Source organism: Excalfactoria chinensis, chromosome 2 (genome assembly GCF_039878825.1).
Source record: "Excalfactoria chinensis isolate bCotChi1 chromosome 2, bCotChi1.hap2, whole genome shotgun sequence".
NCBI lineage: Eukaryota > Metazoa > Chordata > Aves > Galliformes > Phasianidae > Excalfactoria > Excalfactoria chinensis.
The window spans coordinates 79,165,391-79,309,569 of NC_092826.1; the positions used below are offsets into that span (position 1 = coordinate 79,165,391).

A 144,179-nucleotide genomic window follows, 5' to 3' on the forward strand; every position below is an offset into this window, starting at 1 on the left:
AAACAACCCACAGAAATCAAGCTCTGGAGCAGCTAATATGGAAAGTGCAATGCCAGTAGAGCCACAGATTTTCTCCAGTATGTTTGTCATACAGATTATTGCCTCCTCAACTTCTGGTAGCTTAAACAGAAGCTCTTTGGAGGGAAATTCCTCAGAGATAATCAACTCGGCTTTCTAAATTCTTCAGCTCTGCAGCAGGCCCACTCACAGTTTTGGCTCCCTATTACAGCTCTCTGTCCAGTTTAAGTTCTTTTCTTGCTCAGCTATTTATAGCTCCCAATTAGCGCGAAATGTCTGCAGGGCACTTATTAAAAATAAGTAAAAGATCTTCATAACAGTGGTGAGGCTAAATTTGGAACGCTATTTTTTTTTTTCTTTCTTTTTTTTTTTGGTTCTTTTCTTTGCCTTCTGTCCTGAGAGTCTCCAAAATCATTACTGATGATGGGCAAACATGAGAAAAATAACATCACCTATAGCAGCAATTCCCATTTACGGGAGCAAGGAAATGATCATCCCCTTGTACTCAGCTCTGGTGAGGCCGCACCTCAAGTACCGTGTTCAGTGTTAGGCCCATCACCACAAGACACTGAAGCCCTGGAGTGTGTCTAGAAAAGGGCAACAGAGCTGTGAAGGATCTGGAACACATGTATTATGGGGAGCAGCTGAGGGGACTGGGATTGTTCAGTCTGAGGAAGAGGAGGCGCAGGAGAGACACTGTTTTCCACAGCTACCTGAAGTGAGGTTGTGGTGAGGTGGGGATCAGCCTATTCTGCACAACCAGCGATACAGAGGAGGTTCAGGTTGGATGTTAGGAAAAATTTCTCTGAAGAGTGGTTAGATGCTGGAATGGGATGCCCAGGAAGGTGGTGGAGTCACTGCCCCTGCAGGTGTTCGATAAACATTTAGGTGTTATATGGAGGAACATGGTTTAGTGGGAAATATTGGTGGTAGGTGGACAGTTGGACTGGATGATCTTGGAAGTCTTTTCCAACCTTGATTCTATGATTCTATTCTAGGTTACATTCTTCAGGCTCTGCACAAAACACAGACTGAAATAAGTCTTCGCTGTTTTTTGTTTGTTTTAAATAATACACATTTCCTACTTCCAATCCACCCTCTGGTACTGGTATAGGCATCAATTGATGTTTCATTATAATACTGTTACCTTAAAACTTTTCATGGTGCAGTTGTCTTGTAGCCCCGAAAAACAGTCTTCACTGCACTGCCAATTTATTCACTTAGTGCTATTATAAAATAGCACATACATCTGACAAATATTACTATTAGTGAAGTAATTCATTCCCTTAGCCCAAACAATAACATCTTTTTTATAAAGTGCATTTGTTTTTTTGACACTTTATTATGTTGACTCCTAAAAAATAGAAGCAATACTCTCATTACTTATATTGCCAAAGACGAAGGCTGCTCAATTCACTTCCTTCAGGAAGAAAGGATGTTGAACATCTGATATACACAATTAGTGAATTCTGCAGTGACCTATTCTAGTACTCTGCATTGTTAAAAATCACTGAACCTTACAGAGGAAGAGGAACAAGGGGCTTATGGGTTGCCATTCATTTAAGATAGTTGCACAAATAAATTACATTTCTTGAGGGAAACGGGTAACTTAAAATAATTTTAAAAAAAAAATAGATAACTAAAACATAGATAAATGTCATCAACAAAAGCAAAGGGTCATGAGAAACTGTTTGGGGGTCTGAAGTCTGTCTGACTGAGACTCTCTGGGTACTATTTTAGAAGAAATGTTTGCCAGAAAAAAAAAAAAAAAAAAAAAAAGAAAGAAAAAGAAAAGAAAAAAAGAATTAAGAAAGAATAAAACAACAATAGAAACATCTCTAGATGCAAAATTTCAAGATTACAGAAACCCTGGTTATTCTCCAGTTCAACCCCTCAGCAAAATCTGTTGGCTGCTAGAAATAGTGCTTTTTCCACTGGAAATGGAATCAACACTAAAGACATAATTATAACGGCAGACGAGATGTGGGCTCCTTCCATCCAGACCCTAACAGAATAAGAGTGGGCAGTGCTTGTAAGTGGGATTTTGGCTAAGGCTCTCCAGCCTGAAATATCATGGATAATGAGATTAATGCAGACAGAAGTGTAAGTGAAAAAGCTGAGATCATAATTTGGAATTAACTAAAGCACCTTGCATGTAGGTCCTTCCTACATGTCACTGCCTTTTCTTAGCACCCAGCAGCTCATGGTCCTTCTTGCTGACACATTCCAGCCCAGCTGTTGCTGTGCACATTGTGAAATTCACCCTCATGGAACAATACGCACCTGTGTCGCTGCACCCACTACTTCTAAAGTAACTTGGTACAGAAGAGCTTTGCAAGTTTGCTGTAAGGAACAGTGAGGTCATCAGAATTGTTCATGAACAAACTGCAGCTGTGGTTCCCTTCCCTCCCATACTTGTTGTCAGATACAACATGGTGCAGGAGCACATTTGTGCTGATCCCTGAGTGCAATTCTTGCTAATTTTGACCCTTCATTGTACAGATGATATTCTCAGGCATGTTTAACCAGCTCCAAGCTCCTATGCCTATCTAAAAAAGCAGTATCAATTATTAATAAATGATAATGCATAATTAATAGTAACACTCAGAAGTAGTTCTGCCTTATACTGCTCTGGCTACTGGCTAACCAATCTTTACATTGAAACATCCTAGAAGATGAATTTTATCATCATCCTATTGTTTAAGTGACCTTTTACTGCGTATTTCTAGGATAACCAAAAGGCAACAACTCCATTCATGGAGTTCAGTACTGGCCAGGTGTACCCATACTACAGTACATTAATGTATTTATGAGCCTAGTGACATAAGAGAATAGAATGAATTATACAACACAGGTAGAGATAGACTTTCTCAGAGCTATAAGTGGCCATGGGAAAGGCACAAGCAATGCTAATGAGCCTGTGAGCATTGCACACACACACAAACTCACTTGTTTGTGAGTCTAGAATAGCTGTTGAGCTGCTCTCCCTTTTCCTTCAGCCTGCCTTCTGCAGGAATGCTGTTATGACTAGCAGCAAGGTCTTTTCTGCAGAGGAAAATGAAAGGTAGGTTATACAGCAGATGGCTGGCAGCTCACCTACAGAGCCAACAACAGCAGCCAGGTCCCTTAAGCTATGGGACCATGTACCGCTGAGTCAGTGACACACAAGGGGAGCATCTTGCTAAAATATGGGGAATGTTGCCTTGGTAGGGCTTCCTGCTCAAGCAGGAACATTGGGTTCTGCTCCTGTCTGCTCAAGACCTTTCTCAAGCATTGCACTCATTTTAAATGGATTTACTGAAAGGATTCATAATTTGTTATCAGCCTTCGTGGCTTTCAGTATTAATTACTGCAGTTCTCAAAAACACCAAATAAATTGAATACAGATGAGCAAATTGGAGCCACAGACAATGAAAGAGCAGAGCAGCATTAGAAAAATGTTAAATAGCAAAGCGGAATTTAGTGACATTCAAATCCTGTCAATGTCCACTAAAGAATGACAACAATGGCCCCCTCTGGGGGACAAGAACTGTGCTTAGAACTGTGCATTTCAAGAGGCAGGAGGTATATTAATGAATTTGATTTGGATTGCAAACTTTTAATTGGAGTTTCAGGATAGGGAAATCTAGGGTATCAGACACATCACTGTCTTCTGGAAAAAAAGCCTCTGCCCAAAAGCTGTACGTACCAAAGCAGACGTTATCACCACACTTTCCTTACTGCGTGGATTCCCCAGTACCTCAGAGAAAGTAAAGGTCTGTTTCCACACTCGACAAAAAGAAACAACAAACTGCAGGATGAACGGTACGGAGAACACTGCACTGTACAGAACTGCAATGATCCAGGCCTGGCTGTTTTGCTTCTAAGGACTTTAACTCCTCTCCCAGGCAGAAAGGGGAAATATTTTGGCAGCACCATTATGTACCAATAGACTGTCTGTATTGTCCCACTTTTGCTCACCCCTAGCTTTCCTTGGAAAGGAAGAGATTACTAAAGCGTACAAGAAAATACATCTCTTTTTTCATTGTTTTTGTTTTGTTCTGTTTTAATAAAGTATATTGCAGCCAAACTATGATTCCTACACAGTGATAGATGTACAACAACTTGTTTTGAAGTCAACTTCTGAATTTTTCAGAGTAGAAAAAGTACTCCCCTCTCCTGCTGAGAGCAAAGCTACATTCTGCTGATCATGGTGACTTCTCACAGTGATCATTTCCAGAGAGAATAAGATAGAATAAGATAAACTGTACTTCAGTATTTGCTGACCATAAGGCTTTAGAAGTCCCAGCCATAAGCAAGCAGCACAGATGTGTGAATTGCAGTCACAAACCCTTAATAAATAGTTATTCATCTACCTCTCCTTCTTACATTTCCTAAATGCTTTGAGCGGAAGTCTTACTTCTTCACTTTTACAGCTGACCCAAATCCAAACGGCTTTAAAGAGCTGAGCATACACAAACACACTTGTAACTTCTGAAGCCTCATCTAACCAGGGAAGCTCTTCAAAATGTCAAGAATGGATTTGAATTCTCAGACAGAAACTGTATCATTTTGGAGATCTATTTCCACTACTGAACTTATGAAATCTAATAATCACCCTCAATTTTGCCTCTGAAAGTCACAACCAATGCAACTGCATCCATCCTTCTGGCCGCACCTTGCAACCAAGAGCTCCATATCTGGGAGGAGCACGTTCCCAGCAATGGCATCAGGCTACCACGCAAAAGATGCCTGAGGAGTGCAGGATGCACCACCCAAGCCCTGCTGAATCACTGGGAATTGCAGGTGGAATTTCTATTTCTCCCTCTGCCACATTGTAAAGTCATCATCTACTCTGAAAAGTACGGTACTTGCAAACTGCTTTTTGCCAGTGGTTAAATACATTTTATTTGCGCACCACAAAGACTCCTCTGTGCAATAGTGCCAAAAAATGTTTAGGAATTCTGCTTGGCTTCCTTTATATCTCTCTGGATGTTGTACGTGCCGTATTTTCATGCATTAAGGATTCCTATAGAATTTATCATTAGTCGTAATGGTTTCCAGGAGAATTGCTGGCTCAGCTTTAAGAGTGAATAGCTTCATCCTTAGTTTAGCACTTCTGTCAGGCTAGGATCAAATCCAGACACTCGCTCAATTTTTCTTTTAGTGGATCATCTACACTTAATCTTAGCCTCTGACAAACAGGATTAAGAAAACTCTCTATTTTCGTTCGAGGCCCCAAATCCATATATAAACACTGTAATTTACTACATAATGGCAGCTTTTTCATGGGATAAGTGTAAGTAGCAATAACAGTTGTGCCTTTTCTGAGAAGTTCTTGTTTCCAGAGGTAAAAAAAAACAACCCACCCAGCTGAAGTGGTAAGTGTGTAACCTTCAGGTCTGACCTTCACAATGCCCCACAAATCCTGCTGCAGAGCAGGAGGATCAGCGCAGTCCTTTCTCATCCAGAAAATTGAATGAGATTAGATAGAACGGCAACAATTTCTCACCTGATCCATCATGAAAATGAGGTTTGCTTAATTGCTTTCGAGATTTCAGAGGTCAAATTCATCCACTGAGTTGCAGGAAGCATGGTGGGGTTCAGCTTAGTTTCACTGCAGCCAACAGCTTTTAAGTTCTATTGACATTAAAGTGTCTGTAGAGGTCAGGAAATAAAATCACTGACTAGGGAAGGCTTAATTTCTAGGATACTTTAACAACAGAATAAGTTCCTCAGAGTCCAGCGTGCATTATGGTTTGTGATGGTGACTTAAAAAAATAATTCCATGGGGACTTGAAAAACAAGAGGAGATAGGAGTTTCCAAAGTAAAATGGTTTCTGCTTTTAATTTAACAAACAAAGGGTTTTTCTGCTGTCAAGGCTTCTGAATGCAACATTTTCCTTGTTAGAGAAAAATCTCTTTTTGGTCAAAATCAAAAATCAAAGTAAGAAAGGAGAAAAAAGGTTTTGAACAATTTCTACAGATATTCTGAGTGCAGCTTTGCCTTCTGGTTCAGCCATGGTAGGCTAGAAAACTACAGACACTGGATACTTTAAAAAGCATACATGTATATTTCTCTGTTCCCGTTCCCTTCCCTGCAGAGCTTGTAGGAACAAGTAGGGAGGAAAGCCTTGAGAAGCACTGCTGTACTCCTGGCTTAGTCTGGATCTCCCCTCTGAGGAGATCTGATATGAACTCCAGAGAGACTTTCACACATGGCACTGTGTTATTTTTCTCTCTACAATGAAGCGTATCAAACCATTATTTCTTTACTACCCCGCATCTCTCATAAAGATGTTTGCTACACAAATTTGTTTAGCATGTGAAATTTTAGCCTAAGTAACTTTAAATAAATGAAGAGCTTTATATGGGGATAATAAACCTCCAAATAGTATTCCATCAGGGAGTATTTCAGAGAGCCATGTGAAAATGAACATAGTAAGAGTTAAATCGTTCCTGGTCCAATAGTAGATTTTTCTTAAAATAAATGCAGTGAAAGCATCCTCCCTTGAGTATCGTTTGCTACTTTGGAGCCAAAATCCTCTCTTATTTACACATAAATCAAGGGGCCTTATTTGCAGGGTACCAGTTGCCTTTGACTTGCTTGCCAAAGCATGCTGTCTCCATCACTCCAGGTACAACAGACATCTGGTATCAGGCCGTGGCTCTCAGCGGACGTATTCCAGAGATGTAGTGGGATAACCACATTCACAGCTTAGTTCTCATGCTTACGGCTAATGAAAGCCCCGTGTTGCCAAGGTTTATGTACCAGTGGAGGCCAGCAATATCTGAACTGGGGTAGCTTAAATTACCACGTACAACAGCGTTCAGAATCCTTTTACAGCAGTAAGAAGGAAAAAAAAATCTATTTGAATCTGACTCAAGAAAGGCAAGGTTATTACTCATATCCCAAGGAGACAGGGTATGTGTGATGAACTCAAAATGCTATTAAAGGAGAACAGATTCCTGTTATGATAGGCCAAGTAAGTGCTGGTTTCACTGGCACGCTGTTAATTACATATTCAGTCTTCCCCGTAATGAAAAAAGTCTCATGAAGTGTCTACAAAAGAGGCTTGCAGATTTGCAGAGAATGAAACCAGCAACGACAAATGTCAGCAGTACCATACGCTGAGGGCATGAATAATGCATAACCCAGAACTGTAGAGCTGTAAGTAGAGAAATAATCAAAACCATGGATCTTTCTTTTTTTTTTTTTCCCCCCCTCCGCACTCTACAGCTTTATAAATTCTAATTTCCAAAGCACTTCTTAGCACCCAAATGGTTTCAGGAGTTGTTTCTGACTGAGGAAACGGATGAATGCTCATGGCAGCTCCTACTCTTTGATTAACCATTCAGATCCAGTCAGTCAACCATTGTGTCACCTTATGTATCTACCTGTGTCACTGCCTGGAGCTCCACTTGGCCATCCCCAGCAAAAGCCAGGATTTAGCTGACTTTCCTGCTTTCTCAGTGTGTGGTAACTGTTGAGTCACGGCCTGAACCACTGATTGATCACCTGTGGAAAGGACTGGGTCAGCCCTGGGAGCAATGGTGAAGCCAATTCAACTGTGTGACCAGAAGGCATGGAGCCTGGTTGCACCTATCTTAGATCCTATTTAAGGGCTGACTTCCACAGGGGAAGGATCTCCTTCTGGAGATCCCTCCCCGGCTGAGCTGTCCCCTGTGAACCTGGAACCTTCTGATATGTGTAAGAAATCTTCTTCCCTTATAGCACCTTTCTATCATGCCAATCCCCCCATCATATTAATCTGCCCAATTGCTACACGTCCCCAAGCAGGTGTTCATAAAAATAGTGAAGCTGACCAGAGGAAACATGTAGTTACCACTTCCTGCCATATTACTTTGGTTTCTAAAGCTTTCTGTGTCCACTGGGAATCTCCTGGAAGACAGCTTTATGGCAGCAGCTGAGGGTGGAGAAGCATTTAACCATACTATATCCCCAAACACTACTTGATTGAGTTACCAAGCTGGGCTTTCTGACAGCCTGGCTGGGCAGATGGTACCCAAAAACCAGAGCAGAAATTCATGCTTCCTGAGTGGCTACAGGGAGCGCTGCAATTGCCTGAGGTGAGGGAATTTGCTTAACTAAGCACATACCCACAGGCTTTAGAAGGCATCAATACATGCTGCTATGGTGGAATTAGCATAACTGGTTCCTGGAGGAGAAGCAACACATGCCATGGGGAAGGGAGATACCGAGGGATGCCACGAGAGAGAGAGTGGTGTTGCCAGTCTTCATTGATGTCAAGGAAGAGACCTCAGGTTGAGCAGTTTTGCCAAATGCTTTTCTCTGCCTTGATTAGTATTTAAAATGGGGTCTCAACAAATTCTTGCCTGAACGAGGCAGCACTGAATCTAATTCTCCTCTGACGCTAGCTCATGCTAACACACAAACAAGATCACCACTTCTCCACATCCATTTCAATACTGGAATGGGTGTAAAAAAATCATTTAGTTCACAGCCAAAGCACATTTGTTTCACGGCAAGCTGTACGCCTTTTATTCAGCATCATCTTACACAGCTGGTTATCTCCACCACTTATCTTTTCCACTACGCTGTATATATATGTGCAAATGTATACATTACATGGTTTTAAATTACTGAGTAATTAAGTACCATCTGCCTGATTTCCTACACAGAAATCCACATTAAGAGTTCCAACAGGATTTTCAGTCATGCTTTCAGTGCATTATACACTACGGCAAACTTCATAACCACTTGATCATTTTGCTGTTTAATTCATAGGAGCCTCATCTTGTTCCCTCCTCAGAAAAGATGGTGTCTGGAAATGCAGCAACACTAAGACAATGTAATGCTATTGTGGTTCTGGTTGTTATGCTTGAGTTGTTTTACAGTCTTTCTCTTTAGCACTGTTTGCTGCACAGTTCTACATCATTTTGTCCAGCCTGAACAATTCTTTCTGTAGAACTAAAATGATTTGGAACACACCATGTTGTATCTCATATCCCAAAGGGCTCCGAATTAAACTTGCACAGGTGAAATGCTTTGAAGTATTTACAGCCATTTAAGAACTTTGCAAACTTTCTGTCTTTCCAGTGACTTCAGTGACTTTTTTTTTTAAAGGAGGAAACTCCAGGAAGGAGAGCAGGTTGTTTTTAATACAGAAATGCAATCATGTGAAACACGAGTATTGTGCTGGGGCTGAAAAACCTAACACCTTTGCCCAAAGCAGGTAAACAGCAAGACAACACCTTCAGCAGCACAAAACAGAACCCTCCAAGAGCCCAGCTTTCTTCCAGAAGCATCATCACAGCCCACACAACAAGGGCCTTTATATATTAAAATGCAACACTCTTATGCATGCATGTGCAAACACAATGGGGTACTGAGAGACTGTCTATTCAGTGGGCACTGCCATACTATTTATGTACGCGTGCATGGGCAAAGCTAATGAAGCGCAGACACAACTTGATTTATGCTATGACCAATAACAGCACATGCTGGAATCTGGAAAGAGATTTTTTAAGAGGCTGTCAATTCAATCATCTGATGATTTGTTTCTTCCCAGCACCAGAAGATGTATTAACCATCCAGAGATACCATTTAGGTAAAAATTCAAGCCTATGCTTAATTCCGTGTTTAAACCAGCATGCTGCAAACCCAGTTACAATCAGAAGCTAAAAACATGGGTGGCACTTGAGAACGCTTTCCATCAAACACGTTTCCATAGCCTCTTGCTGAGGTCGCAAATAACAGAAGAAAAAGCTACAAAGGTGTTTGTTTTTTCTTTTTTGGAGATGAAAGAAAATCAAGTGATTTTTCTTTTGCCTTGAAAAACTGCTGAAATTTCATGGAAAAAGAAGGAAAAAAAGGGATGATGCACCAAGAACAAGTAGGACAAGTACAAGTCAGATACGGAAATGCTGGATCAGACTATCTGAAGAGCATGAATTTGATGCTTAGCAACCAGCTAAGGACTTGCATCATCTCAGATGCCAAAACAAACTGGCCCAGAGCAGAATGCTCTTTTCCCATATTTCACCTATTAATACTTCAGGCATTCCTAGTTTTCAAATTGAAAACTGCTTATTTTTAAAGAAGCAAAAGCAAAGAATAAAAATATTGCAGAAACTTTACATTAGACCCAGAGGAAATGTGAATTAACATATGCTGCACAGTGCTAAAGGTCTGGAAGAATATAATCTTTTTGCACAGTTCTGGCATTCTGCTCTGCAAGATTAAGCACTGCAAGGCAGGAAGAGCTCAGAAGAGAAGCAGAAGGCTCACATACTTTGTGGAGAAGCTTGTCACTTCACAGGTTGGGACTTAAAACTGCATGCCTCAGTTTCAATCACAGTAAGTTGTCAATTAACTTTATAGAAAACAATGACCTGCAATAGGGTCCTCCCAAGGGTGAGACATGTAGTGTAGAAGGGACACGGATCCTTTCTAAGAGGTAAATGGTCTGGCAGAAGAGGCACTTGCACCATTCTACCACTGATGTACCTCATTGGGCAGCTGCTCACAGTTCGCTTTGAAATTGTTGCATATCCAGACAGATTGTTTCAGGTTCAGCACAAATAACAAAAAAACCCCAAACAACCACAAAAAAAACCAACCAGACTGACTGGAAACAAAATTCCAAATACTCAAAACTATCTTTGCTGCATCTCCCTGCAACTCTGCTTATCACCTCAATACAGGCAGGGAGACTGAGCTGAGAGAGTACAGGAGTTACGCTGCAGCAGCTCCTCATCTTTGGGTCCCTCCAGGCTTTTCTGACTACAGAGACAAGTCCGTCTCACTCCCAAAAGCTTTAGTTCAGAAAACATCAGCTTGAATCAGAAGTACTTTAAATGCCGCTGTTCCAGGGTGATAATTCATAGGGCGTTTCAGGTCAGGAGGTAAGCTGGCTGTGGCATGCTACTTAAATTTTCTTTTTAAGTCCAGGAGAAGAGGCAGTCAAGTGTCAGTGAATTCCGGTTAATGAAAAGTGAGGGTTGGGAAAACCAATGACATGTTAAGATCAGATTGCTGTTGCCCTCTGCTGCAGACTTCTCCTGCACTGTTTTGCCTTGATAGAATATTATCTTCCTTACAAAATGACAGATGAAGGTCAGCAAGATGTCAAGAGTAGAATCTACTCTGGGTTTCCATCCATCATCATCAGCACCGGACTAAATACCTCACCTGTGTAGGTGTGCATACTGGACTGCTCTGTTGTAGCACACATAGATGAAGTTTTACAAGAGCTTCAAACGAACTTCCAAGATACTTCTTCCACTCAGCCTGCACAGCCACACTGAGTGTTCTCAAATTGCTGCATCAGCTTAGGTGAGTTGTGACAAGGAAGCCTTCCTCTGAGAAACAGAAGAACAATCATAACAAGGCTACTGAAGGTTATGAATGAGACATCAGGCACTTCCAGAGAGCTGGCTGTATTGAGTCTGTCTCCAGCTTGTGTCATCCATTTCTAATTCTAATGAGAATGGCAGAGTTCTTTCAACCAAAGTAGTACATCATGCCTCTTAAAAAACAAAACATACGCACTTCTAGCCACTAGTTTTAAATCCTTTGTTTTCTTTTCCTTTACCATAATAACATTTCCCATCTTCACATAAAACTCCCTGTGCTATGCAGCAACTTACTCCTGCCCCATACTGTACACTTTCAAAGTGAAGCCATTTATAAGCCTTTCCATCAATAATAACAGAGAGATTTAAGTTTGGCAACAAGACTTATCAGGCTGCCATCTGGAAATCAGATTTTAGAGATATCAATGGTAAAGAAAGAGTCCTGCTACTTGCATAGGAATTTGAATTAAAAGAATTCACCCAAATACCAAAAGTGCTTCTCTTCTAGAGGGTTAAGTCCCAAAGCTCACTGCTCTCACATTAGCAGTCCCTGGGGAACAAAGACCTGTTTGATTGGCTGGCTTCTCTTGCCAGGAAGATGCAAACTGAATCTTGTATATTCAGACATATTCAGTGACTTATGAGTAAACTCTGAGCTAGTCATAATTGTGATGTAGGACATTTCACATAATACTGTCAAAATCACATGTATTTCTGCAGGACTTACTAAAAGTATTGAGACAACCACACTACTCCAATGGTAACATTCAAGTCAAAGTCCAGCATTTCCAAATGCTAAAGCCTCTTCCACAATAAGCACGTGAAGCTGAAACGTTTTCTACAGCATCCATCTAAAATAGTCAAAATTTGTATTTCTAAAGCATAGAGAGCTTCCTTTCTCTCTAGAGGTCCTCCTGTTCATCTCCTGTGATAAAACTGCCAAATAGTTCACTGATGCCAATTTGATCAGCGATGCAACAGATGCCAAACTGTAGTGGATGCTCCACATCGAACTGTTTTGGAAATACTGTCCCTTGGCTTTCAAGACACTAGCAGAAAAGAGAAAGGTTATCTCCTTAAGAGATGCATGATGGAAATTCTAGAAAAGACTGTTTTTAAGCATAGCAGAAAGGACAGTTTCAGATGAGTGTGAGGAGCTCATAAACTTGTTACAGCTTGCCCTAAATCTCAGCTGATGCTCTTTACTATGAAGTATTTGGATGCACAGTGCATGATCAGTGGGAATTTGTGAGGAAAAAATTTGCTTTACTTGTCTGGTTTTACTGGATGATAATGAAGAAGCTCTCCACATCTCTGCACGACATTCTACGATTCTTTACTTACTACATTAAAACTGACTTGTGAACCTTATTTTCATTCATTTTGCATTCACGTCATTAAAGAAGGCTTTAAGAGTCTTGGATGTGTTGCAGAACAACAAAGTCTCAAAGTTTCTGCAGTTTTCAATCAGAATTAGCACTGCTCCCACTGCAGCGTTGACTGAGGTTTTCCTGGTGTCTCTCAGCCCCATTTCAAATCACATACACAGAAACTCCTTTCCCTTGCCTGTTGGCTCAAGAGGTTTTTCCCTCTCTTCTGATATTTACCTCTGCAATCTCTTAATTTGGCAACATATTCAGAGAGATGACTTAAGAAGTCAATGCGCAGGGGCAGAATTAATGAAACTAATCTTATTCAAAAAGATATTAAAAATGCAAAGGATGTTTTATTAAACATATTTCAGTAGAAACCTATTTCATATTTTACTAGGTAATGGTTCCAGTTGTCAAATACATGCCCCAACTGAAAAGTAAGGATCATTAACAACCTATCCAATAAGGATTTATGTTGCATTGACTGGGATGTAACAAATCCCAGACACATGTAGGCCACTAATGAAGGCGAGAGATGTCAATCCTTCCAGGCGCATATAAACCAGAGACTACTGCAAGTCTTAGTGTACATACTAGAACAAATTTCTCCCACTTTTCCCATTCTGCCACTGCTATCAGTGCCTAGATTGTCTAAAATCACAACAAATTACATGGCAGAAGAGTTACAACTCTCTAGGAATTTCTGCACTGTAAGCATTACTGCAAATTGTACTGCTAAAATAAAACAATAGCTGGAAAAAATTAGTTTTTCCCATTTCTGTGAGAGCAGTTTGATTATGTAACATTCTTTTTAGATCATTTTATTAAAGAGAAAGTTTCAGAAATGAATAACCAGGCAAAAGATCAAAGTGTTTTCTCGCCCACAGGAAAAGCTCCAGATATAAGGAAGGGGAGGAAGAAAAGAGCTTCATGTGATGTGGATCACCTGCTGTTCCCAGGGAGACACGTGGTTTTGGGACTGAGTTCATGGATGGGCTCCAAAAACACTCCAAGTTAGATTTAAAGTCTATAACCAGACGAGATGTAGTATTGATTTTCCTTCTATTTTTACATCACTAAAACCTAACCACTAAGTTACGCTTTTAAATCATCACAAAATATTTCGACTTCCCACAGTAGGATACATCATGTATTTTAGTAACTCCTAGCAACAACAATAGCTAAATAAGAATCCTACTGGCTTATAAGCAAAACACTTTTTTAAATCTATTTTTCTTCCACATTGTACTTGCAAGGGGGAACTGTAATTACTGCTGCATGAGAGCCATGATGCACAAGCTGGCTTTGGCACATTTAACCTGTCTTCCTCGGTTGGCTAACGTGTGCCAATTATTCAGCACTGTGATAAAGAAGCTAGGTCTTAAAAGACATGTATCTGATTTATATTAACAGGATCTGTTGCTGGATTACCTAATTCAGGTCTATGCAGCCAATAGTGCATCCCTAGCATGGATTTACAACAGCAGAACCACAGTACTTGCCAACCCTCCTCAAAGTCAACCCATAAGTATGTAATAGCTATACTGGTATAAGTGCATTTGCATGAAGAGATTTTCCTGGCCCAGCTCCACTAGTTAGAAATCACACTTTTTCATATCCCTGCTTGCTATTGCCGTGCCAACAGAAGCACGCAACATAGATATGGCCATAGATCTGCCTGCAGTGTGGTTCTCCAGAGAGATCTGATTCACGTCAAACAGCATAGCTATATTTACAGAACATAGGGAGATTTGTAAACTACCACATTAAACTGCTATCACTTCTTGCTAGAAAGGGGATGTCAGATTTTGTAGAAGACAATCCAGTGGAGAGACCGTAGCCTCCTCACTTACACCAGCACAGAATCAGTGCAAGCCTACCCTACTGATTTCTTCAGATGTTGTCCAGCTGAAAAGTGAAAGAGAAGACGACAGTGACAGTGAAAGAGAAGACAACTTCTTGTTTTATAGTTGGGCTCATTCATCCTTATGAGTATCTTCCAACTTGGGATGTTCTGTAATCCTGTAGTTCTAACTTGGCTCTAAAATCAGTGCTGTTTGGTGCTAATGATGTTGAATTCTGAGCTTTTCCCTTTTCAGGTGATTGGGTTGCTTGGCTTTCAGCTACACCTACTTTTCTTTTCACTAGAAGATTTTTTCTTTTCTTCCCTAATTAAATTATCAAAGCATCCAGGATTTTTGCCTCAGGATAACAAAGACAAATTGCTTTGCAGTTGCAATATGATTTAGAAAAATGATGTAAAGTTTATGAAGGAAACTTGCATCAACATTTTTTACTATCATGATTTATACCAGCTGTTGACTTGATCTCAAAAATCTATGCTGATGCACGCAGTGCAAGTCAAACACTACGACACAATGCCATTTCTCACAGTTCTAAGCCTTCTTCTAGAAACACTGTGTTTCTAAGACTCTTTCGGAGGACATAGCAGTGACAAAGTTTGAGATATGTACTAGTTTCTTCTAATTCACTGAGCTTCTTGCTACTTCTGCTGTATACACAAAGCACTATGATGAAAATAACCCCCAGATTTGCTGTCAGCACCAAGCCACATGCCCTTCATGCTTCCCAGACTTGCTTAGCAGCTCCCATTTCTTTTCAAGTGTCACTGCATGGGGAGGTGTTTAAATTGTTCACTCTCCTGCTGGATGACAGCCAGCACAACATACAATTTCAGACAGGTTTGATGCAGAGCCAATATTCTGCCTAACAGTGTGAAAGCATTCACAAAATGAAAAGAAAAAGAAGAATGAAATGACTTTGCTAGTGGGTTGATCCCCCTTTGCTTTTTAAATGACACTGTAATCAAATGCAGGAGCATGCAAAAGTCAGAAGGCAATGCCAAATAGAATCCGTGCACTGCATTTCACTACCCAGTATGGGAAGCAAAGTACCATATCCCAAAAAGACAAGAGAAAGATCCCAAGGGTAATGCTGATGAAGAGTGTAGGGCTGCACTTCTCCTACAATCAAAGCAATTTGCTTCAGCATTTGACTGGGTTGTCGCTGTCTCACCCATATCTGAGTCACAACAGAGCTCTCCAGGATTGTGCTGGCAGCACGTTCAAGCTTTTCCCAGCCCTCTCTAAGCACTGTTTTTATCCAGGTTCTGATTTAGATGGAATACTACTACAAAAAAAGACAGCAGATTTGTAAAAAGCACAATATTATACACCTGTTCTCCTATGGAGATTCACCAACTCACGTTCTTACAGCCATTCGTTAAAGGAGTGCAATCTTTAAAACTTGGATTTAAAACTTGGACTCAGTTTTTCTTTACTTTCTTTCCTTCATGAAAAGGAAGGAAAAAACCCAACCTTCCAGCAAATCTACCCCAGTAAGGTTTGGCGCACTCACCATTTGCACAATAGTTCTTTTTAAACACAGCTTTAAGGTGTCAACAACTAAAATCTTTAGCCAGCACTTCTATTCCAAACACCATTATTAATCTCATACTCCTCTCCCAATATCAAAGCATGTGGGAATCTGTCAGAAATCTCAAGGATGTCCATGGCATCCCCAAGTAGCCATCAGCAGTTAAGTATAAAAATGGATCTCTTGCACAAGAGCAAGGTATTTGCTCTTCACTCAGAATCTGTCTACAGAAAGATGTTTAAAAAAGTATCAGCCTTGGTTAAGATGTCGAAGAATTCCTTGTCTAAACAACACAGAGAGAATGTATTTTCACCTTCATTTCCGCCAGTGCACGCTATCTCACCTCCATTTCCTCAAGGCATTTTGGACAAGACGTGAAGTACATGTATTCAAGATCAAAAACAGTTCAATGGAATTAGATTTTAAGCAACTTACATTGTAAAAAAAAGTAACACACAGCTTTAAAGATGGAAGAAAATTCTGTTATTTTCAATATCAGCATTCAAGTAAAATAGAAGAGGCAGGTTTCCACCTACCAGAATAAGTATTCAATGTCCAGGAACACAGGACCACATTCCCCTCTCTTTGGAGAGTTTAGGAAACATATGACACAGCCAGAATTTTCTCAAGAAATCATAGCAGACACAATTGACCTAAAATCCATATTTCTAACACTATCCCTCAACAACCAGCAGTGTTCTAGCACAGATTTTATAGTTCTAGAAAAATAAGACAAATTAGTTGCTACTTGCCAATATGTAAAGTTACATAGTTGCTTGTAATAACCCCTATCTTAAGGCTGGTCCATGTGTTTCTATTTGGACAAGAGTCTCCCAAAAGCAGAGAGATTATCCAGCAGTGAGACTCTGGACAGCAGAAGAATGACACCCCTTGTTTCTAGCCCCTGCTACTCCAATAAACTAGGATCGGGGAAAGTTTTGTTGCTAGAAGCAGGGCATAGGGACAGGTAAACTCTGTTCTACTCTACATTTTCTCGTCACTTTGGCCAAATCACAAAGAGCCTGTTTTCCTTGTACCATGGGCTCTCAGCCTGGACACAGTACTCCAGATGGGGCCTCAGAAGAGCTGAGTATAGGGGGACAATCACCTCCCTCTCCCTACTGGCCACTCCTCTTTTAATGCAGCCCAGCACACAGTTGGCCTTCCAGGCTGCAAGCGCACAATGCTGATCATGTCCAGCTTCTCACCTACTAAGACCCCCAGGTCCTTCTCCGCAGGGCTGCTCTCAAGAGGTTCTTCCCCCAAACTGTATAAACACCTGAGATTACTCCGGCCCAAGTCCAGTGCCCTGCACTTGGCCTTGTTCAACCTCAATAGATTCACAAGGACCCACTTCTCCAGCCTGTCCAGGTTCTTCTTGATGGCTTCCCTTCCTTCCCATGTTATTGACTGCACCGCTCAGCTCGGTGTCATCCACAAACTTGCTGAGCGTGCACTTGATGCCATCATCTGTCATTGACGGAGATGCTGAAGAGCATCGGTCCCAAGATCAACCCTGGAGGGATATCGCTTGTGACCGACCTTCACCCTGACACAGAACCATTGATCACAACCCATTGGCTGTGACCAGCCAATCAATTTGTAATTCTTACTAATTTTTCCAAAAGGAAAGTACCCTGCACTGCTGAAATATTAATGTAGAATACAGAAACCAGAGAGCTGGAGTGCTTCTATGAAGAGAAGCTGAGGCAACTGCGGGTTGTTAAGCCTGGGGAAGTGAAAGCTCTGGGAAGACCAGACAGTAATCTTCCAGTACCTAAAGGGGGCCTACAGGAAAGCTGGAGAAGGGCACATTATTAGAATGTGTAAGGACAAGGGGTAATGGCTTAAAGTTGAGACAGAGTAGATTTAGTTTAGATACTAGGAAGAATTTCTTCCCAGTGAGGACAGTAAAGCACTGGAACAGGTTGCCTAGAGGTACTCAAGGCAAGTTTGGATGGGACTTTGGGCAACCTGATCTACCAGAAGGTATTCCTGCCTATGTAACTAGATTACCTTTAAGATCCCTCCCAACAAACATTCTATGATTCTATCATATTGAGCTACTTGCCTATATAACTGTGAGAATGAAAGTACAGTCCAAGTCCATTTCTTACAGCCCATTTTGAGGATGGGTGGAAAGTGGGGGTTGATGTTCCACTTCTGGCAGCAGAAAATAATCTTTCACTTCACTGTATTACATACTAGATATCCTGACCAGGATCACAATGCAGTGGAAGCAGACGATCTCATACAAATCTGCAACATCTGATTTTATTTTGACTGGTCCCACTACTATATTTTATAAGCATTATCATGATCATCTGATCTAAAATGTACATTGAGAACCCTAGGGAGAAATAACATGGCTCCAATCCAGAGCAGTGTGCTTAAAGGCAATGTATGCATGTTTCTAAGACTGGGCTTTTCTTGCATTATCATGTAGAGTCAGGAGTTGGAATTGATGATCCTTGTAGGTCTCTTCCAACTAAGGATACTGTATGATTCTTTGATTTCTATGACATCAAGCACAGTTCACAAAAGAAGCCTTGCCTAAAACGTTGGTTTGCAAGACACCAGAGAATTGTTCCTGTTGCGTCTGGCTGCTTACAAGCTCCGCAGAAGAGCTCTGCTCACTAAAAGAACAGTTCTAAGAGGAAACGCAAACAGACAGAAATTCAGAAAAACGGGTCTAGAGTTTATAGTGGAAATGAGATGACTTCATGGCCACAGGGAACCAAAGCTCTGGAGCAGGTTTCCAGTAAGACAGAAAACACTGAATGGAATTTGATAAATTAAACAGAATACATTTAATTCTCAGGATAAAGGGGATTAGACTCAGTGACCCAAGAGCTCCTTTGCAGACCCATATATCAGAAGGAACTGTAATTGTGATGATGTTAGCTAACAGTTCTAGAACTTAGCTACACATATAGTTAAACCATAACAATGATGTCCACCCCTTTACAACAGGCATGTTTTCCTAGTTACTTGTTGCTCCAGCATGAGACAGGCAGGAACAGACACTGGCTTCACTCCTACACGACTTTTAAAGGGTAGAAAGAGAATACATTTCTTCTATGTAGGACTCCTGCCAGCAGTTCTGGAAGCTGGATCTGTTGTCCTTATGCTTAGCAATATAGATACACAACACCAACTTCATCCCATTTTAAGGAGCATATGGTCTGTCTAGCATGCACTTGAACCACTGCCATTTCATTCTAGCCTGGCTGCTTTGTAACAGCAGTAGAATATGATTTAAAATCCATCTATTTCACTAGTAGCGCCTTTTCCAACCCGTGCAACTCATCACCCAGCTAGAGGCACAGTTGCAAACAACTAAACTTAACTTCACTCTGCAGTACTGTAGAAAAAAAAAAAAATGACCTGCCAGCACTTAACCCTTCAAAGCACATAGATAAAATGTTTCAAATGATATTATACAAAGTACAGTACACTTTGTATAATCAATGCTTAGCCGTGAAGTGAAATAGAAAACTTAAATCTATTGATCAGCTTCAGAGATCAAGGACTAAGCATAACGCTGCCTGCGTGCGACAGTGGCAGCTTCATGAGCAAGAGGGTAGAGAAGTGAATGAGATGACGACCTCTTGAGCCACAGAGGGCCAAACAAACAGAACTGATGTAACCATTAACGCAAAAGAAGCGTAATAGAAAAACCGTTCTGGATAAAATTCTGACAAAAGTGGTAAGCTTAACCACATTTGTTTATTATTGTAATTATATTACTTGGCAAAATATTACTTCAGAGGACATTTTAAAAGAACAAAATCAGGTCAAACAAATGCTGTTCTTTTGTGATGATAAGTTTGCCAGAGAAATTAACATAACTGAACAACCCTGTTATTTCTTCTATGCAGGGCAATGAGTTGACTTAATAAGGTTCACTAATCACAGCACTGTAGAAACAGCTGGCGATAATGAATTTAAATTGATCTTCATAGTAAAAGTGGAAATGCGTTATGATAGGCCAGTACCTTAATGAATGCACACACTGCTTGACTTCAAGTACAGCATTTAAGAAACTCAAAGGAACAGCATGATCCGACAAATGCTTGCTAATGAATGCAAGAGTTGTAAAAGGAAAACTTAAGATTACAAAGAAAAATGTATGGTGATACATTGGCTCTTTTACAGCTTGTGCTGTACGAGCATCTTCACAGCCACGGTGTAAAAAAACAAACTGTTGGCATTGCCATTCTTAGATTATCATACATTTTTATTGCGCAAAGCAGAGAGGAAACGGGATATCACTCCTGGCTGGCACAGAACTCACAGAAGAAAACATACTACAGACTGACAAGTAACTCATAAATTGCCTTTTGACCACATTGATTGCAATTACAGAATAAAGAGTAAGCGTAGCAGGAAGGCTAGAGAAAATGCTTCTCCACAGGGGCCTAGCATACCCGGTTTATCAAAAAAGAAAATAAAGAATGATCTGATTATGGCGTACATGCACACCTTCATGGTGAAAAACAGCTGGTCTCCAAGGGCTGCCTAATCTAGGACAGAAATGCAAGAATCAATAGTAAGACATTAAAGCTAAAAATAGCAACAAATTCAGAGACTCTAAGCAACATTTTAGCTCTGACACATCGCTGAGACAGATTATGAATAGAATTGGTTTTAGGTAATGTTTTCATTAAACACAAGTCACCTCCTGTCTCACACAAGTTGGCACAGAGAAGTTCTGTGGAATGGACTGCAGAGAACAGGCAAGGTAGGAGATGTGACACAGGCACCTTTCTATGCTTTTGGGGCCAATCCTGCTCTGAAATCAGTTAATTCTCAATAGTCCAGCACACTGCCAACACCCTCAACTCTACAGTTTTAGCCAAGTTTCCTATGAAAACAAAACACCTTTTAGTGCTCAACACAGACACGGGTCTGTCCCACTGCCTCTTGGTAAGTAATTCTGAACACTGATGCCAGTTTTAAGCAACTTCAACAGAAAGGTAAGGGTGTAAGGGTTCTAAAATACTAAATCATTGAGTGGATCGTGAAGACAGAAGAGATCTCACATTCCCCATAGAGGAAATGGCTACAGCATTAGACACCAAAGAATCCGCAGGTGAGAAGGCAAGATGCACACACACTTTGAAATAAGGCTCTTGAGTTTTGTGGGAGAATATGATGAAGGCATGATGCTATGGCTACTGATCTAAAATGCAGCCTGTATCCTGTTGTCAATATGCTGACCTACTCTGGCCTTAGAAATTAAATAAGAGTGCATTACATTCTCTTCAGACCTGTTACATAGTGGGCATCTTGCATGAATCTTAGTCTGAGGAACTCTCTAAGGTACAGCAGGAAAAAACAAGATGGACAATATTGATTTTCTTACTCATCCAAATTCCACATTCAGCATTAGGCTGCAATTAACAGACCAAGTCCAAATAGGAAAAGTTTTAATAACCAGACTTATTATTGGTAACCACTTGACAAAAAAAATCTAAGCTGGAAAAAGGTCCCTTGGTAGATGGTTTCACAACGTAGGATTTGCAGGGAGCAGAGACCCCTATCTGTGGCCACATCTAGGAAGTAACCATCACTCCCTCCTTATGCTCCCATCAAGGGGGGATTAATTACACCCCGGAATTAACTACTACCCCCACTGGTTCTAGAACAAATCCAAGTGCCCGATTTTAGACAAAGCACAACTTCTCCAGCTACTGAAGTTTGTAAAGATGGATTACACACCTGGCTCCAAGGGAGCTGACACCAGATCATGTTAGGGAGACTTCAGTGGTGACCAGCACAATCTCTTTAAGAAGAGCGCGGAATAAAATGCCAGCAGACACAGTGCATGGCTTTGATCTTAGTAACTTGTCTGATACCAGCATCTAAATACATATCTACATTATCTACAGGGAGAAAAACACAACAGAATGAAGACAATGGTCCATTAAGAGGCAAGTATTTGACTGGGGAAAAAAAAAATGTCCCAAGTCAACAGGACATGTTTGTCTACCTCATTAGGAGACATTCTATTAAATGACCTGTATCTGCATGTTCCCTGAGCTGTGACTAAAACTAAGCTTTAGTTGCATCCTGTGAAAGGTGTGCTGCACGACTTACTTGCTTTAAAGGAAACAGGAATTAAAACTGTGATGTAAGAATGGAAACGCTGCATCTCCATACAACAGTTGGCTCATGAAGAAAAGGCATTCCAATCAAAACATCATTTCCGAAAGTCAGACAACAGACACCTTGACACAGTCATACTACTGCTGAGGAAGTGATGTTTTCTGAGTACGTGAAATGCTTGTCCTAGGTTGCCATTTCCTTGTATATATATGAACAAAGAATAGCAACAATGGTAACACAGCTATTTACCATTGCATGGCATTTTCTAACGCTGTATCACTAACATTGGGCACACCCACTCCTAGAATACAAGGATAGCCAAAGAGATTGTCTCAAAGCAAGTGAGTCAGTGTCAGTCCCCTGAGCAACCTCATTCCGGACAGCTGCTCACACACAGCTCCATAGGCAGAGCTAGTGGGGACACACACAGGACAAGAAACCCCAATCTCCTGTTGACTCACACTGGCAGGAAGCAATAAAATTCTAGTCAAAGTATTCCCCATGACGCAGAAGAAGAGAGCTACAGACTTCTTTCCCCGAGGATAAAAATTACTAATAATTACATCAACGCACTCTATTCTCCTACAAGGCTTGAACAGACAAGGCTCTGAGCCCCACCTATCAAGAGCAAAATTCCTCAGCTCCTAACAGCAGTTAACCAGTACAATTCACAGCAGAGCAAGTTAACATGGATTAGATGCAGTCAGCACTCCCAGCAAGAGGTTATGGGCATACCTCTGAATATGCCTAGATAGGAACACAGAGAGCTTCCCTGGGCTACGGTGCCTTGTCACCGCTCACTGGGTATTACTCAGCAGGTGTGGAGCTTTCAAGGCAGTGATTCAAAACTATGCTGAACCTCAGTTCACAGCATGGAGCTTTTGCCTACCCCTCATTTGTTGGTTCACCTTTGTATGTCAGACAAGAAGACCTCCAGAGGTCCTTTTCAATCTCAGCCATACTGATTCTGTGATCCCCTCTCTAACTTCTGCCCTTGACTTGCTTTATAGTCTTCAGTGAAAGAAAAAGGGAAAATTCTGTTCTGCCAGATATCCTCATCACTCCTAAAGAACGGGCCCTGACCATAAAGCTAAAGGAATGTCTGAAACCGCTACTTCAAACAGACTAACTCAGTAATTGTTAGTCAGTAGGAAAAGAAGAAAATATCTACACAACGGAATTATGAGAACTAATCCCCATTCCATTCAATATAAAAGATCTAAATATCCTCCGGAATAGAAATTAAAACACTCATGTTTCATGCATAGATAACACTTTCACGGGGGCACTTAATTAGACTCATTTCCAAAAGGCTTTCATCTTTTGTATTCTCATAGGAAACACAATATGAAAACTCTGACCTTCCACACAAAAAAAGTGACTCAAATTGCCTAAATACCTAAACATTAGTATCTATAAGTTATTATTTTTTCTAGTCAAAGCGAACTCTAGCCACCCAACAAAAAGGTAAACTGGGGCAGGTTGCCCAGAGAGGCAGTGGATGCTCCATTCCTGGAGACATTCAACGTCAGGTTGGAAAGGGCTCTGAGAGATCTGATGTAGCTGCCACGTGTCCCCATTCATTGCCGGGGAGTTGCACTAGATAGCCTTTAAAAGTTCCTTCCAACTCAAACAGTTCAATGAGAAGTGAATTCTGATCAGAAAGCACATAAATCTGAAGACTAAGGGCAAAACTCAATTCTACATTCAGCTTTGCCTCTTAATGTGAAGGTTTCCTGCTCACAGCATCAATATCTTCTGGACTGGACTCCGAGACGCTCACCCGTAGTTCACTATGCCAAGACACCAGGTTGCTCTAGACACTCAGAGCTTGGGGACTGGTGCTCCTACATTTGCTTGATTCACACTTTAGTCGCTTTTGGAAGGACACCACATCACTCTGGAATTCTATAAATTTAAGCCTTATGTTAATCCTAAATTATTATTCTTAGGAACAACCTAGGTTTGTTTTTCACAGGATTGTCTACAAACAACAAGAGATTGGGAGTGCCCAAACTGGTCAGTAATACAATAACATCGGCAGTCAAGTAATAACACGGACCACACTAATCTGTGGTTTTCTACAGACAGGTAAATTGGAGAGGGAGAAGGAAGGATTATCCGCTGTTCTAATACACACATATGCAAAACATCAAACAAACAAAAATGTTAAATTCTTCTTGGCATCATTAAATCAGTTTAAAACAAGCAAGCCCTCCATATCTAAAGGGGAACTACAGGAATAAAGGGGACAGACTCTTTAGCAGGGCCTGTGGCAATAGAACAAGGAAAAATGGCTTCAAGGTCAGGGAAGGTAGATTTATATTAGATATAAGGAAAAAATCTTTTACAGTGAAAGTTGCTTAGCAATGTGGTTGATGCCCCATCTCTGCAGACTTTCAAGGCAAGGCTGGACAGGCCCTGGGCAACCTGATTTATTTATGGATGTCCCCCTTCATTGCCAAGTAGCTGGACTAGATAGACTTCAGAGGTCCCTTCCAGCTTTAAGGATTCTATGATAAGACTGGCAAAAACATGGACATAGAAGTGATCCAAATCAAAACAAGAATTATTCCAGCCCAAAGACAACTAATAGCCTTCACATGGACTTACATTCACATGTTTATGTATCACTTAGGTAGTAAAACACCTTCACCAAAATTGGTAGAACGTTGTTTAAAATAGGCCCTAAGGTATGGTTTTAAAAACAATTGAATTAAAATGGTACAAAAAGTTGCGTTAATCCTCTGAGATGCCATTAGTGTTTCAGCTTCGTGTTCCAGCCATGTATGAGTAATTGAGCATGCAAGCCTAAACCTGTGGCCAACATCAGACGGTGTGATTAATCCCAGGGAAATCTGGCAAGAAATGAATATGTTTATTATCTGTTGTATAACTCATCCCCTACTAATAGTTTATATGTATACCATTAGGTACAGGGCGTGATCCTATTAATACTTGATCAAAGAAAATGGAACTTCTGATATCAGCAGGAACCCAGTCTTGTAATTGCCTGTCTAAGTGTTTTAGGCAATTTTCATAATATATGGCGACAGAAACTCCCTGATGGTTAGCTAAATAGGACATTTGTCTTGATTTATATAAAAGAACTCTAGCACAGGTAGTAGTAATAAAAAACAATCCACCACAAATTTGGGGAATTAGTCGAATGTTCAGCACATAAACAGAATCTTCCCCTAATGGATTACACCGATACTTGCAAGTCTGTAGAGACAGATATTTCCCTGTGCAGTTTCCAATTAAAATATGCATTATTTATAGCAGCAGAATGTTCAGCTCAATGTAACAAGACAAAGAGTCCTTTGTCAACTCTGTTACAATCCCTAACCTATGCTGAGACTGCACTCTGTGGTACAAGTGCTCTATGAAAAGTCTTTCCTGACAGACAAGGGAAATAGAAGGAAAGAGACAATTTGTTAAAGAAAATATTTTATTTAACAGCTTTATAGCAGTTGCACAGAAAACATTCCTCAGTTTCTCCTTGTCATCACACATTCACTCTCAAAAAGGTACGCTTATTGCTTCCATTTTTGGTTTACACGGAACAAAAACCCAAAGCATACTTTGATATTCCTAGAAAAACTGTGCTTGGAACCAGAAGATGACTAAGAAAATTTGTAATGTATGTGAAAAATGAACTAGCAACAGTTTACTAATTAAAAATATCTAATATTAGCAAATGATAGTTTTATATGATAGGCACATTGGCCTTCCATAATAGCTACTCCTGAAAGATCAGGGTGTGTGGACGTGTCTAGGATTCCAAGACATCTTATACTACAAATGAGAAACACATTAGGACAACCACTTTCCGTACCTAAATTTTGTTCCATTTCTGCAGTGCAAAGAAGCATTTCTGATGGACCACATCGCGTTCTTATTTAAAACAAACAAACAAAACACTCATACTAACTTTACAACAGATTTACTGCAGTGCCTGGAGATACTGTAAGGCACATAGTTGGCTCTATAAATCATACTTGCTATGTACAAGAACTGCTATCAGCAGTCAGTCTTTTCAGTACACTAATGCTGAATATTTCTGCAAACTCCTAATAGGCTAACAAGTATAATAGAGAATAAGAAATAAAGGACTTGTTTTATATTCACAATCAATTCTTAATTGACTTATTTAGCCTACTGTACAAGCTGCACAAACAACAGCAGGGGAAAAAAAAAATCAGCACATTAAAAATTCCAGTGAGCATGCAACTGCACCATGCTTTGCCTGCAGCTCTGCTGCTCCACTCTGTACTCCTGCCTGTTTCCAAATGCTAGCGTTGAGCTTAGTGCTTATATGAATGAAACAAAAAGCAGACAGAATGCTGTCAAAAGTAACCTCTAGTAATCGGGTAAGTGGCACAGACCCCCCCCCCTCACAACACTACTGAAAAAAAAACTCCCTTAAGAAAGAAAAACAAGTAGGCATTAAATTGCTTACACCACAACTGTCAAGGTGACATTAAAACTAAAGCTCAGTCCACTTAACAACTATTAGAAGTCCCCTTGTGCTTTTTGCAAGATTGGGACTGTTGATCCGAATTTTGGCTGAATTCCAGTTCAGTTAATTAAATTCTACACATCTACATCCTTTTTTGCAGTTCATATCTTTTGCTGCTACTAAATGCTATTAAACAATGAACATGCAAAATCATCGTCCTCTGGGTTTAACATCAGCAAGGATCAAAATATTTCCCAAAAGCAAAGTTAGAGGAAAGCTGCTGGAATACTTGAGTAAAGCACAGCTGTTGTTAAAATGAGTACGTACCACTCAAGCAATTTAAAGAACCATTAGAATATTGCAGCATTTCGTCTGGCTTATAAAGTGTAAAAAATTATTTCTTGTGAGTAATTCTGTATGGCCTCAGCTGCAATGTTCAACTGTTACACCCCCATACGAAGAGGACCCAAGCATTTGCACCTGGTATCCAACCTTTCCTACTCTGACTGTACAACAGGAAGGTGTGGTCTGAGATGTGTATGAGTTTCTACCAGAAAAAAAACACCATCATCCTTTCAGATACAAATAAAATTGAAAATAAATGTAAACATTCCCTTTAATGAAGATGCCTTCTACTATTTGCAAAAAGCTACTCTCCATGTATCCCCTTTTACTTATATTATCCTTCAAATTAAGGCAAAGGAAACTTTTGCAAAGAGAAATTTACCTTGTTGAATGGTGGATTCTTTATAACTGTGTTTAAGTGAACAGGGTACGCACAATTCAGTCACTATTTGCTTCTGCCTAGTAGGAAGTTGCAATATTAATTGCATTATTTTTAGCAAGTTATGTTTCTTGAGCAGCATTCATAACTAATGACAGACTCCAGAAAACCACATTAGTCAAAAAACCAATAAGTTTACCCTCTGCGCAACACAAGCCTCCACGCTCCTTACATCATGGTAGAGGTTGTAACTCCAACTTAACATGAACAGATGGTTGGGACAGCCATCTTAACTAACTGATTTCAGTATGTTTTCGGTGCTTCTAATTGCCATGTAAGGACCATTCTCTCCTTCCAGACCACTCTTGACTTTCAGCATAAAAGTCTGAAAAATGCCAGCAGCTTTTTTATTTGCCAGGATGCCCTGCTGGAAGTTTATTTAATCTAATGTTCCATAAGAAGTGATTTGAGTGTAAAGGTGGGCTGGGAAGTGGTTAACGAGGTTCTTGAACACAGGTGATATTAATGAGTTTTCAGGTAAGTCGTTTATCAGGGGAAGAACAGCAGCAAAAACTACAGCCAAATGCCTCACTAGTACAATGTTAATATATGTGAGAACATCCAAACTTGCCTTCTGAATTCTGTAAGAAAGTGTATCAGTCATTAGTACCAGCAGTAAGCATTGCACAAACAAGCAGCCAGTCTCCAGCTTCCAAAACTACCAAACAGTGGGTCAGAGGATGAGTAATCACTAACAAGACTGCAACGCTTTGTCCAGTGACATAGCTGGACCAGTACTTAGCTCTCCTGACTGCTAGCCCAGTAACCTCAATTACAGCATGCTCTCTTCCCAAGTGAGAGTTTCTAGACTTAAAGTACTTACACATAAAATAAGACATGATACCTTTCACCAGATCTTTTGTCTACCACTGGAATAAGCGAGCTGAGTTTGTGCCACTTTTTCAGGAAGATTTCTATTTTAAATCCTGCTCAGTCAGTGCAAATACCATTTGGTCCTAATCAGAACTTCTGATCTTTTAGACCAGGCAAATACCAAACGTAGGATCCAAGCCTTGTGTTTGGGCATTATCCCTGTACTAAGTCCAACTAGAACACCACTGTACACAGACTGTAAGAGAATCCAGACTGAGACATGGGCATTAGTCTCAGCATTTGTTACCTGACGTCAACCAGATTTCACACTGTATGAATCTGTAATGTAAGGTGCTTAAAAATTAAGTGTCCTCCATAATCCTCCCCCCCCAGAAGCCAATCCTGATGATCTCTACTTTGGCAAAAGCTACTAACAGTGTTACGAGATAGGAATAAATCAAATACAGTAAGATTCATCCTAGATAATGCTAGCCAGCTACATTTCCTCTGTAAAGTTAACTACAGGTAGGCAGTAAGTAACCCTATGGGGTTGAATCTACCCACACATTTGAGTGTCTTATATGAAATTAATATATCTTGCAGGAATGCCCATCATTTTCCACTGTAGAAGTGGAACTGCAGAGATGTCAGATTAAACAAGAAACAAAGTAGACAAAATACAACTCTTAGATGAAATAGATATACCATACCAATTTAAAAATGCAGTGCTGTAAATATTTATGGGGTTTCTATATACAGAGTTGTGGTTCTCAGGCAGTGGTGATATGTGAACAGAACAAACAGAAGACTGTTCACTTTCTCAGAGTATGCTTACACAGACAAACAACTTCTCTTTTTCCTCTCATAACTAACAAGAAACATAACTGAGCAATTTGGTATACAAGAAAATGTTTACTGCACAGACACAGAAAAGCTTGGGCTTTCAAGTTATGATTGACAGAAGAGAGTAAACATTTTCCTATGCGTTTTTAAGGCAGCACAGAATTGTTTACATCCCTATCTGCATTATCATCAGGAACACATACTTCTCAGGAAATCTTGTTGCAGGCTTTGGCAGCAAAGCGATTGAAAATGTGAACCTGTCGGACTCCGTGCCATCAGAAGCAGTTATCTGACTCCACAGTCACCAAGTAATTACAAAGTAATGCAGATATCTCATGTAAATTTACCTCTCTTCTTCCAGATCACTTCGAGCTTTCTATATGACTAAAGCCTTAAAGTAAAAACATTCTACTGCTGCCATTTGGCCCAGACTGATATACATTTGAATTCTGGAGTTCATTATGCATACATACAGATACTGATACGTGCAGAGATATATTATAAATTTCATTGCAATTCCGAATTCTGATGAAGAGTTGCCACTTCAGACTTCACTACACTTTTTCAGTAGTGATGTAGGTGCCGGAGTCTGTGCTAAACTCAGAGCACAAATAAATGAAAAAGCATATTGTAAGAGAGACAAAATACTACAGCATATTACATAACGGTTTATTTTAAGAAATAGATTTTTAGTAGTGCGGCACTTTAAATATGAGTCTTCTGTTATGCTTAGCTCTGTCCAAGAACTAAAGCTTAACTGATAGAAAAGGAAACAACATCCTGTGCCTACAACAATAATGCATACAGAAATTTGTCACTGGTGTTCTACTCTGTTTTCTGTGGAGTTCCCCACTACCATTTCTCTCAAATTCTCCAACTACTGTTTGTCCCCGTTCATACTAGAGGACATACATGGTACCTCCTAGAAAATAAACAAATGCAAGCAAGTATCCATTCTCGTTACTGAAACAGTAAACAACCATTTATAATAAAAGGCAATTTGAAAAATCAAAGAGTGTAATGTTCACAATTCTGTATTTCCACCCAGCTGCCGTGAATGTGAGGAAAAGGCCTTTTTTTCCTGTTACTACACTACTTAGTTTCTGAAAAGCCCTGTAGACCAGGTTGCTCAAAGCCCCATCCAGCCTGGCCTGGAAAGCCTCCAGGGAAGAGGCATCCACAGCCTTGCTGGGTAACCCTTTCCAGTGTCTCACCACCCACACAGTAAAGCATTTCTAATATCCAGTCTAGTCTTTTGATAGATGAATTCCCAGATTTTACACGTGGCATCAAAAGATTATCCATAAATAGTTCTAGTTTTGCAATGGTAATCACCGCTATCAAGTCCTCTACTCACCTACCACAGCACACTTGAAGAAGTGACTTGCGGACATTAGCTTACCCTAGTTTTAGCCTCCAGAGTTTCAAAAAAAGCAAAGCAAATAGTACATCACTTACCATACAGAGTTTAAATACACAAGAATTTAGCAGCCCTAGAGACTGTCTAAATGTTAAGTACATGCTTTCAACATGTACTTGCTTTACTAAGACTAGCTAATGCTCCTTCTCATCACATGACACGCTCTGACAACACTGCAAAATGAAATGAGTTAGCAGCAACAGAAATGTGTTCATTTCTTCAACCGGCAGAGGATGGGACCAAAACTACAAGCAAACAAAACAGAGTGAAGTGGCGGTATCATACACAACTGCTACAGGTAATTAGGAGACACAGTCACTGAATGAACACAAACACACATGTCATTTGTTCCTTTGTATATACAGATACAGCCACCTTTTTGTATTTGTCACATTACTGTTCCATGCATTTTCCAGAATAGTCAACGTAGCAGTTATGTACAGGAAGAACTGTAAAGAGGGGACAGAAAGCAATTCCTCCAGAGAAAAGCAAAGCCTTCAGAGAGCTGAGCTCCCTACAGGTATATACTTGCTTATTTGCTTTTATTAATGGTAACAAGTACACACGTCAAAGTGCACTGTTTTCTCTGAAAGCCAGTAAATGTACATGATTTGTCTGACGGAGAACTATCTACTTACCAACTTCATGATCAGAGTGGACATCTGCAAGGCCTCTCACTAGCGGGCTTCCACAAGAGCTGTCACTTGAATTAATGGAGTAATAAGAACAGATTTCACGGGTTTCTCACCTACGAACAAAGAGAAAGCAAGCATGAAGGATGTAGTGTCTTCTATGGGAACACGAGGTTTGGGGAAGGGGGTTGCTTAGAGAGGGTGAAATTCAAAAGAAAAACCAGCAGATTAACATTTACAATGCATCCTCAAATTTGCAGCTCATCTTTCACATGATCTTGAAGCATGATCTTACAACACAGGGCAGTTAAAGGTTATGGTCTCTCTTATCAGTGAAAAAACCTACTTCCACCATAAGTTTCATCAATATAAACTGGCCAGAATCATTTCCAATTCTCACTTTGATATTGATTTTCCCCCTGAATCAGCGTTCAGCGTGTTTTCAGCCTTCCCAATGATACTGATAAATAACAAAACAAAGCCAACGCAAAACCTTTCCTCAGAACGGGAAAACGCAGCAGAACAGGAAACTTTCAAGAAGCAAAAGGAAATGACAGAAAGGGAATGTCATTGTAACTTAATGAAGAAAGCACACAAGGAATTTTCTGGAAATACACAACATGTAGGTCACAAAGACAAACAATGACTTTCAACAACAAAGACACTGTGAGTTACATTCTGAAATAACTATCAATTTCTAATTGGTGATATTTATCTTCATATTTTTCTCATGTACCACGATCCTGAAATGCACCTAAACGGAAAGAAACCTTGAACTGAGAAAGTAAAACAGAACTGCAGGATCACAGAATGGCTGTGGTTGGAAGGGACCTCTGGAAGACATCTGGTCCAACACACCCCCCAAAAAATTCCCTTATTTTTAAACAGAAAAACACACCAAACAGATAATTTTGAGTTAAATAAAAGCGACGAGATGTTAACAACTGAAGTAGTGACAGCAACTGCAGGTTAGTGATAATCTCAAAACAGCATTTTAAGACAACATTATCACAAGTAACTCTTGAACTCCAGTTTTATTACTGTTCTCTTTTAGGAACTAATGCAGGGGATACAACATCCTCTACTAATGACTCATGCACATCATTTGTCAGATGTAAAGCAAGGTTTTGTTTTTGCTCTTTCATGTCTAATATTTAGTCCCAGCAGTTAATAGAGAAGCAAAAAGGAAGATGCTGACAACATCTTCAGGAGCAGTTGTCAAAAGCTCGGTATCAAGATAACAAACTACATTTTCACAGGTAATAAGCAGCTTCCCAGAATTCATCACATGCATTTGCTGAAGATAACACAGCAAGTCAGCGGCAGAACAATAACAGAAAGAAATTGCTGTGAACTGCAATCCTTCTAGATAATGAAGGTTAAAATAAGAAAAATGAACTTGCTTTGTTCACTTTTGGCAACAGTTTAATTTATTGAACACCATTCTGGTCACTTGCTCTACTCGTGCACCTGAACATCATCAGCCGTGCTTGGTCAGTGTCTAGTGAACCTCCCAGATGTCATCAGTTATCTCTTCTTTAGATACCACTGCCTTTCTAACTTTCAAAGTCTGTCAGATGCTTTCTCTCTCTAAGCTAAGAATACTGAATAGAGTGCACACAGCATACTTCCTACCACACGGATTGAAAGCCATCTGTGCCAGTAGCATGAAGTGTCTATCAGTCCCTTCACACTTACGTTTCCTGCCAGACATCTGCCCACCCTTCTCTCCTGCTATGTGCTACACCTGGGGTTCCAGCATTGCAAGATGGAGCACCACTCACATCATCAAAGTGCTGATCCACCGTATTCCTGACAAACCACTGCAAAAACATTTCATTCCTTAAACTTATTTAAAAGTTAATTTTCCCAATGTAGGTGATAGCGGCTATATCCTATTCATTATGTCATAGGATAAATTCTTTGCATGCTGATTTGCTTCAGCATTGTCACAAGCTGCTAAGCATCTTCCCACTATCCTGTCCACCCACTTACAATATACATTAAGCAGCAGATTTCAAAAGGCTATAGAAGCAATGTAGCACGTTCCTATTCTATTCATTCAGTTAAATTTGTTTCCTAATCATGTAAGATGCTCTGTTCAAAAAAAAAAAAAGAGAAAGCTTCACTATACAAGTGCCTACAAGATAGAACAGACTCAAATGTTCCAAGCAGACACTGGTGAAAGTATGTTCTGTTCAAATTCATCATTTCTAATACAAGTGCCTTTATTTTGGCATACTGATGGACTTAATATAACCATGGTAATATGAAGTCTATGTAAACAAATAACTTGACCAAGACAGAGGCAATCCAGAGCATTACTCAGAGAGAGGCTGGGCCTTACAATATTCCAACAATAAGCTTTAAAACAGAACATAGGAAGAAGGAGCCTACCAGAAAATGAAATGGAATATAGCCAAAATGGACAAACAACAATCTATTGCATGCAAAAAAAAAAATAATCTTGAAATATGCAAAAACAAGCAATTTGATTTAAGAAGTATTGCAAAGGCATTCCCATTCTCTTTAGGCAATTACATACCAGTACAGAGTTAAAAATAGTGAACTGGTTGAAACTTACACCCCTCCAAACTAGCAAATACATCTTTCTTGCTTAATGCAACCTGGGATGCAAGCTGTCCTTGTCTTTGTAATACCTATAGCATTCAATATTTCACTGAACAGTTATTTTATTTCCTTCAGCAGTTTCTCTAAGTGACAACATAAAAAGGACATGTAATCCACCTGTTTTAATCCACAAATGCTGTATCAGAGAGAGGCCTTGAGCCTTGTTTTGTACTCACAGTAATGCAGTGGAAGGCTTTGATGTCCACATGTATTCCCACACATCTCTGCCCAGTTAACTTAAAATACACTTCCTGACAGAAGGGAAATGAACCTTGTCATAGCTGGAAAAATCAGCATCTATTTTCCTGCCTAACTAGTCTGAAGGAATGAAGTTCCTCAGCAACTGTATCATTTTATGTTTTTGATGGTTTTTCCTTCATGAGTATTTGAGGGTATTAGTTAAATAGGAAATCTATCATTAAAGGAAGGATGAGATCAAAAAATTTCCTATCAGATCCATCTAGCAAGTAATTCAGTTATTTTGCTGCCTTCCAACTACTTGTTTATGTTCCCAGAATGAGAGTTTCCTGTACTGAAGTAATTTACTAGCAGTCAATACTGCATAATGCAACACAACCGTATTGGATTGCTGTATTTTGTTGATTGGATTGTCTAGTTATGTTTTCTAGAAATGTTCTGTCTGCATGAAAAAGACAGATTCTACCCTCCCCATGGTATGACTTGTTATTCTTTCAAGCCCACGAGAGGAATTCACTCAAACAGAAAAATCATCTGTGTTGGAATTACACATGCCTAGAAACAAAGAAAGGATTTCTAGGAAACAAGGCTGTAAAACACTTACATATCATAGACTTGCTGTTCCTAATTCCTTCATTTGCCAGATTATCCCCCAGACCGTGCTTGTAATACCTCAAAAAATATTTAAGTCTACACCTCTAGCATTTAAAATTCCTCAAAGATCAGAAATAGAAGAAGTGCTGGTTGTCTGTCAATGGACACACCACATCTTCAGCGCACAGCAATCTTACAGGGAGAAATGTAAGTAGGGAACAACTTGAAAACCCATGTCCCGTGGAAGTCAACTATAGGAGAATTCATCATCACTCAGCAAAAGGAAACAATGCCCTCTCAAATAATACCTGTAAAAAATTAACTACTAAGTAAATACTAACTCTAAATACAAATGTTACATTCACATTTTATATGGTAATAAACCAGGTTAGTCATTCTTTAAACATTCGAACACAGCTATTTGCAGGACACATTTGTGAAGATAAAGTCCTGCCATCTTGAAAACAAAGTATTTTAGAACACAGTGAAATTAGTTTATATTATATTCAACTGTTTCACCGGTAGAAGCATCCCTACTAATTCCAAAGACTGAATCATATGGCCGTTACTTTATGTAACAGGATTCAAAACAAGAAAGACGCAAAAAGGGGGGTTAATCCTCAATTATGCATGTAGCTTAATACTTTCTTGCACCAGAGAAATAAAGCTTACATTGCTTAACGAATAAAAGCCCTTCATTTGCATGAGGGAACTGAAGTACTTAGAGGAGCTGCTGAAGTGTTTGATGCATACAAGACATGAGAGCTAAAACCACAACCTCAGTAGAACCAAGGGCCTATAGGGAAAAAACCTGGGATTTAAACAGTGGGCTTCAAGATGAAAGCCAACTCTGAAAGGCAAGCAGTACCACTCTGAATAACTCTTTGTATTTATTCCCCCCCCCTTCTTTTCTAAATGTGTTCTCTCAAAGGAAAAGACTATCACAGAAAAACACTGTGAGAGATCGAGATGCCCAACTCTTACAAGACAGACTAATTTTTAGAGCTATGAAACAGACCAAAACCACAGAAGCTGATTTCTGTAATATCTCTGCAAGTCCAATACAAGCACAGTAGTTCAAAGGTATACAATGTGCTGATTAACGGACTGGGAAAACATTCTTTGTTAACACTTCTATTCACTGAAATCAGAATTAAAACTGTATCTTTATGTATTTAAAGGATGTCTTTCACAGTGACATAACAGAAGAACCTTCCTCTGTTGGTGGATTAAATGCTTTGTACAGGAGTACGGCTATTTGGACTTTCTAGCTATTTCAATTGATCTTCATAAAGTTTAAGCCCAGCTGCCTGTTTCTAACGCAAAGAACAGCTTTAAATACTAAATTCAGAATCCTGACAAAGGTTGCAGGCAATGCCTATCATACGCAATGTCTGTAGTGCAAACTACCCATAGTTCCTCCTTTTCTTTGAGGAGAAAAGAAGGACCATGTGACTAGGAGATCTTCTAAGGCTAAGGAACAAGAATCCAAAGGAACATGAAAACGTAATATGGATGGTATAACCTTTCATCTTTCAGATGTAAATAAGTCATGCTTAAAACAGCGGGAAATTCAGACCCATCAACAGCAAAGGGTTTTTTTAATTTATTTTTGGATGAGAATGGATTATAAAGAGTAGTCTTCAGTTTTAGGCTCCATAAAGGTCATCATCAGAACATACCACAAGTGGGTAATACAGTACACCTCCATACATTTTTAGATGATAAAAGTTACACATCATTGCTGAAAGAAAGCAATAACATTTGGTTACATTGCTCGGCATTACTAGTATTCCCTGTGAAACGAAGCCATAAACTCACAAGCACTGTCAGCAGAAAGCATGAGCCATTCTTGTATTTGAATTAATACAAGAATTAAAAGCTTCACTATATTTAGTATACTTCCAGCTTTGTTTTCCTGACAGGAAAAGAATGGCCATAGGAGGATTATCTTCAAATGTAACAGTTTTTTTTATCCTGAAAGACAGAAAATGCCAAATATTTGAAAATACTGAGCACAACTTCACAGACTAATACACACACATATATATATTTATATATATGTATATATACTATAACATGAATATTATATATTCAGCTGTTCTGCTGCTTCATCCTTTAACATACACACACCCCTAACACCACAGTCAAAAATACCATACCTACAAATGGAACTACCTTTCCAGTATAAATTTGTAACAGATTTTACTCAATAAACACTCCTTTTTTAAAGCTGAAAAGAATGAAGACTCCTAAGTCATACTTCTAAGCCCGTTCCATAGGTAAAAGACATCATTTCCAACGGGATGCCTGCAGCAATAGGCAGACTTCACTGAGGCTCATAGCCACAGGAACACTGCAAAGCGTTTGAGAAGCAAAAGCCATCACCGTGTTGCTCCTTTGCTGCCATCTTCTGGAGAAAACAGAAATAAAGACTGCCAGGCAAATAGCTGGTCTGCCTTTGGTTATTAGCTCCCTTTCTCAGACAACTCAGCCTTGTGACAACACACCTCTTTTAGTATAAAGGCTTGACTTTGTTTTTAAGTATAATTTTAAAAATATTATATTATATTAACTCTGAAATACTTTCTGAACTCCCAAAGTATTTCCCGCGCAAGCAACAACCTGGGCACAATGAGATACTACCGGGTTAGAAGAGAAATCAAGGCTGCTTGCTTTGGCACTTTGGAACTGTGCACAGCAGCGCAGACAGTGCATTCAGAGTCACAGCCAGCACAGCAGGCTATCTGCATGCCATTCTCTCACCACTAATTTAGCCTAAGCTCCTGACACTGCACTGAGCTGGCCGCAGGTCACAACAAGACTTTGTTACGCCAGTGCTGCAACAGAATTGGGGCTTTAATGTGAAGGAGCACAACAGGTTGCTAATTTGGCCTTCCAAAGTTTTTAGAAAGAAACAGAGTTAACCTGAAACTTGCTTTACTGGACAGACAGCCCAGCAGAACTCAAGTTGTTAGTATCTAGATCTGACTTAAGTAAGTTCTTAACCTTTACTGTAACTGGAAGCATAGTTCCAGGGACAGCTCAAGGGACCTATTCCATAAATGCACCTTTTGCTTCTGAAATAGAGGTGTTCAGCATTTACCAGGTAACATGCCTCATATGTAATCCTATATGCTAAGCCTGGATTGCCGTAATGTGCTTGATCAAAAGAGCTGTAGTTATAGAACAATGTAAAATGTTTAACCGTGTACTGTTAACGCTTCACAAACACCTGAAAAATGAGGCAAGTTATTTCAAAATACATCAATGCAACCATAAGAGCAGCCTGGCTACCTGAATTTGTTACAACTAGAACGTGCCTTGACTATGACAAGGCTTGTTAACTACTTAGTAGAAAAAAAAGAAAGAGATGCCTATGTGAAAGGTACATCGTTAGCATGTCAGTCTACTCTGCTAGTTCACTACAAGTAATCAAGCCTTTGACTATTCAAGCCTTTTTTTTTCTATTACACAATTTTCACCAAACAATTCAAGAAAAGCATCTACTTCTTCCCTCATGAGAAGTAATGACTTCAAACCAGGAAATTCAGATTCACAATAGACTGTGATGTAATGTAATATTTAATAAACATATACATTGGCCAAAAACCACAAGCAAAATCATCCTCAAAGCCAAACTCATGTACTTAGAAGCCTGTAGAAACAGAATGTACTTTAAATAGTAGGAAAGCTGCCATCAGAATATTGGTCATGTCAACTCACAGGCAGGCGGCTACCAGGAATCACTGTCTTCTTTATCACTGGAAAAAAAGGATGTTTTCTGAATAATAGGAATGCATTAAATGCTTACTAAAACTTTCTTTAAAAGAGAGGAAGCTCTTGAGGTCAGACGAAGTCTTCGTGTGAACGCTCACAACTGCAGATAAACGCGTAACTGAAACAAACGCAGAGCTGAATAAACAGGTTAAGTAAATACGCGTGTTACAAAAATAGCACTGAAAGAAAAGTTGAACATCGTCACAGCTTTATCATCTAGCTTACGTGCAGGACGCCTAGAAGCCCCACAGCACACCTACAAGCAATTCAATAAGCACATCCCAGGTGGCTCTTTTATTACTGGTTGTAATGAAATGTAAGAAGAAAACAACCCTTGTATACACCTTTCAACCAGTCTCTGATTGCTTTATTCAAACAAGACTGCTTCCATCACTAACCAAGCAGAAGATGATTATTTGAACGAGATACTTTATTTTGTTCAGGCTACCTGTGGAAAGCTTTCTTGTTAAAATAAGTAAGCTTGCAAGCAGTAAAGAAATGACTTGCCATAATTGATTGTTCTACAGTAGAGACATACACAACTACTTACATCAAAACAAACATAAGAGCAAGTTTTGCTACAATACGGACCATATTTATTACAGGTACTGTGTAAAAACCCACTTCAGTTCCTCTTTCTAGTTGCTTTTGTGTTGGATTATCTTCAGCTTTCCTCTCTTCCTCTCTTTCATTTGCTTACTTCCAATGAATTTAATCACAACGTCTATTGACCTAATGTCTGGATTTGAGTACTTAACCACAAACAGAACACAAAAGGGACAGAGATGTTTTGTGATTTCTCATTTCATCTTTAAACCCCGCTCTAGAAATTAAGAAATAAATTAAGTAAACTCATTCACAAAGAAACCCAGAAGTACAGTACCAACCAATATTTTTACATTACCCTCAGTGACTGAAAAAGACTTAAGATACTTTCAGATGAAAGACGGCTTTAAAGGGACACTTGAAATAGCATCATCTTCATAAATCAGTCCAATAGGAAAAAAAAACATGCAGATCATTCTGTATTATGCTTGTGAAAAACTCACACGATTTTCAGTAATCATCTCATCTGAACCTGTTGGGTTTACTACATAAAATGCTTTCACTGTACAGAAGCTGTATCTAAAAATGTACACTTTATTAAATCGTTTTCTAAGTTTCTTCAGTAGAATTTTCAGCTGCTACATGATTGAGAAGACATTGTTTGTTTCAGACCAACAGGAAAGTAATGCACTTAAGACCCTGTAAAGACAGAAGCATTACACCTCTGGCTGAGAATACATTCATCTACAGAAAAGACCATTTGGCTCAGTGGAAGGGTTAAGTCATCAATTCTGCGACCACTTTTAGACTAAAATAACCATCAAAAAGCCCACCAAGCTTTCTCATGTCATATGTGTTCCTTGATACAGTATACTCAAGAAAGCATTACAAATAAACACTCACTTGACCCTTCACCACACAACCTATGACAGCTCTATGCTCCAGTGGAGTCTGGTGACCAATACAACACCGCCAACACAGCGTATACATGGGATGCAGTTATAGAGGTGAAACTGGCTAAAGGGTCTAGATGTCTCTTCTCTCTAAGGAAGAAATACAGGCATATAACAATGCGCTGCACAATGTCATAGCCTGAGAACTAAGAACATACAGCATATTCTGATAAAGTTGATGGATTTTTTTGTAATTTCTTTCACTATGTTCAGATAAATTCCCAACATATCTCCCTAAACACATAATATATTTGAAAACAATCAATCTGGCAGCTCATTAAGTTTGCTAAGATAAGAAATAAAAAATTAGTAACTGCCAAAATTAAAGTTAGCTTGGCAACCTTATTTTCATTGCTTTTTGTCTATACGTTCAACAGTCATCAAACAACAAGCCAAGTCTAACAAAGCAACTATCAATTCTACGCGCTGACTTTGGGAGGAAAAAAAGGTTGTATGCAGTCAAGCAACTGAATGTTCTGAAAGTGTATCTACATGCTTACACAGATGGGTATTCCGCTTTATGAATTCTACTGTGAGCTTTCTTTACTCATCAAACATGTTTACTTTTGGAAACAACATATTTAAGAAGTCAAAAGTTGCAGATTTCAGAGTGGAGATCTACACTTGAACTCTTTGACTCAACTGCAACTATCAGATACACCAGAAACTCCTGATGCTTGAACTAATTCTTTTTTAGTTATGTCAGCAAGAGTTAAAAAGAAGCAATCATGTATGTTATTATATTAATGCTAGCTTGCTTATTTGAGACTCAAAATCCCCTACCCTCAACTTCAAGCCATCCCGTCACCTAAGTTACTTTCATTCTCCAGGATGTGCCATTCTATTTTATTCTTTGCTCTCCATGCCAAGCCCCCAGCAGTAGCTTCCCTCTCATGAAATTTCACTTGAGTTCATTTCCTAATCTCACCCTGAGCTCTAGCAGCTTCTCACTGGTTTTTTCCAGTTCCACTGCACTTTGGTATTCTGATTTATTCATTTATTTATTTTAAATTGCTGTCTACACAAAAAATTCAAAACCTTCAGAACCAAAGGAAAACAGGAAAGCTTTCTTAGTTCTCATCCCTGTCTCCCTAAAGCGTGAAACACTATTAGCTTCCTACAGTAAGTTGTCCTCAGTATTCAATGGATTTTTCAGGGGCTGTGAAGAGGTCAAATCTCAACAGATCTCCGCATAAGGAGAACCCCTTTCGATTCTACTAAAAGAAGACGCCATCTGAAAAACACTTGGCTCTTTCCTGCAAGCCATGGGTTAGCAGGACTTCTAAAATAAAAGCCACATGCTTGCTGTTAGCACTTTAACACTGGGAACACTAAATTCACTTCCACGCGCAACACAGAAAGTTGGCTGAACCGCTTTACTTGATCTTTTAGAAGAAAAATGTCAGCTGAAAGCAAAGAACCAGTACAGAAAGTAAAAAATGTCAGCCAATACAGTTTCATAGAAGTAATCACAGAAGATCTTGGGCTGAAAGGGACCTTGAAATCCATCCATTCCAACCTCCTGCTGCAGGCAGGGTTGTCGTTCACCAGATCATGCTGCCCAGGGCCCCAACCAACCTGGCCTTGAATGTTTCTAGGGATAGGGCCCATACATTTGAACAAACAAAAGGCAAGACAGAAGTCAAGGAAGAAGAGTATGTTATAAATAACTGTGGCAACAAAGCAATCTATCTAGAGAAGTGAAAATAATACTTCGTGGTTTTAATATAGAACTTGTAAAAGTTGCAGTTAAAATACAGAGTAACTGTGAGAAATGCAGGCACACATTATCAGTTCATCTCATCCCTGCTTTCGGAGGAATAGACTCTTAACCCTTGGTGAGCAATTTATCAGCATGAAGACGAACTGCTTCTAGATACACACAGCCTCTATTTCTATTAAGAAAGTGAACTTTAAGTCAAATTTGACAACATCAAGATGCCACAAGAATGCCCCACTGCCCTTGCAAGAAACAAAACAAGCGTGATTAGAAAGTTGCTCTTAAGAAACGTTTAAGGTAGCCATATTTGAATGGAACTAGATGAAATTGATGGCAGCCCATCAAATATAGGCTTTTGTGTCAGGTTCATCCTGCTTCTGTTAATCTCATTAACTAAAGACATCCGTTAGAAGTCAGAGAAGCACAGTTGGGTCACTCCACACAGCTCTATCCTATGTACCACAAGTCAAGGGAACTGCAGTTTGACTTCTGAGGAACTGGAGTTGCTAGAAGTATGAACTGCAGTATACACATCATTGAAGGTTCAAGACTAATCAGAAAGAAAATGAACTCTTTGTCAAAATAGATCTGAATTTGTTACCTGGAGCAAGACTGACCTTCACTCATTAGTATCAGAATTCTCATTGATATTCTGGTCAAACGGCTACAAAAGCTTCAAACCTGAAGCACCCTTTAGGTTAGACATATTAAGCACTACAGTATTCTCTCTCCACAGTTGAAGGGTTGTGTTAGTTAACAAAAAGCAGTGAAATTTTGAGATAACACAAAGCCTTCGTCATATGAAAGAAGAATCCTTACCTGCTGCAGATAGAAAGTTCGCATAGAATAAGATGAAACTCTGATGACTGAAGATAAATTTGCTGCTACTAACTCCAAAAAAAGAATGTCTTTCTTAACTAACATTATCTAATCAAGTTATTATGAACTGTTAAAAATGACACATTCTGAAAATGGTGAAAATGAGCCAACTGGAAACTCTTATCAACACAAAACCATGAAGGGATGAATATCCCACGTTGCTTGCATCTTCATTCCCTGTGTATCACTGCACTGTCTTCATTTTGTTTCTAAACTGCTGTTTCACCTTAAAAACAGTACACATAGTCACAGCACACGCCAAGTTGGAAGGTATCATCAAGTCCAGCAATGTCTGAGAGTACTGCCCACACACTCCTTGAACTCTGACACTTGGGGCTGTCCCCACTGCCCTGGGCAGCCCGTTCCATGCCCACCACCCTTTCCCTAACCCCCACTTGATCCCTTACACAGCTCCATGTCATTCTCTCAGGCCTGTTGCTATCACAGAGAGCAGAGCTCAGCGCTGCCCCTCCACTTCCCTCATGAGAAGCTGCCGCTGCTATGAGGCCTCCCTTCAGCTCCAGGCTGAACAAGAGCAGGCACTTCAGCTGTTCCTCATACACATTGCCCTTCAGACCCTTCCCCATCTTCAAAGGCCACCTTCAAATGTAGGTGCAGCCGCACAGCACAAAGAGACAACCCCTTCCCTCACCCGGTGGCAGTGCTGGGCCTGGTGTACCCCACAGTATGGTTGGCCTTTTTGGCTGCCATGGCACACTGCTAGCTCACATTCAACTCGCTGTCAGCCAGAACCCCCGGACCTCTTTCCATGAGCTGCTCTCAGCCTCTCATTCCACAGTCTTTTGCCTCATTCCACGTGCAGAATCCAGCACACGCTTTTGCTAAACTTCATCTGGTTGGTGATTGCCCAGCTCCCTCACTTGTCTAGACCTTTTTGCAAGGCCTCTCTACAGCTCCTCCCAGTTTACTGTTATCCAAACTTAACACACTTTTAAGTCCTATATCCAAGAAGAAAATGTTATAGAGAACCATCTCTAAAAGTGGAGCCCTGTGGAACCAGCAACCAGCCTGGTGTAACCCTACTTAAGCACTGCCCTTTGAGCTGTATGCCAGACATTTTGTCAAGAAGGATAATGTGAGAAACAGTATTGAAAGTTTTATCAGAATCCAACAACATCAGTGGCCTCTCATAGTCAACCAGCTGGGTAATATGGTCAAAGTTTATTAAAGAGGACTTTCTTTCCCCTTGTTAACCCATGCTCACTCTGACCAATGACTGCATTTTCTTCCAGGTGTTTCTCCACTAACTCCCAGAATAACCTCCATAATTTTCCAGTCTCACTGACATGAGACTGACAGGCCTGTAATTATCAAGGTCCTATTTCTTGCCCTCTGTGAAAACTGGGACAATATTTGCCAGCTTGCAGTCAGCTGGGACTATCAGATTCCCAAAACCATTGAAAATAGAGGTCTTGCAATAACATCAGACAGAAATGGGAGTACGTGGGATGAATCCCATTGGGCCCTATAGACTTACATGGTCCAGCTGGAACAGATTATTGGTTATTGTTATTTACTATATTTTGTTAAATTAAAGCTTCATGCAGTTACAAAGCGCTTTGTAAGCTGCTCTTTTTTCATGCCCTGCGAGGCTGAATTCAGCTCAGATAGACAGCACCTCAGAAGAAAGCATAGCTCCCGATCATGAAGACGCAGTTTGGCTGCATGGGCTTTGGTGGCAAAAGCAAGGTTGAAATTGAAATTGTCAGTGCAAAACAGATCTCCTTTCACTTCAGGAAATACTACTTGGATAGGTAGTGGTAAGTCTTTTCAATGTAATAATCATTTGTTTGGAAATTCTGTTACGTAAGTAGCGAGAGCTACTTTCTCTTTGCATTTTCCTCTCAAAAGTTAGCGTGGACTGCAGCACTGCTGTCTACTTTCAGTTACATAAGTGGAGAGATTGCAGTTGTGAAACAAGAAAAACGCTCCCTGCTTCCAGCTCTATAAATGACTTTCTTATCTTTTTAGTTACTTTCCCTTCAGAAATTCTGCTACAGCCTTCTGCAGTCTATCTCTAGCCAATAACTAAGAGTTATATTTCAGAACAACCCTACCTATCCCAAAGGTAAACAAGCAGACTGCAAACATCAACAGCAGAGTAAAGTCCTTAAAACCAATACCACAACACAGATGCAAAGTCTGGCCCAGCCGCAACCACAGGAACCCTGTTACACCACATACTTGTAGTTGACATTGACTGTTTTCTTATCTGACTACTGCTCACTTCCAAAGCATTCCTGTATGCCATCACCTCAATCTATAGACATTATGCACTGACTTCACTGAAGCAATTAGAATTCAACCAGCAGTCCAACCCAGGTGGCAAGACTTTGCAGAGCGTTGGCCTCTTCTCCCAGTTAACCAATGACAGAACAAGAGATAATGGCCTTCACTTGTGCCAAGTGAGGCTCAAGTTGGATATTAGGAAACACCTAAATAGGTACTGGAACAGGCTGCCCAGGGAGGTGGCAGAGTCACTATCCCTAGAGGTGCTTAATAAACCATAGGTGTATCACTAAGGAATACAGGTCAGCGGGCACAATAGGTGGACTAGATAATCTTAGTAATGATTCTATGGTCTCTATTAGCCATAACAGTCACTGCAGATCATCTGTAACACCAACCACATAAGCAGAAAAACATTCAGTTACCCCTGCAAGCAGATTTTTCAAGAGATCAATTAGCAACTTCAAGGCAAGCACTAAACTCATGGTTTTACATGGGCAAATCACCTTCTTTTGCTCACAGAAAAGCAAAATCATTTCTAACATGTTCTCAGCAATACCAGGTAAATGACTCGTGGTCTTTATGTGAGCCCAGGGTGGCTCCACCCCTTCTGGTCACACAGGCAGCACGGATGCAAACAGTTTACCTCATGCTGAAAGTCTCTACTAATTACCCTTGACCATGAAAAGTTACATGCAACAAGTATATAGCTGAGGCAGTTGTGCTACTGTAAGAAATCTATTTGACTTGCTGGCAAAATCAAAGCAAAGACGTTTGGATGGATCCCTTTAATGGCAAGCTACGTGGAGATTTCTCACCTGCTCATTTTCAAGTGGTGATGAATACTTCTTGCACCAAAGGAGGTAAAGTTTCCCCTGGAGGAATTCTTGTGTTATTTCCAGGCATTTGATGACATAAAACACCTCCATGGAGGAAGCCCTGCTAAGTTACTTGCATCTGCTTGGGTAAGTTTAACAGACTTTCCATTAGGACCCACTTCAATCTACATTACAGCAACCCAGCTTTAAGGTGCAGACATCCTTCATGGGACGAGCTAACCGTCTACCATTCCATCTAGCCTTCTTCTGATTTTTGCAACTTTCAGCCTTCAGTTTAGCTTTAGGAGCCAAACCATAGTCCGAGATCCAACACTGGAAACACGACACAGGCTTAAAGGTGTCATTGCCTGGGCTGCTTCTTCACCTTTGTTCTTCTGCTGAAGCCCACAGAGTTTGAAAGAGAAGCAGACGCTGCAGGCTGGGGCTCCTCAAGCTGCAACCACTCTGTTTCTTCCCTGAACAAACCGTTCATGGCTTCACAAGAGTGAGGGCAGGTGAATTACTGCTCTGACTCCCCAGGCTCAAATCACAGCATCTGGCACCAACAGTGGCAACTAGACAGGCGTTTTCTTTATTTTCTTGGTTAACTTCATCTCTTAGCTGTATGATACGCTTTCACCTTGGTCCATGCTAGGACTGACTAGAATCATAGAGCCATTTGAATCGGAAGGGATCCCTGCAGGCCATCTAGTCCAACACCCTGCAATGAACAGGGACGCCTACGGTACATCAGGTTGCTCCAAGCCCCATCCAGCCTGACCTTGAATACGGAACCAGGTGTGCTGTGATCTTGCTTCTGATGCTGGAACAAGCAGCGCTCGTACGGGGCCAGCAACGTGGGTCCGGAGCCCTCAGACACCGCGGGGTAGCGCCTGGAAGAGGTTTTGTTCCCTTGGCTTCGCAGACGGAGCGCAGCGCGTTCGCAATTAAATTCATTCATCTTCAGGCGGTGCCGGTGGGCAAACCAGCAGAAGAACGCTTAGAGTCCCCTGCAAGCCGTCTTCACCACAGCCAACGGAGCAACACCACAGCAGTCCCGCTACCGCCGGCTCCCCCTCCGTTCCGCACCGCCGCCCGCGCGCCCCGGGGCAGAGGGCGGTACCGGCGGTTCGCAGCCCGCCCCGCGCCCGGGGTTCGCTTCCGGCGGCCGCCACCCCGCCATCCCCAACCCCTCCCGGCGGCTCGGCTGCGCGTGCGCCGCGGCCCCGCGTCTCCCCAGCGGCAGCGAAGGAGTTTGGAAGTTCAAAATGGCCGCCGCGGCAGAACCCGAACAGCGAGCGCCTGAGTAAGGGACGGGCGGGAGGGCGGCCGGGGCGGCAGCTCGTCGCGGCGCCCCGGGGCGGGGGGAGGCGGCGAGCGGCCCCGGCGCGGAGAGGGGCGGCGGGCAGCGGGGCGGCCGGGCCGGAGGCGGCGGGGGGAAGGAAAGAGGGAAAGGGTGGCGGGCCGCCGCTCCGCCGGGAGGGGTGCGAACGCGGTTGCCGGAGCCGTTCGCGGCCCGGTGTGCTGCGGGGAGCGGGGTGAGGCCGCTCGGCGGATGGGCCTTCGGGGAGGGGGAGGGGAAGCGGCGCCGGGAGCGTGTTCCGGTCGCGTGCGCCTCCCGCCCCGCTGGGCCCGGCCGGCCCGCTCCGCTGCTGAGCGCCGCCCGCCTCGCGGCCAGCCCAGCTCCCCGAGCCGCGGGTTCTCGCGGTACGAAGAGCGCAGGCAGCGCTGGAAGCAAGAAGCGATTTGTCGCCGCCGGCCCCTCCTTCCGGCCCGCCGCGTGAGTGGCGGCTGCCGGCGGTGGGGGCTGCGCGCTGCCTTCGGGCTCCGACTTCGGGCTCCTCGGCATCGCTCGGGCTCGTGAAACGCTTGTTGTGCGCTCTCCTTTTCTGCCGTATGAAAGTGGTTGAAAACGCACTCGCTGCTTTTCCTCGTCTGTGTGTGAACCTCGTAGAACACGTGAGCGCGCCGATAACTGCGGCCAGTGCTCTGTAGGGAACCGTAAATGAGGGAAATAAAGTAACGACTCGGATAGAAAGCCCAAAGGTAGGGAGCGAATAGGTGAAATCACTGCAAATCTGAACTTACCGTAAATCTTTGCCTTGAACATCAAAAAATAAAGGAAAGTTGGTGCTGTAATGCAGATGTCACAACTCCTCCTAGAGAAGCATGCAGATACCTCGTGGCCTCATCACCTTCTGGAATCTGCTTACAAGATTTCTCTTCCGTGTAATCACAGCTCTGGAGCAGTTAAACGAATTAAAAGTTAGTCCATGTTTGGATGGAGCTACATGAAATAAATCAGTGCCTGAGCACAGAGTAGCACCGAACTGTTTCTCTGAGCAGCCTCATCTGGCTGGTGGCAGCCCTGCCCGCAGCAGGGGGTTGGGGCTGGGTGGGCTTTAAGGTCCCTTCCAGCCCAAACTGTGCTGTGATTTAATGCTGTCAGAAGGAGGATTCTCAGGAGCGGCTTGAATGGACCTGAGTTTTGCTGTCTGCGATATTCTTATAATATATTGAAAAAATACGAATGTGTTAACAGGGGATCCTCACAGCTGAAAAGTCTTAATAGATGCACAGTCACCTTAACGTGCTCCTTGCCACATTCCTCTGCCCTTTTGCTAACTCATTGCTCTGGGCTGCAGACCCGAATTGAGAAAGTTTCGAATCTACTACTTTTGTGTGTGTGTGTGTGTGTGCGCATCTCTTGTGCCAAACGTAACATTAAAGAAACTCCTCTGGAGGCGGTTTGTCTTGTTCTGCATACTGTGTTGTGTGGTGATGTGGGGTGACAGGAGGGGGCAGTTAAGAAAAATGCCCTTATTCCTTGATGCTCGGGTTGGGTGAGCAGCACTAGTGGTAGGGATGTAAAAGAAGAAACGTGCAGCATTAGCACTAATGTTAGAAGCTTGCATGTTTTTAACTCAAATAGGCTGCTGCCTTGGAAAGGGAATGAGGATATTTTGGAGCAATAAAGTATCGATGGTCTCAGCAAATTATTTCAGCATATACTGCCTATAATAAGTCCGGATTGTTTTCTAGTATATGAATTTGCATTAACTCACATAGGAGATAATTATGAACTGTGCTGCTTGGGGATCCTGTCCTTAATGAGGAGGACGCTAATTGAATTTGTAGTGAGGTGCCGTCCTTTATTTGGCAAGGAATAATTCTGATGCGACTATGCCAATGGATCGTTGGTCATATTCTTCAGAGACCTCCGCAGGATGAACCTAGCGGTGTTCTGAGGGTATCTCTACATTTCTGTGTGCATCTCGCCACAGCTGTGACCATCACACCCCGTGAACTTCCCTTCAGTGAACGAGGCTGGGGATAAAGCGGTATTTAAGATACCAGAGCGAGTTCCAAAACTAGTGCAGGTGGGCTGAGTTTGCGGAAGGGCAATACTGGCATCTAGGAGGTGATTTGGCAGCAGATTTTAAAAGGCAAATATCCATCGCGCTGTAGCTGGTAATTGATGTTCTGAAGGTATTTGCCGAGAGCCGTTAATGTTTATCGATAAGCCAATTTCAGCTTCTAAGGAAAACAATAAAAGTGAGCGTGGAAAGTGTGCGGACTGGATTATGTAATTTTGAAGTTCTTGTCTAATTGAAGTGCTTGTTGCTGTCATCAGCTAATTGAAATGAGGTTATTTTTTTTAAGAAACCACTGTTATGATTTTAATAACCTGTTCTATGATTATTTTCTCTTTGTTTTTTTGTTTTTGTCCAATGCCATTTTACAGCTCTAAAGAGAACAACTGTTTTTTCCCTCAGGAAGCTAACAGGCTTCTGGATTCTATTGGAAAGCTTTTCCGAAATTAGGTGTTCTTAATTTATCCCGTTCTTGCATACTGTTCCTGCATATAGAAATGCAGGATCAGAACAGTTCTGTGTTGTCTAACAAGTGTACACACATACAGATAGGACTGATAGTTAAGAGGATCAGCCTGCTGTGCGTGAGACTGCATGGGATGGTTTACTTAGGGGGTAAGAATCATCCCTTGAAATAAGTTTTGATCTCTGGAGGACAACTGCTCTCTATCTTTTGAAAGTACTTGTAGAGGACATGGCTTGGGTTTGGCATAGGAACTGAGCAGTGAATAAGACAGATACTGGACTAACAGGAGGTATAAATGTGCAGCACTGTTGTATGCTATTACCAAATACTGGCAGTGCTGAACCATAACCTGAAGCATTGGTTTCACCTGCGTGGTTTATTTTGTTAGTGCGTTTGCTCCATCTTCCTAAGCTAGTAGTTAGTTCTTTTTTTGCAGTCATAGCTGTCTGTCTGTGACAAACTACACCCGCTCTTACAACTTTATTACATTGCTCGCACATTTCTAATTCTCCAAAAGCAGATAATTAAATACCAGTTAGCTTCTATCGCGAAAGAGACCATCAGACTAACCTGAGTTTAAGGGCTGCTGTGAATTGCCCGTACTGATGGGTAGTTTTTATCTCTTTTGCAGGGCTGAGGATGCTAATGCATCTGAGAAGAGTACAAATGAAGAAAATGGGGAAGTGTCAGAAGCAGATCAACCTCAAAACAAGCACAGCCGGCACAAAAAAAAGAAACACAAACACCGAAGTAAACACAAGAAACATAAACATTCTTCAGAGGAAGATAAGGACAAAAAACATAAACACAGACACAAACATAAGAAACATAAACGGAAAGAGGTAGCCGATACCTCCGACAAGGAAGATGGACCAGCAAAAAGAACTAAAATTGATTTTTTAGCTCCTCTGGAAGACTTGGAGAAACAAAGGGCTTTATTGAAAGCTGAACTTGAAAATGAATTAATGGAAGGCAAAGTCCAGTCCGGTATGGGATTGATATTACAAGGTTATGAGTCGGGATCTGAAGAAGAGGGGGAAATTAATGACAAGGCGCGAAATGGAACCAGACCCGCAACTAAGTCAAACACTAAGGGGAAATTAGAACCTGTGGAAAATAAAGCTAGTTCCAAAAAAGCAAATAAGAGTGAATCAAAAGAAAGGACTAGGCACAGATCTGACAAAAAGAAAAGCAAGATAGCAGTTGATGGAATCAAAGAGAAAACGACTAGAAGCAAGTCAAAAGAGAGGAGAAAATCCAAAAGCCCCTGTAAAAGAAGTAAGTCTCAAGATCAGATGAGGAAATCAAGATCTCCGATGCTTAAAAGAAGATCTCAGGAGAAAAATAGGAAGTCTAAATCTCCCCCAGAAGACAGAAGTAAGGCTGACGATAAGAGTAAATCAAGAGATCGCAGGAAGTCTCCAGTTGTAAATGAAAGCAAAAGTCGAGATCGCGGCAGAAAATCCAAATCTCCAGCAGAACTCAGAAGCAAATCCAAAGATAGACGATCGCGGTCCAAAGATAGAAAATCTAGGCGATCAGAGACTGACAAAGATAAAAAGCCAATTAAATCTCCTTCTAAAGATGCTTCTTCAGGGAAAGAAAACAGGTCCCCGAGAAGACCTGGCCGAAGCCCAAAAGGAAGAAGCTTGTCTCCTAAGCCACGTGAAAAGTCAAGAAGAAGCAGATCCCCTCTCTTTAATGATCGTAGATCTAAACAGAGTAAATCCCCCTCTCGGACCCGATCTCCAGCTAGAAGGCTGAGGAGTAGATCTGCAGAAAGGAAACGAAGAGAATCGGAAAGGAGGCGTCTTTCATCTCCCAGGTAACTTAAAAGTGTCACGAGCCATTGCAAGTGTTATGGGATGAACTGTCTTCTAGCTTGGTGTTTCTCTTTCATTCTGAGAAGAGCTATGTGTTGTATCATGAGTTTCTGTTACACATAGTCATCTTTCAAAAATACTAACCCCAGCTGTCAGACACACAAAGTCAGCTTTGCTGTTTGTTGTTCTTGCCAGTACTGGGAACAACTTTTGTAGCTCAGGTTCTGCTTTTTGTTGCTGTGTTGAATTTGGATTTCAGCTTCTGTTTTGGTTCTGAAGTTAGTAGTAATGTTGTTTTCAGGAATTCCCGTGAAGGAGAACCTTCTTCCCTCTCCTCTTAAATGTCAGTGTTACCCATTAAACCAGGAGCGTCCAAACTTTAGGCTTCCCTGGGCTGTGTTAAGTGATAAGGAATTGTCTCGGGCCGCATATAAAATACATAGTATAATTAAAGTATCAGACTGGTTTGGGGGCAGTGGCTGCAATTCTTAGTGAGCTCTCGAGGCGTCCACCAGAGGTTTTTATTGAAATCTTATTCCTCCTGTACTTCTTCCTTGAAAACAGTTGCTCACAAATGTACATGCTTACCAAAGTTGATGCCATGAATAAGGCATGATTGTGAAGTGAGGGATATTTCTCTCAGGTAATAGAGGGCTTTTTAAGGAAAAATTTGTTGAGATGACAGACTTTTTTCAGTTCCACTAGTTTATCTGTAAAGCATTCCTTGATATGCATTGAATTTGGCTGCATGTTTTTGCATATAATGTATTTTAAATTGTTAACTCTGAAAACTGACGCAATTTCCTTGCAAATTAAGCGTAGCGGTATTTGCCAAGATGCTTAAGCACATGTAATGTGTAATACCTGCGGGTTTCACTTCCATTGAGTGTGTTAGATGAGCAGGAGAGGTGGAATCAGCACTACGGTGCTTTCCCCTGGCTCCAGCCCAGGCAGTTCCAATCGCACACCACTATGTGTTTGTTGCAGCAATGGGTGAATGCCGAGGGCTAGACTGGGCTGCTCAATGGGACAGAGCCACCACCGTGATGGTGTAGGGCAAGGGGTGGCTGCAGCTGTGGGCATGGCTGTATCAAACAAAACAATTCAGCAGGCAAAGGAGCGCAGCGTTGCATCTTGACGAGTAATTTTAAACGTTTCAAACATGGGGTATTTTCCACAGGCACAATTACTGGCTTGCTTTGCCTATATACTGTTGACAAGCAACACTGCGGGTACTTTGGAAAATGGCCCTTGTGGTGTTAACCAGATGAAGCAAGTATTGCAAATGGCACCAGTTTATCTGACTAGTTCCTGGTGAATGAGCACTTCACTGCGTTCCTTCGACATATTTCTTGCCTGTCTTAGTTTCACTTTTCATTTCTAGTGAAACTGCATTTCAGTGCAGGCTGTTACATTGCAGCCAGTTTGACTTAGTTGTCTAAACACTACTGCAAGTGAAGCACATGTCTAGAAATTTGCTACTAAGTTCACAGAAGAGTAACTTCAGTAATACGGTTTTATTTGCTACGCTGGTGAGTGGGGGACTGCTGAGGAATATTTTCTACTGGAATTGAACATGAACTGTCTTGAACCAGTGTTCCCACGTTGGAGTTTTAAGTGCTTATAACTACCCAGGCTGCCAGGTAACTTCAGGAGCTCCAGTGAGTGTTTTCAACCACAGGTTCCCAGGAATTTGATTTTTCATCTTTGCTTCCAGCGTTCCACTCGTGTAAGATACTTGTTAGTTCTCTGACTGCAGTATGTTACTGTGCAATGTTACTTAGGACTTCTTAATCACTTTCTACTTCCTGTCACATGCGTGCGATCCCTGAACTGATTGGGGTTCTTTTTGCAGCTGATTTGATCGGCTTTTGGCGGCACCACCACATTTTAAACTAGAAAGCTTGCCAGTGCATCTGATAATGTGGCTTTTTTTTTGTAACACTGTTCACAAGAATGTGACAAATTAGAAGCGAAAAGGGGATCAAGTCTCCTCCATCATTCTTGCAGAAACCAGCACTGCTTCTGCGTGTGCTTTGTTTTTCTTTCTGTTTACTGTTATCCGTCAGTTCTGCATGTGTGTTCATTGTATGCAGCTGGGTAAACTGGAGCTGTTGACAGCAGTCACTCAAAAAAAACAAAAACATAATTACAGAACAGGTAGAGTTGATCTCTCAGACCCGAGAGACCGTTCATTGATGAGATGCAGCACCTGAAATAACTTGTCCTGATTCAATTTAAAAGAAATTAAAACAAAAGACCTGGAGTAGTAACCTTTTATTTGAACTATAGTGGAAATATTTTCCAAGTCTTTCTATTGCAGCCTCTTCAGAGTAGCTGTCAAATGTTTTTAACTTCTGTTTTGGATTGAAGTCTTGCTGACTTGGGATGCCATTAAGCTTTTTAATATGCTCGGTTCATTAAGGATTTTTTTCCCCTTAAATAATTATGCATCTGTATAGACAAGAGTGAACATGGAATCAAGTGTTGGTTGTTGTTTTAATTTGAGAAGTGTTAATTGAGAAGAATGGTTGTTTTTAGCTGCAATACTACAGTATGTGGAGTGCTGAAGCCGTTCACTTCTTTTGGCCAGATTGGAAATCACATGGAAGTTGTTGTCATGGAATAGTTTTGCCCTAAATTTAAACTCCATGTTGTAGAGTTGCTGAGAAAAATTCAAGAATTTGGTTTTAGGTTTTATTCATTGAATACTCCTTCTGATGAACACGAAAGCAGGCTGCTAGTTATCTAAGGCATAAATGCAGGCTTTGTTTTAAAAAAGTCTTAGCTTTATCATGGGAGTGAACTGGCTCTGCTTCCACAGTTGTCCTGAGCTAGACCCATGTGTGGGCACATATTTCCCAGGTTGGGGAGACAAGGACGTGGAGGGCAGCCAGCTCTGTACACATTTCTGCATTCAGAAATCCATCTGGTGGATCCTCACCTGCAGGAAGATATTTAAAAGCGAGATTTTAGAAGGAATTGGAGGGTTTGTTTTCAGCTCGCTCCTTATTTTCCTGTGTTTTTTTCTTCATTTTAAGAACGCGAACCAGAGATGACATTTTGTCTAGACGTGAAAGATCAAAAGATATCAGCCCACCCAGCAGATGGTCTCCATCCCGGAGGAGGTCTCGGTCACCCATTAGGAGGAGGTCTCGGTCACCCCTTCGACGCAGCCGATCTCCACGAAGGAGGAGTAGGTCCCCTCGGAGGAGGTAAAGACACCACGTGGGGTTTTTTTGTTCATTTTATAGGATACAAAGAAAAGAGTCACAAGGTACCCTATGTGTAAAAAGATAACGCATTTCTCAGTCCCTACTCATATAAAAGTTGGCATAGTTGGATTAATTTTGTCCTTCATTAATTCCTTTGTTGTATTCCTTGGAACTGCTCTGTATCTTTGTTTTACAAACTGATTTTCCTCCTTTTCTTTTAAAAAACAAGAAAATAAAAAGCAAAACAAACAAGCAAACAAATCCCTCTTCCTGTTACCAGGGATAGAGGCCGAAGAAGTAGATCTCGCCTTCGAAGGAGGTCCAGGTCACGTGGTGGTCACAGACGTAGGAGTAGGAGCAAGGTTAAAGAAGACAAATTTAAAGGTAGTCTTTCTGAGGGCATGAAAGTGGAACAGGAGTCTTCATCTGATGAGAAGTAAGTCTTAAGATCTAACTCGCTGTCTTAAATATGCAGGTTTAGTAATGTGGGGAACCAGTTAAAACACTATACTGTAGTTTTTTGGGTCATCATTTAAAACCTTAATCATGTTTTATTACTTTTAATCTTGTCAAATTACCACTGGGATAATTGAGATCTGTTGTTTGGTGGGCAGACCTTGTGGGGCTCATGTGTGGTTTGGTTTCTAATTTCAACTTGATGAATGTCTTGAAAATAATTTGGTCTGTGCGTATCTCAGCATATTACTTGAGAAACTGGAAGGATTAATTGCTGCTAGCAAATTGTTTTCTGTATTTGCTAAATATCTAATCTGACAGCATGAGATAATGCATTCGTAACAATCAAATGTGCAGTTGGGACTGAAACGCTCGCTCTCAATGAGCTATCAGTGGATACGTTTTCTCAGCAAGGAAATATGAATATACACACTGGGATTTAATACGTTTTGCTTCTGAGTCAGGTTAACAATTTTTGTTCAATATTCTGTTGTGTGCTTTCTGCACTCAAAAGCAGCATTTAGTAGGATTCAGTACGCAATCACGTGTTTATGATGCTATATAAAAAGTAATTATATTTTTATAGTCTCGAAGATTTTGATTTGGAAGAAGAGGATGAAGAAGCAGAAATAAGACAGCGAAGGTTACAGCGGCAAGCAATCGTTCAGGTACGTGGGGTTGTATTATGGCATGGGTTACAGAAATATGTTTTTAGTGTGAAGTGCGATAAAGGAGAAGGGTATTAGCCTATTACAATAGCATTCACTATTACTATTTTTTTCCCAATTAAATTATTGTAGAGATTAGTCTTGGTCAAAGCTTACACTTCTACTGCACAGCATCATCACTTCTAAGACTGAAGCAACTCTCCCGTGAGTCATTTTCATGTCACAATCAAATGTTCTCTGGCAGTCCTATGATGTGACATGTTAAAAATACTCTCATTTATTCTCATCTATAGGTTTTCCTCAGGGCTGTGCTGTTGATATTATAATATCAGTTTAATGCTGTTAGATATCAATTAATCAAAGTGGTGAGCTTGTTTCAAATAGAACTTGTCCCTTTCTGAAACTTCATAGAGCAACTGAATTGGTTTCCCCCCTCATGAAAGTCAAGAATGTATTCAGTCAGACATTTGTATTCACTGCCATGAAGGTCTTGTTTCTGGTAAGAAGGTGGCAGTAGTGACAGGGTAGTGCGTGACTGAGTCCAGGCCGAGGGGATGTAATTGCAAAGCACAAGTAGGCTCTTCTTTTAAAGGTTATCTTTTTTATCTTTTTAGTATAAATTTAATGATAAAATCCTTCAGAACAATGACTGAATTATTTCCTAAGTACTTTATTTTAATCCTTGCTTGCCAAAATGTTGTCATAATGAATCTGTCAGTACTAACATTATGTCAGGCACAAGGAAGGAAATACAGAAATACAGAGGAGCCTGAAATGTCATGCACCTTTTCAGTTCTATTGAGTTGTAGCGGAATTGAGTTTTCATGAGCTGTATCCAGTTGCATCCAGTTCTGGGGCCCCCAGCACAAGCAGGACACAGAGTTGTTGGAGCAGGCCCAGAGGAGGGCCATGAAGATGATCAAAGGGCTGGAGCACCTCTCCTACAAGGACAGGCTGAGAGAGCTGGGGCTGTTCAGCTTTGAGAAGGCTCCAAAGAGACCTTATAGCAGCCTTCCAGTACCTGAAGGGGCTGACAGGAAAGCTGGGGAGGGACTTTTTATAAGGGCACGTAGTGAGAGAACAAGGGAAAATAGTTTTAAACTGGAAGAGGGTAGATTTAAACTTTGATATGAGGAAGAAATCTTCTACTGTGTGGGTGGTGAGACACTGGAACAGGTTGCCCAGTGGGGCTGTGGATGTCCTCTCCCTGAAGGTGTTCCAGGTGAGGCTGGATGGGGCTTTGAGCAACCTGGTCTAGAGGGAGGTGTCCCTGCCTATAGCAGGGGGGATTGGAACTACGTGATCTTTCTATGATATCTAATTCTACAAATGATCTTTTGCCATTAGAGATGTAGATGATTATGAAAGCAAGGGTTTAATGTTCAGCACAAGCCACTAGGAATGAAAATACAAATAATTAAGCTGTGATAAGCTGTAATGCTGAAGTTAATAATCGTGTTTCTGTTCAGAAATACAAGGGCCAAACAGAAGATAGTAATATATCTGTGCCATCTGAACCAAGCAGTCCTCAAAGTAGTACACGCAGCCGCTCAAATTCACCAGATGACATCCTGGAAAGGGTAGCTGCTGATGTGAAGGAGTATGAACGGGAAAACGTGGACACCTTTGAGGCATCAGTAAAAGCCAAGCACAACCTCATGACAGTGGAACAGAACAACGGTAAGAATCTGAAACCTCGCTTCTAATGCAGTGTATTAAAACCATGCAAAAGAGATGTATTCTTTTGTTTATATATACCTCTAGACTTAGGTGCATGTTGACTTTTTGTACAGAGCTTGCAGTATTGAATATTAAGATATTTCAAACATAACATTAAAAATAATAAAGCTTGTTTGTTAAGGAGGTTGATGAGAACGAAGTGTTCTCCATATTTCTAGTAACCCTTAGTACAGTTCATGCTATAAATATGGAAGAGCGGCTAATGATGCCTGACTGGATAATTAAGGATCAACTCTTTGTAAATGAACATTTTTCACTTATGTGTATTTTTTCTTAGAAGCTTAATTTATTTCTCTTCATTTTGGAGTGGGCTGCAAACCATGACTTCATTCATTTATTTATTGGTTAGAGCAACTGTCTGAAGAATACACATACATCTGAAGTTGCTTAGAATGATGGGGCTTTTGAGAGTCATTGCTAGCATGTCCACCTTTTCTCTGTTAGCACAGCACAAGTTGAAACAGAGTCCTTTTTATGTGAAACACTCACTAATGTATTTTTTGTGTGAGATGTATGTACTGCTTTCTAATTTGCCCACTAAAAGATACGGCAATGGAACTGTTAGCTATACAGACATTTTAATGACATTAGAGAGGATTCGAAAAAAAGATGAGTTACACCAGTGCACTGCGGGAACTTTGGTATATTGGTAGGTATCTGAATTGGAGGTGGCTATAACCGAAGTAAACAGGATCATTTGGGTTCTTTTTTGCCAGAGCAATATATAACTTGACCTTCTATAAAGGCACAATAGTAAGTCACTATAGCAATAGTTAGTAGCTCACTGCAACCCAGTTTAAATATTAGTAATTGAAATTAAAAGAGAAAATTAAGGCAGTTGCTAGTAGGGTCAGTGCCTTGAAACAACAGTGCTAGTGTGATGGATGGCACTTTCTGATGCTTTCAGAAGATTGATATTTTGTGTGAAAGTGGTTACCTCAGGATACTGGAGAACGCAAAGCTTAATCATTTGTTTTTCACCTTTGCTTAATATCCTAATTGGTGCCTGTGACTGACCGCAGTCATAAAGGAATGTTACTGCCATGTGTATTATGAAATAGCTTGAAGTTTGTTTGCATTCAACAATCAATACTTTATTTATGGTCCTTTGTTTTTATCTTGTCAACCCACTAAAAAGTCTTTAGGACTTTAAAGATGATTAAAAGGTGAGAAAGGGATAATCTTCTCCAAGTTAAGGTTGTTTGTCTTTTAAACATAATTAGCTTCATCTTTCTTTCACTGTAATCTCCATGAGATGCTTTGTGTGTAGCTGACAAAAGCATTTCCCAAAGAGTTTCTGGGCTCTACAACTTTGGTTTTTAGTAAAATACTTTGTGATTACCGGAAAATCCTGCACTTGTACATTGAAACCATGTCTGCATTTATTAAGAAGTATAAATGTATATTTCTGTGCAGTCACTTGTGAGGATCATACAAAGTATGTACCTTTCCTTCCTGCTGTGTGAGTTGCTTGAAAGCTGCTATACTTAATTTTTCAAGGAGGTACTATTTTGTTTTTTGAGTGCTTTGAAGAACTTGACCACCTCATTTTATGTGTATAATGTAAATCAGCTCTAACTTTTCTTGCAAATACTTTACTTTGCCACCATGTTGATTTTGAGATTGCACTGTATCAATATCAAATCACAGTTTACATTGCTAACTGCTGTGCGCTATTCCTCACCTGGAATAATGTGAATTTCCTTTCAAGGTTCAGCTCAGAAGAAACTGCTGGCTCCGGATATGTTCACAGAATCAGATGATATGTTTGCTGCGTACTTTGATGTAGGTAATCCCTGGAGATGAAATGTGCGATTCTTTTCTTGCTTTGCTTTTTTATTGAAGGGTTGCTGTCACTTGAGGTTTGTGGGAACACTGAGCTGTAAAAGCAAAGTAACTGATTTGATAATTCTCATATTTTGATCAGTTGAAGCAGACAAAGTAGCTTCTTATATTTCAGTGAAAGAATACCTGCAATTGGTAGGATTTGGGCCAGAGTAAACAACAAATTAGGTATTTCACCTGCTGTTTAAATGAGAGCTGCGATGGCACACACTAACAAACTTCATACTAACTTTTTATGTTAAAGTTGCCACATTTTACTGTTCGTTCAGAGATGTGTACTTTCCTCAGAGGTTCACGTGATGTTAATTAGAAAGCCTGTGTAATGTATTTTAATTTGCTCATGACGTGCTGTAGTGATGTGGAGGCTTCTTTTTGGTGAAGAGACGTGGTTCCCATTTCTACTTCTTGCACTGTTCCAGCATCTTTCCTCAAAACAGGCTGAAGCAGTTTGCAAGTCTCAGCAGCCCCTTAAATACTTGTTGCTACTGATACGCAGTCACTGAGAAATAAAGTCAAGGCAACAAATTCCTTTTAAGATGGAAATTCTCCAGTTAATCTTGCTTTATGGCAGATGAAATCTATTAGTTCTCACAGAAGATTGTTGACAGGAGGTGTCACTGTAATAAAACCGATACACACACGGGCACACCGGAGGAGAAAGATAAATACTGCAGGAATAGTGGTGGTTTAGGTGCTCTTAAAAACATCGGGATAATGAGTAGGGATTTAAACGGTTTGTAAGTAATCAATTTCTGCTCTACAAAAATTGTTCAGTCAAAGATGTTTTTTACTACTCATGAATTGGAATTTGTGACAATATTGTCAGCTCAGTTAAGCAATGTCAGCAGCGACTGTAATGCTTCTGTGATTCTAAGTGTAACAGTATGGATTTTGTGAGGTGGCATTGAATGAACAGAAAGAAATTCGAGGCTTAAACAGTTACATTTATCCCCCTGATTGCTAAGCTTTTATTACTACAAATATACTGTAAGAAGTAAGACTAATTAATATGGTCCAAACTGTGTGTTCTAATTTGACTTGTATAAATTCATTGCAGGTAATGGTTGAAACATGTCTCATTTCTCATACTTAATAATAGTTCTGTTGCTTGTCCCTATCCCATTCCCTTGCAACAGTTTTCAAACTCTGGTATTTAAGTAGCATTCTGTGTTCAGTAGTTCTTCTCTCCTACAAGATAAATGTGTTTGTAGTGTGGAGAAGAGCATTGATTCAGTAGGAGAAAAGTGCCTCGTAATGTGAACTTCTGATTTTTAGAAGTAAACGTTAAAGAAAATATACAGCTAGAGCACATAAGCAAAACTGTTTCATTTGCTCTTTTTGCTACAGAGTGCTCGTCTAAGAGCTGCTGGGTTTGGAAAAGACTTCAAAGAAAACCCCAATCTCAGGGATAACTGGACTGATGCAGAAGGCTATTATCGTAAGTTTCATTTATTGGTTTGCGACTGTAGCAAGGAGGAGGATGCTAAATGGAAAGGAACCTCATGTCAAAGTACTGAAATGCTCTAACATGAATATTCTGCTGTGAGTGCCGTGCTGAATATGGTGTGCCCAAAGCAGTTTTCTGTTCTTGCATACTTGTGCAGCATCAAGTTGCCCCTAGATATAAAACTATGGTTAGGGTAAAACTCAAACCTGCCCATAGTTAGAGCTGTCACATCACCCTCATGAAGGAAGGAAGGAATGAAGGAATGCTTGCCAGGATCTGAAACCAAGAAATCTAGCATCCAAGAGAATATAGGTGGCACTTGTGGTAGTCATTATCTAGGATTCAGAATGGAGATAGTGAGTGAGTGAGCATGTTTTACTTACTGGTCAGTGTTAAAGGCTCATTTGCAGGTTTAAGGGCCAAAATAAATATACCTGTAATGGATACAATGAGCATGCAGGTTTTAAATTCAAGAAGGGAAGGATTCCAAACTTAGAGTTGCTGATGTTGCCCATGATTTCCACAAAGACTGGTGCTAGTGTGCTATGAAATTAAGTGATCATACTGTTGACATTATTTAGAACCATTTATTTTTCATAAAATGTTTCACTGTGCGTACAACACGTAACTCTTACTTGAATTGCTTGATTTTTATTCTTCAGGTGTTAATATAGGTGAAGTTCTAGATAAACGTTACAATGTCTATGGTTACACTGGTCAGGGAGTCTTCAGTAATGTAGTACGAGCCAGGGATATGGCAAGAGCAAACCAAGAAGTAGCGGTTAAAATCATCAGGAACAACGAACTTATGTAAGTAATGTTTTTGTTTAGTAATACTATAATAAAGCATGTGAGACTTTTGGAAGTTTTTCATGATGTGATTTGAATCTTCCTTTGTTTCAAGTGAAGTAACAGATTACAGCTGTGGTTCCTGCCTTTTCTGCTAATAGGAGCCATATAATTGGAAGCGCTTGAGGACTATGTATCCGCACTCACAGGAGAAGGGTACTTGCATTTTCATCAGGCACTTTCTCATTTGCAAAACTGCAGGGAACAGTGGTGGCAAGAACTAAGCTTGACATTGATTATGTTGTCTGCCCAGTCCTAGGATTTTTGAGATGGGAATCAAGGACTGTAAACTTCTGGTTGGATGAATCAAATCCATTTGGGAAGCCGTGGGATGGTTACTAGTCAGTCATTTCTAACTTAGAGAAAGACATTTCAGTTAATTATTTTTGCATATTCTCCATATGTGCGCATGCATAGAGGATACGAAAAAGTGATGATACTCTGCCTATGGGAAAGAAAATCACTGGAGGTCTTTTAGACTGAGTGACCCTTAGCTAGGGTGATGTTGTATTAAACTGTGTTATGTTATGTAAGGATTCAGAATCTCTAATACTCATTTTCAGCATCTGCTGCCATATACCTACAGTCATGCGTTATGTACTTATCCATTACAGATAACTTAGATGGAAATATTTTCCATGTGTTTTACACCAGAAGTCTTAAAAGTTGTTTTGGTTTGTGTGCAACTGAGTTATTTTGAGCTATATGAATAGTACCTAGAAATTTTTAGGGGAAAAACAAAACGTAATAAGCTCGTTTAGTTTGGTGTGTTAAGACAATTTGGTTTGGGTGTGTACTTGACTGCAGCCAGTTTAGTTTAAAACTTTTAAAACTGTGTAAGTGGCCACGTTATTTAAAAACAAACAGGTGGGAGAAGAATAAGTAGATAATCACAGGTGATCAAAGACACATAACCAAGGGGTAGACACCAACCGTGAACCACTACTGCGGCTTTTGCAGGCAGTGCTACATTATGTAGTACTATTAAATCTGACATCTAAAACCGCAGAAGTAAATCTCAAGGTTTAAACAAGGCGCTAGAATCTCACTTGCTTTGTTTTCTAATTGTATTTCTTTGTGTGCAGGCAAAAAACTGGCCTAAAAGAACTGGAATTTTTGAAGAAGCTCAATGATGCAGATCCCGATGACAAGTTCCATTGTCTAAGATTGTTCAGGCATTTCTACCACAAACAACATCTCTGTCTGGTATTCGAACCACTGAGGTAAGATGACAAGTGTGTGGCGTCCTTTGTGAAAAGTAAAGTACCACTGAAAGTAATCTTTACCTTTCTGTTCCTGACTATTGTTTTAAGGTTGGTACTTTGTTCCATTGCCAAGATCGAAGTAAAGAATGTCTAAAGAAAAGACAAACAAACCTGGAAGCACAATATGCTGAACTAGTTCATATTTTCATAGTGAACTGTGTTATTGTAAACTTTGTGCCCAGTTGATATTTGAAACAAAGTAATTTATTAATAATAAATTGATAATTAATTTAATTGCATTAAATTATTTGGAAATTACTCATCTCACGAATGTTTCCCTTAACGACTTTTTTTTAGTGAAAATATTTTTTGTAGCTTTACATAATTCTTTACCATGTGGGTTTGGATTAAGAACGCATTACCAGAGAGGTTGAGCAAATACTGTATATTCTGTGAAGAACAGATATATAGCAACAACCTACAGAAGAAGATGGTTACACAGTGCTCTATAAACTTACCTTTAAATAATAAGGATTCTTTGGCAGGCTAAGGTGTAGACACTGTGTTTTATCATGGATCTAGACACTTTGGTTGCTTTAATTCCTTTTCCCGCGTTGATGTTATTTGTATCAATTGCTTGTATCCTAAGTTCTGACTGTTGTATTGGTTTTAAATGTACAGATGGAAACAAAATGTACAGAAGGTATATAAGTGAATGAGTAAAGGGAAAACTACCAACGGTGGTGCCTTGACTGAAGCAGCTGAGGCAGTCCTCCCTGGTGAGCGATCTCCAAGAGATACTGCTCCAGTGGGAGTCAGCCCTTAAATGAGATCTCAGAGGGGATGGAGTCAAGCTCCACCCCTTCCGGGAGCACAGCTACATCACTCACCTGTGCTCCCACAGCTGACCCCATACTTGCCTCAGCTGATTAATCAGAGGTTCAGGCTGTGATTACCAATCTCCCATACACTCCACCCCTTCACAGCGTGAACCAATGATTAGGTGAGTTTTCCCTTATCACAGAGACCCAACGCGACGCTGATACAATTTCCCGTCGCACCGAATGCTGATGTTATTCAAATGATGATTGGATGGGTATTCACGATCTTCCGTGGGCCAGTGCTTGATAGATGTTACTGGAGACAAGCCATCTCGAGGTGCAGGTCCATTTGCGTTTCATTAGTCCACACAAATTGTTCTCTGATGGTCCTAGAGGCTTAGAATCTTAGGGAGAGTAATACAGATGTTTCAAGGGTACCAGGAGAGGAAGGTCTGCCCTCCAGGGCAAGATACAGGCCGTATTCTTGTCTTGGGTCAATACTTCCGCTCGCACCGGATTATGTCCCGGCCTCCGATACCATACTCTCTGGCCAGATATCTGTGGCTGTATAACTATATCTGGCACCAGAGGAGGAGTCCTGATCTGCCATAGGGACATGATGGGTGTCCCTTTAGCAATAAAGACCGGAGTATTGACCACGATGTCAGTAGGCCATGTACCTATCACCGAGGGGGTAACTGAACCTCCCACCTCCAATAGTCTCCCCCAAGGTGCAAGTAGGCCACACCACTTGGGTCCTACTTGCACCTTCCAGGGCCAATTTATCTTATGGATTCCTGGTTTTAGATTCTCAGGGGCAGGGAGCAGAAGATTATTGTCATTACCAACCTGCGGTTTTACCTCATTATCAGCACCTGTAATTTGAATCCTAAGAGGGGAGGCCCATATAGTGTGTAACATTTTCAGAGCACTGGGTCTGCCATCCCGAGGTCTTTCGTTCAAGTCCCGCAGGGTTTCGTATAATCTTTTTGTCCACCCCTGCAGGGACTGAGAGTCTGTCTTCAGGGCAGCCTTAAGAATACCATTGTAGCGTTCAATAAGGCCTGCCCCTGTTGGATTATATGGCAGATGGAATCGCCATTCAATGTTGTTCTCTTCTGCCCAGCGCTGTATCATCGCTCCAGTAAAGTGAGTCCCTTGGTCGCTCTCGATGACTTGAGGTGTCCCATATGCAGACATCAGTTTAGTGAGTGCCTTAATTGTATATGCTTGATTTGCCTTTGGTACGGGATAGGCTTGCAGCAGTCCACTTACAGTATCAACGCAGGTCAGGGCATATCTCGCCCCCTCAGACCGAGGGAGGGGCCCAATGTAATCAACCTGCCATCTCTGAAGAGGACTATATCCTCTAGCAATGTGGGATGTTGTTTCAGGCAACGGCCTTGTTCTCATCTTCGAGCAAGCGTCACAGTCCTGACATGCTTGGACGATATCAGATAGCTGTACAGGCAGTCCCCATGCTTTAGCAGCTGCCCACATTATCTTTTGTCCAGCATGCCGTAGCTTCTGATGTAACCATCGGGCAATATTTTCGGATTGTGAATTCCCAATCCATCGAACTCGGGCCAGTGTGTCTGCTTCATCGTTTCCTGGTGACTGCAGGGGTTGATGACCAGAGACATGGTAGACACATACCGTCCTGTGTTTGACTGTATTCCAAATGTCTACCCACATGTCTTTCCCCCAGATCGGTCGGGCGTGGATAGTCCATTCCTGGGTAGCCCACTGCGTAATCCACAGAGTAAGCCCCCGGTACACGGCCCAACTATCCGTACAGATGTTCAGGATGCCATCACCAGGTTCTTTAGTTATAACCATCCACACGGCTCGTAATTCTGCCCATTGGCTGCTCTGACCATCCCCCTCATCAAACCAGATTGTCTCAGTAGAGGGATGGTATGCTATAGCTCGCCACTTGCTCGGGTTGCCTCTGCTGGACCCATCCGTATACCAGGCATCTTCAGGAATAGGATATCTTCCTTCCTGAACAGGGCTCTTCTCTGGTGGAGCGACCATTGGTTCTTTCGGCGTATCACTGCGATATGTCACTGGGCCTAGGATCTTCTGTAATTCCTCCTTGAGTGGAGACGAAGACAGGCTGCTTCTTTGACTTAGATAGGCGACCCATCGTGCTACCGTCTGTGCTTGGGCCACCCCTGTCTTAGGAAGGTGAGTTAGATCTCTTACCCACCCCTGGATCGGTAATGTAGTTTTAACTATAACCTCTGCTGTTTGCGTTATTGGCTCTACCGCTTGTAACGCTGAATAGGCAGCCAATAACTGTTTTTCAATCATGCTGTATCTTTCTTCTGCTCCGTGCCAAACCTGAGACCAGAATCCAATGGGGGTTCGAACAGAACTCTGGCGTTGCCACAGGCCCCAGCCAAAACCATCCTGGGTAACATGAACGTCTAGTTCAGCTGGGAGGGTCGGATCAAATATACCCAATGCCTGGGCTTGTTTAACTGCCAGCTTTGCCTGTTGGAAAGCATCTTGTTCTACCTTCCCCCAGTTCCACGATTGACCCTTCTTGGTAAGCTTATACAATGGCCTCAACAACTGAGCTAAGTGAGGTATAAAGGAGCGCCAATACCCTAATATACCTAAGAACTCTTGTAGCTGTTTTGATGTTGTAGGGACTGGGAACGCTTGGACTTTATCCACTACTGCACTGGGTAGTACTTTGGTTTTTCCGGACCAAATTACTCCCAGGAATTTTACAGATAGCCCCGGACCTTGCACCTTCTGTGGGTTTATAGCCCACCCTCTCTTTTGCAGATAAGCTATCAATAAATCTGCTGCTTGTCTCACCGCCTCTAATGAATCGGACGTTAACAGGAGGTCATCAATATAATGATATAAATTTACATTATGTGGCTTCTGCCACTTAGCCAGATCACGCGCCACCAAATTATGACAAAAAGTAGGTGAATGCACGTACCCTTGCGGCAGAACCTGAAAAGTCCACTGCCTGCCTTCCCATGTGAATGCAAACTGGTCTTGTGATTCTTCACTAATCGGAATACTGAAGAATGCATTCGCTAAGTCTAGGACACAGTGATACGTTTTAATTTCTCTACTTAGTGTGTCCATTAGGGAGGCAATATTGGGTACGGCTGCATGAACGGGCGGCGTGACCTTGTTTAATTCCCTGTAATCCACTGTCATCCTCCATGTTCCATCCGATTTTCGCACTGGCCATATTGGGGAGTTGTACGGGCTATGTGCAGGCCTTATAATACCCACTCTTTCTAATTCCTGCACTGTTTTTGTTATTTCATCCTGCCCACCTGGGAGTCTGTACTGTTTTACATTAGTAATCCGACGTGGCTTGGGCAGACAAATAGGCTCATGTTTTGCATGGCCTCTCAATATTGTCTGAATTGCCCGGATACTAATGCATCTCTGCCGCAACCGGAACTCTCCCACTGTTGTGTGGAGAGCCAGACCCCACAAGATATCAATTCCCAATATGTACTCCGGAATTGGAGCAATAGATACCTTGTACTCCCGTGGTGGGAGGCGCCCGACCCCCAATTTTACCCAAGTTTGGGTGACTGGAACGGTCTGTCCCCCAAAGCCTCCAATCATTACTTTGTTCCCTCTGAATTTTGTTGGGTCTCCATAAATTATAGATGTTTCCGCCCCCGTATCAACGAGGGCCATAACCTTCTGCACATTTTCTCGGGACCAATATATTGTCAATTCCACATAGGGCCTCCGGTCCCGTCTAGAGGCCCTAGGGTGACTGACGTCCCTCATCACGCCATAAACTGGGCCAGATTCAAGTCTTTTACCTCTGATGCCTCTGGTACTGTGACCCGAGGCACCTGAGGTGGCCTCTTTTTCCTATTTGGCACGATAAAGTCTTCTAGATTCCAAACTGTTGTTGGTCGTCGTTCTATAAGCCTTATCCCCGGTCTTTTGGGGCGGTTTTGAAATTTTTGTTCATCCTTCAGCTGTTTCCACAACTGAAGCAGAACGTGATTGGGCTGCCCATCAATTTTGGCAAATTGAACACCTGCTCGGAGTAGATCATTAAACATTTGTTTTCGGGACACCCTAATGGGTCCCGCCCGAGGGGTTCGTGGAGCCGATCTCCTGGCTCGGGCTATTGGAAAAACTTCAGGATCTTCAATTACTCTAATATTGCGCTTGGTTCTTAGGCGCTCCGTTTCCCCCAGGTCCGCTACCAATTGGGCAGCATGCTGGACTGCTGCCTCTGCGGCCACTAGAGGATTCAATATAGAAACCAATGTTCCATACATATGTGAGGGAGCCTGTTGTAAGATTAGGTCCCTCATTCCCGCGGAAAACTTCACCATGTCCGGACTAACAGATACATCTTCATAGACAGCCTCTCGCATGCCTAGTTCCCGGATATAATTTTGTAGGTCTTCCATAGAAGACCACATTCCTGTATGTATTGGCATGTCTGTTTTATTTGACCATACCATACGGCAGGCAGCCATTATCCAATCTACGATCGAATGATTCTCTTCAGGGAACTGGGACCCTGAGTACAATCTCTGCCTCAGGGCAGGATGGACTGTTATAGTTGCTAGTTTAGATACCTCGGAGCCGCTAACTATTACACTTTCTGCTCCCGAGTCCCATAATCGTAACAGCCAGGCTGGGACACTTTCCCTTGGTCTTTGCCTGAAGCGCTGTACTAGATCCATAAGTTCGGTGGGCGTATATGGACGTGCTGTTACGTGTAAATAGGAGTCAGCAGGGGTCCATTGATCAGGAGGCACCCCTGCTGGTCGCTCCTGGACTTTTTTTTGTTTTTTGGGTTATCATAGGACGGACTTCTAATAAGTCCGTCTTAAGTGGCTCTTCTAGGTCAGATTTAGTGACCTTAGTTTGATCCGATGTTTCAGGATCCTTACTATCATCCATTGTAATATATCTAATTTGGGGGGTGTTTGAAAAAAATGATGAATTTTTCCCCGTTAATAGATTAATTTCGCCCTCCAATTTTTCAATGCGGGCTTTTAATAATTGATTTTCATGTTCAGTCTTATCTGATTTAACCTCTGCCTGATTTAAAGCATTCAATAAAGGCCAAGCAGCCATGGATGCAGCCATTTGCCTTTCTTTGGTTGTCAAAATATCTTTTTGCAACCCCTGAAAGTATTCAGTTAGATGGTAAGGGGACATATTGCCCGTTACCCGTAAGGGCCCCCATTGTTCGATAATCGTCGCTAATTGAAAATATGGGGACGCCTCAAACCCTGGTATTTGTCCAGGGAGGATTTTCCCTAAGGGGGTGATCTTCTCCCCCTTGAACCAGCTAAACACATTCCACAGGAAAGACATTTTTTTTTTCCGATATTTGCAGGCTCCTGCCTGGCTCGCCAAATGTATTGGTTTTAAATGTACAGATGGAAACAAAATGTACAGAAGGTATATAAGTGAATGAGTAAAGGGAAAACTCACCAACGGTGGTGCCTTGACTGAAGCAGCTGAGGCAGTCCTCCCTGGTGAGCGATCTCCAAGAGATACTGCTCCAGTGGGAGTCAGCCCTTAAATGAGATCTCAGAGGGGATGGAGTCAAGCTCCACCCCTTCCGGGAGCACAGCTACATCACTCTCACCTGTGCTCCCACAGCTGACCCCATACTTGCCTCAGCTGATTAATCAGAGGTTCAGGCTGTGATTACCAATCTCCCATACAGACTGTGTATTTCAATTTTTGCCATAGATACTTGAGGATAAATCATTTGCTGAAGCAGTGCAAGATTAATGAAGTGACTAAGATATTGTCAATAATAAGCCTTTTCACAGAGTCATAGATTCTATTATAAGGTTTATTGTTGACAATATATGATCCTATATTCTTTGTAACACATTTGCACGTTGCTTATATCCAGTTATGACCTTGTTATGGATTCATCTTTTCACCTGCTGTTCAAGTCATCGAAACATTGCCTTTTCAGCTTCCTTCTTTTGTGTATTCTCTTTTCTAATCGCTTCTCAAGGAACTGAGCACAACGGTTGTACAGCTGTTAAGAAAATGCTGTTCATGTGCAAATCAATTATTTCCAATTCATCCGGACTAAAAATGTGTTCTGAAGTGATATGTCCAGTCTAGTGAGTAATGATATACTATAGCATAGGTCTGATTGACCAGCATTTTTGTTCCATTGCTGTACAAATAGTGAGGTATGTATCTTAAGCTAATGTCACTTTTCCCCCAGAATTTCTGACGTTGACTTATTCCTGTTTCTCTTTCAGTTTAGAAGGCGAGTATATTTTCCCTTACAGAGCTCTTTTGTTTTCTCTCTTTCTTACGATAGTATGAATTTACGAGAGGTGTTGAAAAAGTATGGGAAAGATGTTGGTCTTCATATTAAAGCCGTGCGTTCCTACAGCCAACAGCTGTTCCTGGCTTTAAAACTTCTTAAAAGATGCAACATCCTACATGCAGATATTAAACCAGATAACATTTTGGTAAGTAATAACTAATTGAAAAACGAAGTATTTCATTTACTTCTACCTTTCTGAAACAAACTTGCATCCACTCGTACCATTTTAGAAAGGAGGTCTTCCAATAGACAGTATTCTTTATTAGGTAAAGTCTTCGGACTTTTTATCAGTAGCTGAAAAATGTTCTTGTTTCTACAAAATGAAAAAATGAAAATAGTTTGGTTAAGCCTGAAAGGAGATTTTGTGCATTTGAATAAGAGGATTGAAGAAGTCCTTGCTGTCCTTTTCTTTTTTCCCCATGAAACATTCTGCTTAGCGGAGCGTAGGAGCTACATCAGAGGAATCAAATGTTTTGACTTGGGTTTTCTTGGTGGTCACCCATGGACAAACTTAGATTTAAAATGATCATTTTGTGGCTCTTGGCAGCCTGATGGAGTAGTTGGTGACCCTGCACATAGCAGTATTTAGTGGCTGCATGAGGGATTACCTTTACAGCTGACTTTGGTACCTGACTTGGATGAGGCAAAGCAAAGCTGATGCCATAATGCCTTGGAAGAGCTGTATGAACACCGTATCAAATTATGTACTGTATTTATTACCCATTTAGAAAGTACTTTCATGTATGTGTGTGGGATCATTTTGGTGTTTGAGTTAAATAGATGCTAATGTATGCTAATGTATATGTATTCCTTTCTGTGCCTTTCAATTAGTGTCATGCCACAAGTCTCCAAAGCAATGAGAGTATGGTTTTGACTTCCTCAGCTCATGTCACTATTAGTGTGCTCCGTGCAGAAATCTTAATACAAGCAGACAAAGAAAAACCTAATTCAAAAGCTAATTCTGGGCGTGTTTTCTGTTTATTTTTTAATACTTCTACAGATGGGAGCTGCTAACTTATACTGAAAGTTTGTTTTTTTCCCCCTACTCCTAAAATACACACTGTTGATGCAGCAATAAAGAAATAACACTGAAAAAAATAATAAAATCAGTAAGAGAGTATGTGAAACTGATGACTTTGTATTTCTTAGGATCTGTCGCTTCCAGTCGAAGAAGGTTTGACAATTTTCTTAGAATACAGAGAAGGCAGACTAAATTATGGGAAGAAACTGGAAATTGAAGGCTGAATGTTTTTCTTATCTCTGATTTAAATGTATTGTTAGTCTTATAATGCTGTTGCCAATTTTGCATACAAATAGTGCTAATATTCACTTATGTTTAACTTTCAGGTGAACGAATCTAAAACGATATTAAAGCTTTGCGATTTTGGATCAGCTTCACATGTTGCAGACAATGACATCACACCGTATCTAGTTAGTAGATTTTACAGAGCTCCTGAAATCAGTAAGTACATTCGGACTGAGTACACTTGGGCAGGTTGCGTCAGTAGTAGCAAATGAAAATTTTGATGTGAGATAACTCTTTGTTTGGTCTCAGCAAACCATCGCTCTGAAAATACGATGGCAGTCAAAAAATTCAGCCATAGAAAGCATGTTTTATGAGTCTTCATGAGTGTTCGTGGTCAGCTCAGTGAGAACATGAAGGAGTCATTCCAATTGGTTATAGGTTTGTTTTAATTTAGAGGTGCTGTTCTGACTTTGTCTAACATAAGCTATGGTGATTAGTTTGGGTGATAGGTAAAAACCTCCCTTTCTGTAATTGGGATACTGCAAAAGTGAGAATTCTTTCAGTTGTCACCCCTTCTTATTCCTAAGAGGAGGAGGGAGCACTGATAGAGTTTCTAGATCGGACTTTTTTTATTTGTCTGGTTTCGTGGTATTATCTTTAAAGCTGCCACCATGGAATTAACTTGAATTGCTCTGTTTCAGTTATAGGAAAAATCTATGACTATGGTATAGATATGTGGTCTGTAGGCTGCACGTTATATGAACTTTATACAGGAAAAATACTCTTTCCTGGCAAAACCAATAACCATATGTTGAAACTAGCCATGGATCTCAAAGGAAAGATGCCAAACAAGGTAAGAAAAATAAGATTAGGGTTTGTATTTGATATCTGAAACTGCTGTTACAAACCAGTAAAATATACTGTGTTTTCTCCATGAAATTCTTTCTTATCACACACATCTCTTAATAGCGAGTATATATCAGATATCCTCTGAATGTGTAATTTATGCTAATTTAAAATTAGGTGAAGTAAAAGTATACAGCTTCTTTTTCGTAGACTAAGTATAAAGGGAAAGCAGAAACCTTCTAAGGCACTGACCTGAAAAAAAAATGTTGTAAGTCAACGGGAGGTATTATGTCCTTCTTCAGCTGGTTTCAATGTTATTTTTTCATTCAGCATAGTTATTTGATGTGTAATTCAGTAATAGTAAGTTATTCATGTTTTACTGGTGAGTAGATGTTGATGCCAGTTGTGAAATTCATTAATATAGAGAGCTTACCTAAAGTTCTTGTCTTTCCCTGATTTTCCAGATGATTCGAAAAGGTGTGTTCAAAGATCAGCATTTTGATCAAAATCTCAACTTTATGTATATAGAAGTAGATAAAGTGACAGAAAGGGTAAGTCCTTAATGTGTCTACTGTTACCAGTCTTTCAAACATACTTTAACATTTTAATTATAAACAAAACTTTGTCAACTCTCAAAATGTCCTTTTGTAGAGGCATATGCAAGTTACATGGTTATAAACTGGATAAACAAGATTGCACCTTGAGTAAATCACAATGACACAGAAGTGGTGGGGATGACTAATTCACCAGAGGGCCACACAGCCATCCGGAGAGGCCTTAGTAGGTTGGAGATATATCTCATGAAGTTCAGCAAGGGCAGTACAAAGTCCCTGAACTAGGGGAGGAGCAGCCCTGGGCACCAGTACGCAGTGGAGGCCGCCCAGCCAGAAAGCAGCTTTGCAGGAAGGGACCTGGGGTCTTGGTGGGCACCAAGTTGAATATCAGCCAGCAGTGTGCCCTTGCTACTAAGAAGGTCAGTGGTATTCTTGGCTGCATTAGGCGAAGTTTTGCCAGAAAGTCAAGAAGGATCAACTGATCTTTATTGGTAAGGCTACACCTGAAGTACTGTGTCCAGTTCTGGGCTCCTCTTTCCAAGAGGGACTAGTACATAGTAGAAAGAGCTCTGTGTAGGGTCAAGATGATGAGAGGACTAAAGCATCTCTCCTGTGAGGAAAGGCTGAGAGAATAACAACTATTAAGCCTGGAAGACAGGAAGGCAGGGGCAGAGGAATCTTATCGATATGTATAAATAATGGAATAGAGAAAGGGTGCAGTAAAAATGAAACCAGTCTCTTCGGTGGTGCTCAATACCGAGAAAAGAGGCAGTTGGCATGGACTGGAACATCAGATACGATTAGCTACTGGCAAAAGATGCAGTCTGGCCTGTCCCAGCGGCTTTATTTCCGCTATTTTCCTTTGCCTGCCATGAGTATTTATGAGGCCATGTGATGATGAAGAGCATTGCTGATGGGAGATAAGAAAACCCTGCAAAAATATTGCTGCTTAAGCGGTGTAAGAATTACAGCGGTTCTGTGTATTTCCACTGTTGTACAAGGTTGCCGTTTTTGTGTTTGTAGGAGAAAGTTACTGTAATGAGCACCATTAATCCAACTAAGGACCTGTTAGCAGACTTGATTGGGTGCCAGCGACTCCCTGAAGACCAGCGTAAAAAAGTACACCAGCTGAAGGACTTGTTGGACCAGATTCTAATGTTAGATCCAGCTAAACGGATTAGCATCAACCAGGCTCTGCAGCACGCCTTCATCCAGGAAAAAATTTAAACCAGATGAAGAAGTTCAAAGGGTTTGAGTAATTAAGATACAAAGACTGAAGAAATTTCACAGCAGTTATTAATGTATATAAACATAAATATTTGCCCTGCAAAGTTGAGGAAGAAAAGATACATTTGAATTAACATCAAGGCTGATATTTCTTTTAGAAATGTTAGAGTAATTCTGTTTTGTGTCTTTTGTGAAAATTTTCACTGTAGAACTGTTTTAATTGCCAAGACTGCACAGAAGTACAATGCTAATGTATATGGTTGCAGTTCGTATATATTATAAAAAAGAAAAAAGCATCTGTTTAAAAAAAAGAGAAAGAAAAAAAAAGAGCAGTAATACTGGGTGGTTGATTTGTTTTTAGCAGACTTGGCTTCATTTTTGTCTTTAAAAAATGGCCAGCATAAATGCTGTTTATATTCACATTTTCCTAGGTGTGTGTGTGCAGGCCACAGCAGCATGCCCTTGGTGTAGTCAGTGCCGAAGGGGGTCTGTTCCTTCTTGAGCCTGCCCGCAGGGATGGTCTCCTCTTTTAAAGCAGGTTGTGTACAACTTTCAGTACACTGAAGGTAAGCTAACCCATCAACATCACCGGTGTTTAAGCTGTTATTTTACTGGAACGACTGACAAATGAGAGACAGTAGCGTTGTGGCAGAATTCCCTGCATGTTTGATAAATGATCTTGTTTTTATTTTCTGGCATTGCAACTGTGGCATAGTTACAGCTCCCGTTCTGTTCATCACACTTACAATTTTGAGAGTGCGCACTTGATGGATAGAGCGCCTTCAGTGTACTGTTTCTTATGACTTTAATTTTTTTAATCGACTTGCTATAGACTTTGTATACATTTTGTTAAATACAGTTCACTATGACATAGAGCCAATACTTACGGAAGAGTTTTCATTTAGTAATTACATACGTTGGGATCTCGTTTGAAAGAACTTATATCTAAAGGATAGACAGACAACATAATGAAACTTTTTAACTATTTGTATGTCATTTTGAAAGTGTACTGCTTTATGCTAAAAGTGTTTCATTTGTTTTCATTGTTTTCATTATTTGTGATCATGTTGTCTTTCAATACAGGCATAAACCTTCCACTCTTGAACAAAGCAGCTGCTTTTTAAAAGCGGTAATTGCTTCTTTACCTTTTATTTCTTTTGTAAATGAAGCTTTTCTTTAAAAAACAAAGATGTGACTCTAAAGTGTTGTCTCTCTTGCATAAAACAGTTGACACTTACTTATTGTAAAGTGAAGATTGTTCTGCTGCATGTAAAGTGGACCATGCAGATTTCTGTATGTTTTCAGTATGCATCATTAGATAATAAAGTCTTTTGTGAACAAGGCATTTGTAGCCATTTTTAAAAGAATCTGTCTTCAGTGATGGTAAATCAGGTAATTTGTAAAGAACCACCCCTGCCTTTTCTATTAATCGTTTAATTAAGAGGACTGTAAAAAGCTATGATCTCTTTGGAAGAGCTATAGGCTATATTAATTAGATATATAATTATCACTGCTTAAACAAAAAGAAAGCAAAAAGCCCTACAGATACTGTCTGCTTTCATTGTAATGAAATTATTCCTGTAGGACGTGAGATTCAATTCAGGCTTTAACTAATGTTTGTGCTGTTTTTCTCACTTTTCCTTTTGATGGTGCTGAAAGAGAAAAAGGAAAGCGAGTCACAGGCCACTCAACGCCTACTCCATGGGGTCTGATTTGCTGAGACACCAACTTCACCTTCCTAACAAGGTTATTTCTGACAGCATGTGTAGATAAACATTTAGCAACAAGTTAAAAACAGCTTGAAACATTTGAGTTGGTTATGCAACGTGAGGAAAACAGAATCAGACTTTTCAGATCCTTACTGCTGTTTCAATGTACTCTTTATTAAGAGGTTCCTCTTTGCATTTTCGATCGATGTATTCTGAAAACCTGTGATAAACCCACTGGTTTCACTTATTTTATAACACGTATTTGAACTAAGAAGGGTTTTTGTATCCATCTAGGTACATAAATGACAACAGTCATGCACTCCGCGAAGTGCACGCAGGAATGGAAAAATGAGGCACAGCAGTCATTCTGCTGGTGGGGGGATACCCCATCGAGGAGATGTAATGACCTAACTACAAAAACAGGCAGGAGATGGGTCGTTTTGTAAGCCTTTGTGGAACCTTCCACCTGTCTCTCCTCAGTTGTAAAATTCTTTATAAAAAAATAATCCGTCCTTATTTCCACATGTTAAGGTGGTATCTTGTTTGTAGCAGAAGTAAATTCAGCTTTCACGTTTAACGAAGCAGTGGTTGTCTGCTAGTTAACTGCAGAAAGTAACTTGCACTTTCACAACATAGGCAGCGCTTCTGAGGGCAGCGGTACGTAGGAAGTAAAAGCTTATTCTTGCTGTTGCTTTGTGCTTTATTCTTAGAATAGGAATATTAAGCAAATGAGTTGGTGATACAGAAACAAAGCAGTAGGAAAAATGCACCTTAATACCTACAGAACTGTTTTAAGCTGTTCTGGAGAAGCGTAAAGTTGCTCGTTCACTTGTTCTTTGTGTTGTAGGTGCAGCTCAAATGAAGATGATGACTACCAGAAGACATGAACAAAGGTTTCTGTCCTATAAAAGATATGAAAAATACTCTTCATATGTTTTTGTCTTAATCTTTTGGTTTCCAGCATCCCAATTTAGAATTGATTAACGCTGCTACAGCAGCGATAATTCCTGAGACATACTAAACTGTACTACAGTTTTTTTACGCTGATATGCTTGTTTCGTTTCTGCTTTAAGATCTTTTTCTTACTGTGATGAAATGCAGGCAAATAAGCGTTGCTACTTAATGCAATTCTCATAGAACGATCAGTACAAAACCTGTCATTTAGAAAAGTCTGCCATTGTATTTGGTTAAAATAAACACTTAACTAGTAAAGATTTAAGCAGATGATGCGCTTTTTGCCTTTTAACCTCAGCAGGTTTACTCGTTCCGCTAAACCTGACTATTGCTGCACAGACCAGCTGACAGGCATTGTTCAAAACAAGTGGGTTTCAGTCTTCCATCCACTCTCAGCTTCAGCTTTTTGTATTGGCAGCAACAGAAAATCTTTAATTCTGCCTTCAGAAGCCTCTAGTATTGAAAACCTCCTGACCGCAGTTAAGAAACATTTCTAGCTTTAGGCAGCACCTGTTCCTGCGGCCTCTGAGGATAGCAGAGAAACTGCTGCTTGGCCACCGCAGTCACCTGAATTCCAGCGGTTGCAGCTGGGTACAAACACAACAGTTACATAATGGGGCTTTCTTGCTGAACTACTTTACAGCTGATCTATAAGTGGATAATTTAGCTCTTCCTCCTATACACGAAGTTATAAAATTCATCTTCACCCGAGGTCTTACATAGAGTCTAGTTAAGTCTGCTGACTTCTGCTTGCTTCTCCCTCGTGGTGACAAAGAACTCCATGTGTTTGTTCAAAATGCTTGGCAAACTAAACAAGATATCAGCCCTCTGTATTCATTTAACTCAGACTCCTTGGGAGATTAAATGCTCTTTTTTTTTTTCTTGCTCTTTATGCACTGAACCAAATGAGATAGATATGCAGTTAGATTGTCTTTTTATTACTATGATGTATACTGCTTTAATTAAAAAAGAATTAGGAACTGTTCAAAAGCCTTTGATTGAATATAATGATTCCTGTAGAGTATTTTTAATAATACTTTATCTCCATACATAGGGTAAGTGGCAATAAACCTCTGAAGAACCTTTATATGTATATTGACCTGTACACAGAAGGCAGACCAGTCTGTGAGACTACTGGAGATAGAGCAATCTTCTACACCATGTGTCAGATTGTAACTGTGCAGAATGTTGGGAAATGGCTATTGCTTGAAGTTAATAAAGTATGCTTAAACTTACTTGCATCTTGTCTTCTGTTGTGTTCACCAATGTACTTTTGCAGAGCTTCTAACCATACATAGGAAGAATTTTGGAAGATACCATTTCATTTATTTCTGCATGTCTGCTTTAGGGTCAGATGTATTAAAGAGTTGGGGGATGCTGTAGCACAGCCATTCATTTTTTTTGATGAATAGAACGTTCTGTTGATAGAGATGAATTAGTGAGATGCCTGGTTGGCAACACGGCTGGTCTCTATAAAAGGAGGTTGTCACCTGTGCTTTACATCACTGGTTACAGAAGGCATGGAATTCCTTTCATAAGCTTTTTCTGTGCAAGCCTGAAAAAGCATAAATGAAGGAGGACACAGAGATACCCTTTCAGGCAGTTTAGTGTTGATGGGGCAACCCACAGAATATTTACCTGTTGAACATTCCAGTGATCCTTAATTGAGAAATCCCCTATGAAAACATCTCCTAGGATGGGTGTAAAATGGAGCTGTTGGCTTTTGAGAAGTTGCCTGCCTTCTGGTTTTGAATAAATGGAGTATTTCAGTTTGATCTCCCCACGCCTGTGTTAATTAAGGGGTGAAAGAATAACACTGTATTACAGTGAAGGGAAGACATATCAATGTATATATGCGTTTGGGTGAGAAAAAAGGTGAGGGTACTCAAATGGAGGAGGCGGTGCTTGGTGGATGGAGTTGGAGTGTATATTTTTTATGCTCGTCACATGAGTATAGAACAGATACTACCAAGTGTCCCTCCTAGGCTTTTGCATCTGAATTTTCTTCACTGAAATATTTAACTAAAATTTAGTTTGAACTTGTGATAACTAATCTTAAATGAAAGACTTGATGCTTCCTTTCTATGACAGTCCTTCACTAAGTCATCACTTCAAACTGTTCCTTCATAAACGCTGGTTTGTGATGATTGCAGCCCATTCTTTCCATGAGCTAATTATACACAGATCAGTGAAAACATGACAAATATTCAACAAAGCTACAGAATGTTCAGTTTAAATTGAAACGAGAGGTAACGCTGCTCGTTTATTACTGGAAGACAGCAAAAAATATTTAACGTGTCAGGCGATGCAGCTTCTGTATGCTCATTCCTACCACTGCCTTTCATTGCTTCTCTGCAAAAAGTCTATAATAAAATCCAGTCCTCATCAGCTGTGATCAGAGGCCAAATTGTTCTCTATCTCAATCCAATTTCTTAAATAGTCATTCCTCAGCAGTTTCCTGGGCTTCTGAAAGAGAATACATGAAGATATTCAAAGTGGTTTGCTGATGATTTTGTTGGCATAGGATGGTGCCCTGTAAATTCCAGATTTTGAGGCAATATTTGCCAGAAATATGCATGAAATCCAGGTCGAGGCAGACACAGTCAGTCTGATTTGTAGCTGCTCACGGTTCGCTCTTAGAAGTGTTACTTTTCAAATGAGAGCACAGCCAGTGCACCTTCTTATTTGTAATTGTTCATAAAACGTTACTTGCTAGAGCAAATTCTCAGCTACAGAACACTGGTTTTCAACACAGTCACCACGATTAGCTATGCAATTTTGCCAGCAGTGAACAAAAGCCTGCATGCTGTGCTCATAACAATTCGCACCACTGGAGGTGACCCGCTGTGGCTGTCACCACTGCTGAAACACACCACCCACTGCCTCGCTGTGCTCACAGCGACTGGTTGGTCTCCACAAACACTCTGCAAGCATCAATGATTGTCAATGGGTGCCATTTTTTCCACATGGATGAATTCAATGACACACCTTTGCTTCATACACAACTCCATATCTGACACCATTAGGTCAGACTGCCCCTCTGCTGCCATCTGGCACACTGCAAAACCATGTAACAGAATAATGGTGGGAAGGTTCGACCTCTACTACCATATCACCAACATCTGCCTCTGACGCTGTGGGTGAACATCATAAAGCAGATGTTTCTAATGAAGCATCCCTCACAGCTTTCTTTCACAAAGCAGGTGAATGTGACAAGCATCCTTCATCTTTTTTTCTTGTGTACTACCCACGATTTCTTCAGAACAACCTTGAAAAGCTCCTTCAGAGGGAAACAGTATTCCAATCAAAGGCATAATTTCAATTCAGTTGTGTTCAACTTGTGAAGAAGGCAAAACCTACATAAACTGTGGAAGAAACTAGGAGAGAGTACCTAAGTGAGGGCTGCTGAGGAACATCACAAGAACAGGGCTGATGATAGTCACTATCAAAAGCAACTAGCAAAGAAAGGCAGGTAAAGCTTTGAAGAGAAGCACGGAGTTGGTAGGAGAGGAGGGGGGCATTGGATTCTCTTGACCCTGCTGTTCTGCCACCAGCTACATGTGCAAACTGCCTGGGGTTCCCAGGAGGCCACTTGATCTCAAAGGGCTCCTGTTAAGAGGAAGGAAAATCTGGGAGTGCCTGGAGCTCAAGCAGCTGCCACACAAGTCTTCCCTGCAACCACCTGGGGCAAACTGATCCACTTAGAATCACAGAATCACCACGGTTGGAAAAGACCTAAAAGATCATCCAGTCCAACCGTTCACCTATTACCAATAGCTCCCACTAAACCATGTCTCACAACACAACATCCAATCGATCCTTGAACACCCCCATGGTCGGTGACTCCACCACCTCCCTGGGCAGTGCATTCCAGTGCCTGACCACCCTTTCCAAGAAGTAATATTTCCTAATGTCCAGCCTTAGTCTCTCCTGCTGCAGCTTGAAACCATTCCGTCTGGTCCAATCACTAATGACATGAGAGAAGAGGCCGACTCCTAGCTCACTACAACCTCCCTTCAGGAAGTTATAGAGAGCAATGAGGTCTCCCCTGAGCCTCCTCTTCTCCAGGCTGAACATTCCCAGCTCCTACAGCCTCTCAACATAAGGCCTGTGCTCCAGACCCCTCACCAGCTTTGTTGCCCTCCTTTGAACTCATTCCAGTGCCTCAATGTCTTTCTTGCAATGAGGGGAACTGCCCAAAACTGAACACAGTACTCCAGGTGCAGCCTCACCAGTGCTGAGTGCAGGGCAACAATCACCTCTCTGCTACTGCTGGCAACACTGTTTCTGATGCAAACCAGAATGCCATTGGCCTTCTTGGCCACCTGGGCACACTGTCGGCTCAAGCATCAATCAATACCCCCAGGTCCATTTCCCCTACACGGTCTTCCAGCCACTCTACCCCAAGTCTGTAGCATCACCAGGGGTTGTTGTAGCCAAAGTTCAGGACGTGGCATTTGGTCTTGTTGAACCTCATTTCATTGGCTTCAGCCCAGCTCTCCAGCCTGTCCAGATCCCTCTGTAGGGCCTCGCTACCCCCAGGCAGATCCACACTCTCAGCCAATTTGGTGTCATCCGCAAACACTGAGGGTGCACTCAATGCCCTCATCCAGGTCATCAATAAAGATATTGAAGAGGACAGGCCCCAGCACCGACCCCTGGGGAACACCACTCCTGACCGGCCGCCAGCTGGATTTAACTCCATTCACCACCACTCTCTGAGCCCGGCCCTCCAGCCAGCTCCTTACCCAGCCAAGAGTGTAGCCTTCCAAGCCATGGGCTGCCACAGCACTGATCTCCAGTAAAATCAAAAGCACTTATCTCCTATATTGTTACAGGAAATGGCTCTTTTCATAGACTATGAGTTAAGCTGTCTTTTTGGCATGTTGAAATCCTATTTAGACCTGCAGCTGCAATTGGCCTGTTTTTTTGGATAAGATTTATCATAAAATCCAAGGCGGTATCAAGCAGAAGGATAGATTTGCAAGAGTGAGCATGCAGGTGAATTTCTGCACAATCCAGATCCAAACCTTCTTCTGTAGGCAGAGACACCTCCCACAAGAATGTTGTTTAATAGTCACATTACCTCCACTGCACAATTAGCAGGAAAGAAGCTCAAGAATTACCATCTGAGCTGGAGTTTCCACTGTGACACTAATTGATGTGTCCAAAGGAGAAAAAACAGACACAAATAAATGAGAGATTCCATGTAGAGGAAGCAAACTTAGTAAAGGTGAAATAGCTGCCATGCTGAATCCAGAAAAGATCTTTACCTTCATTATATTCTGTATGCTAAGAGCAGAGCTATGATGTACATTCCATGCATGTGTTGCAACTTTGTGAATAAAAAACTACATGAAGTGTTGTAATACAGCCATGTAACACATGCATGGAATGTAGGTGAAGATCTTTGCTTCGGGTATCTAGTTTGAGCATCACAAGGAAAACAATCCAGCCATCACTACAACAATAGGTGTTTACAGAAATTCACTCCATTGGTTTTGAACAATCCAACTCACCAACATGATTCTTTACCTTGGTTTTAGCCACACACTTTGTAGAGAGAACGCCATTCTGGCATCCAACTTATTCATCAAAATACTAAGTGAAGGCAACATCAGTATTATCTCCTATCATATCCCAGTCTACGCCTTCTCACTTAGATAGCATGACCATTGCTCAGCAGATTCTTTCAGCCCATTCTACAACTCTACAGTTCTGACTTAATGACTGGAATGATATGATCAGATTATGGCTTCTGGTCTTTTGTTGCTCAAATGTTTTTTGACGTTTTAAAATGTTCCTCAAATCTAATCACTTTCAAAGTCAAAAGGAAACATAACATTTATCATAGAATCACAGAATGGTTTGGGTTGGAAGGGACCTGTAAGATCACCTAGTTTCAACCCCCTTTGCTATAGGCAGGGGCACCTCCTTCTAGATCAGGTTGCTCAAAGCCCCATCCAGCCTGGACCTGAATGACACCACGGAGGAGGTATTCTCAATCTCTCTGGGCAACCTATTCCAGTGTCTTACCACCCACACAGTAAAGAATTTCTTCCTCATATGTAGTTTAAATCTACCCTCTTCCAGATTAAAGCTATTTTCCCTTGTTTTCTCACTACCAAAGCAGAGGGGCAGAGTCCTTGACCTGCTGTCACACTTCTCTTGATGCAACCCAGGATATGGTTGGCTTTTCTGGGCTGTAAGTGCACATTGCCATCTCATGTTGAATCTCTCATCAATCAGTACTCCCAAATCCTTCTCCTCAGGGATGCTCTCAAGCCATTCTCTGCCCAACCTGCACCTGTGCTTGCAATTGCCCAGACCCAGGTGCACAGCAAAAGTATCCCTTTAAGCAATGCAATTTGTATCAACTTACAGATGGCTTTGTTGCCTTTCTTAGGTACATTGTTACACACTGCAAGTAATTTCTGAAAATATTTTATAAATTGTTAATGTGTGGATTTGTTACGTAACCTTCAAATCAATGGGCAAAGAACTCTGTGTCATACACATAAGGTTAATATGTAACTTTCATCTAAAATGCATCTATAAGAGGTAAAAATTACATTTAGAATCCATATTTTACTGCCTGAAAAAACATAAATCCTGCATGTCACAAAAGGTTAATCAGGGCGCACAAATACTACCATGAGGGATACAAACTGGAGATACCATCAGCTTATTGACATGTACATTTGGGGAAAAGCAGGTAAACGAACCATCCAAAGTTCATGCTGAAGTTTTCAATCCACATAATTTTTTCCTACATGCTGTGCAAAAGAAATGCTGTTTGTACTCTAGGGTGTAGACATGGTTCATGCAGTTCTAGGGTCTTAACTACACTGGAAAAGAAAGCCTGGTATGAGGAGAGAAGAGGGGAAGAGAGGGGAGGAGAAACCAAAACCAAATCTCCATCTCTGCTGTATGTTACTCCTTTAATAATGAAAAACTTATGGCTGTGCACAATTTACTGAAGAAATTACACTAAGAATAAAGTTAATGCACAGAATGCCTACGTAGCTACAGGCATCCTCAGGGTGCAACTGTAGTACAAAATAGCTCTTGATCTAGAAAACACTAAAGGCTTTTGCTTTGATATACATTTGTTACTTCCCAAGTATCCTTCCTTAACTTTTATTAAAACAAAACTTCAGGTTAATAAAATACCCTCTGAGCACTCCAATTAGAGAACATATAAGCTGATAATTACCTGTTGATGTCTAATACCACAGAATGCTGACCTGCCTCTGCATGCCTTGCTCTCACCTGCAGCCTAGCTGGATCCAGGCTACAACATCAACTGTTTATTAACTATTAAAAGATTACTTTACATGTTCACAGCAATACTGATTTCACAACGTGTCTTCTTCCAAGCATGACATACTCCTTCCTACTTGGTATTTCTACTTCCTATTTCAACTTAGCTGAAGCAAGAAAAATCAGTGTTATTTAAATACCTGACGTTTCAGACGGAGTATAAAGAATATGAAATAAAACAGGATAGCTAATTTCTTCTGGCCCAAATCTATCTCTGCTACTCTTACTTTCCTATGACATCAAGTGTAGCAACAGTTTCATGGGAAGCCTCTGGGAATTCTGCAATATCATGTCTCCACTTGAACAAGATGAGGATTTTAGGGAGAAATACCTCCTACAAAACCATTATAGCAGGGAAACAGAGGTGTGTACTTCTGAAGGGCATGTGAGGAAAGAGCTACAAGCCAGAAAGGTTCTGTTTTTTACACAACACAAACCACTCTAACAAAGGATAGCACCTGTTCCTGCAAACCTTACTTTGTTTACATAGTTAGCACACCATGTCTCTAACACAACAGAGGTATATGTAAACTTTGCATGCATGAAAACACTCATCTGAAAGGCCCAGGAAAGAACAACCAGCCCAGCGTGCAGAGTTCCGTGCACCCCTGCTACTGCCTAACAGGATACTGCTGAGTTTTCTGTGGTAGTCATTTATGGTTTAACTCTGAAGTTACAGACAAGGTTACAGCAGCGATCTTTGCCTTTGTTCCAGCTTTCTGCAGCCTCCAAACTAAACACCTCACAGAGCTCTGCAGGCTTTGCTGACAGCTCACAAGTCCAACGTGAATCACAAACTACATCTTCCCATTCTGTGTAACCTTCTGGGTGAGGAGTTGCTATCACAGACGTATTCCACTGCAATTCATTAATTAAAACAATGTCATGCTAAACACTATATACCAGCAGCCTTCAACAGTACATATCTTAGTTATTTTGAATGAAGAATTAGTTAATATGATACAAAACCATTTGAATTCTGTTTATTTGCTTTTTTTTTCTTCCAGATTTCAGATCTTACAGACTAGACCTATTCCATCTACTTAGGGCTACAGTGCTATACTATGTATGTATGCATATGTAGTACATATATATGTGTGTGTATATATATACATTACATATAACGTGCAGTATGTTTTAAGTGCGCTCCATTATAAATTAATTTAACAAACTAACTTTCCAATTAAAAACTGCAAATAGAACAATTCTGCTTAGTTAGCACATGATGATTATACAGCGTCCACACTTGCCTGCCTACAAGTAAACTAGGAAGGTTACCTTTCTATAAACTACTGAAGTTCATAAAGGAAACCTAAAGCTTATAGTAGGAAAACCTTCCAAGGACAACTATTCAAATAAATTAGAATTTATGATGAAAAACAGACAAACCAACCAACCAAAACCCAACAAACTCAGAAGTTTAACACTCAGATCTGAGATCTACAATATTACACTCATGGAAGTGTTTAGTTTCAGCAGGGACAAGAGAGATGCAGAGTTGTCATGGGATATTTACAAACCATCTATAAACACAGTGCTAGGAACATAACTGACATTATGACATGTCATGAATCTTCTGAGTCATTAATGATACAACAGTGTTGTATATCATCCATGCTTCATAACGGCTTTATGTGCAGAGTACTCCATTTTTAACAGAGACTGTATCAGTAATGATTATAGCAAATATAATCACTGAATACTGCAGGTCTATATCAGAAACTGTTACTTTGTTGTATGGGCTAAATAGAAATAGTTGGAAGGGTTCATCAGGTTTCTTTGTGGATGCCTCTGGAGTGTCCAGAAAAGGCTGCAGATGCTGCCAGGCAGACCTGTGACAAACTATATGAATGGTTTGTTTGATTTTTTTGTAAAACCAAGGTCACCGAGGAAGTACGATTCCCTAGAAAGCAATGGTAATTTATTCTCATTGTTCAGTCAGAATAGAGCAAAACAAACAACCAAAAAACCCCAACTCGACAGACCTAATTCCTTACAAAATCAACATTCATCTTCCATTACTGTACGCGACAGACTGGCACTGATCAAGGAAGCCCCATTTCTGCCTGCTATTTCGGCCATCAACACATTGCAAACTGTTGCATTTTTCTATGTGGAAAAATGGATTCCACAACTCACGTACTGCTAAGTTTAACAGAGCAACACAGAGCTTGCAAAGACTGAACAACCAACCACTTATCCCCAGCTGCGCAAACAACCTAGCAGTGGCTAATTTTGCTACCAAAACAAATCCCAAAAGACAGTGTTTCAAGGATTCAACATTTGAACAGCCACAAAGATCTTACCAGCAACAAGCCGCACGCCACCTTCCCTGCGCCGCCTACCTGCAGGCTGCCGCAGCCCTCAGCTTCCACACAGCGGCCGCCATTTCGCGCCCCGCTCCGAGCCTCCGACTTTACCATGGATGTGGCGAAGGGCGCCCCCTATCGGAGCCGTGGCGCCACTGCGGCCCTGATCCCACCCTACCTGCCCGCGGTGCCGTCGCCATGTTGTGGGCAGAACCTGAGCCCACGTCGTCCCTTTTGTGGCCCGTTTCTTGACTACAGTCCACTCGTTGTCATCATGAGGCTTCTGAGTCTTGTATTCTTCCTCAGCTTTCTTTTGTTGCCAACCCTTAGCTTTGCTCATTCAACTTTTATCTGACACACTGCTGAATGCATGTGTGGACAAGGTTAGTGGGCCTGGTCTTTGGACTAGCTGATCTCAGAGGTCTTTTCCAAGCTGAATGATTCTATAGTATTAGGGTGCCTATCCATGTTCCCTACTCTTCTTTTACTTGGTAACATCAAGATTTACTTCCCTTAACTGTTACTTGGTTCCTAGATTTATTTTATTTATATAAGTCATTGTTTTTAGCACCATTTCTTCTTGGTACAACACCAACAATAATCAACGCTGTGAAATTTACTCAGTTCTATCACCCTGAAGTGGAATGTTTCCAGATGATGGAGCTACAGCGCATCTTACAACACCATCTTTTCACAGTGCACTGATAGATTCTCTCTGATAGAAGGCTGGGAGTACTGCTGAGCAAAACCCTAAGCAGAAAGCCTCTATTTGTAGTCCATAAATACAAGTATTTCCTAGTAAAATCCATGTCTAATAACTTGGTTTTTGGTGAGACATAAACTTGTATGTCGTCCATCTGAATAAAGTAACAGTGTTTCACTCAACGCAGTGCCCTGCAATGCTTTCAGGAGTTTGCTGTTATCTCCTGTTGTTAAGAGATTATGACCTAACCAAACAGTCTGAGGAAGATATGGAGCTTACAGGATTTGATTTAAGATGCATTGCAGACACTTTACATTTTACTGGTGCTGCTGATTATCTAGTCTGCAGTAAAGTTAATTTGGGAAAAGTCAAAGATAGAATAATTCTTAAGTAGAAATAACTTTCTTTTGCATTATTCCAAATAAGCCTCACAGCTAAAGATTGTGTGTAAAAATGTGCCAATATATGTTCTGTCTCTCAGCTAGTAAACTAGTGGGACCTAGAGCTATGCACTGGTTACATTAGAGATCACTGACAACCCCTGAGTAACAGCATGCTAGTTAGGATGCTCTGAAGGAAAAGAAGTTGTGTGCAAAGTAAGAACGGTTGAAAATGTATGATATGGGTTGTAATTGTTTTGTATGTTCACCGCCTATTATTGGCAAGTGCTGAACACAGACATAAGTGCAAAAAATATGCATTTAATTGCTAGTCAGCCAGGAGAATGAACAGGGAGATAAAAATGATTTAGCCAAACAGATGCGTTAGAAAAGACCCACTTTTTTTTCCATATCTTTCCATATTTTCTTCCTAATGCTTTAAAACATCTGTGTTAAGTGGGCAAATTTCACCAGCAGCGTTTCATTTTACAGATTTTTATCTGGTTGTGAGGATGTGTAGAACCCTTACAGGTTTACTATGAGGGTGCTTTCAAATTTGTTAGATCGAACCATTTTCTTCTAAGTACCACCAAAGAAGAAGATAAATAGAAAGCAAGGAAGATTTCTTACCTTCTTCAAATAAAATACATATATATATATAGTATTATAAAAAACAACAACATTATGAAGATGCCCACAGTTCCTGACAGATTTATTTCATGTTCTCACAAGTAAATACTTTTGTAATAAGAGTATTTCATTAATATACTTCCAGGAATTACTTTCCCTCTCGCTGAGGATGTTTCATAGTGGTAGTAATAATCAGCACAAGATTAATTAAATACTTATATTTATTTTTCATTAATACAGCATTTTCTCCCCCACAGATAAAAAAAAAAAAAAAAAAGAAAAGAAAAAATCACTCATAAGACATTGAAAAGCTGTCAAAATAAAGTGCTATTGAATCTGCTGCTTCTTTCAAGTGACAATCTATTTTAGTAATACTCAGAAACACCACTGCTGCCTACAGGATAATTAACCCTTTCCCCTAATCTAAATATCCATAATGGATCCAAGGCACATAACAGCGTTAATTTCATGAAACAGTTTTAACCCAGTACTCGGTATAGAAACGTAGTGCATCAAAAGGTAAAGGAATTATTATTTGCAGAGAAAGTTTACCAAGGATAAGGGCAGACAAGACTATTGCCAGAAGGTGAATTGGTGAATTGCTGTTTCCAGAACATTAACTGCTCTGCTGATAAAGATTACAGTTTTGATTTCCTCTGAAAGAAGGTGACAAGAGCATTTAGGCATTCATCAGATAACCACCTCTCTGTGAGTATTTCACACTCTTGACGGTTGACAGCATGGAGCTTCTCCTTTTCCATACTTCGTAGCAGTTGCTTTGACACTGCCAATGACTGAAGGAAAAAAAGGAAAATAATATCTAGATTCAGTGAGGAATATCAGGAAGTTATGTTTTCTATACACAAATTTCAGAAAATAGCACAACAAACACACTGGAATTCAAACTGGGCTGTATTAACATTGAACCTCCTAGCTCTTAGTCAACCCTTTAGGTGGAAATCGTATACTGTATTTAATTACTAAAGCTAATATGGTGGAAGTCCATGGGGAGCAATACAGCAATCCACTTAGTGCTCACACGAGAAGTAGATGAGTGTAAGAAGCAAAACTTATTTAACTACCTACAGTGCCAAATGTAACTTTGATTGTCAGGAGTTAGCATGAGTATCTCCAACACAACACAACACAACACAACACAACACAACACAACACAACACAACACAACACAACACAACACAACACAACACAACACAACACAACACAACACAACACCACTGTGACTCAAGTAATTTTGCCAAGGCTAAACTAGTGAACGGGATGACTGAATTCAGCAGAAAAAGTAAGGCCAGCCAGCTTCATCCTGAGCACCCACAGTGCACATATTACTATTGCCAAAATAAAAAACAAAGAGAAGGAATCCAACCTGCACAAAGCCTGCAAGTGGATTAAGTAGCTAATTTTCGATGCCTTTCAGCCATCGAGTCTCTGTGTAAAACGCATTGAATTGAATTCAGCCAGGGAAAAAGAGAGGCATTTTTCCCTCTGCAGCACAGGGACAGAAGCAAAGTACACTGAGCTTTGTTATCTCAGTCAAGGATTACATGAAAACAGGAAACAACACAGATCTGCCAGGAGGACCGGTAATGCGAGAGGCTTATAACATAGAGAAAAAAATTAAAATACTGACATTTTTGGGGAGATTTGCATAAGCTTTTAACCTTGCCCAGACTTCCTTCTGGAAAGTACTGTCGGGGAAAACTTCATTCACAAGTCCCAGAGCACAGGCTTCGGCTGCAGTCAGCTTTTTATTGAAAAGCAACATCTCGCTTGCCTAAATAAAGAAAAGCACAGTTTGAGTGAACAAGACACAAGACTCAAGGAAAAGAAAGGTACAAGCTTCCAAGGCACATCTGTTTTAGGCTCTTGCCTGTTAAAATCAGCTCTCTGAAAAGAGCAAAGAATCATAGAACAGATGACATTAGAAGGGACCTCTGCAGGTTGTCTAGTTGGAAGCTCAAGCAGGGGCAATTGAAGCGGGTGGCCCAGAAGTGTCTCCAAGGATGGAGATGTTACCTCACTCTATGTGTGGACGGTGCTATACCTAATGCAGACCAGAATAATTTTGACCTTCTTTGCTGCAAGAGCACACATTTAACTGGGTGTCTTCCAGAACCCCAAGGCCCTTCTTTCAAAGCTGCTTTCCAGCCAAGCATTCCACAGCCTGCACTAATACATGGCTCCCCCCAGTGCAGGACTTTCTGTTTTCTTCTGCTGAATGTCAAGAGATTCTCATGCTCGTCCAGGTCCCTCTGATTATCTCCTCTCAGTTTTCTATCATCTGCAAACACACCGTGTCCCATTATCTTTGTCTCAGTTAAGTAGGAAACCCAGTATTAGCCCCAGGGTACACCACTAGTGACTGGCCTACAGCTCCTACTATTCACCAAGAGCCTGTGTCTTCTTTAGTAGAGCCACTGTGACACACCAGTCACAGGGCTCTGCCTACCAGGTTTCACTGATGCCAGTGATGTTACAGAACTGGGACTGAGCCAAGGCTTCTGGCTCCTCTTGCTTTTTCCTCATGCTGCATACACTGGTGCAGCAACATTCCAAAGGTACTTCACTGTAGCCAGCACCTGGTGGAGCAAGCTAAAGGATCTCGATAACATGCAGTCACTCAAATTTTGGTGTAGCCAATCCATACCTTATCACTGGCAAGCCTGGTTTTATCTCTTTGCAAATTCAAATCTGGTTTAAAGCTCTGTTCATCAGCCCTTCTAACTCCTGCACAGATTTTTTGCTCCCTCTAAGAAAGGTGCATCCTATGGTGTTATGTAGACCATCCCATGGCCCAGAAGCCCAAAATCCAATTGGTGTCATCAGCCCTGGAGCCACATAATGATGAGCCTGCCAAGACATTTCTTGAGAGTGCTTTTTTTTTTTTGTTTTAAGTCTCTTTTACATCATTCCCTCCCATTGCTGGAAAAAATATACTACCTTTCACTACACAGAAATAGCCTCAGACAGGTGGAGGAAGCTGTAAGAAAGACAGCTTCCATTAACATCATTCTATGTCTTTTCCAGTGCTCAGTCCTCTGTTTCAGTGCCTGTGCTGATACTGTCATTACGTTTATTTTTGGTTCAAAACATGTGAACAGGAGTTTTCATCAAGGACTCAGTGCGACTCCCATTGCAGTGGAGAACACTGGCACAAAGTTCAGAAGACCTTACATACATCACAGACATTCTTACCTTGGCTGAGCCCATGATTTTTGGAAACAGGTAAGAGGAACATCCTTCTGGACTCTGACCGAGTTGGCTAAATGGGGTGTGAAATGTAGCCTGGGAAAAAAACAATAACAAAAAGCCAACAAAGCTCACAACAGAGCATGGTACCAGGATTTAGTTTTCAGTTTTTGCTTTCTAATACAACAGAGTTCACCAGAAACAGATTTGAACTTCTACCATAGTAGGCTTTAAATATAATCTGATCACACAGCCTCAATCTCTCAGTGCACATAAGAATTGTCTATACATACATAATTCACTTCCCTCATCTTAAAATCTCCATTTATGCAATTACCTTCTTTGAACAGAAGGCCTGGAGAGCTAATCTGCGCATGCAAAATCTTTATAAAAAGAATGCTTACACACATCTACCCTCAAAATTACGTGTAGAGCCCAAACAATTTGGGAGGTAAAGAGAATTTCCCTCTCTGAAAGCACACTACATTTATTCTGCTGCTGAAAAATTCAAGTCATTGAATCCTTTCTCCTCAAATTTTCTGAAGAATTTGAAAAAGGAATCTGTGGCAGAAATGTATCGTGCGATCACACAAAACCAAACCCTATCTGCAAGTTAACACTTAAACGCAAAGCTTTGTGTTTTGACAACTCGCATCGACTTTAAGCATGGAAGATAAAAGGCTTGCCTTTTAAAAATAGGAACTGATACATGAAGAGTGCTCATTGCTATTTAAGCTTTCATAGTAGAAGGTAATCATCTCGCACTGTACTGCAGATGACTACATAGTAGGACATATCAGTAGGCTCCCTAGCAAGCTTGGGATATCTGTATGATTGAGAGTCTGTAAGAAAGGATTAGGCATCTGCAAGGATACAAGCTAGTCTAACTGGTTCTTCTTTAGCAAGGGGAGGAGAAAAGGTGTTCCAGGAACTGAAGCCAAAACCAGTAGAGAAGGCATTATTACCTGATACCCACTCAATTCCATCTCTTAAGTTGTCAGATTGAGCTGTACACTGTCCTATAAACATGGCCATTTTGTGAATACTTGGCTGGGAATAAAATCAGAGTCTGGACATAACAATACTGGACACCTGTAGAGTAGGCCTCATCAATACCTAAACCAAATTAGTAGTGGAAGTACAATATAATCTGGATGAAGATGACCTTACTGCATGGAATTCACCTCCTGAATACTGATGTATTCAGTTTGTATTGTTATGCTTTAAAACAAGGAACAACTGGAAGGAATCACAAGGAATGTGACTGAAAACATATGAGGAAAAAATAAAACTCAAAAATGAAAAGATTAAGACAGTTGATGCAAACCTGAAATACATCCAACAGTGTAAGTGCACACTGAAAGCTGAGAGGATGAAAGTAGTCTGTTAGATCCAGGAACAAGAATCAGTTAAGGTCATCCTGCAGCAAGGAAAGATCAGATGGGAAGGGAGGAAGAGGGAGAACCCAACACCCTTCTGATAAAAGAGATCTTTGGACTGGAACAGACTAAATGAGTTATGTCTTCTATATAAGCACATGTCAGGAGTGACATAGTCATAGACAATCCTTTTGGGGCAGGCAACACTTAGTCTTGCAGATCAGTTTTTCCTAAGTCTCAAGGTGACAAAGCCAGTCAGGCAGGGCTTCTGAGGAAAAATCTAACACAGCGCTGAGGCAGAAGCCAAAGTACCACCCATCACTGACAGTTATGCAACTAATTGCTTGCCTAAAATTAATTAACAACTTGGGTTAAAAACAGTATATAGATAAACAACAGAGAGCATAAAAAATAAGCCATATTATACAACTACGTGCTATGTTTTAAAATGCATATTAAACACTGGCTGATGCATAACCCTAGGCAAGTAATTAACAGAAGTATTCCTCAAAGTGATAGAAAAGGCATTTACACCTGTCTGTTGTGTGTTTGTCAGATTACTCTGCACCAGATAACATTTGCTACGGAAAAAAACATAAAGACTGTTTTGGGACCAGCGATGTAATAAACTCACCTTGTCAGAAGCATAAACTAGGTCAAACAATCCGAGGAGCGTTACAGAGATTCCAATAGCTGGGCCATTCACCACCGCAATCAGTGGTTTAGGGAAATCGATAAAACTGCCCACAAACTCTCTGAAAAGGGGAGACAAGGTAAGACACGCTCCTGCCTCTTCCATCAAATACAAACCATGTACAAAACACGATTAGAAATCGCATAACAAAAAACACGAGCTGTACCCTAGTGTGCTTACAAGATTACATAGAGATACCAAACATGCACCTCCTTTCCCCATTTATTTCTTATGATTAATGCTACTTCTCCCACATGGTCATTGTGTTTACACACACAGTGAGCTCTCAAATGCAGCCACTTAATTGGAAGTATCATAGCATAACTGGGCTCCTGCTGTCATGTGCTTACAGTGAGAGCAGGGCAAGTCTCTTCTCACTGGTGACAGGACAAGGGGAAATGGCCTCAAGTTGCACCAAGGTAAGTTTAGGTTGGATGTTAGGAAACAATTCTTTACAGAAAGGGTAGTTAAACACTGGAATAGGCTCCCCAGAGAGGTGGCTGAGTCACTGTCCCTGGACGTGTTTAAGAGCCGTTTGGATGTGGTGCTCAGGGATATGATTTAGCAGAGGGTTGTTAAGAGTTAGGGTACTACGGTTAGGCTGTGGTTGGACTTGATGATCTTCAACCTCAGCAATTCTATGATTCTATGTTTTCTAACAATGCCTGCAAATTATATTTTACCCATTACAGTACTGTAAGCATATTTGAAAACAAGATGTTTTACTTGAGTAATTCTGCTGCATCTTTTGCCGCCTTTTTCATGTCGCTGGGTTGGACATTAGAAAAATTATTCAGATCATTTCCACTTGTATAGTATTCTCCATTTCCTGTAAAGAACACATATCAAGAAATGACTTCTAGTAGGTAGAGAGGCTTTCATTTACTATACTGACATAAGAATTTCACTCTATGCATCTTACATTATTAAGTAATTACAGAGCTGGTCTTGAAGTATGAAAAGTACCTTTAAGGACACCTACAACAATAGTTTAAAATAACTTCTGACTAAGACTTTAATACTTTAATATTTAATATGTTGAGCAAGGTTCATTTTCATTATGATGCACTAAGAAAATGGCATAGCATACAACACTGCCTTGAAATCATTCTATTGAAAGATTTCATCATTGATGAGAAGCAGAGAACTTACTAGTGAGTGTACAAGACAGTCTTGAGGCACCATGAAAGAAAGTGAGGAGTATTTAAAAGCTAGGCTGTATGATTTAACTGTCCACATTATCCTATATGATGGAATAACTGTTTACGAGGATAGACAGTGATAGAACAAGGGGGAATGGTTTTAAACTGAGATAGGAGAGGTTTAGGCTAGATATCAAGAGGAAGTTTTTCACGCAGAGGGTGGTGATGCTCTGGAACAGGTTGCCCAAGGAGGTTGTGGATGCCCCATCCCTGGAGGCATTCAAGGCAAGGCTTGATGTGGCTCTGGGCATCCTGGTCTGGTGGTTGGTGACATAGCAGGGGGGTTGAAACTGGATGATCATTGTGGCCCTTTTCAACCCAGGCTATTCTATGATTATATGCAATGAGCATAGGTCAGAAAGGCAATGCCTGCATTAACCATTCTATCCTTTCCACTTGTGCTTGCCACCATGTTGTGCAGTCAGCATCAGAACCAGATAAAAGGGTCCTCTAAAGAACTGAAATGCTACGGCCTCAGAGCTGCTACATTTCACAAGCAGCATCAGTTTGGGTTTCCCTTTCACATTATAGCGGCAGTCATCCAACTGTACTCATCATGCAGCTGATGACTGGGATACAGCATGGCTTGGCTGCAGCATCCCTGGAAAACTGTTTCCTATAGCAGCCCCAGAAGAATCAAGAAGCCAAAGATCACTTTTTCTAATGATCATAGATGAATACATAGCATAAACTTTGTCTTGGCATGCCCCTGTAGCACTTGAGGGGCTTGTTTTTAGTACGTTCCAACGTATCACAGAAGTAAAGAGAGTTTACTAAATCCATACAGATGAACTCTAAAAGCAGTAGGGAAAATGCTGTGGAGCAGATGCACCATCTTCTCAAAGGTAACAAAGTCCTCCGGTGTATTCCATGTCTGACTTTTCATCTCAGAAACTGCAAGCTTGCTAAAGAATTTGAAGCATCACTTAGAAATAGTTTTGCCAAAATGCTATGAAAAAATCTTCAGTCTACAATAGAGGAAAGCATTTTCCCCACTTCCATAATTCTATCTTAGCCTAAATGTGAGGCAAACAGTTCATACATCAGTATTGTACTTTGACATAAAATAAAGCAAATCTGAGAGAAGGATATAAAGTATTTTACCAGTAACAACTGCAATGGTAGAATCATTTTTGGCAGCTTCTTGAAGTGCACTGATAATTTCTCTGTACATCTGCAGAAGAGGAAAATCGACAAAATATAACTGTGATGCTGCAAAATGTCATACAAAGGAGATTCACACTGACAACAAGGAACCTGAGAGACAGTTTAACTACAATCCATTTAAGTACAAAAAACATTGGCACGTACAGAACGTACTGCACTTGAGGTATTGTCTCTGACCAGAAAATCATTTCTTTGCAACACTCAGATTTCAAACGCAAATCTCAAGATCAGAATAAGATCCCCTGGAAAATACAAACTAATTGAAAACAGATAATTTTAAAAGCTGGAAAACAGTCTAAATTGGCGAAATAACGTATTAAAGAATTAGCAGCAGTGGGGTGAAATCCCTTTCCTGGTATCATTGCCATTGTGAAATAGGATGGTCACAATACTCCCAGTAGGAGAGATTTCCTCATGGAGACAGCTACGGGAGGAGAATAACTATCTAGGCATACACATGACATTGGTAAGCCGAATTAGGCTGCAATGTTATAAGCAAGGTTAGGGTCAAATCTTGCCTCCACAAAACAAACTTGTCTTTTTCCAGTTTGCCACTTCAGTTTAGCACAGCCCATAATCCTATAATAAGTTTGGCTGAAGAAAAAAAGAAAAGAAACCGAGAGCTTTTAAAAGACACAGAAGAGCCCAATCTATACAGTGTTAGTGGTTTGATTTTGTACTAGATCGCCATGCCTTAGGTTGTCACTGTTTGTCAATATACTCAACCCTCATAAAGATCACCTCCATAAGACCACCATACTTGAGGTAGCTCTGCTGAACTCGTAGCGACGATTCTTGAAAAACCTAAGTAGCTTAATCAGGAAAGAAAAATAAACAAATAAAACCGATAATCCTCGCACATTGATTTCTTTACCTTATGATTGATAGCATTTTTCTTGTCAGGTCGGTTAAACATTATCTTTGTGATATTGTTATCGGTGGTAACTATTAGGGTTTCATAGCCACCGTGACTGCCCTCTTCTGGAGAAGCACCTTTTTTCTGGCTAGCAGATTCCGCAGAGACCAAGCTTGAGACAAGTTTAGCATATTCTTGTCTAGCGTTATCCTGTAATAAGCAAACAAACACATAAATAAATAAAACTGGAAGAAAATGATCTTGTTTATGCTATTCACAAAATGGCCACCAACAGGAAAAAAAAAAAAAAGAAAAGAGAAGGAGTGTGCTACAGGATTAAATAGTCTCCACTGGAAACTATGCTAATCAAGAAGGAGAGAACATGTTGTATCTAAACACTGCAAATCACACATAAAACCAGCATCTATCAAATTTGCAAAATGAAAGTGCACGGATACCGTGACAATGACAACACTGATTTTGTTTAAGAATCGTTCCTTCCATGCCTACAATTACCTGAATGACCTTTGTTATTACCCCAGCTTTTCTATGCCTCCGGGGATCCTTCGTTTTTGCTCACCGGTTGGATGTTTCTCCAAGCAAACGCAAGGTTCTTTTTAGTTTAGAACATGTGGTGCTCAAATGTATCCATGGCATTTTAAAACTGTTTGAAGATACTACTTATCATTTAACACAAATACAACCTACAAACACTGAAAGTCTGCTGCCTCCCTATTCCTATAGTAAACGGTGACTTGAAGGGGCTCTACATTGACAGCTTTACAACCTGTTTTCTTGAAAAGATAACATACTTTGGGCACTTATATAATACACTTTTGTGTGCTAGATATATTTCCTCCCTACTGTAACTTCACAAACAAGTTACTAAAGTACTTCCTCGCTATTCCTGAAAGAGAACAAACATAAAAAGGAACAACTAAATCAGAAAGCAAAAAATACCCCCCCAATGGTCCCCACAAATCTTTTCCTAGCTCCTGCTCTCTTTCTAACACACTTCCCAGTGATCTCCTGGCCTCGACGAATTCCTTTCCTATTAAGAATATGTTACGTTCATGAAATTATCCAAGTAGGTTTAAAGAAAATCAAACTCACACAGACAAAAAATCACCCCAATGTTATATTAAGTAGCATCTTTGACTAATCACAAAAGCTATTCCTGAACAGCAGGCCCCATGCAGTAGTGACTGCATTCAGCGTTTCCTTCATCCTGTGTTTCCCTCATTTACTAGTGGCAGAAGAGGTCAACATCTTAAAATGACAACATTATCAAAATCACGCTGGATTCACAGATTTGCTCTTTGATGAAAGAAGCTGTAAGAAGTAAGAGACTCAACCCATTTTTCTTAAAGGGAACAACAGAATACGAAAGGATGAAAAACTATTTTTACTGAAAGTCACCATACATACAGGTCTCTTACGCTGACATGAGCTGTTAGCAATAACTGAAATCTACACTTTCACAGTACGGAAGTAAAATACACTGCAAAATATTTTGGCATCTGAAGCAAAGCGAGACAGCTGACAAGTAGCATGTTCAGACATCAAGCATTTGAAGACAGAGCTTAAGTAACTGAAATTATAGGTATTGTCACCTGAGACAAATTGCCAAGAGAATTCCACGCATCCCATTTGGCTTTCTTGACAAAGTCCAGCATACCTGGCTTCGGAGCATTGCAGGGACCCTCAGTAGCCTAAAAAGAGAGTGAAAGAAACTAATTTAAACCTCTGATTACAGTTCAGGTATCTCAGTTGACAGAAGATGACTGTTAGGACTGTAACTGTTCAAAGGTCCCAGTTACCCCAAAGTATTTTATGATCAGTCACCCTGAAGAAAAGTATGCTATCGGAGAGATATTTAGAATAGAAGGTGAGAAAGAAAGGATATATTCATTATTATTAATTAGTGAAAATTCATGGAACAATTTGCTGTATTTATGTTTTTTATTTAAAAGAGCGATTTATTGCCTTCTTCCATATAAGAAGTCACAGCCCATGTTACAGAATTGATCAACAAATGCTTCCCCAGATACCAGCTTCTAGTCCAAAGGGGGTACACTGGTACTGTTCCTACATAGGTCTGATTCCACGCAGTACTAAAAAACTCACCTTCACTCAGAATTAATGTAGGGGAACAGCTTTTTGACTTATTAAAAAGGAAAACAAACAAACAAAAACTGGCCACACTCACAAAATTAAACCTTCATATATTAGCACCATTGTATTATAGGACCAGTTGACTAACAGTAGATGCAGCACATGTAAGAGGAAGTATATAGCACTCTTCTTTTGTAAGTGCAAGCAGTCCTCCCTGTGGTGCACTAATATGTATACTACATTATATGGAAGGCATCACAAAATTGATGTAATTTAGCTCTAAGTCTTTGGAATAAAGGTTCACATTCAAACACCAGTTTATGCAATGAAATAGTTGTGGCTTCACTCAGAACTCTGGCAGAGCTGAAGGGATGAGCATTTCAAGAATATACCTTGAGCACGTGAAAAGACTTGTTAAGTCAATACTTATCGTATTTTAAGCATATATTTTACAGGCCCATCCTCTCAGTTTATAAATGCCCCTTATGAAAAAAGCAAACCAAGCCGACCTGTTTAAACAAAGCATAGAGCTTCAGCTTTGCCTCATTCCCAGGATCATTTTTCAACAGTTTCAGTTGCTCTTGAGCCTTCTCAAAGTCTTTCTGGCTGACTTGCATGGTGGCTGCAGTCATGTGCAGGTGAACTGACGGAATGGAAACAGGTTGCACGTGCCTGTTAGGAAGTGGAAAAACAACCGTTAATTGGTTTGGTTTTTAAGACTAGAAGAGAAACAAATATGATAAAGATATGATCAAGATACAAATGACAAGAAAGTTGCTTTAGAAGTTTGCTTCGGCTGCATTATTATTAACCTTTCTCTCTAGTACGTACATGCTCCATTCAATGCTGTGAGTACACAGCCAAGCGGTAATATAGTAGATGATTGGATATAGACCACTGAACAGCAGTAGTGGTAAACTTATGTTTTGGAGTTTCAAGAATAAATCAGAGTCCTACTGGTTATATTCATGTCAAACATCTAAGAAATACAGAATATTTTTATTATTCATTTTGAATCTCATTATACAACATCAACAGTTTATGTGCCTATGAATTAAGAGGATGCAGCCTGTCTGGTTGTGAAGTGGAATGATCTCACAGTGAACTCGAAGACAGAGCTACATCTTTTTGCTATTTTGGTTATACCCAGTTTTACTTCTCAGTACCCAGTTTTACTTCTCAGTCTTTTGTGTGTGTATAAAATACATCATCTACCAACCTCCAATACCCCATCTTTCACTGCTGTATCTTTTCTCCTTCCTTACCTACTGGTTTATGATAGGACATAGTGCAACTTAGCTGTTTATTACAGCGTGGTTATACAAAAGTCTACTTCTTTTCAGTTATTTCTTACTGCTTGTAGCTCAGTTCTCTGCAGGATACCTGTGAGTCACACAGTTCTTCATGCCTTCTGATCTCACAAGACACTTACTACCCAGCAGTGCCAATCTCAAGATCTCCCCATTGATAGTGTTCTCAAGATACTAAGGCTAAGCTGACTGACACTGGTTCTCTATTAAAATGACACAGAATGGAAATGCAAAAGAAAAATTATTTCACAGTTCACTCACGGTGGGTGAGCCCTCACTGTTTAAAGGGACACAGAATGAACAGGAACAGAGCTCCCCAACCCCTCACAGATCCCACAAAAAGCAAGGAGGTGCTCAGGGTTACCAAGCTGGGGAAGGGTCTGGAGGACAAGGTGTCCGAGGAGCAGCTGAGGTCTCTTGGTTTGCTCAGTCTAGAGCAGAGGAGCTGAGGGGAGAACTCATGGTGGCTGCAGCTCCTCACAAGGAGTGGAGGGGCAGCGATCTGCACCACAGGGTATGGGGCACGGAATAAGAGCCCCAAGCTCTTAGAGGTTCAAGGAGTGCTCAGACAATGCTGTCAGTCACGCGGTCTGATTTTTGGGTGGCTCTGTTTGGAGCCAGGGGTTGGACTTGATGGTCCTTATGGCCCTTCCAACTTGGGATATTCTATGATTCTGGGATTCTATGGCTAACTATCTGCTGGCACCAAACAGTACAGCCCTAACTGAGCCAACACAGTGACACAACTCCAAGGAGAGAGACATAGGAGAGGCTGCTTTAGCACACCATGAGGCAAACGTCTAATGGATCCCATTCAGGATTTGTACTCTGCAGTTCCCTCTGAACATGTTCATGTAGATGTCCCTTATTGTGATAAGCCTTCAGACACAAGACTTTCAATTATGATCTTTTAAGTCAAAGACACTGAACGTAGTTTCTCACTGTTTACATGATTAGCAAAGACTGCAAAGCCTGTTAAAGAGGCTTCTCATTACACTGTGGTTCTGTCACTTGTTTAAGGCCTTCTACACAGATTAAAGATGCCAACTTTTTGTAAAACACTGGCTGCTCACTTTAGAACTTGTAAAGCAACTCAGCAGTTTGCTCATTAAAACAATAAATGGAAAATGAAAGATCTCTTTGCATAAAAAAAAGCTGGATATGTACAGAAAAATAAAGAGATGGATATAGTGAACTCTATCTTACCTTTACTTAATAAAGGTTTTCTTTTTAATGGTAACAGTGCCTGGGGAAATACAGCACAGGCAAAAGCAGTTAAAAGTCCTATCAGGATTAAAAGCAGTGAGTGGTGCTCTTGGATTGAAAACTTCTGACAGAACCAGAAAATGTTCACATTTCTGTAGTCAGCCTTAGAAAAACCTCTCTTCAGTGTTATATATGTAGATAGATATAGATATATTTATGTCATAAAATAAAGCATATGACATCATGTCTTTGTCATGATTGCTACCACAAAAAGCCTAAAAATCGCAGGCAAGAACTGGGAGAATGCCAAGTGAATGCAATTTAATTTATTGTTCTTGCATTTCATGCAGACACAAGACTTGAATAGTCTTGTAAAAACGTTTGCAGGATCTACTGTTCTCATGTCCTCTCACAGTCCTCCTGTATTAATGAAATCTAAGTTCCTGATATTTACTTTTTGGGGGCTGCTGAGTTTGAATGGCAAGAAAGGAAAGAATATTTGCTGTGAAACACAGGAAGCAGTATTGCAAGTTAAATGATTTAACGATTAAAAGGAATTCTAGAATATTCTTCAGTATCTCATGCCATTAGAAAGGAAATCTTCACGAATAATACAAAATGGAAAAGGCTAGAAACAAAGGCAGTGAGCACAAAAAGTCAGTTTACTTCAAGTGATCGTCTGTAGGCCTTTATTAGAATAGCACTGAACCCAGACAAACGTGGGTGAGCCTTCTGCCAACTGAAGCAACGCACAAGCCAACCCACGTGCTCAGAATGCTGTGTCAGAGTTCAACGATTTGATCCTTTGCCCCACTGGGAGGCCATCCAGGTAACTTGCACAGTCACACGATATGAAGAGCTTCACCTTCAGATCCTACTTTGCCAGCCCAGTAGGTGACAATGCTGAAGTGGATTCAGTGTTTACAAACAGAGCTTTGAGTTTCCACCATATTTGACAATGCTGACTTCACTGCAGCTTGACTACGGTCAGAGTGTGTTGGATATTATAAGTAGTCTTTAAGAATCTGTTTAATACATAATAGTGACTCTAGTTTTGCAAATGTATGTGAAGAAAGTTGAGTGGGGAAAGGTACAGCAGCCAGCCCTAAAGTGTACACACATATATGCTCAGGAATAAAGGAATTCCAAATTTGGCGGCACGTGAGCATTCTTCCTTACAAAGGACACAAACTGGACATGTTAGAAGAGGAGGAGAAATGAAGGACAAGTATATATAATGTATGTATGGGTGATCCACAATGCCTACTCCATCTCCAAGCAGGGTCTCAGGCTTCAATTCCTCCCCTGTACCTCCTTTGCTCCTTCCTTCAGATTATCCTCATTTTTCTCCCAGAAGGAGAAAGAAAAGGATCTAGAAAAGGAGCACGAGTTCAGACACATGAAGTGATGCAAGGTCAGTGCTGGTGGGAAAGATTACAGTTGTGAGTAACTGCAGCATCTGTTTGGAAATGAGGCATATAAAGGGAACATAAACCAGTATTTAAACTTCGAAAGTGAGAAAATAAGTGTCCCACATAGAAAAAGAAACACAACCCAAGACAGTGACTTCTCTTGTTTTCTCCTTCTGTACATGAGAAGTTGTCAAACTGGACTTCACTTTTTTTTTTTTGCTGAGCAAGAGAAAGCTACCGTCTGTTAACAGGAAAATCATTACATATTTTAACCTGGGGGCTGCCCATTCATCCATTTGCTATATACTACTGAACCCAAAAAGATATTTGTTAATACAGTAACATTACATTAAGTATAAATCTGAACATAACCCAAGCGCTGGTATAACAACATAAGAGCTTTCTCTAACTAACTGAACATAGACAGGGTTAATCTGCTGTACCACTAAGTCCTCCAAGTCTTCTCTTACTACAGTCTACCCAGAACTGAGCTAGGAAAAGCAGCAGCACCTGATAAAGCTAAACTAACAGGAGATACCTGTGGGAGGGTTAAAGAAATCACTCCACCTCTACTGCTGGATAAAAAAAGGAGTGTTGTAGCGTTATGAACGTGAAGGTTCATAGACTCATTAAGGTTAGTAAAAACACCCCTAAGATCATTTAGTCCAACAGTTCACCTACCACCACCATGTCCACTAAATCACATCCCTCAGCACCACATCTCCACAGCTCCTGAACACCCCCAGGAACAGTGACTCCACCACCTCCCTGGGCAGCCCATTCCAGCACCTCACCCCTTTTTCAGAGAATAAGTTTTTTCTAACATCCAACCTGAACCCTCCGTGGCGCAGTTTAAGGCCATTACTTGTCATCCTAACACTAATTGCCTGGGAAAAGAGGCCAACTCCTATCTTACCACAGCCCCCTTTCAGGGGGTTGCAGATAGTGCTAAGGTCTTCCTTGACCCTCCTCTTCTCCAGACTAAACAATCCCAGCTCCCCCAGTTGTTCCTCATAAGACCTGCGCAGCTTAGCTACCCTTCTCTGGGCATGCTTCAGGACCTCAGCGTCTTTCTTGTAGTGAAGAGCCCAACACTGAACACAGCAGTCAAGGTTCTTCTAGTTGTAAGAGGAAAGGAACCCTCTTTGTCACCCTGTTACAGGCTTCTATGCATACTATTTTTTGTCATACATTCTCCAAGCTTTTTTCCTTCCTTTTTTCCTCCCGCTGTTATTTTGTTTACCTCTGCTTGACAGGTTTTTATGCTAATATAATCTTATAATTTCCACCGTTAACTTCTAGATGTTCTTCTCTTATAGTGGGAAACACGGAGTTACCACATTTGACACATAAACATCTTTCTTTGCAGCTTCCATCATCTGGAAACTACAACTACACCGTGTAAGAACTTCCACTTCCCCTCATTTGTATGCATCTCTGTCAGGATCCTCTGCTACCAGTTAAAAGGAAAGCAACTCAGAGCACAGACCCATGAAATTCAGCTTTCATTCAGAAGATGGAGAAGCAGAAACCACCTCAAACAATGCTGCCTGTTCAAATGTTAGCAGACAGTACATTTTTTAGTACGTAGCAACTAACAAAGAAACAAAGCTAAGTGGGTTGCTCCTCTGAGGGGGGAAAAAAAGATGCTTTTCATGACACCAGCTTCTATACCTTGCTCAAATCCAAAAAGCCAACTAACCGACAGTAATCCCTGCATGTATAACAGCCCATACTTTTTCATGGCAATCAATAGACTCTCTCTGTGAGCCTTAAGTTAAGCCCTGTGTTGCTCTCACCTGCTAGCATGCACCACGGCAGGTTAGTAGTAATGCCAGTAGAGTGGGCTGCAGCGGGTTAGCAGTCAGTTAACAGCAGATCAGCATCTGGAGTTGGATGATTTCTTCCTTCAGTGTGAACCAGTGGACAGACGCACCAAGTAAAGCTTTACTGCTGCTCCCCAGACTGTACAGATACTTCCAGTGTTCTGGTATTTCCCATACATCCAGCTAGAGGGAAAGATCAGTGCAGATTCTCCACAACCAATTCACTGACTGCTGTTTTAATAAACAGAAAGAAATAGAAGCCAAATTATTTCCTCCTTTGCTTCAGAAAATCTCAATAGTTGTTCTGAACACAAGTTCAGCGTACAAATCCTTATCAGCTCTCAATATTTTAGACTCCTACATTATTTTGACACACAAAAACTAGAAGATAATGATGTGTCTGCTGGCAAATGGAAGTGCTGAATCACTGTTGTTTAGTGTAAGTGGCTCAGCTGCACTTGACAGCTTTTTTTCAGTCCTAAAGAATAGCTAAGCATCAAAGCTCTACATTACCATTCTCTAAGATCTGAAGTGGGCTGTTCTTCATTTTCCGAGCAGACACAGTTAATATTCTCTCACCACAGCTGCTGGGGAGGACGGGGAAACTGGGATAATCTCCTTAAATCTCTAAGAGTTTTTCTCCCCTCCAGCAGACTTTAAGATAACTGGATGCGGTGAATGAGGCAGAAACAGCAGAGGATTTCTTGTAGGTCCCCAGTTCATAGAATCATAGGTTTCCAACAAGTACACGGCCAACTATTGGAGCATTAGAAAATCCACTGACACTACTGCGAGTTCAGCTGAGCCAGTGAATGAAGACAAATGATTTGTGTGATGCTCACTTTCCCACATGAACCCCTGCCACCTGGATACAATCAGAAGAGCCACAAAGATGACGATTCTATTACTGCACAAGCTCTGTGAAAATAATGAGGCAGTATTCCGTCACAGCAGAATTTACGGCTTATCAATGGACAATGTTATTGCAAAGCCCTACCAAGATTTCCAACAGACCAATTCCTTTTTAGACACGCTCTGTAATATTTTCTTCTTTCTTTGTTTCATCAGAGAACCTGATGAGCTTGTAGATGTTACATATTGCTAATTCTTGTGCTCAAAATAAAACACTGAGGACATTAGTCACTGTTAGAAATGAAAATCATAGACATTCCAAGGGAGCTCGGGTCATGTCCCATTCGATTCCTATAAAAGGCTTAAATCACAGTGGGAGCCCCCAAGACAGAGGTCATAAGCTCACTCTGGATCTTGGCAAAGTAGCTGGCAACCAAAATAGCTCAGAAGTTGCAGTACTGATGTGTTTGAATCTCCAAACATTTTACAAGCACATCTATCGTGGAATGAAATGGTAGCACGTGTGAAATAAAAATCATACGCCGTTTTCATACTTCAAGGAATCTCTCACAAAACCTAGGGAGAAAAATACTGCAATTGAACGTCCAGACTGCACAAGTGACCCCAGTTTCTTCGTCAAGATGCACTCATTCCTATTTGAGATACATACATACTTGAGCAAAAGTGTTTCACTCACCCGAACATGCATTACAGCAGTTAAATTTGCACGTTATAACAGCCAGAGCATCACAGGTCTCAAACCTATTGATACGATACCTGCTTCACTATCCTGCTTTTAAACTCGCTTACCCAGTATACTTAATGCACTAAATCCCATTTCAAGTCTATTAGCAAGTCAAGCCAAGTTCTGCATCATACAACTGAACTCTCAAGATGATGTTGCCACAACGCACACAACTGCACGTGACATTTTGTTTGGAAACAACATAAAAGAGGCATGTTAGAAAGGCACATAACAGGCAAGGTTACATCACTCTTTGAAAAGCTGTGCTAAGAGTAGTCTCAGCAGGGAGCCTTAATTAGTAGGATGCACAATTATGCTCATTTTTTGTGGATCCGGCAAAGGAAGAACAGAAGAAAACACCAAACTCGGTATTCCTCTGCATTTTTCAGTACAGTTTTAGGTATCTTACCCCCAGTTTAACTAATAGCTTAGTTGGCAAGTAAGCAATTGCCTGATGAGACAGAAAAATGAGTACATAGGCCCTGTAAGATGAAACCATCAAATGCAGTAATCCTGCATTCTCTGTGGTCAAGCATCTAAAGTGAAAGCATCTGCATCTGTAAAGGAAAGTGACCTCCCTCGTCTTATGAGGAAAACTACATCTCATCTTTGGCCATTAATCAGGTACGTACAAGTCAAAAAGACTCAAGCTCATCAGATGGCACACACAGATGGACACCTAACAACTGGCCTTGCCAGGGGAGAGATGGGAACTGAGGGAAAAGCAGGAATTTGAAGGCATAGCTTGACTAAAATGATGGGAAATAGTTTGAATTCAGACATCTCCATGTTTCATATGGACATCTAGACCTCAGTTTTGGACTCATACCTTATCTGTTAAACTTTCAGAGTGTCCATGAATTCTAGGAATGTCAGCTTGAAACACGTAAGGCCTGTGAACTGAAAATTCAAAAGCACTATTGTTTATTTGGCCTAACCTTGCTCCCACAAGCCAAGTAGAGGCATGTATATTTGCACTGAAATCCTCATTAAATTGCTTCACACAAAACTGCTCTGCTTGTGGTGAAGGTGCAGCTGAGCTCCAAACCCTGCAAACAGGATAATGTAAGTAGGAAGCGGCTTAAGAGGTTACCTGCTCCTGAGGTGACCTCAGAACAGGACAGGGACAGTTCTGAGATGAGATCAGGCTACCCAAAGCCTCAATAATTCTGAGAGGAGAAGTTCCACAGCTTTATACAAGATCCAAAGAAGGTGACTTCGGACCTCTTACCACTACTGGAGCTGTGGCGCTGCTTAAGGATGTGAATCTTTGTTTTACTACCAGCAGCAGCATTTCATAACACTGATTAATCGTGCCAAAGGTTAAGAACTGCTCCATTGCCATTCAAGCTGACGAGACTGCAACAGCGCTACCGCTTGTTGCTAAACGGCGTTTCATTTTCACAGAGGACCGGCCCGTTCTCTATACGAATGCTCAAAGCCATCCGAAGTGTTCCTAAACCACCACAAACCAGATAAACAACGTCACCCCCTCATAGACATCTCCGGGCCCGCAGCCCTGGAGCTCGAGGAGGGCTGACACCCGGACGGCACAGCCCGCGGAGGGGCTGCAGAGGGACGCGGCACGCGCGCTCTCGCGACCGCCCCCGGTCCCGCCAAAGGCCTCCCGAGCTCGCGCCCAGAGCACGGGGGAGAGGCACGGCCGGCTGCGGAGCAGGAACGCGTGGAAGCCGCCCCTCTCCGAGGCACGGCAAGGGGAAGAGGCGCGGGCTCACCTTATCTCGCAGATACGTCGCCAGCACAGCCTGCGAACGAACTTCGGAGCTGAGGCCGCCATGACAACTGGGCGGGCAGACGCGCTGACGGGTGAGTAGTAAAGAGGCGGAAAGCACCGCCCCGCTCCCTCCCTCCCTCCCTTCTCCAGGAGGGGGCCGCCTCCAAGGCGGCGCGGAGCGCGGGCGGGGGTAGTTTAGAGCCCGCGTGTGGGAGGTGGTCCTAGAATCATATTGTCCCAAGGTTGAAAAGGACCTACAAGTTCAAGTAGTCCGATCGTCCTGCCATTACCTTTGCTACCACAAGCCGCTAAACCAGATCTCGTAGCTTCTCGTAGCGTTGGTGTTACACGGAGCCCTGGAGCTGTGCGTTGGTGTTCTGTGGTGCTCTGGAGTGAAATGGTGATGGTAGAAAATGTGCTTTTGAGACAATAAAGAGTGTGAAACCATCTATCCCCAATGGTTCAAAGTCTGGGACACAAATGAGTAATCATTAAGAAAGGTAATGCATGAAGGCTTAGTGTGCCTCCAATACCTCAGGATGGTTGATGTGGAGCAAAGGTGGGCTAAATGGTAGTGTCCACCTGGTTGACTTAAGGACAAAATAGTATTTCTTGTGAAGGTCAAAAGGCAGTAGTGTTTATCGTCAAAGTTTTGTGCTTCCAGCTTCGGCTCCTGCCAGTACATCAACCTTTTCTTTGGCAAAAAATGTATCCGTGTTCTGCCAGGTGCTGAAAATGCTTTCTCAATTTGGAGATTCAGATCTCTCAATCCCTCTTCAAAACACATCCAATAAAGTCATTGATTAGTCTTGATTTTATTGAGTTTTATTTTTTCTCCCAAAAGTTAATGTGCTTAGGGCTTTGAGTTGTTCCTCAGCAGTAAATGTCTCAAAGCCATTAATGAAGCATGGGCTTCTCATTTTTGATTACAGTTTTCCACAAGAACACATAGCCATTAGATCATTCAGTTAAGATGTTAACAAACAGGACCAGCAATCTGGATGTCACTTTTTTCCTCCTGTTGCCAAGGATGTGATGTGTGACCTTGGTCAAATCATGCAGGTGACTTGTAACATAGCCTTGGATTTCAGGATGGTTGATACCCCTTGAGTTTCACTTAGAATGTAAGTTCTGAAGACCTAGCTCTTTTCAAATTCAGATCCAACATTTGCTGGCTTGCATCTCAACCTGACCTACCTGAAACAGCTTTTTATGTGTGTTTTAACCTCTCAGTGAAAATCTCTGCTACGTAGGGCTGTAAGGTAAAATTCATGTTTGCAGAAGACATTGCAAGCACCCTCCCAGAGGTTGTGTTGTACATGCTATTGATAATATACATCCTTACTTTGCTCTAGTGGTTCCTACAGGATGTCCATGCCATAGAAGCTTCTTTGCCAGGTGGCCTTCTTGGGAAATGCTGCAAGGAGGCTGTTGCATCTCTCTGCAACACATGATTCAGTTGGGATATTCGGCAAAATTTCTTCTCAGAAAGAGTGAAGATGCTGTGGTACAGGCTGCTCAGGGAGGTGGTGGAGTCCCCATCCCTGGAGGTGTGCAGGAAACATGGAGATGTAGCACTTGGTCATGGTGGTGTTGGGTTGATGGTTGGACTTGTTGATCTTGGAGGTCTTTTCCAACCTTAATGATTCTATAATTCTATGATTCTAATCAAGCAAAGCTAATGGTTTTAAAGTGTGTACCTCATTGCTTCCCTAGCATTGTACTGTTAATCATAAGATGAAGGGTTCTTCCTAGATGCACTTTTATCCTTCTGTAAAATTCTGATACTCTTTCACTGAAAATAATGTGGCTTCACACTTTATATTGCAGTCTAGAAGCTGTGTGAGGGAAAAAAACATTCTTGAAAAAAATTCTGCTTTCCTATAATTTTCCTTTTTACCCTGTTAAAAGCAGAAACTTATCTCTCACTTTCTCTCTCTCTCTGTCTTGATATATATATACATATTTGCTAAGTGGGAGATAACTAACAGTAATGAAAGAGACTCATTAGACTCATTTCACTTCCAAGGCAAAATGGTCTCTTTGCAGTATGTTTTTCTGTGCTTCTCTGCAGTGGACAGAGAGCACAGTGGCTGTGTTTTATTGGAACCAAAAAAGTTTTTGCTGTTACCTATCTGAGATAAATATCTAAGATTTTATTCTTCTTTAATTATATTGAATATATGTGTATTTAAATAGGATTACCTCTTTAATACAGTCAGACTGGAACTTAGGAGAATCAAAAAGCATTTTCCAGTTTAACCTGAAAATAGCACAGTTTCCATTATGTGATACAGGAACAAAATAAAGACATCAAAACTGTTGAGTGTTTACAAGAGAGGAGCACAGAGAGATGGTGTCTGTGGTGACTTCTCTTTCTCATCACTTGACTAAGACAGGATCTATGATGGATGCTCCAAAACTAATGCTTCCTGTTTTAATAATGATGTCCCACAATGTCAGAGACGGATGTTGATGATATGGCAGTAGAGGTTGAACCATTCCACCAATATTCCATTACATTTGTTGCCACGTGACAGATGGTAGCAGAGGGGCAGTCTGACAAAATGGCATCTGACATGGAAGAGCGTATGTGTGTCACTGAATTCTCCCATGTGGAAAAAAAAACCAAACGGCACCCATTTACATTCATTGGCACTTGCTGCACATTTCTGGAGAGCAAAGAGTGGATGTGAGCACAGTGAGGCAGTGGGTAGTGCATTTCAGCAGTAGCAACAGCAGGTCACCTCCTCTGGTGCAGTTTTAGGAGCATGGCATGCAGGCTCTTGTTCATCACTGGCAAAAATGCATAGCTAATGGTGGTGACTGTGTTGAAAACCAGTTTTTTGTTTTGTAGTCGAGCATTTGCTCTGCCAGGTAATGTTGTTGTGCTCTTTGTATCTGTTGTCATGTCCATGGCAATAAATAGGAAACATTACTTTCAGAATAACCTCTGTATAGGTTGTGTTTACAAGAATGCAGTTTAATGTATGCGTCTCTAAACAGTTATCCTGTTCCTTTTTCTCTTCTTTATTCTCCTCTACTACTTAGCTACTTAGCATTTGTTTGTCTGCTGAGGTGAGATAGTAACTTGACTTCTTCATGGTCAAATGGCCAAGATTGCTACCAGTGGCCACCTCATCCATGAGACTTTTTTACAAGCAACAGGTGTAAGGGGAGCACATTTCCTAGTTGGGTACCTGTACCAAGAAGTTACCATCATGATGTTGCAGGAATCTGCTGTAGCTGTTTGTATCAGCAGTATGATATGCCCAGTTAATATCTGGCAAGTTGAAGTCACTCATAAGGACAGAAGCAGCTGATCTAGAGAGTATCTATTAGTTCCAGTCATCAGTGTCATTGTCCCGACTATGTGGCCCACAGCAGTGTTCCACAACATCCCTTTATTTGCTTGTCCTTTAATCCTTACCTAGAGGCTGCAAACTGTGCCATCACCAGCTGCCAGCTCTGTACAGCCCAACCCCTCCCTCACACACAAACACTCCCCACCTGCCCTGCCTGTCCCTGCAGAAAGGCCCAGAACGGTCCATTGCGACACACCAGTCACGGGGCTCTGCCCACCAGGTTTCATTGATGCCAGTGATATCGCAGATCTGGGGCTGAGCCAAGGCTTCTGGCTCCTCTCACTTGTTTCTCAGTGCATGCTGCATGCCCTGCTGTAGCAACATTCCAAAGGTGCCTCACTATAGCCAGTACCTGCTGGAGCAGACTGCAGGATCTCTAGCATACAGTCCCTCAAATTTCAGCATACCATCCCATAGCTCATCACTGGTGAGTCTGGATTTATCCCTGTCACCTCTTCAAATCTTGTTTAATCTCTTACCAGTCAACCCCACTAGGTTCTGCATAAAAATGCCTTTCCTCATCTGAGAAAGGAGCATCACATGAGGCATTAGCAGGCCTGGTGTTCTGTAGATCATCCCATAATCGAGAAACACAAAATTCTGCTGGTGACAACAGCTTTGGAGCAACATGTGGATTATCTGGTTCTGCCTGTGCCTGTAAATATTGTTCCCTGCTACCAGAAAGACAGAGGAGAGCAGTAACCTATCACCCCAAGGCCCTGAAGTCCGTTCTGAATTCTCTTCCATTTACTACCTCATGGCTTCTGACATTAAAAACCAATAATGGATAATAATCAGAGGGCCATTACCAGGATAGTGAGATTTCCAGTCACATTTCTTACCTAGGCCCCAGTGAGGCAGCAGACTTCCATTTGGGTCAGATCTAATCAGTACATTGGCCCTCTGTTCCTCTGAGAAGGGGGTCACCTATGATGACAACTCTGCTTTTGTTCCTGATGGAGATGGACATTTTACTGGGGGCAGGCTGAGAGGCCTGAGGAGACCCCTCCAACCTGAATGAACCTTCCTCCATAGCACTGTTAGCCCATCTATTGGGTTCCAGAGCCTCAGACCTGTAGCATGAAGGCACCTGAGAGGGTTGGATAGGCAGGGGAATCCATCTGCTGCCTATCTGTCTCTTAGGTCCCCTCCTTCTGCCTGGGGGCAGAGGATCTTTCATTTCTTGTGCTGTGGCCAGCTAACATATCTATCTCAGGGACTGCAGGATGCGATTTCATAAGTTCATCTCCTTCTTTGACTCCATGATTCTTCTCTTCCTGCCTGCCTCTTCCCACAGCTCTGTCCCCAGGCTGAGCAGTTCTGACTGTCCTGACTGCCAACCCCAACCCAGCACTCCTCAGGGCTGCCTCTGTCGATGTGGGTAATGGCTGCCATTCCTGCTGGCCCCCCATGCTGTATCAGCTGCTCTCTGAGTGCTGCTGTCTCCCAGTGGGTGTCTGCTCCCACTGGGTAAGTTTTCACACCGCTGGATCTTGATGTTTTGATGGCAGAATGAATGTTTTGCTATTGTAATCTACAAGTACATACATAACCTATGTGTTTCAGCATAATTGCAGATTCTTTGACGTGTCTATGCAAGTCTCAACAAGGAGTGTTTCTTCTACCTTGGTGCTGAAGGGAGGAATGGTACTGTTATCATGGGAGCTGGTTCTGTTGCATCCTGGTGATCATCAGCTGTATCATGGCTTTCTTCAAAGTTTCTTCAGAGTTGCAAAGTATCTTCCAATCTGACAAGCACAATCATGGGGTAGTGGGTTTTCTTCCTTTTAACTTGTTTGTTTGTTTGCTGCCATGGTAACTCCTGCATCTTTGCAGTAACTTCTGCAGTCTTTATGTTATATGTTTGCCTGTTTTTTTTCCCTATAGATTATCTACAGTCTACTTTTTGTAACGTCACTGAATTAAAGTCAGGGTTAAGGAGTTGAATGTTTTTGATGTGATAAGACAGCTGTTCTCTCTTTGATAGAAACTGTTTATCTAGGAAGCAGATGTGTGTGGTACTTTATTATTCAGAATTTGATTTCCATGGCAAACAGTTTTGCATTCTCACTACTGAGAATTTTCATACATTTTTAACAGAAAGTTATCCCGATGATTTGTTCACCTTCCTTTTGAAAATCAGTCCAATAAATCCTGCAGGACTTACTTGTGAGATGATATTATTGTGTCTTTTCACAGTAAGAACACCTGGGAAAGATACATTCCTGGCACAAGTTCAATCAAAATATGTGGTTATGGGAGTCTTACTTTACATATGAATCAACTAGCAACAGAATTGTTGTTAATTAAAGGAACTGGAATCTTCCAAAGCTGGAGTTCTTTTTACTTTCCCAAAGCATTAAATGATGCAGGTATTGGCTGTGGATTTGCCAAATGCTTTTGCTGAAGAACGAGCATTTCTACTTTTTGTGAGTCTTTCCCTTTTCAAGGAATAAAGTATTTGGGCCGTTGTTTCACAGTTCAAACTTTAAACTTGTGCAAGAAAACACTGCTACTGAAAGGAGAGGTCTATCCACAATTTTCCACAATCCCTCCCTGTTTACTCCCATGCCTTTTTTCCTGCTCACACAGATGTTTTCATATGCAAGCATCAAAGTAGTTAAAATTAACCAGGCAAAACCAGGCGAGTAAATGAATAGAGGTTAATTGTGACCCAGATCAAATCTCTGATCCTTTTCAGCTCATAACTTGATGTACACTCCTATCGGTTGAAAAGACAAGGCATATCTGACAGAGGAGTCTGACAAGGAGCAGGATTGCTTCTTTCAGCCACAGCGCTTTCAGCTTATGACATTAAAAGCATTAAAGCATAACCTCTGAGGGATTTGTTTCACTTTCTGTCTTGGTCTAATTTTATTGCTAGAATGTTTTACGCTCATATCACAGAAAGCATCTCTGTAAGTAGTTATAAATGCATCCTCTAGGAAGTGATTTATAAAGCTATAATAATGTGCATCTATTAGACCACTAAAACTGGAGTTGACAGAGGGACTGGGGAAGATACAAGATCCCTGTATTATTTTTTTGTCTAACGGAGGGAACTATTAATGATTCCACTAAGCAAAAAATTACATTACGAGCTTCACTCTCTATCAAACAATTGTCCTGGTAAACATTTTTCTTGAGTACAGGATTCTTTTGGTGGAGATGGATCCTAATTGTCAGCAATCTCTACTTCAGCTTGCGCCCAACCTTCCACAGCCTTCTGCGTTGTGCTGACCTCAGCATTTGTGTGGGCATTCAGGAAAGCAGATCAGAGAGCTGATCCAGATTAAAAATAACATGCCCAAGAAGACCCTGCAGCTGGACCAGTTTGCCAGTTTAATTTACACTGCTCATAAATACAGTGTATCTAGCACAGCTCAGAGTATAGTGACTTTAAAATAACCCTGTTGCTGAAACATTTGCCTTTAGACTACATCCCTGTATCTATACTTCCTTCGCTATGTTAGTATATCTCACTTTCCATGTGCATCATTGATGGAGTAAATCTCTGCCTGGCTTTATTAACATGAGCATTTGTGAAAAAGTTACCAATTATCTAATGACTCTTATCATCAGGACAGCATAAACATATAGGAGTTAAACCATCTAAGACCTGGATTTATCAGAGTGAAGGGCACCATCTACAACTCCAACACTTCACCAACTGCAGTTTGTTTGCCAAGTGAGCATCTTGACTGCAGAATGGACTTGTTGCCTTTTGATGGCTCAGTATATAAATCGCTATGCAGGCTGCCTGTTGTGCAGGACTAGTTTTCTTATCAAGGGCAGAAGGTTGTGTTTGTTTTTTTTCAGGATGGTCTCAATTGCATTGCTAAGTAATTCAACGTTGTTTTTCTTTACAAGTTCCCAAAACACGTTGATGTGCAATTGATTAAGCCTTTTGCCAAGGTCTGATTTTCTTCATCTAGGGCAATTCTATTCCAGTAAAAGCAAAATTCTATGATGGAGTTACAGCCTCTGTGGATCAAGAAAGGACAAATGATGTTGTCTATTTGGTCTTGTGTGAGGCCTTTGACATGGTCCTGCACCACATCCTTATCTCTAAATTGGAGAGAAATGGATTGGAAAGATGGACAAGTCGATGGATAATAAATTGGATGGACAATTGCAGCCAGACATTTGTGGTCAAGAGCTTTATATCCAGATGGAGGTCATAGATCAATAGTGTCCCCCAGGAGTCTGTCTAGGGAACGGTGCTCTTCAGCATCTTCTTAGTGACCTGGAAAGTGGGATCAAGTGCATCCTTAGCAAGTTTGCTGATTACACCGAGCTGAGTGGTGCACTTGATCCACAAGGATCAAGAAAGAAGGAATGGCATCCAGAGGGACCTGGATATGAATAAGCTTGAGAAGTGGGCCAAGGAGAACCTTCTGAAATTAAAGCAAGACCAAACGCAATGTGTTGCACTTGGGTTGGGAAAATCTCAGATATGTGTACAGACTGGGAAAAGAACTACTTGAGAGCAGCCCTGCAGGGAAGGACGTGGGAGTCCTGATGGACAAAAAAAAATGGACATGAGCCAGCAGTGTATGCTTACGGACTGAAAGGCCAACAGTATCCTGGGCTGCATGAAAAGAAGGGTGGCCAACAGAGCAAGGGTGGTGATTTGTCCCACTCTACTCTGGACTTGTGAGGCTCCGTTTGGATGCTGTCATCCAGGCCTGTGGCCCCCAGAACAAGAAGGATGCCAAACTGTTGGAGTGGGTCCAGAGGAGGGCCACAAAGATGATCAGAGGGCTGGAGCACCTCTCTTGTAAAGAGAGGCTGAGGGAGCTGAGCCTGTTCAGCCTGGAGAAGAGAAGACTGCGGGAAGACCTCATTGTAGCCTTCCAGCATATGAGGGAAACTTAGAAACAGGAGGAGGTCTGACTTTTTACGTGGTTTGATAGTGATAGGAGAAGGTGAAATGGCTTTAAAATAAAAAAGGGGAGATTTAGATTAGATGTCAGGGTCGAAATTCTTCACTGAGAGGTTTGTGAGGCACTGGTGCAGATTGCCCAGAGAAGGTGTGGATGCTCCATCCCTGGAGGTGTTCAAGGCCAGGTTGGATGGGGCGTGGACAGCCTGATCTAGTGTGTGCCCTTTCCATAGCAGGGAAGTTGGAATTAGATGATCTTTGATGTTCCTTCCAGCTGAAACCATTCTATGATTCACCTCAAAATTTCCAATTGGATCTCTTTTAGAGTGTAATGTCCTCCTCTGTATTTGAGGGAGAGCAGACCACTTTCAATCTCTGCATTAGCTTTTAGTAAGTCATAGCTAATTTGATTTTCTTCTTACAGTGCTTAGCTGTTGGTGTTCTTTCATGCTGTAAATTTGCAGTCTAGTGAAATGTATCTGTCTTGCTTTGACCAGTCGTTTGTCCTGCTGCCCTCTTTTCTTCTTCCCACAGAGAAATGCTATTGAGTATTTTCCAGGTTTGGTAAGAATTTATTTTTTTTTTTAAGTATTAAAATACTTACATTTTATCATTTTTGTAGCCTCCATTTATTTTACATTGAGAGCTGAGTCAATTCTGAGGCGTACTGGTCATGGCACTAGGAAAAGTTAGTAAAATGGTGGTTCTGAGGAAGCAGTGGTAGACATGCACATCAAGTGCTAGAAAAGTTTAACCAGGTGGCAAAGAAGTAAATGAATAAATGGATTAATTTCAGGCTCTGATCCTCTTAAGCAGTCTCAGTGGAGAAGCATCGCTAAACACAGCCATGTTGGCAAAGGAGCCTATCCCTTTTGATATGATCAGCATCCAAAACCGGCATATTAACTTGGTTGCATTTTATTTAAAAGATTTAAATCTAAAATGAACTGAATTGGCTCCTACTGTTGACCAACATTTGTTTTCCCGTGTACTTGTACAAGAACAAGGGAGCCCAAAAGGATGATATTAAAACTGATGTGCTGTTTAGGGAGTAACCTAAAACTCACCAGCATGAAACAGTAAGTTCAGGAGAATGCTTTTAGCCCCATTCATTCCTCCTTAGAGCTTACAGTCCTCCAGTGATGGTTAGCATCCCTCACATTCTCCCAGACTATGTACCTATCTTCATTTCTTGAGATAATTCTACAGCTTCATGTTATTTTATCACAGGAATGGAAGAAGTCATAGGGAAAGGAATCCAGTAAAAGAAGCAGGGGTTGTCCATCTCTTATATGCTACCTCCAGCTGAAAGCATCCAGCCAAACTCTGAGTGACTTAGATGCAAGTCCGTAGCTCTAAGTAAAGTACTTTAAATTTATTTCAGTATTGTTTTGGTAGCATTCTACAGTTTCCTCAGCACTTAAGTCATGTAGGCCGTCCTCCTACATTGATTTTAATGGCAATAGAGTTATCTCAGGCAGTTGGAAGGCAGAACTGGGCAACTTCATATCTTGAGAAAGCTGCAAATATATTTTGAGCCATCCTCCTAGCCTTGACCTTCTGAAGCTCCCTAACTGCAGTGAGCAGCTGCTCTGTCTCCTGCAGTTCCTCATTGCAGCACCAGAGACAAATCAAATTAGCTGCGGCTGGGCTAGTTGAAGGCAACAAGTTGTCAGGTTGTAATGGCTGGGACAGATTGGGCTTGTGCTGCAAACTTGAAAACAGACTATTATTGCTTGTTTTCCTTTCAGGTAAGAGTTCTTAAGTTCATAAAAACATTAAAAAAATCAAGTAGATCGTAGGTCTTTTTCATTTGAAAGCATCAGTCTTGTATTTTGTTTGTAAGAGTGCTTTGATATATTGTAATTATGTTAAGTATGGAACTAATGTTATGAATAAAGCATGTTGGCTTTCTATTTTCATTGATCTCAGTAGGACTGCTCAGCTGAACAAAAAAGGTATAGGTGTGCTGGCAGCATAGCAGCTTTGGTATAGGTTTATTTAAGCTCAATTTTGCAATCATGTTTTCTCATTAAAAATGTTATGTCAATATGAATTGTTTATCCAAGAGTATAAAGATCATCTTACAGTATAGGGATAATCTTTCTGTGACCGCAGTCAGTATCTTCGGATAGGTATGAGCTAGAACACAGGTATCAGCAGTCCAGGGCGAGAAGAAATTTCAGCAGAAATTCTTAAATAGAATATGACAGTAGTGTTGTCACTGTGCAATGGGATGCCAGTGTAGTTATAGCTGTAGGGCACTCAGCTAGGACTCGGTGTAATTTGGAGGCTGGCTCCTGCAGCTCATTTCCACAGCACAGGGTATAGCTGGCCACTACAAGCTTGCTGACAGATGTGTGATGCAGCTCCATGTCAGCAGTTGTGCTTGAACTGCTTACAGACTTCAGGTGCCAGAGGTTTGTCAACCCTCTTTTAATGTGAGGCAGTGATTTTCTTGGTGTTGATGATGTTCTTGGAAGCTACACTGATTTGTTTTTGGTAAATCATCTTTGCCTTGTCTTTTTGCTGTATGGCAAATTTAGTTTTGAAATGTAATTTATTTATTTATTTATTGTCAGAATGTATTAAAAGACTTTTCAATTATGTGATTCCCCCAATCCTTCTCTGGATTCTCCTAGCCTCCCCCTGTCTGTCTGATATCCTCATCCCCTGATCATCATGAGATGAGACCATCTCCAGCACATCCATATCTCTGTTTTACTGGGGAGTGTAAAACTGGGCATGAAACTCCAAATGTGTCTTTTGCACTGAGCAGAGGTGACAAAAATCCTCCTTCAGTCCTCTGGCAAGACTTTTCCTAATGCAGCCCAAGGTGCTGTTGACTTTCTTTGCCGCATGAGTACATTGCTGACTCGTGGACAATTTTTTGTTCAATGAGATTCCTGTGTCCTTTTCTGCAAAGCTAGTTAGTGCCCAGCGAATGTCAGCACATGGTCCCAGTGCAGGACCTTGGATTTCCCTTTGCTGAACTTGATAAGATTCCTCTCTGCCCACTGTCCCAACCTTCTCAGCTCCTTGTGATTTCCAGCACCACTACTGCTTGCTGCAGCAGCCACTCCTCCTACTTGTGTATCATTTACGGTCCTGCTGAGAGTATGCTGAGTCACGTCACCCAGGTTAAGCAGTACTGCTCCCGTGTTGATTTAACTGGTGTACCACTGCTGACTACAGCTGAATTCAACCATTTGAACCTGACTGTTCAGCCAATCTTCAGTCTGCTTCACTGTCTACTTATCTAGTCTATATTATATCAGTTTGTGCTTCAGGAATTAGAGGGGATGGTGTCAGAAGCTCTACTATAGTAAAGGTGGGAAGGAATTAGCATGATTTTCTGGGTAGGAGGTTAAGGAGTAGACAGGTAGGAGTTAGACAAGAGCAGGAGGTTGGATTAGATGAACTCCCAAGGTCTCTTTTGATCTGAATTATTCCATAAATTCAGCTTAAGTCTATGCTCTATAACATAATGCAAGTGACCACAATAAGAGGATTAACGTGCAGACAGATTGTTATTTTTTTTTTGAGGAGTTGTTACAGAGATACTCGCAGTAGGACTGATGAGGGCCAACAGCCAAAGTGTGCAGAAGAACCTCCTGATGTTGAATGACTAGATAATAAAAAGGCAGATGAACTCAGTCCAGATAAATGTTGAGCAATATACATGCGAGGAAGAAAATAGCTATTTTGAATAGACATGTTAAAGTGTATATTTCTACTCAGGGTTGAAATTTGAATTACAATAGATAGTTAGAGTCATAATAGATAGTTAGAGTTATAATAGATAGTTCCATGGTAACATCAGCTCTGTGCTGAATGGTAATTAAACTGGAGAGCTGACTTTCTGCATCTTTGTTCCACATCTATATGAAGTGGATGGGAATGCCTCTACATTACATAAATCTTATGAGGTTAAGTTGGTGTATACTTGCCACCTAGATGCTCCAATAAAAGAAAAAAATCTCACCTGATTTTGTTAAAATAATCTGATTTCTTTCATCTGTTTTAAAACTTCTGTATTTTTTTAATCGGGTTGATTAGCTGCTTGTATAAGGAAAATTATTGATAATTAGAATAATGGCAGTACTTTCTTAGGGGGATTTTGATTAGATTTCTTTACCTTGACAGTTAGTGTGACTTAACAGTAAGTCTGAATATTTCTCTAACAACTGGGTAAAGTTTGCTGAAAAACTTGATAACTCCTTCATGCACACATGAACTCAATATGTGCATCTCACCAGTGTTCAGAACACACCATGAGCCAGAACAGTTAGAGGGACAAGTCAAGCCTGACAATTTAGTGTTGCTTTAGTAATTCACTAGAAATTTGCTTCCTTTGTAGGGTGGAAATGCTTGCTTGAGGAAAGGATAATGGCATTCTTCCTTCAGCATACACTGAATGGCCTTCATTGTCTAACTCTAAAATGTGACTTTAGTCATGTGTGGAGAGGATTTTTCAGCTATTTGTCTCACTGTTGATCTATTATTTATTTGGAAACGCCAACAGCATAATATGCCTCTTGGCAGATATGAGCTGATTTGTCTTTGGAGAACCAAAATCGGTTGGTTCAAATTGACATTTGGACTTGTTTTGGCAATATACAAAGAAAACAGGGCGTTAGTTTCTTGAAAGAGTACATGGTGTATGCACTTATCTTCAGCTGTATCACTTCAAAAGTGACCCATCTATTTGTACCAGTTGAGAGCTATATACCAAGAGTGCAACTCTACTCAGTAGGTAATTTGAGAGGCAGGTTTCTTCACAGTGATCTTTGGCTAACTTAAGGCAGAGGAACTGGTAATAGTGTAGATACTGTTATTATGGTAATCCTTGTAATGTTTTTTAACTGTCTTTTTGATCAAGATTATTGAGGAGTCCATGTTAAAAAAAGAAATAATCATATATTACATTGTGCTCTACAGCTGTGCTCTTAAAACAAACACTTCTGTAAATCTCTGTTGTACCTGTCAACACATTTTATTGCCATGCCCCAGTACATATTGATTACCACATCAGTTCTAGCGTTTTGCACCATTTTACTTTGCCAAAGACAAGGCGCTTTCTGCAAAGCGTGCAAATGACCATTATCTCTGTTTGTTCTTTGGCTCAGGCTTGTGTCAACAATAACACAAACCTGGCCTGAGGTTGGTTATAGCAAAAATTGCATCCAGCCTTTATTTATTTATTTTTAAGATTCATGATGATAAGGACGTATGGAAGTAGAGTCTGCTCTGTGTAGGCAGCTCTTGGTGCAAAGAATTGCACATTAGAGAAACAGTTAATGTGCGTTCAAATAACCTGTTTTGTTCAACTGTGACATTCTTCCCTGCATCCTTTTTTGGTCAGATGAGATCCAAAGCACATAAACCTGTAGTAGGTATATTGACATTTCTTTCTTTCCAAGAAAGGTCTGGAAGCTGTCTTCTTTTTGCTCCTAAACAAATACAGCTGGATTAGTTTCACAGGCTTACATCAAAATGATCACTTCTTCCTGGATCTATTCATCTGTTCTTGAGTATTTTGAGCAAGATCTCAGCATCTACTAGATCTCCGAATCCCATTCCTTTGTCATCTGGAAGTGTTCAGATGAATCATGCAATTGTATTGCGTTTATCAAATGTCTGCATGCCAGTTCGTTGGCGGTGAGAGCCATTTTGTGATATCTAACACTCTAATAAATTTAAATTCTTCTAAAAATCCCTCGAAGAATGAGAAGCTGTTTAATCCGGCAGCAGCTCAGCACCACACACAGCCATTCACTCACATCCCACCTTCCAGTGGGGTGGGGGGGATTGAAATGTAGGATGTGTAGGCTGAGGTAAAAATTTAGTAACAGAAAAGGAAAAGAGGGGGGTGCTCCTGCCCCTCTACTCTGCACTGGTGAGACCTCACCTGGTGTACTGTGTCCAGATATGTGGAGCCCTCAGTACAGGAGAGACATGGACCTGTTTGGAGCATGTCCAGAGGAAGGCCACAGAAGTGATCCGAGGGATGGAACATCTCCCCTGTAAGGACAGGCTGAGATAGCTGGGACTGTTCTGCCTGGAGAAGAGACGGTTTTGGGGAGACCTGTTCATGTTCTTTCAGTATCAAGAGAGGGGCGGAGATGTAAGAAGGAAGGGGACAAACTCTTCAGCAGGGTCTACTATAGTAGGAGAAGGGGAAATGGCTTCAAACTAAAAGAGGGGAGATTTAGACTGAATATAAGATGTTTTTTTTACAATAAGGCTGGTGAGGCCCTGGAACAGATTGCTTAGAGAAGTGGTGGATGCCCTGTCCTTGGAGACATTCAAAGTCAGCCTGGGCAATGTTCTGAGCAACCTGATTTTGCTGTAGGTGTTCCTGCTCATTGCAGAGGAGTTGAACTACATGGCCTTTAAGGGTCTCTTCCAACTCAGACGATTCTGTGATTCGGCGGTTACATATAGTAACATATATACATATATATATACATATACATACATATATACATATAGATAGTTAAATATCCTTTATTATCCTTTATTATTCTGTGGTTCTATGCAGTGTTGTTTCATGGAACATATATCACATTTGCAGTGTGCTCTTCTGTGAATTGCTTTCTAGTTTCAGTATCACTTTTGTTGTTGAGTTACCAATTACAGTGCTTATTTATTGATCCTGGATGAATAAATAACCTAATTTTCTCAGACCTTTGAGTTATAAAGAATAGTTGTGTTGTTTAAACAGCGATTTAGGCTTACCTCCTGAGATTACTCCTACACCTTTTTTGCCACTGATCCAATACTACTGATTTAGACACCTTGATCTCGGTGTGTGCAAGTTTTGAGTTATTTGTTTAGGCAGAAACATCTGTTAAAGGTCTGAGAATGGCTAAATAAATAAAAAAAAGCTGAAAAATTAAAGAAATATGGCCAGCGGCGAAGTGATGTTAAATCTTTTACTTCAGGTGATGGATTATAGAAACTCAGAGCTTGTTTTCGCTACAAACATCTTTCCTGTTCTAGACATCTAATCAAAGGTCTGGTTTCTAGTGTTTCTTTTTATTGTTGTTGTTGTTGTTTTGTCTTAACAGTGAACTACTGCTGCTCCAATGGTCTGAGCTCAAGAAAATCTTTCTAGATTAGATATGACTTCTTTTCTCAGCCATTCATAATTTTTTTTCTGGCTTTGATCACGTTTCTTATTTTTGACAGCTTTTAAAAATCCATGGTCTTCCATCTTGAGTGTTGGATTTCTGTCTCCTCCTATTGAAAATAGCAATGCTATGACCAAATGCAGTGCTGTCTTAAAATACTTTTGTGGAGCAGGTGTGAAGTAGGGTTTTGTTTTTCCTTTCCTCTTTAAAACAAGAAGAGCACCTGTGCTTTCTGGAAGTACTCTCTGCAAAGATGTTTCTGTGTAATATCTTGGGGTGCGTAACATCACAGGCACATGATTCTGTGGCCAAGTCAACTTAGAGGGAAACTTAATGAACATGGGTCTTAAATAGGCTGGCAAATGGGTTTCTCACCAGTTTATAACACAGTACTGCAAATACCTATGAGTGCTTGAGCATAGATATGTTTTCAGTGGTGAAATTAACTGCATGTTCAAAATTCGGTGCTGTCATTTATTTTTATTTTTATTTTTATTTTTATTTTTATTTTTATTTTTATTTTTATTTTTATTTTTATTTTTATTTTTATTTTTATTTTTATTTTTATTTTTATTTTTATTTTTATTTTTATTTTTATTTTTATTTTTTGCCTTTTATCTACTTAATTGCAAAGGCAAGAGAGTGTTTTCTATTTTCTTTGCCCTTAATTCACATAGTATAAAGGTACAAAATGTTCGCGACTATCTTAAAGGAGTGGTTATAAGATATAATAAGGTATAGACTGACTTATATTTTTAGTGCACCATAGACACTTAAAATTACTTCCACATTACAGTTCAGAATTAGTTCCTGGAAAAAAACAAAACCAATAAGTAACAGTTCTCCTGTGATGATCCTTCACTGTGAAGAAAACTGCTCATAGAATTCACAAGAGCCTCTTTAAATGGCTTCAGTTTTAAAGGGTTTTCACATTTCATTTTCAGTCTGAACTGTATCAGCACCCACATTCATAAATGTCAGCATGACTATTTCTCCTAAATTAATTTAATTATCTAAATATCAAAAGTAATTTCACACCTGCAACTCCTATTTAATTCCCAAGACAGCATAACTGTCCTTGTCACATTCTTCCAAACAATCTGTGGTTCTCTTGTCCAGCTAAAAATATATTTTTTTCCCCAGGTTTTTCTTTGCTTTCCATCTTATCATATCAGGCTTGGAGGGCATGCAGTAAGGTTACTTTTGGCACTTGAAAAATATATTTAAATTCACCTGCATCACAACACCTAAAAGAAAGCACACTTTGCCATCTCACATAGTGAGTACTCTATTAGAAAAAAAAAAGACAAAACTAAACTAAACGATTGACAGACGGAATAAAAACTGCACTGATTATTTTGCTGCTTCCTGAAAGACCGCATGTGGAGATGTATCACATCACTGTCATAATGTATGATTTTAATTGTGGCTCTGAACAGTGATGTGGTACTGCTGTGAGTGCATTATAAAAGGCTTTTCTGTTACCTTCCTATTTTTAACTTTCACTGACATTTGAAGAAAAGTCAAGACTTGTTTTTTTTTGTTTGTTTGTTTGTTTTTTAAACCAACCTTTTTAATAAAAAAATGAAAAGAAGGTCCTGATATTTCGTGTTTGTCTTTAGACTTTTGTGAAGAGGAAAGGCAGTCTAAAAACTGGATTTAATTAAAGTAGTGTTTAATTGAGAAGGAAAGAAGTATCTTATTTTATACGGCTTAATCATCAGTGAGCAGATGCAGAATTTTAAATGAAAGAAAGGCAATTACCTCTTCCTACTTTAGTCCCAAGAACAAATGCTTATAAACTGGCTATCAACAGAATCATAGAACAGCCTGGGTTGAAAAGGACCTCAAAGACCATCTAGGTTCAACCTCCGTGCTATGTGCAGTGTTGCCAACCACCAGACCAGGCTGCCCAGAGCCACATCCAGCCTGGCTTTGAATGCCTCCAGGGATGGGGCATCCACAGCCTCCTTGGGCAACCTGTTCCAGTGTGTCACCACCCTCTGAGTGAAAATCTTCCTCCTAATATCTAACCTAAACCTCTCCTGTCTCAGTTCAAAACTGTTCCCCCTTGTCCTACCACTATCCACGCTCGTAAACCACCATTCCCCCTCCTGTTTATATACTCCCTTCAAGTACCGGAAGGCCACAATGAGGTCTCCCTGGAGCCTTCTCTTCTCCAAGCTAAACAAGCTCAGTTCCCTCAACCTTTCCTCAGAGGAGAGGTGCTCCAGCCCTCTGATCATCTTAGTGGCCCTTCTTCAGACCTGTTCCAAGATCTCTGTGTCTTTTCTGTACTGGGTGCCCCAGGCCTGGATTCAGTACTGCAGATGGGGCCTCACAAGGGCTGAGTAGAGAGGGACAATCACCTCTCTGTCCTTTCTGGCCACCCCCTTTTTAATACAGCTCAGACCACAGTTGGTCTTCCAGGCTGCAAGCGCACCCTGCTGGCTCATGTCCAGCTTCTCATCTACCAGGAATAAGCTTGAAGTTAGCAGGAGCGCCTTAGCAAGGCACTTGAATACATTAACTTGCTATATTCTATCTAGATGTGTGTTTCTTGGATAGAGAGGAGAGATTACCGTCCACTTCCTGCCTTGTAAAACAGTTCTCCCCTCTCGCCTCCTTTCTGTGTGCCTCAGAGCTTACCTACTGCTTTTGCTGCTACAGTAAGAACTTGTCTTTCCTTTTTCAGTCTATATCGGTCATTGTGCAAAGGAGCAACGGCAGAAACTGGCTACCTCTGAACTCACTCTTTGTTTAAATAAAATGTGTAGAACCCTCCTTGCTTGAGAGACCGGCTTTTCTCTTTTCAGTCTCTGAGACCGCCAGCCTAAATATGGTCTCCACCAGGCAGCGGGCTTATTCCAAGAAGACTGTGGTGACCCACATGGAGGCCCTGCCCAGAAGTGTGGCTGTTCAGGTCTCTGTCTGCAGGGAGTGCCTGAGCCTGCTACTGCCCAGGGAGGGTGGCAGGGATTCCACCTTCATGAGGTGTGAGTAGGTGGATGAGCTGCTCATTCTGGTGGTGGAGCTCACAGTTCAGGTGGGCAGTGATAAAATTGCTCAGAGAAGGCTAAGAACTATGAAAAGAGATTTCAGGGGTTTAGGGCATTAGATTTTTTGTTCTATACCTTCAGGGGCAGTGAGGGATACAGAGTGGGCTTGGAAAGCACAAGCAATGAATTGAATAACCGGCTCAGAGGCTAGTGTTGAGCCAGAAACTTTGGTTTCTTTGATCATGGTGCAGTTTATTTGGTCCCTGGCCTGTTGTCTGTGAATGGAACCCACCTATCTCAAAGAGGGCAATAAATCCTAGTGCAGGAGCTAACGGGGCTTATTGAAAGAGCTTTAAACTAGCTACAGTGGGAAGGGGACAAAACAGGGCTCACTAGGGATGAGCTTAGGGGAACAATGCTTGAGCAAGGGATGAGGCAGATGACTTGTCTACGCCAATGCACACAACATGGGCAACAAGCAGAAGGAGCTGGCATTGACTGTACATCAGGCTAACTATGACCTAGTTGCTATTACCGAAACATGGTGGGACCACTCCCACGACTGGAGTGCTGTGATGGATGGTTACAAGCTCTTTAGAAGGGATAGACAAGGAAGAAAGGGTGGTGGTGTGGCCCTTGATATTAAAGACTGTTTTGATGTTGAAGAGCTTGGGGTTGGGAATGATGAAGTTGAGTGTCTGTGGGTAAGGATCAGCGGGAAAGCCTGTAGGGGCAATATCCTAGTGGGGGGTCAGTTATAGACCGCCTAATTGGGATGAAGAGAAGGATGAGGCATTTTATGAGCAGCTTGTGTGATCACCAGCACTCAGACTCTTGGGAGACTTTAACTTACCTGATATATGTTGGGAATATAATACAGCGCAGAGGAAGTAGTCTAAGAGGTTCCTAGAGTGTATGGAAGATAGATAGCTTCCTTATGCAGCTGGTACAAGAGCCTGTCAGGGTGGTGCCCTGCTAGACCTGCTCTTCACTAACATTGAAGGACTGGTGGGAGATGTGAAGGCTGGGGATTGTCTTGGGCAGAGCAACCATGACATTATAGGATTCTCTGTTCTTGGAGATGTCAGAAGGGTGACTAGCAAAACTGCTCTCTTGAACTTCCAGAGGGTGGACTTTGACCTGTTCAGGACACTTGTAGCATGGGTTCCTTGGGAGTCATTCCTTAAGGGTAAAGGGGTCCAGGAAGCCTGGATGCTCCTCAAGATGGAAATCTTAAAGGCACAAGAACAGACTGACCCTGAATGCCGTAAGGAGAGCCGTAGGGGAAGAAGACTGGTGTGAATGAACCAGGAACTATTGTTGACACTTCGGAAGAAAAAGACAGTCTATGTCCTCTCTAGGACATAGAGACACAGACAGGCTACTTGGGGAGATTACAAGGAAGTTGATGAAGTATGCAGGGAGGAAGTTAGGAAGGCAAAAGCCCAACCTGAATGATGATCTTGTAGGTTCTTTCCAACCTAGTGATTCTTCTATGATTCTAAATGATCCTATGACTTTCTGTGATTCAAATGAGGAAGACTGTAACAAGGGAAATAAGAACTTATTTCTCTTGAAAAATGTTATTAGAATTATGAGAGGTGAGAATAGCATAAAAGCCCTTATAGGAGTCTGAAATGTAGTAAAATGAGACTGGATATACAAATGATTAATATCTGTGCCAGGAGAAGATGTTAAAAAAGCTATGGGACTAGTGCTGAAAGTAGATTGACATTGAGACAGTCCTATTTTCCAATGAATTCTCTCAAATTTTCCTTGAAACAACTACTGTTGTCAACTGACTGTGATGTTACAAGCTCTGTTTCAAAACTCATGCTCACAGGCATTCCCCTTTTTCCATTTTGTTATTGGCTGTGGTTCTCTGTTGTTTCTGTCCAGATTGCCCAGAGATGTGGTGGATGCCCCATCCCTGGAGACTTTCAAGGTGAGGCTGGATTGTTTCCCGGGCAACCTGATGTAGCTGTGCATGTCCCTCTTCATTGCAGGGTAGTTGGACTAAATGACCTTTAAAGGTCCCTCCAACTCTAAGTATTCCATGATTCTGTGATCCCTAGTGGCCTGGCCTTTAACAGACTTGTCTTCTACACAAGCTTACAGTTCCTAGAGGCCCTTGCTGTACACAGCAGCACATACATGAGAAGGAGGGAGGCAGAAATGAAGAATCGCTCTGATGTGAAGTAATTCAGTCAGTAAAAACTAACAGCAAATGCCTGCAGAGAGATTCAGGAGATGCAAAAAATGCAAGCAATCAGCTTCCTGCCTAGCTTTCTAAGCTTTGAAGCTCCAGCTGAGGGACTTTCCACAAGTTTCAGGGCTGGAATAGTTCTGTGAAAGTAAATTCTCCTTCACACAGCTTCCTCCTGTGGTAGATTTGACCTGGTAGACTGGTCTCTCCTCCATTCACACATGCCTGAGATCATCTAATCTTTTCTGCATTACATCAAGGCTGGCTAAGAGACTTGCGAAATGTGATGCCTGTTACAACACTCTTAGCTGAACTGTCCTTGGCAGCTGTTCTGAGGACTGCATAATTTCTATGTACCTCAAAGGAAAAGGAGTAGAAGAGCAAGCAAGAAAAAGAGACACTGTTATCCTGCCAGGATTTCTAGGAAGAAAGCTGTAATGTGAATCAAGGGAGAAAACTTTTGTTTTCAATAAAAGTTTTGAAGATGTTGATATTAGACTCAAAAGGCACGGTTGTTGTCTCACCTACTCATTTTACACTGCCTCCAGTTGAATTACTCATCGTTGGTGCTGGTAGAAGCATACATGAGGCCAGGATCTGGAGAGCCAGCAGTCTTTGTATTATAAACAATCCCATAGTTTCAATCTGATGACTTTGTTGTTTGGCTTTCCAGACAAATTAATAATTTGGATAAATGTAAGGCCTAGTTCTCTGACATACTCTCGACTCCAGAAGGATTATATAAATGCAGCTAAATAGAACTTGGCTTTTGTACTCAGTTCAGCTATTGAAATAATTGTATTTTACAAGAATATTTTTTATGAACAAATAGTAGACCAATTTGTGCTCTTTTATACTTTTTATACAAGCGAGAAGCAGTGTTGCCTTCAGTCAATTTCAGATGTATTGAGAATATAGAAAAACTGATTCTGTAAATTCTGTAAATTACAGGGATATTTTGGGAATACATTGTTCTAAAGACAAACTTCACATATTGGAACAAATCTTCTACCTATAGTTATGAAACTTGATGCTCAATAATATGGAGGTATCTTCAGCAAATCACTTGAATATTTTTAAAGATGCATCCATATTCTTGTATAATGTCCAAAATACGTTACGCCTTAGGTTTACTGGAATCTTTGCCCTGCGAGCTAAAGTTTAGGTGTTATTTTTGATGCAACCCAACTTAAGTTAAGGTTGATGATTATAAACTGTTTGCACTGATAGAAAGATATAGTTACATTTTAAGAGATATTCTCGTAAGCTGCAGAGTTCAGGTTACGTGTTGTCTGACCGTTTGTATTTCTACTTAATGTTACCTGCAAGAGAGCAAAACTGCAACAAATTACACTTTTTTTCTTTGGATTAGAAGAAAAATTCAGTGTTTGGTTTCCAGTCTTGACTTATCTGTGTTTTTGATGGACCTGGTGTGCAGTTTTCATAGAATCACAGAATCATAAAGTGGGTTGGAAGGGACCTCAAGGATCGGCAGTGCTGCTGACCTCCATACCTAATACTAGACCAGGCTTCAGATGTTCTTCGTTTTATCCTGATTACAGTTTTGCTGAAATCAATGGATATTAGTGGGATCAGAAATTGCTTTTGACAGTCTCTCAAATAGATCTAAAAATTTATTTGCATATATGGTGTTTTGTGGTTTGCCATACATTTATTATGTATATATACAGTGACCACAAGATTGGTATTGTTGCCGTTTCTGGACAGTTTACTGTTGCTTTGTTTTCGCTGCTAGTGGTAGGTTGCAGGAGTTTTTATTTACATTTATTATTATCAGAGGAAATGTTTCCCTGCATTAGTGAGCTCAAATTTCAAACATGATAGGAGAATTAGGTGGAATGTTATTTTATAGCTGAAAGAAACTCAAATCTGATAGCCCTGTATGTGCAAAGTGATGCTTTCAATCAGGCAGACTTTTACATCCAAGAGTTTTTCATTAGTAAAGAACTTTAGTGTGTACCTGAGATATAAAGTCAGGAAACTGACCTAAAATTGCAGGTGAATGCATGACTTCTCATTCAGTGTTCTCCACAGTAGTCTTCCATCAGCCTCACATCATCAAAAGGTAATTGTCATAAGCATTGTTGTAGGTGACAGCATTTGGCTTGGAAGATATCTTTGGGATGAGTTTAGTGTATCTTGAGGCTTTCTGCATGTCCAGCCTGTAGGCTGCATGCGGCCCTCCACAGCCTATCCTGAGGCTGCCCTATACCCCACGCCATCATGGTGGCAGCTGTCCCCACCAAGAGGCCTGGCCCAGCCCTGGGTGTATACATGTCGTTCACAACAACCATACATAGGTGTACAATCAGCACTGTCTGAGCTGAAACCTGGACATGGGAGGGTGAAGTGCAGCGCTGACTCAAGTGATGGCGAACAGTTGTATGCATTGTGATACACTGGCTAAACACAGTGCTGTGAACAGCAAAAAATACGCAGCCGTGCTTTCCATTTTGATAAAGGAATTTGAGAATGTGATTCAAGATTGCTGAAAAATCATAGGGTTTTTTTTTTTTGTATATTTATGACTGCTTTCAGTCAATAAATATATTATCTGCAAATTTGGAAAGGGAATGTAGAGTTGCAATCACTTACTCAACTTAAAAAATTTCATCTTTCTTCTCTAGACTTCTACAAGCCCTCTCTTTCTCACCAGAGAAACTCATCCCTCGCTTCACAATCACACCTTATTCACATCATCGCTTTTTGGCAGTATAAATATTTCAAGGATGAAACATGGGGAGCAGGTTAATGCATTAATTTCACAAAAACAAGGTTAAACATTTTTTGTTTTAATAAAGATATTAAAATGTAAAGTAACTTTTGTTACTTGTATGCAATAACTGTATTATGTATTTCATAAGGGGCTGCTCTGAAAGTGATGCTTCCTATTTTATTATGGTGGTGGTATGGTAGTAGAGGCTGAGCCTTCCCACCAGTATGCCATTACATTTTGTTGCTGTGTGACAGATGGTGGCAGAGGAGCCGTCTGACAAAATGGCGCCTGAACTTTTCCATACAGAAAAAATGTCACCCACTGACATTTATCAATGCTTTCTGAATGGAGACCAAACCAGGGATGTGAGCACAGTGAGGGGTGGGTGGTGCATTTCAGCATTAGTGACACTGAGTCATTTCCACTGGTGCAGATTTCTGTGAGAGCAGCATGCATGTTCTTCATTGCTGGTGAAAATCCATAGCTAATGGTGGTGACTATCTTGAAAAATTAGTATATTGTTGCTGAGAATTTGCTCTATCGAATAGTGTTACTGTGTTCTTTGTATCTGTTATAGTTTCCATGGAAATTAATAGGAAGGATTACTTTTGGGGCAAAGTACAAATATGCAGCTCAAGACAATTCCTTTTCATTCAGTGCAGCCCAGGCAAGCCAAAAGGTTGGAAATCTATGGCATAGAGCAAACACTGGTGCACATTGTGTTTTTTCATGAAGTATTAGGATAGAAACAAAGCAAACAAACACAACCTGCTGTTCTCCTGGACCATAAAACAAACCAACACAAATGAATAGGCTATGAGCCCTTTTACATTCAGGTCTCTAACAGGCAACAGAAGGTGAAGAGCTATGTGCAACTAAAAACATCTTTCAGGCAGGAATCACTCATACAGGTGTTTTTTATTTAGTTACAGCAGAGACCGATGAGAGTTATGAAGAATCTAACCATCTTTTGGGGTGGTTTTTATTTTGGGGATGCTTTTTACTACCCTTGGAAAAATAAAGATTGTTTCCAGATGATAAATTATTTTTTAGTTTAAAAAACAAACAAACAAAAACTTTATCAGAGAGATTTCATTCCTAACACATTAACATTTAAATAAATGTGAAGATAGAAATCTTCAGCTTGGAGAAGACTGAGAGGTGGTATAATCACTGTTTATAACTATGCAGAGTACAGCGGTCAACTGGATGAGATCAGACCCTTTCCAGTGGTGTTCAATGAAAGGACAAGGGGCAGAGGGCAAAAACTGCAACACAGTTTATCTAGTTATTGTACATGCTTTCTGGTGACATCAGTCAGTGGTACCATGCAGCATGCAGACTAGGGATCCTCTGGCAAACACCGTGTCCTGTTGTCTGTGATGTGTTGGCAACAGGCAGCAATTGGTTGTGTCCTGTTTGCTAAAGCAGGTATCAAGCAATACCTAATGATACTGATCAACACTTGCAAACACAACATTGTTAGCAACTGGCTGCCCTTTGGATTTTGAGCTCTTGGAGGCTGGAAGTCCAGATAGGGTTTTACGCACACAAGCCGTTCCTTCCCAGGCAGAATGAAAAAATGTTTTGTGAAACTATGGCCAATAAATAAATAACTGAAGTCAAAGTGAATGGCATCCACTTCTGTCCAATTGTGTACTGGACCAGTCACCCCCTGTATTTCCTTTGTGTGTTCAGAAATGACGTTCAGGAAGATTTGCTCTATAATCTTTGCAGGGATTGAGGTGAGACTTTCTGGCCTGTAGCTTCTGAGGTCCTTCTTCATGAAATAGCAGCGATATTTGCCAAAACAGCCTCCTGTCTTACCTGCTTGACTTATGGCATATAAAAATAAATCTGTTGTCTGTTTTGAGTTTGCCCAGACTATCAGATAGAGATCTCTGTTCTCTTTCTCACCAGGAGGCAAAAGAGATACTATTTCTATATTAAATGAAGTCGGCATGAGGAAGCTTACAGTACTATTAAAATCAATGAGACTTCTTGCATGTTCAATATTGGACAGGGTATTGAATATAACTACAGTTGGGACCTTAGCGTTGGAGCGCTCTACTTCTATTTCTAAATGGCAGCAAAATAGACATTAACTAAAATTAAAATGTCTACTTTTGTATCTCGTTTTCAGGAGTCCGCAAGCAAGTAAGAAAATCAAACCTGAACGTTTGCCAGATTTTGAGGAAAATTAATTTTTGGATCTAAGATTTGTTCCTTATGTCTGTCACTAGTCAGGAAGCTGACTGGTAATACTTCATTTCTAAATGATAGGGCAGTGGGAAAACTAATCTAAAGCTATTTTAGACAATCCACTTGACTTTTCCTAACTGGTTCATTTGAATCAGTGAGTGTCAGGCCTTCAGGAAATCATGCAGCCAGTACTTCACTCAATTTCAGAAAGAACAGTACAAATTTTTATCCCATCTAATTCTAAATTCTTCTTCTAATTGCTGATGCTACTTCCCGAAGTTGCTAAATGCCTCAAGAGCACATACAGCTACATTAAGCTTTTGAATAAAAAGATCAGTTATACTCCTTAACAAGTACAAGTGACTTATTTCATTTTATGAAATCTCATTCTTTCAAGGCTTCAGAGCACAGAAAGAAACTGCAAAGGAAGGATCCTCTAAGCAGTATGGAAACATGTATACTATTAAGGATGCAGACTGTATACTTAACATGCAGTTAATTTAAAATATACACAGGCATCAGTCTTCTCCCTGGCTGCTGTCTAATGAGTGTGGAATTACAATGCAATCATGATATATATATATATATATATGTATTAATTTATTATTATTTTTTTAATGTCTGGCTTACTTTTTCATTTTGTGTTTTACATTGATCACAAATCTTACACTTGGATACCTGCTATCTTCAAAGAAAGCATTCCCTAAACCTTATGTAAGGCACCAGAATCACTGTTTTGGAGCTTTGCCACTTGTAAAATTATTTTCCCTGGATTTGATCAAACTGTTGCTTTGACAGCCAGACTACAAGTATCTTCCTCCTAGTTCTGTGCTCTTAAATACTACAACTTCATTCTATTGCATTTCCCATATCTGTAAGACAATAGGAATAATCTTGCCATGTAGCTGATTCCTTGTGGAGAAAAATAGTTCTCCCAGGAGGAATTTTTTATCATCACAAACTTACATTTTAAATTTCTAGCTGACTTCTTTTGCAGTAGTCTTCATGCTCCTATGGGAATATTCTGTGGATTTCTAATTTTCTCATGACCAACTTAGCTTCTGCCTGAATACCTTCTTTTTTTCAATGAGATTTGGAAGAGTTTATGGACTTGAAAGGACCAGCTCTAGCTACCCGACCCTTGCGGCATGGCATGATTCTTACTGACTTGCTAGAGGGACTGAACTGGGAGCAGTGTGGCTGAGATGCTGCCATGGCAAAGACTCAGCTGCAGAAATGAGGCATAGGGCAGCCTGAATACAGTGCTTGGGATGCTGACTGGTTTCCTTTGGACTTCTTGTGAAGTGGGTCTTTGTTACTGTGTCAAGCTGTAAATAAACGAGATTTTTCTCTTTAGTGAACATCTAACTGTACAATCTTTTGATTAGTTTATTTTTTATTGTTTGGTTGTTGTTTGCTGATAGTGACATAGTGCAGAGGACAAACTCCATAATTGTGCACAGGAGCGAAGCAGACAGGCTTGTGTGAATGGCAAGCTGAATGAAATTCCCCTGTGCCTTTCAGCGTACCAAATCTGTACCCACCCTAAGTGTATTTATCGGAAAGTACGTCGTGATGATCCATGCAGGAGGCTCCTCCAGCAGGTGGAGCTGTACGTTTTACTTTATCTGCACGATTGAAAAGGAATCCGTCGACGTCAACAAGTTGTTTTAGGCAGACGCCGAATTGATTCGGAGCTTCTTTTTGGAGCCCCAAACACGCATGTAAATAAAGATCATGCCTTTGCAAAACAATAAGGTGTCTGTGGGGTCCTGCTGATGAAATTGTCTCTAGAAGAATGGTTAAAGGAAACAATGTTAGAAATAGGCTTGAAAGAAGAAATGGAGGAGTAATGAAATAGGAGAGAAGTAGTAAATGACTGGAGCAAAAAACACAACAACACACTAAACATTTAATTTAAATATATGCATATCAGTACAGTTGCCTGAGGAATTCCCTACTAAATCAGGAACTGCAGATAACTTTATAACACTCTTTGGAGAGAGATTTGGCCATACATACTTCTATGGCAGTGGGGAAAGCTTGTTCATTTTCTCTGTCCACTTTTTGTTTGTATTCCTCTTCTCCAGAGGACTTGTGCTTTTTCCTTCCCAGTTCTCTGTCATAAGCAGATCAACTAGTTGTCTGCTATTCCTTTCTTATGCCATGTAACCATCCCAACCATCTGTCTGCTGTTCAGAAATAGCTTACAGAGGTACTTCCCAATCCTTCTCTTTTCTGGTTTGTCTGGAAACTTCATTATTAATAGCTAAAGTTCCTTTCAGTGCAGAAGTTATTCTTTTTATTGATTTCACTTGTCATTCTCCCCTTAAACTGACCTTTTCCTCATCTCTCCCCTCACACTAGAACGCCTATTTAGAGCAAAGAACCCACAACCCCATACACAACAGAGTAAATCCAATGACAATAGGATTCTCTTCATGGCTGTGTAAAGAAAACAGGCAACAGAATACCTTATGAAGGAAGCTTATAGTACCATTAAGGCAGTTCCTTGGGCTGGGTGAATCAGTGCAGCTCTGTGAAAGTTAGTGAAGGTTCACTGTCCATGTAATTCTGAATGAAGTGTGTTCCCCGTAGCAGTGCATGTTACAGGCTGATATCTTTTTTTGCCTTTATCATAATATTGTCGTCTCCTTGATAAACAAATAAAGTGATTTCTAAAGAGCTAATTGATATTACTGTATAGAGACACAACTGCATTAAGAATACTATCATTGCTTCAAGAAATATTCCAGTTTATACACTTACAAGAACTTCTGAATGATTGTTTTTATAGGATGTGCATTTCAAGATTATGTATTTTCTAATCAAATTAAACTTCTTGTAAAATACACTTTTTTCTTACAGAATCCGTACTTTTATGTTTTCTTTTTTTGTTCCTCTTCCCTTTTTTCTTGATGTATTTTTGATTTTATACCGAGGATGCTTCAGATAGGCAGTGAGATGAAGGCTGCTCATATTGTTACTCTTCCATCACTCATAGTCTTTAAAATATAGAAGGACTGCGACATAAGAACAAATCAGAAACTCTGCTATTGATTCTAAAGAGCTGATTGTAAAATTGCATGTATAACATAACTTAGAACTTTAGTAAAGGCGGAGAATTCACACTCAGAAATACATTTATGTTCTGAAAGTGAGCTGTCGGGACACATCTTTCACACACGTTTTGAGACTCTTCAAGATTAAGACCTCTGCCTCTGCTTCTTAATTAGGACTTCTCTTGTCAAGATAAATGGCATTCCCTGATCTAACCTTATTCATTCACAGATAGCTCTTGAAGCAGCTTGTACTATTCTGCAGAGGGAGTAATTTACTACAGTCACTTACTGTAGTGTCTAAGTGTCAAGTGAGGGGGGAAACATCTTTTGTTTAATTTTGTATTGATATCCACAGTGACTGCTGTAGGGAAATATAGCCCATTGTAGACTCCCAGGCCATACTGAGCTTCAGGCCTGTGGGGCACAACAATGCTTTATAATGGAGCTTACCAGCAGGCTTCACAGTTTGATTAAAATGTTACTGCTCCTCTCTGTGTTATAACATAAACTGGGGAATTCTACCTTGGTCATAGTGCCAGGAGCCTTTGCAAATTTTGTTTGACAACTGGCCTGCAGGACCCGTTCATCCAGAATAATTGGAAATGCCAACTTCTGTGCAACTTTGGAGCATTTCCTAACTTAACTGTGTGGGGTTGGGCAAAATGCAGAATTTGAAGTTGTGTTCTGTGTGTTCTCTAACACAGTTTGTTGGCAGCAAAGAGGTGCAGAGCCTTTTTTTTCTTTTTTTTTCTTTTTTTCCTTCTTTTTTCTTTTTTATTTTTTTAATCAGAAGGAGCAGAAGGGACTTTGGTTTTTACTTGTATGAAATAAACAATGTTAACTAGACGCGCAGCCAGAATTTCAATGTACTGAAACAATGCAGTGTATACCCAGGTTTCTTCTTGGCTTCAGTGGCTGTGATGAGACCATGGGACTGAAATCTACTGCCTTAATATCTCCACAAGTAGGATGAACTTGCATGAAATCGTACTTTCAACAATGCAGTAGAATTAAAGTAATTAAATATTCATTTCCTTATTGTTGGAATGTTTCTTGCATTTATGTGTTTGGGAGATGGGAAAAAGGTCTCTTTTTTTCAAAGAAAAGTGTAAGACAAGAGGATCGGATGTCAGCTGGTCTATGACTAATTCCTATTATAGTGTTTCCCAACCAATAGAAATCTACATCACTTATGTCATCCTTGCCGATAGTCACAGAAAAGAGGGAAAAAAAGGTTTGGCACAGGGAATGTACTGTATTCCTATCCCTGTAAGAAGAGAAGAAGAGGCTATTTCTCAAAGAAAGGAATGAAAGGGCAAGATGCTGAGTGACCAAGTATTGAGAGGTCCTGCTGATATGTGCATATGTGTGGTCTTGAAGGAAGAAGAAAGAGGATGAAGAGCAAAACAAACAAACCTAAGTTTATGTGAAGTCATGTGTTCTAGCAAATGCCTCACTCTGAAATAAAGCTGGCTTTAGGAATGACAGTAGAATAGTCTTGGATTTTCATGCGTGTTGATGGTAAACCCATTGCAGATTATCACAAACTTACATTTTTTTTTTTCCTTATGTTTTATTTTAGGTAGGTCCTGTAACTAAAGTCCATTATAAAAGTCTTGAACCTGCTTTAGCATGGGGGTTGAACTTCGTGGTCTCTTGAGATCACTCCCAACGCCTGCAATTCTGTGATTCTGTGTGTGTGATTTATCTGTTGCACCTCCTAACACAAAGGATGGGATGATGAACAGATATTAAAATAAAAATCACTTAAATTGCAAACTCAGAAGCCATTCAGGGTTGGTATGGGCAAACAATCATCTTCCAGGTCCCTCGAGCTATTAATAGTGTATGCCTGTCACAAGTGAACCCTACAGAGAAGAGTGGTAACTCCCTGCAAAATATAAACATGGCACTGCCATATTGTGTTTGGTCTGGAACAGTGTATTGCAGACTGAGGTGGCTGTCCTTCAGTAGAAGGTATCATGGAAGCACAATATAGTGCAGTCTGAGGTGATTATCATTCAGTAGGAAGTATCATGACAGTAACCCAGTAGTGTCCCCCTAGCTTGCAGGGCAGCTTGAAGTTGAGACAGTTTGGATGACCAGATTGAGCACTCATGCTGCTGAACAGCATCAGGTAACAAAACTTCTTTATCAACAACAGTTGATAAATAAAGTAGGATAAATTATCATTGGTGGGCCCCTGAAGAGCAGTCATGCCAACTAACTGTCACAGAGATGTGTTTTGAGATAACAGAGTGATACTTATCTCTGACATTTTTAGCCCATCACTCATTTCAGGCAGAACTACTTTCTGTACTTTCCATTTGTTCTCTTTAAGATGTCAAGCTGTGGTCTGCAGGCCTCTTTTCCCTAGTCAGACACACTGCTCTTGCATTATTTTGTACCTGCTGATACAGTCTAAATGACTGCCAGAACATGGCCCAATTCTTTCCATGTGGGGGCACACAGATGACTTGTGCTAACTCCACTCCTGATGTGGTAACTTTGACATTGCTGTTGTGTTACCTCCATTCAACATCTTGGTGTGATCTGTTTGAGTTTAATCTTTCAACGGGCAAGATTATGAAAGCTGGTTTTCTTTTTTGTTATTGTTTGAAGGCAGGTAGAATTGATTCTACCAAACTACCAACAGATGCTAAACAAGTGTATTGTCTAGGGTGCTATTTCAGAGGGAAACGTTGCCTCTCTGTGGAGTGCAATCATTGCTTTTCATGCAGCTCTTCGTCATGTCGTTTGGCAGCTTTTTGGTGTTGCTGTGGCCTCAGAAGGGTTAACAGCAAGTCAGCGGTGCTGCTGTAATCCTCCAGGACTACCAGCATGCTGCAGTGTTGTTGTGTCAGACCAGGGGGTTCAGGAGGAAGCTGCGCTAGCTCTGGCAGCTGCCTCAGTCACGTCTGTCATTTTGGGTTTCTGTTTTCAACAACATGGCTGACGTAGCAGGTAAAGCAAAATCCCACCGTAGTCTGTACAGAACCATGTTCTTCCACTTCCTACCACGTCCAGAAAATGCCCTGCCTCCTCAGAAAATGAACGCCGTGTGTCAGGAACACAACCTAGTTGGGGGGAAAGCAAAAGTGTGCATTTGACAAACAACCCTTGTCCTGTCTGCAGTGGTGGAAACAATGCAGGTAAACCCAACTGCCCTCTGCCCTACTTCTCATGTGCTGTCGGCAATTAATTCTCAAGCAGAGTAACCAGAGGGAGCACTTTTTCCACAACATTGCTATTTTCTACGATCTGCATTGGCTTTGTCCTTACATTGACATTGCAACCATCTGGTATGAGCAATTTGAAATGAAGTGGGGCAAATCCACCCTGTAGCTTCTAAAGAAGTACTCTTAGTCAACCATGCTAGTTTTCCCTTTTATTTTTAGAAAGACTGCTTTAAATTGAGGAGAGCAGAAGTGATTGGGAAATATCAGAGCTGGACTTAACTTCAACTCTGTTTGCAGTTGTGTAATGTAATTTCAAGTTCTTTTTTCTTGAACATATGTTATTGGAATATCTGACATATTTAGCTACATAAAATCCCGGCAGGATAAAAATAAAATAAAAATATTTATTTTTAAAAAAGGTTGTTGTTATCTTCTAGGCAGAGAACTGAGGCACAGAAAGGGTGAATCCAAAGTCACAAAAAAAGTCTGTGGAGAGGTTATTACCCTAATCGCTGGATTAGTCTCCTCTGCCTGTCTCCCCCAAGATCCTAACAGCCATGATTGGAAAGACTGCATTTTCTTGGTAACATGGGTGTTTTCCTTTGTAAATCTCTGTTGCACAGAACGTACTAAGCTTCGGGATAATCACTGAGCAAGGCAAGCAGGAGGCCAAGGGCAAAGCTGATACAGTGACCTATATATTCTGGGATTCATCATATTCATCTAGTGATTCAGAGTGTTTGCAGGCATTTCAGAACAAGGAATCTGGTCGGAAGTATTCTGTTTCCATTCCTTCCTTTGGGAGGTTTAGTCAAGGGGATAGGAAACTTCTGCTACATCTTCCGGTTTTACTGGGAGACACAAAAATCAAAAAGATGGCTCTACTGGATGAGACTGGAAAGCAAACTTTCTGCCTACTATAGTGGCCAGTAATTGATGTTTAGGGAAACATAATAAAAAAAGGCAAGTATGTTTATCCTATGGTATACCTTTCCATCTTCTAGCAATAGGTGGTGAGAGATTTTTAGATTTGTGGTTTACATCCAAGCTGTCACATTTAACAGGGCTCAGGAGACCTTTTTTTTTCATGAATTAGTCTCCTTTTTTTATCCATTTTCCCTTTTGACCTTCACAACATCCTGTGTCAATGAGTTCCACTGCATCATTCTGCAGTATGTGGAAAAACACTTCCTTTTGTGATTTTTTAGTCCCGAGGCTTGATAATTTCCACTGGAGGCCTCTTGATTCCTTCTTTTCTAAGAAACAGCGAGTAGTTGTTCTGCTTGCCACGGATTCTTACAGTTACTTGGGTTGTGTTTTCTTCAAACTGAATGGCCTTGGACTGTGTCTGAAGAAAACCTTCCATTATTTTGATAATTTTTCTGTTCTTTTTCTAGTTCTGCTGTAATATTTATGAGTTGGAATGACCAGAAGTGCACTTAGTATTCAGGCTCTGAGTGCACCACGGATTCATGTATTGGCTTAAGCTGTTTTCTGTTTATTCTTTACTCCCTTTCTGGTAATTCTCAATTTTCTGTTTATTTTTTGACTAATGCTGGGGATTCGTGTAACATTTTCTGGAAAGTATTTAAAGAGGATGGAAGAGCGCTTCCTATGGTCTGTATGATCTAAAGACAAAACACACTAATTTAAATACAGACATAAAATACCGGTATGCTTTCTGTGGCTTTAGCCCTATCATTGTTGCCTGAAGCAAGTTCTTTCTCCTCACTGTCCCAAAATTTGGAGGAATATCATAGAAATATTACATACCAAGAACGTCACACATGGGGAATGCAAATGAAATGAATGTCTTCGTAGCCAAATAATCACTTGAAGGTCAGGAACATGAAGAAAATGTAGATTGGGTGTGGAGTTGAAGAGTTGTGGGTTCCTAGTCTTGCTTGGAGGTAAAAGAAACTAGCTGAATCACTGCATTTTACATGCTGAGATTGGGCAGGGATTGAATAGTTAACAGGGTTGTGGTATTGGGAATGCAAATGTAGCCGTATTGATTGTTTATCTGACACTGATTGTGAACAAGAGTTGGGAAATTCTCCAGTGTCCAACAAAAAGCTTGGATACTTCACTGCTGCCAGGAAGCATAAGTTATTAACCATACCATCAAAATATGATTTAAATACCAGATAAGATTTTAGTGATTTAATTTATCAGTACTGATGGGACTTCTGAACTAAACTGGTGCCCCGTCCAACTGCAATTTAGATGTGAGGCTTTCTTTCAGCCATTCCCCATGCCAGCAGCATCACAGTACACATAGGTTTGGATTTGTGGCTGTGCAGACAATTGACTGCTATCACAAAGTCATGAAGCAGGTCTTCCTTGGCTGTTGTGTAGGTCTCATCATTACCTCTCTTGTAGCCCCCTTAAAAGTTGTTGGAGGCATGTGGCATAGTGCTGCAGGATACTCATGACACCCTACATGAGGCTCTGAAGCAGCAAGCACAGAGCAGACCATGCTTTTACTTCACCGCAAGATACAGTGGCCTATCAGCCGGGCAAGTGCAGTGGAAACAGAAAGACAATGGAAGTCACCTTTGTTTTCCTGTTCTGCCCTACTGAGTCCTGTTTTGGGGGATGGAGGATCTGTGCCATAGATTTCCTGCTGGGGATATTGTAGAATCATTTGAGTAAGAAAGGACCTTTAAAGGTCATCTAGTCCAACTCCTCTGCAACGATCAGGGTCACCTACAGCAAGATCAGGTTGCTCAGAGCCCTGTTTTGCTTGACCTTGAATGTCTTAAAGGATGAGGCTCCCACCACCTCTCTGGGCAACCTGTTCCATTACCTCACCACTCTTACTGTAAAACAACTTCTTTGTAACATCCAGTCTAAGTCTCTCGTCTTTATTTTGAAGCCATTTCCCCTTCTCCTATCCTGATAAAGAGTCTGTTCCCTTTTTCCTTAGAGACACCCTTGAGATACTGAAAGGCCTCTCTCAGGTCTCCCCAGAGTCTTCTTTTCCTCAGGCTGAACAACCCCAGCCTGAACAGCCCCAGCTCTTATCACCTGTAAATAATTTGTCCGTGCCCTTTTACTTTCATTTCTTAGGAACATAGATGAGCATTTCCTGTGCTCAGCAGCAACCCCTGGCTATTTTACCAATGTGTCACACAATACAGCTGCCTGAGCTTTCTTGCAAGGTGTGGCACTGTTGCCATTAGAACACCCAGACTCTTTCTGTAGCTCCCCTGTAATTTGTGCATCAAACCTGCCATAAATCTACAACCCTTTTCACCATTAATAACTGTCTTGGGGAAAAAAAAAAGACATTAACTGAGAAGTCATTACTGCTCATCTGTATGTGTGTGGAGCTGTTCAGCTGGGATGCGTGCTCAGACAACGAACATTTGAAATGCAGTAGACAAGCATCCGTGGCCAGACAGCAATTTTAACAGGAGATCTGAATTCCACTCTTAGTTGTTATGGTGCTGCACCATCTCCATCTTGTGAACTGGGATGAGAGAGCAGAATCCAACCTTTAGAATAGTGTTTGATAGCCCTGTTTCTACCATGATGATTCATGCAAGAGACAGGGCAGCAATCATTACGAAGGAAATGTTGAGGTGGTGTTTGCGAACTGACAGTTCCTGCTAGCTTGAAATGCTGTCGGCAGAAGGATTTCATTGACAGTACCTGTAGCTGAAGAGATCTAAGGGAGACTGGCTGGTAGGAGAGGTTTTGTCATATTTGAGAAGAATTTTATCATAAAGAAATGAACAATTTGTAACAACAGTAAAGGTACAAAAAGAACTACAGGCCCAGCAGCAGGAAGCTCACAGTCTTTCTTCACAGCACCTGAGTCATCTTTAGCCCCTTAGTCCCCTTAGCCACACCTGCAGCTGCAGTAAAGATGAAGACCTGAGGTGAATTCACGCTGGTGTCTTGCTCCGGGAAGGATATTGATGTCATCAGACACTCTGGGCCACATCCATCTTTTGTGTGACAGTGCTGGACTTACATCACGAATAATGTTGGCACAAATATCTGCACTGGCTTTCACAGCAACAAAACTGACTTCTCTTCTGAAGCAGGAGTGGTAAAATGTCAAAGAATCTAAACAGCACATAAAACCCTTGATCCTGGTTAGGAGTTTTGCCATGCTCAGGGACGGGGTTTGTCTGGCTATGGTAATCATGGAGTGGTTATTATGTACTCCAGACATTGCATAACTGCCTGTTTAATTTAGTGTGAATGCTACCGAAAGCTGAGTATTTAATTCTTTTGAACATTAAAGCATACAGCTCAGTTAACCTCTTCTTCATAAGTCACTGTATATTATTTCCACGGAATATTATTTTCCTCTGTATATTTCCACTGTATGCTCTTTCCACAGAGTTACAATATTATTATTTTTTTTTCTGTTTAAAATTACAAGTTTGATTGTGCTTTTTCCTCAACTACTGTAAGATTTGTCTTTTCAACATGCTTCTGATGTGCGTGTACAGCCTCAACCAGTGTGAAACTGCCTGTCTATCATCACATCTTCAAAAATCTCCAGGAATCATGTTAATTCTTCACAATACAGTCAGGGCTGGTAAAAATCAATCATGACAAATTTTACTCCATATTCTTTTGATTATTATTTGGTTATCAGAGCTTCAAACAACAGTTAAAAAAAGATTTTTTATAATAAATTTTATTTTATTTTATTTTATTTTATTTTATTTTATTTTATTTTATTTTATTTTATTTTATTTTATTTTATTATTTTTTTTAGTTACTTGGAGATTTTCCCTATATACTTTTAAAAAATGTACTCTGTCCCCATTCATCGACATTTCATTTTCCTACATGCTCTTCAGGGTCACTTTCTTCGCTTTTGCAGTTCACTCAGCTGAGTTCTGGCCACTGGATCAAGAAGTGCAAAGATGCATAGTTGCAGCATAGATCGTTTATTTTTCCATGGGGTTTGTTTACTGTACCATTGCCTCTTTGCTCTTATATCACAATGGTACAGAATCTACGTCAAAGAACAGCACCAGAAGGTAAACTGTCTTTACCTTGAAAGTAGACAGAT

The 144,179-nt window shown here is 40.8% G+C and overlaps 2 protein-coding genes across 4 annotated transcripts; one reads left to right on the forward strand and one right to left on the reverse strand.

Annotated features, from left to right (window-relative positions):
• The first annotated feature begins 46,565 nt into the window (after positions 1–46,565).
• On the forward strand, positions 46,566–77,549 carry PRP4K (pre-mRNA processing factor kinase PRP4K). Of its 2 annotated transcripts, XR_011902775.1 has the most exons (19): positions 46,709–46,846; positions 50,012–51,205; positions 54,245–54,418; positions 54,699–54,854; positions 55,461–55,542; positions 57,012–57,222; positions 58,994–59,067; positions 60,475–60,565; positions 61,237–61,384; positions 62,509–62,646; positions 69,772–69,925; positions 71,128–71,242; positions 71,728–71,879; positions 72,337–72,423; positions 73,450–74,219; positions 74,737–74,782; positions 75,313–75,399; positions 76,210–76,255; positions 77,371–77,549. XR_011902775.1 is itself a non-coding variant. In XM_072327730.1 (15 exons), exons 1-15 carry the CDS (start codon positions 46,809–46,811, stop codon positions 73,651–73,653), a joined length of 3,018 nt encoding a protein of 1,005 aa, XP_072183831.1. In that variant the 5' UTR covers positions 46,566–46,808; the 3' UTR covers positions 73,654–74,991. The 2 variants fall into 2 exon arrangements, 1 of the variants encoding a protein (XP_072183831.1); XM_072327730.1 differs by lacking the exons at positions 75,313–75,399; positions 76,210–76,255; positions 77,371–77,549 and having other exon boundaries at positions 46,566–46,846; positions 73,450–74,991.
• Positions 77,550–87,715: 10,166 nt separating this feature from the next.
• On the reverse strand, positions 87,716–107,479 carry ECI2 (enoyl-CoA delta isomerase 2). Of its 2 annotated transcripts, none has more exons than XM_072328381.1 (10): positions 107,369–107,479; positions 98,791–98,953; positions 97,780–97,878; positions 96,185–96,376; positions 95,248–95,317; positions 93,668–93,770; positions 92,882–93,002; positions 90,875–90,964; positions 89,310–89,453; positions 87,716–88,455 (listed from the first exon to the last, which is right to left on the reverse strand). In XM_072328381.1, exons 1-10 carry the CDS (start codon positions 107,428–107,430, stop codon positions 88,300–88,302), a joined length of 1,200 nt encoding a protein of 399 aa, XP_072184482.1. In that variant the 5' UTR covers positions 107,431–107,479; the 3' UTR covers positions 87,716–88,299. The 2 variants fall into 2 exon arrangements, with proteins under 2 accessions (XP_072184482.1, XP_072184483.1); XM_072328382.1 differs by lacking the exon at positions 107,369–107,479 and adding an exon at positions 104,009–104,218.
• Positions 107,480–144,179: the final 36,700 nt, after the last annotated feature.

Bases quoted from the DNA above. Each gene is read 5' to 3' on its own strand.
- PRP4K (XM_072327730.1), top strand. From the start codon at position 46,809: ATGGCCGCCGCGGCAGAACCCGAACAGCGAGCGCCTGA. The intron at 57,223-58,993 runs GTAAGAATCTGA...TTTCCTTTCAAG, and splicing joins GACAGTGGAACAGAACAACG to GTTCAGCTCAGAAGAAACTG. The intron at 72,424-73,449 runs GTAAGTCCTTAA...TTGTGTTTGTAG, and splicing joins TAGATAAAGTGACAGAAAGG to GAGAAAGTTACTGTAATGAG.
- ECI2 (XM_072328381.1), bottom strand. From the start codon at position 107,430: ATGGCGGCCTCAGCTCCGAAGTTCGTTCGCAGGCTGTGCTGGCGACGT. The intron at 93,771-95,247 runs GTAAAATACTTT...TGTTCTTTACAG, and splicing joins TACCATTGCAGTTGTTACTG to GAAATGGAGAATACTATACA. The intron at 93,003-93,667 runs GTAAAACATCTT...TCCCCTTTTCAG, and splicing joins GATGCAGCAGAATTACTCAA to AGAGTTTGTGGGCAGTTTTA.